Source organism: Pempheris klunzingeri, chromosome 8 (assembly GCF_042242105.1).
Source record: "Pempheris klunzingeri isolate RE-2024b chromosome 8, fPemKlu1.hap1, whole genome shotgun sequence".
NCBI classification, from domain to species: domain Eukaryota; kingdom Metazoa; phylum Chordata; class Actinopteri; order Acropomatiformes; family Pempheridae; genus Pempheris; species Pempheris klunzingeri.
Window position 1 is genome coordinate 5024371 of NC_092019.1, and position 142088 is coordinate 5166458.

At 41.9% G+C, this 142088-nt stretch overlaps 9 protein-coding genes across 15 annotated transcripts; 7 read left to right on the forward strand and 2 right to left on the reverse strand.

The window, feature by feature from the left end:
- Positions 1-801: 801 nt before the first annotated feature.
- Positions 802-33933, forward strand: ubr5 (ubiquitin protein ligase E3 component n-recognin 5). 4 transcript variants are annotated; one of them, XM_070834631.1, is made up of 58 exons: positions 802-1021; positions 4383-4427; positions 4551-4632; positions 5394-5470; positions 7032-7151; positions 7667-7946; positions 8126-8285; positions 8529-8678; positions 9527-9738; positions 9939-10055; positions 10206-10316; positions 10519-10673; positions 11064-11181; positions 11306-11490; positions 11676-11785; positions 12263-12375; positions 12576-12722; positions 12910-13021; positions 13138-13292; positions 13396-13593; positions 13748-13958; positions 14244-14370; positions 14581-14732; positions 15211-15306; positions 15697-15820; positions 15944-16041; positions 16356-16513; positions 16798-16889; positions 17024-17170; positions 17346-17464; positions 17649-17775; positions 17939-18068; positions 18276-18436; positions 18581-18820; positions 19069-19192; positions 19407-19518; positions 20090-20221; positions 21302-21559; positions 21681-21949; positions 22452-22663; positions 22999-23232; positions 23351-23424; positions 23535-23707; positions 24358-24507; positions 24884-25101; positions 25449-25569; positions 26183-26555; positions 26734-26821; positions 26910-27054; positions 27915-28045; positions 29097-29157; positions 29371-29552; positions 30077-30161; positions 30269-30424; positions 31542-31655; positions 32080-32224; positions 32372-32457; positions 33182-33933. In XM_070834631.1, exons 1-58 carry the CDS (start codon positions 960-962, stop codon positions 33392-33394), a joined length of 8547 nt encoding a protein of 2848 aa, XP_070690732.1. In that variant the 5' UTR covers positions 802-959; the 3' UTR covers positions 33395-33933. The 4 variants fall into 4 exon arrangements, with proteins under 4 accessions (XP_070690732.1, XP_070690733.1, XP_070690734.1 ...); XM_070834632.1 differs by having other exon boundaries at positions 26183-26528; XM_070834633.1 differs by having other exon boundaries at positions 24358-24471.
- An 869-nt stretch (positions 33934-34802) lies between these two features.
- mtdhb (metadherin b) lies at positions 34803-43772 on the forward strand. Of its 2 annotated transcripts, none has more exons than XM_070835873.1 (13): positions 34803-35424; positions 35670-35785; positions 36431-36512; positions 36824-36997; positions 37356-37406; positions 37576-37716; positions 38487-38564; positions 39316-39390; positions 39480-39622; positions 40080-40196; positions 40478-40585; positions 41604-41730; positions 42768-43772. In XM_070835873.1, exons 1-13 carry the CDS (start codon positions 35091-35093, stop codon positions 42830-42832), a joined length of 1611 nt encoding a protein of 536 aa, XP_070691974.1. In that variant the 5' UTR covers positions 34803-35090; the 3' UTR covers positions 42833-43772. The 2 variants fall into 2 exon arrangements, with proteins under 2 accessions (XP_070691974.1, XP_070691975.1); XM_070835874.1 differs by having other exon boundaries at positions 39316-39384.
- Positions 43773-44857: 1085 nt separating this feature from the next.
- Positions 44858-55799, forward strand: LOC139205667 (lysosomal-associated transmembrane protein 4B-like). The gene is made up of 8 exons (XM_070835952.1): positions 44858-45025; positions 45783-45894; positions 48015-48088; positions 48789-48911; positions 49110-49208; positions 51601-51700; positions 53384-53403; positions 55719-55799. Exons 1-8 carry the CDS (start codon positions 44921-44923, stop codon positions 55797-55799), a joined length of 714 nt encoding a protein of 237 aa, XP_070692053.1. The 5' UTR covers positions 44858-44920.
- A 1968-nt stretch (positions 55800-57767) lies between these two features.
- On the forward strand, positions 57768-67766 carry LOC139205161 (matrilin-2-like). Of its 3 annotated transcripts, XM_070835296.1 has the most exons (13): positions 57768-57913; positions 60145-60289; positions 60444-61016; positions 61127-61249; positions 61593-61715; positions 62547-62669; positions 62897-63019; positions 63460-63582; positions 63927-64049; positions 64976-65386; positions 65495-65647; positions 66108-66200; positions 67512-67766. In XM_070835296.1, exons 2-13 carry the CDS (start codon positions 60163-60165, stop codon positions 67565-67567), a joined length of 2151 nt encoding a protein of 716 aa, XP_070691397.1. In that variant the 5' UTR covers positions 57768-57913; positions 60145-60162; the 3' UTR covers positions 67568-67766. The 3 variants fall into 3 exon arrangements, with proteins under 3 accessions (XP_070691397.1, XP_070691399.1, XP_070691398.1); XM_070835298.1 differs by lacking the exon at positions 63460-63582; XM_070835297.1 differs by lacking the exon at positions 62897-63019.
- Positions 67767-68117: 351 nt separating this feature from the next.
- On the forward strand, positions 68118-76417 carry LOC139205712 (skin secretory protein xP2-like). Its single transcript, XM_070836002.1, has 4 exons — positions 68118-68457; positions 71570-72721; positions 74598-74663; positions 74955-76417. Exons 1-3 carry the CDS (start codon positions 68370-68372, stop codon positions 74657-74659), a joined length of 1302 nt encoding a protein of 433 aa, XP_070692103.1. The 5' UTR covers positions 68118-68369; the 3' UTR covers positions 74660-74663; positions 74955-76417.
- Positions 76418-77263: 846 nt separating this feature from the next.
- Positions 77264-81826, reverse strand: LOC139205713 (2-iminobutanoate/2-iminopropanoate deaminase-like). The gene is made up of 6 exons (XM_070836004.1): positions 81697-81826; positions 80769-80871; positions 79805-79859; positions 79642-79710; positions 77834-77889; positions 77264-77730 (listed from the first exon to the last, which is right to left on the reverse strand). Exons 1-6 carry the CDS (start codon positions 81759-81761, stop codon positions 77671-77673), a joined length of 408 nt encoding a protein of 135 aa, XP_070692105.1. The 5' UTR covers positions 81762-81826; the 3' UTR covers positions 77264-77670.
- Positions 81827-82122: 296 nt separating this feature from the next.
- On the forward strand, positions 82123-91994 carry pop1 (POP1 homolog, ribonuclease P/MRP subunit). The gene is made up of 16 exons (XM_070835258.1): positions 82123-82192; positions 82421-82550; positions 82983-83102; positions 83434-83609; positions 83692-83952; positions 84080-84167; positions 84421-84599; positions 84774-85048; positions 85163-85256; positions 85358-85466; positions 85597-85716; positions 87810-87931; positions 88102-88293; positions 89066-89220; positions 89788-90024; positions 90704-91994. Exons 2-16 carry the CDS (start codon positions 82424-82426, stop codon positions 91386-91388), a joined length of 2940 nt encoding a protein of 979 aa, XP_070691359.1. The 5' UTR covers positions 82123-82192; positions 82421-82423; the 3' UTR covers positions 91389-91994.
- A 661-nt stretch (positions 91995-92655) lies between these two features.
- Positions 92656-115154, reverse strand: LOC139205777 (NIPA-like protein 2). Its single transcript, XM_070836088.1, has 11 exons — positions 114915-115154; positions 106902-106970; positions 105636-105804; positions 100075-100134; positions 98759-98880; positions 96458-96554; positions 96039-96174; positions 95684-95772; positions 93551-93614; positions 93361-93458; positions 92656-93165 (listed from the first exon to the last, which is right to left on the reverse strand). The coding sequence occupies exons 1-11, from the start codon at positions 115071-115073 to the stop codon at positions 93059-93061; spliced, it is 1170 nt and encodes a 389-aa protein (XP_070692189.1). The 5' UTR covers positions 115074-115154; the 3' UTR covers positions 92656-93058.
- Positions 115155-122457: 7303 nt separating this feature from the next.
- Positions 122458-123897, forward strand: LOC139205686 (delayed-rectifier potassium channel regulatory subunit KCNS2-like). The gene has a single exon (XM_070835976.1). The coding sequence runs from the start codon at positions 122458-122460 to the stop codon at positions 123895-123897; it is 1440 nt and encodes a 479-aa protein (XP_070692077.1).
- Positions 123898-142088: the final 18191 nt, after the last annotated feature.

A 142088-nucleotide genomic window follows, 5' to 3' on the forward strand; every position in this document is an offset into this window, starting at 1 on the left:
GCTCTGAAATCAAATCTGCATAACAAATACTTATACTTCAGCCAATCTAAGTATATTTTGATGCTAATACTTTTGTACTTTAACTTAAGCAAGATTTTGAATTAAGGAGTTTTACTTGTAACAAAGTATTCTTACATTGTGGTATTACAGATTTTTTGCTTGTAGCTGGAAAAGCCAATAAAACGATGATTTGAAATATCATGTAATTCTCATAATAAGCAGAATAATTATAATCATGGACATGAAAACGTAACCCCACTGGCTACTGAAATCATTAGGAAGATATGTCCCTAATGAAATATACAGAATGATACTAGAAGAAATAGATTAAATTGGTGCATTTAATTTCATGTTTTCTGGTCAAATAGGATGTGGATGTGCACTGCAATGGTTTGTAGCTGCACAAAAAAGCACGTTTATCAGTTTTTCTCCAACATTGAGAGCCCTGAATGATCAGCCAGGCGTATATTTTGACATCCTATTGTCTTCGCCTTTGTATTGTGTGTTTTAGCTTTTACAGAATTAAACAAACGACACTTTATTCGGCCACTGTAGGAGGAGTGACGGACCTGGATATTACTGCAGGTGCTTGAAAAATGCAAATAAACACAGATGCATTGGGTGAACTGGGTGAGAACAAAGACTTTGGAGTGTGGAAGTGTAGTATTTTTCATTACAGTAGTCTTGCCTTTCTTCTTGAAGCCAATCCCGTCCAATTTAACACATTTCCTGTTTGTGCTCGGGGTCCAACCAGCGGAGCGGTTGCATGTGCACTAATCAACACACAGAGAAGAAGCTTGGTAGAGTTAAGATGGCGGCATGTGGGTGAGGAGGCTGGGATCTAAACTCGAGGTTTTTCGCCATTAAACGATTCCTATGAATCCACATATATACAGTAATCGAAAGAATAACAATTTCCACATCTTTCACACGTCTCTGTGTGATTTTGGATTGACCCCATGACATCTATACACTTCGTGGTTCACCCGTTGCCCGGGACCGAGGATCAGCTCAATGACAGGTATTTTGTTGCGGCCTGTGGAAAAGAAGAATTTAAATCAACATTAATGTGCGGGGTGTGGTGTTTAGTGTTCGAGGTTGTATTTACGAACGATGTTGACATTGTCATGCGTGTGAATTTGGGTTTAAATTATTTAAATGACCCCCCCCCCCCCAGGGTTGAAACAAGGCCCGGCATCTTGACCAATCCTCGTTAGCCTGATGCTACCTAAACAGTCGGTCCGGTGCTAACGCTAGATGCTAGCCCGTTAACTGGCTAGCATACGGGTAGCTAACGCTAGCAGGCTGTTTCCTTGGTTCTCTGTGGATTGGCTCACAGTCAAAGTTGAGATGGACAATGCGGGTTGGGGGATGGGGAAAAGAGAGGGAAATAAAGCTCGTAAAACACACAGTTGATGTAAATTTGCGAGATTTCGCGTATAAATTACATATACACTCTTTTGACGTGCGTCAGTGTTTGTTTTGTGGGCGTCTTGTTGATTATCATGATCAATGAAGAAGCTAACGTCAGCTAACTGATAGCTAGCTGCTAATGCTAGCAGGCGAATTCGCTACCACGCTCTTGACAAAGCCAAATATTTGTGTTTCAGTGTCTTTTGTGCCGGGGTGTTTTTGAAAGTTTAATGGCGCAAATTGCTTGCCAGCATCGCCGTAAATAACCACCCAGTTTGTCTGTTTTAACATTGCGCACTGAGATAAATATCTAAAATATGCAGTGAAGCACAGCTAGCAACATTGCATTAACATTAATCCTGTTATCTACTTTAGTAAGTTAAAGGGGTAAGCTAAGGCTTATAAAGTGAGCATGATCAATCCTGGATTCCTGTGTTCACATGATCATACAACGTTTTATTTTTTTTTTCCACTGTTAATCAAACACTAAGTGGCCACAGCATACATGTACAGTTGGTTCAATAGCACACAGCATTGTTAGTAGTGACATGCTGCTGGCATGCATCACACTGCATTTAATTTTGTTTTAGAAAATGTCGCAGCTGAAGGAATCAGTCAGTAATGTTAGTACACATAAGTAAGGCCCAGGACATTGTGTGCGACCTGTATTTTAGCAGAACATGTGATTTATGATAAACCTATTTATATCATCCATTGAGATTGAACTGATTAATGAGCTGTTCTACTTACAGACAAAGAGGTTGAGAATTTTTTTTTTAGAATGACCTTGAGATTAAGAAGTAGATACAGGCTCAGAGTGTTTGAATGTTTTTTTTTTTTTCCCAGATGGGTGTACTGTTGAACTCTTGCGGTCCAGCTTTGGTCTGACTGACAGGAAATCTCAGTTTACTCTGCTGGTTAGAAATGTTGTTGAAAAAGCCAGTCAAGCATCTTGGTAGTATGGGCCATCAGTTCCTTAAAGAGGTCATGGCTGTTTCATCCCCAGGCATGCATGCCATTGCATGCTACAGTCACCATGTGCTGCTGGGAGGCCCCCCTCCTCTTTCTTCCCCATGAAGGAACTTGCAGTTGTCAAAGCAGATAAGTGCTTCTATCTGAAATAAAAAAGGATTGGTCCAGCTTGGCTCCTCAGAAGTGCTTGCCTGGCATGAACATCCGGTCAGATTTCCTCAACCAAATGCCAGTGGTTTGTTTGGCCTTAGGTCTGCCCTGACACATTACTTTAGAACAGTGTAATGTTAAATACCATACCCTGGAAGTGAGGTGAATGTTTAATATGTTTTTGCTGTGCTGTAGTAAAACAGTTTTAAATGGCTCATTGGGATGAGTAGACATTGGGTCTGAGCAGTGGTGTTATTTGTTTGACTGGAGGGTCAGTGAATGACTGACCTGGATGCTTTGTGAGTCATTTTCTCTTAACCTTCCTGTAGTGTTTGGACTGATGCATGGGCTTTTAATGTGCTTTAGTAATGTGAGATTTCTACGTTTTTACCGCTCGTGTCTCACTCGTTAACACTTGAATGAGGATGAATCTTCTGCTGTCAGTAAGGAACGTTATTGCCTTCCAACCCAAAATGCCAATTGGCATTTGTTGACATCCTTTCATTGAAGTTTGAGCGAGGTCATTCATCACAACAGATGTCTCAGCACTTCTTGTGTAGTACGACCATGTGTGGAAATAACATTTCGCAGAACTATATATTCAAGATGACAGCAAAGGTCAAAGAGGTGGGAGGAGTTAAGATTATGTTCAGATGTCTATTTCCTGACATGACATTAAATAAACATGACAATACAACACATCTCTTACATGACATTGAAAACCAACAGTTTGTCATTAAGGAGGCTGCCCATCTGTTTTGGATGTGACTGTTGAAGGTTATTTTTAAGGATGTAAATGTGTAATAACCTCCTCCTTTGTTTGCTTCCAATGAACCGCCGAAGCCAGGCAGTTAAATCAGGCCTACAGTGTTTAAGTGGTAAAACAGACCATGTGACAAGTTCACAACAATCCTTGACTGTGTAGTTTTTGGTATTTTATTCATTCCTAATTCAGACACTGTTGTGTTGGAGTGACAGGCTTGACTCCCACAGTCAGGTGGAATACTTCCATGGCATGGATGGGCTGGGTTCATTCATCTGTATGAAAGTAACAGTCCTATGAAAATTAAACAAAAAAACAACAACAATTGGTTAATTGATAGAAAAGCCCAGGAGCATAATTGTGATTGTGAAACATTTAATTGCTGAGCATACAATTCAGTTTGCAAAATGTTTAAAACATGCTACGGTTCTGATTCGTTTCTCTTATCATTCGTCTTCCCCATAGCAATAGCCACTGAGGCTCATGGGTACTGCAGTTTTTTCGAGCCATTTGACACACCAAACTGACAGAGGAAGCACTTTGAGAAAAGTGTTGGCTAAAGCGTTTGTTACTGTATTGAGTTGTGATGTCCTGTGTGTGGTCAGCATTGGCTGACAGCTTAATATGACACTGATGTTTTCATGTTCAGCATCAGCAGCCAGGACACAACCACATGTCACACCTGAAGTCACAAACAGTCCAGTCTTTTATATCAGTGTCACCAATGGCACCATAAAAGCCCAGTGTAAATTTGTTAATGCTAATGTGGGACGGATGCTATGGCCCTAATTTGCCTGATATTTGTTTGACAATTGTGTTCAAGAAATTTGAATAAATGGTGTATAATAAATATCCTGGGATTGATATGCTTTGTCAGATAAATGGAAAAGATGCACATTAGTTGAAGCCATTTGAAATGCACCTTAACTATAAAATCAACATGATTAATGTGTAATCAGTGGTTTGTGTTTCAGTGTTTTATCTCTCAGTATTCAGCATTTTAAAATTGCATACATTAACTTGTATTAATTAGGTTTTAAAATGGGTTCTATGTAAATTAATGCAGTCTTTATCTTCTTGTCAGGCTCCGTGAAGTCTCAGAGAAACTCAACAAATACAGTTATAACAGGTAAGTTTGTGTCAGTGTTGTAAATCTAGGCTGCTTCTCTTAATATGATCAATTATTGTTAACAAGCCTCGTTTATTATCCCGTATGTGGTCTCATTTGTCTTTGTGCTTTTTTCCAATGCAGTCATCCACACCTTAGTCTGCTGGAGCAGGCCACCCTAAAGCAGTGTGTCGTCGGTCCGAACCATGCTGGATTTCTCCTTGAGGTAATGCTATTAGACATTACATCATTAGCACCACTCAGACACTTAGGGATCTAAAGTGTGTTATTATTATTTGCTGCCACCAAAACTGGCTGAATATATAATAGGAAGATTTAAATTTAAGCTGGGTCACTATTATCTGTTGACCCCTAACTTTGCTAAAAACACTAGCGATGCTGCTTCTGTTTTACTTGTTGGTTGAGGAGAAATTGTGGACAGAAGCTGGATTTAATAGATTGGATATGTTGTTCATATACAGGACTCCCCCCAAATTTCGGCTCATCCAGTTTGAACGGGGCTTTAGACACACTGAAGAGAGGCATGTAGTAATTGACCTCAGTTTGTTTATTTGAACTTTGTGAGAAATGTCAGCAAACTGGTGCATACAGGTTGAGGTATGTTCATGATTAGTGTTGAGTCAACTGTTCGACTGCTTCATTCTTTGCACTGCAGTTGTTCATTATCAAACATCACACATGGTAGTGTGTTCATTTTAACGTCTAATCCAATGGCATAGAGTTTGATCTGCTTATAACATGAATGATATTTTCCAGTATACGGACCCTCTGTGATAAATGAACAACATTAACTTGTAAAAGAAAAGTTTGGCTTCATTATTTGGTAACATTTATGTTTGACTTGATACAGCTTTAAATTCTTTGTTGCTAAATTGCACTCAACATTACAATACACTTTTTCTTTCTTGAGGACTTTTTAATCTGTCAAATGTGTGACACTGAAAACCATGAATGCATCTCTTTTAGGATGGACGTGTGTGTAGAATCAGCTTTGCTGTCCAGCCTGATCGCCTGGAGCTCAGCAAACCGGATGGCAGCGATGGGTGAGAGACTTCTTTATGATGGGATCTGTCCTGGAAACTGATGTAGCTTTGGCACTGAGTTGGAAAACAGATTGCTTGTGGAGATGTCTTGTACAAGACACATGGAACATGCTCAGGCTTACTGATGGCAGTTGCTGTGATTTGAATTCGGCATTTCTGCTCTGTCTGGCTGAATATGAAGAATTCGGACATGGTTTTACCACTAGAATAATATCCCGGCTCTTCAGATACTCCATCTATCAGGAGTGAAACAGATATCTGAATCTTTCACAGTTCTATTCTCAAAAAGTCCTCTAACAGGCAACTGTTGGACTGGTGGATTTTTTGATGTTGTGCTTGTTAAGATTATATCCATTCAGTGATTCTCTCGATAGAGACCCTGTTCCCCAAATGTTTTGTGAAATCCAGGGACATTTATTTTTCACAGTACTAAAAATACTATCTTGACACCAAACAACCAACAGCAAGACAGTCTCAAAATTGTTTGTGCAACTTTTGACTGGCAGAAGTCAGTGTGTGCTACTTAATAATAAAAAAAAAAAGCTTCTTTACTAGCTGCTCTGTTTTGTGTTGGCTATGAGCATGTATTTGTGGTGAATGTCTCATTGATCGTTGTCCTGCCAGCGGAGGAACATCCAACAATGACTTCAGAGTTTTCAAGGCCCCTCCAGTTGCTAAGTGTGCCTGTGAACCAGGCTGTAAAAGACCTAGGAGCTCCCTTCTCCAAACTTTTCTGCAGAACACAAGTTTTGTTCCCTGTCGCAGACTTGCAAAAGAAGATGAGATGGTTTCAAATTTTAATAGCTTTTCAGTCAGCACCATTGTGGGCTGCTGGGAAGCCTGCGGAAGAGTTTGGCAGGTTGTCTTTGGCAAGTTTGTCAGCTTACTGAACAAGGCCTAATATCCTGTGTGATCTTGAATTGTAAGAAAGGCTACACTGATTGTGTCGGCTTGTTGACTGCTGGTTTGAATTTGCTGTTTCTCTGTATTGTATATGAATAATTTGATCTGTGTTTCTGTATCCCATTGCCCTCCGTTACAGTACGGTACTAGATGTGATTGTATTATTTTGTTGGAAAGTATTTAAATTCAGTGTCATTGTAGTCTCTGTTATATGAGACATTGGCAAAATTGCTATAATTTAGTTCCTTTGCCATAGAAGAAAACAGTTTCTACTGTCTATGTAGAAGACATTGCTTAAAGTATTGCTGTAAACTACTCTTAAACTTAGAAGGCATTTCATTATAAGAAATATTGAAATAGGAGAAAGCAGTCGCAGCCCCAAAACCCCAAGAACTTTTGAAAAAGGAAAGTCTTGAAGGAGGAACGAGTTGCAGCCAATTCTGATTCCCAAGGGTGTTGCCATGCTAGTCTCCAAAATACCCCCTCCCATTTCACAATATAATATTTAATAAAAAACGAATCCTGAACCCAGGGGTATAATTTAAGAAATACCTGGGGTAAATCTAGTTTCTGTCAACCCAGGTAATAAAAGAAAGTATTTTGGTCCTATGCAGGACTTCTGTAGGTTTGTAACTGATCTCCCATCTTTTGTTTCCAGTTCAAAGTTGAGCAGTGGTTCAGGGACAGGAAGGAGCTCCAGGCCAGGCAGGACTAGTGATCCGCCCTGGTTCCTGTCTGGCTCTGACACACTTGGCAGACTGGCAGGCAACACCCTTGGGTAAGTTCTGGCAGGGTTGACAGAGATGAACGGTCCTGTGAAGGCTCAGTGTTTAAAGCACAGCACTGACGCTACAGCAGATTACGGGCTATTCCCCATCAGGGTGCTTCATTCTGAAGAGAGAATTTTAGGTTGCTGTAAAATGTAATGGAGTAATGTGTCCGTCATGGCCATGTTCTTAGACTAGGGAATCAATTTCCTCTTTAAGATGTAGTTGTTGTGGATCCTGATATTGAAGTTGTGCAAAACTGAATAAACCCCTCAACTTGCACCCATACAGCTGAAAGTTGAACTGAAATATCCAAAATGTGTACATAATATATTAATTATACTATATTAAATCACTTAACTTCTTCTCTCGTGTAAATGCTGCTGATGCGAACTGCCCTGTCTCCTCTGTCACGAAGGCGGAATCCCTTTAAAGCCAGATGTGTGCCTGTATTGAGTCTGCTCTGTTAGTCAGATGGTGTTTTTGGCAGTTGTGTCTGACCATGGCCTTGGACTGTGTGTAACAGGAGTCGCTGGAGCTCTGGCGTAAATGGAGGCAGTGGAGGAGGTGGAAGTGGAGGAGGAGCGGGGGGAGGTGGAGCAGGAGGTGGCAGCAGTGGAGGAGGAGGGAGCGGAGGTGGAGGAGGAGGCGGAGGCACGTCGGGCAGGTCATCAACAGCAGCTCGCGATTCCCGTCGACAGACCAGAGTAATCCGTACAGGAAGGGACCGTGGCTCTGGCCTTCTAGGAAGCCAGCCTCAGCCAGTCATACCAGCTTCTGTCATCCCCGAAGAGCTTATTACTCAGGTATGTCTCATCATGGAAACCTCTTTTCTTTGTGAAATCATTTTTGTAGCGTTCTTTCAACCTTTTCCTCGCTAATTACACAGTAAGAGATGCACATTTACCTGCTAACCTGCAGTCACAACAAATGAGTGTCAATAAAACATGTTTTCTACTTTGTTGTCCTTGTACTGTCTCACCAGGCCCAGGTCGTCCTTCAGGGGAAGTCCAGGAGTGTCATTATTAGAGAACTCCAGAGGACCAACCTGGATGTCAACCTTGCCGTCAACAACTTGCTGAGCCGGGATGATGAAGATGGAGATGATGGAGATGACACAGCCAGCGAGTCCTACCTCCCTGGAGGTTTGTCCAAAAAAGAAAAAAGACAGAAGGGGCAGTGACTTTAATAAAGTGATGTCATTATGTATATATAACTATTTAATTATGATCATTGTAATGGTCTAGATTGCCTTGGCAACTTTATTTATAACTTTATTTAAAACAAAGACATGAAAACACTAAGCATATGCGGTATAGGCAAAAATTATCTTTGCCAATATCCTAAAAAGACTAAATGTGTTTTTTTTGTACCTTTATCCTATGCAGAGGACCTGATGTCCCTCCTGGATGCAGACATTCACTCAGCTCACCCCAGCGTGATTATTGATGCAGATGCCATGTTCTCTGAGGACATCAGCTACTTTGGCTACCCCTCTTTTAGGCGCTCCTCGCTGTCTCGCCTCGGATCCTCTAGAGGTAACTCAACAACTCACCTCTGACTAGTAAAGGGAACGCAGGGTGGTAGGGGTGCTATGGTGGCAACATTGGTGATGGCTCTTATTTGTGGGGATGTTTGATATCTTACTGTCTTTAATATCTTGTTAAAGGTAAGACAACACAGCAGACAGGTTGGAAAACCACAGCAGTGTTTTTTTTTTTCAGTGTTATTCTTGAGATGGAGTGTAAGAAAAGAAAAGCTTAAGATTTGAATAAGGCAGAGGGTTATCTTACAGGCAAAGCAGGTTTTTTGACAAAAATGATTTTAGGGCTAATGTTATTGGAGGAGAAATCGTTTTCCTCTTTGCTTAATGTATAAGGTACAGCCTTTACACAAATTACTGTAAAATAAAATGGTTTTAGTTTGTTCGCTGGGGACATTTTCTCTTCAGTCTGTTTAGCTTGATTTGTAACTTGGGTGTTTGGTGTTCCAGGCTAAAAACATATATGTCTGGTGTTGTATGATGCATGGCTGTAGACAATACTGTGAGCTCTCTGAGAAAGGCCCGCTAGGCCCACCTGTCTTAACAGGGACCCTTTAAGGCAGTCTATTCTAAAAACCTACCTAGCCCACTGGTAGCCCATCTGCATGCTTTCTTTCTTTCTATCCACTCGCACTATCCACTTTAACATATGAGCGCGCAAACTGACTCACCCACCAGTATAATTTAGATTCCCACTCAATCTTCCGTACTACAATTTTGATTTGCATTAAAGTGATTCTAAAGAATCTATCTCTTTCTCTCTATTCTTAAAACTATGTTGACGGGTCTTTCCCAGAGAGTGGCTTACTTCTATCCCACTGGTGTGACCTTATTGCATACCAGTTCTCCTTCTTCCCTTAGAGCGTGACTCAGAGCTGTTGCGTGAGCGTGAGTCTGTGTTGAGGTTACGCGAGCGCCGCTGGCTGGATGGGGCCTCATTCGACACAGAGCGAGGCTCCACCAGCCGCGAGGGCGAGCCCAGCTTGGACAAGAAGAGCATCCCGGTCCAGAGCCCCGTTTCCTTGGGAGAGGAGCTCCAGTGGTGGCCTGACAAGGTAGGAGGAGCACAAACACAGCTGTTGATTTCATACAGGTTTCAAAACACAAAAATACAAGCCTTCACCATGACATTTACCAGTGGAGATTCAATTAATTATGTTTCCAGTCCGCTAGTAACAAATTCAATTCCTTGGACATTTATACTTTTAGTTTTGTTTTGCCTGACATTTTCTGAAATTGCTAATTTTCTTTCCAGGATGGTGTGAAGTTTGTGAGCATTGGAGCCATGTTCTCAGAGCTGGTGGCTGTCAGCTCCAAAGGAGAACTCTATCAGTGGAAGTGGAGTGAACCTGAACCCTACAGGAATGCTCAGGTGCAGAATTCAACCTATGTTGCCCAAAAACTGTTATTTATGTACCTTCACTGAAATACAGTATGCATCTGTGTGTTATTGTAGCATACTAAATGGTTAGAAAGTACTGGTGGGTAATATCACTAATATTTCTGTTATTTGTCCCATCAGAATCCTTCTATTCATCACCCACGTGTGTCCTTCCTGGGCCTGGCCAATGAGAAGATCACTTTATTGTCTGCCAATAGCATCAGAGCCACTGTGGCTACAGAGACCAACAAGGTAGATTATGGTTGCTCCTCTTGACATAAGAACATTTGTGCTCTGCTTTGTTCATGGTAAAAGGATAAGTTGTGTAATCATAAGATAGTGACTGAGTAAATAAATACCTCTATAGTTACTAATCAACCATCATAACATAACACACATTTAATTTAAATGAGTTGTTCATTAACTCATGTTTTTGTGTGTGTGTGTGGTATAGGTGGCAACCTGGGTGGATGACACGCTGAGCACAGTGGCCTCTAAGCTGGAGCACAGTGCTCAGGCTTTCCCGGAGCTGCAGGGGGAACGTATGGTGTCACTGCACTGCTGTGCGCTCTACACGTGTGCACAGCTGGAAAATAGCCTCTACTGGTGGTGAGAATAATAAGTGTTATGAATGAAACGACATTGAATGGAATTTTAATTTTGTTTTTAACAATAACATTGGCTTACGATTGTCGCCATAACGTTGTTATCCTGTTTAGTGTTACAGGAGTGTTCATCACAGGCATATGCAAAACATTAGAGTGTGGGACACTTCTCTCTTACTGTTATTGAAGGGGAATTATTCTGTCACTGTGTTTATTAGGTGATATAATGGAGTCTTGTATTCTTCTGTGAAAATGCACAACAAGGACTTGTAGCAACAATTGGGAATCCTCTGAAAGACCTGACATTTAGCAAGGGTTACAAAACTGTATATGTCAGGGACAGGTATGAATGTCAGTGAAGTTTTGACACTTAACTGCTTGCATTTGTCTGCAGGGGTGTTGTGCCTTTTAGTCAGCGGAAGAAAATGCTTGAAAAGGCCAGAGCCAAGAACAAAAAGCCAAAGTCCAGCGCTGGCATCTCCTCGATACCCAACATCACCGTCGGAACACAGGTAAGAACACAGGGATTATGAGCTGTCGTTGATTTTATTATTTTGCATGGACAAGATGGACTTGTATGAGCTCAATATAAGCCTTGCAGTTAGTGTAAAATAGATTTACCGTTTCCTTCCTTAGGTGTGCTTGAGGAATAACCCCCTCTACCATGCCGGTGCAGTGGCCTTTTCTGTCAGCGCTGGGATTCCCAAAGTGGGCGTCCTGTTGGAGTCTGTCTGGAACATGAATGACAGTTGCAGGTTCCAGCTGCGCTCACCAGAGAGCCTCAAGAATATGGAGAAGACCACTAAGACCCAGGAAATCAAGTCAGTTTCTTTTTATGCAGAAAAAGCTGTTCCTTTTTTAGACTAGTCCTTCTTGGTTTTATATTGGTACAATTTTAACTACAATTAGAAGACACTGACATCGGTCCTGCAGGTGTAGCCATGCTAGGTCGCATAAATCCCCAAATCAAATTAATCTTCCTCTCTCTCTTGGGCTTACCCTATAGGACGGAGAGCAAGCCAGAGCTTGTGAAGACTGAGATGGGTCCTCCTCCCTCCCCAGCGTCTACCTGCAGTGATACCTCTTCCATCGCTAGCAGTGCCTCACTGCCCTACAGTATGTCAGCTTCTCTCTTGCTATCTCTCCCTCTTAACCTCCAGCTGTCTCAACAACACTCAAGTCTTGACTTCCCTCTCTATCTTCCAGGCACAGAACCAATTTCCTCCTCACTCTGTGCTCTCATTAGTCCTTTGACTTTGAAACAGATGGTGCACAGGCTTTTATCAGCAAGTTTTTTCCCTTGCCTGTGATGGAAGCATAATCAGCTCACAGTATATACTGTGGTGTGTTTGGCTGCCTTTTTACCTTGTCTTATCATATGAACCATACGGCTAGCTGTTCCTGTTGTGGTTAGTTTTCCTTAGTCCACACTAAAGTTTTTATTACCTGGTCAGCAGTATAGTTTTACTCTCCTAATCGCACGTATGACGCTAAACGATTTGCAATTCCTTGATGTAAATACTAATGAAGTGTCTAATTTGAATATTCTGTATTCAAAGGCGTAAAAGTTGGTATGCCTTCTTCTACTTGCAGAGCGAAGGCGTTCTACTCCAGCACCCAAAGAGGAAGAGAAGGTGAACGAGGAGCAGTGGCCTCTCAGGGAGGTGGTGTTTGTAGAGGACGTTAAAAATGTCCCTGTGGGAAAGGTGGGTGCACCTGAACTATGGTAATACATGGATCAAAGTTTGCAAATGTTGTAATATCTTACAATAATAAGTAATGTGGCTGTTTGCAGGATGTGAGAGTAGCCAGAGACAGAATCACATATCCCTGGTCTGTCTATTTTATGTTTTGTATGTTATAATATCTCAGTTTTACAACTTTTTACTATCATTTTATCTCCTAGGTGCTTAAAGTGGATGGCGCGTATGTTGCTGTGAAGTTTCCAGGGACATCAAGCAGCATGAGCAACCAGAGCACTGCTGCTCCCAGTGACTCAGACCCCTCATCACTATTGCAGGACTGTAGGCTCCTCAGAATAGATGAGCTGCAGGTATGGACATGCATTTATCCAGTATTGCTTGTCTTTATCTCACTATTTGTAGTTCAGAGTCAATGTTTTTGTGGAAGTGTCTGTATCTGTCCCTCTGACATTCATGTTGATTTTAACTTGTTTTTTTAAGCTAATTTATTAATTATTATTTATCATCTGTTTGTCTCCTTCAATTTGTTCCTGACAGGTGGTCAAAACTGGTGGCACTCCTAAAGTTCCTGATTGTTTTCAGCGCACACCTAAAAAGCTCTGTATCCCAGAAAAGGCGGAGATTCTGGCTGTGAATGTTGACTCCAAAGGTGGGTCCATATGTCAATACAAGCTTAATATACTTCATCAATATATGTTTTTAGTTTCACTTGTTTTCTATAGTTTTTTTTTATTTCCAACCATTAAATATCTCTCCATCCTCCAGGAGTCCATGCAGTGCTGAAAACTGGTAACTGGGTGAGGTACTGTATCTTTGACCTGGCCACAGGCAAAGCTGAACAGGAAAATAACTTCCCCACCAGTAACCTGGCCTTCCTGGGGCAGAGTGAGCGCAATGTGGCCATCTTTACTGCAGGACAGGTGAGATAATCTCCCAAATAGGATGATGTGTTTTTTTTAGGTTTTGCACATGGCAAGCCTGGCTATATACAAACCTTAAATGTTGAAATTTATTCTCCTACAGGAATCTCCCATCATCCTTCGAGATGGAAATGGCACAATCTACCCCATGGCGAAAGACTGCATGGGTGGAATTCGAGATCCTGATTGGTTGGACCTGCCGCCCATTAACAGCCTGGGAATGGGGGTGCACTCTCTCGCCAATCTCCCCTCTAACTCCACAATTAAAAAGAAAGCTGCTATTATTATTATGGCTGTCGAGGTAAGCATGTTTTCTGTATGATTGCACTATGTTTCTACCCATAAATGTCTGAAAGACCAAGAAGGAATCCTGTCTTAAGTCTCAGTGAAGCATCAGTGACATGCAAATAAGTGATCATAAGAATATCTCACGCATTCTTCTTTATGTTCCTCAGAAACAGACGCTGATGCAGCATGTCCTGCGTTGTGACTATGAGGCGTGTCGGCAGTACCTGGTGAACCTTGAGCAGGCGTTCCTGTTGGACCAGGGCAGTCAGGCCCTTGGAGCACTTCTTGATCACCGCTGTGATGGAAACCGCAACATCCTCCATGCAGCTGTCTCTGTCTGCTTCCCTGTCAGTAACAAGGAGACCAAAGAGGAGGAAGGTAAGCTGGTGTTTTAGACAGCCCGATCTCTCTGAGAGCAAGGTGGAACGTTATATTATTTAAATTGGATCAGAGAAACAGTTTGATATCTTAATTTGCTGTTTACGGTTACATATTTCTTCACAGTGTCTGTCAGTTTTGGACTTTGCCATCTTTACTAGAAATTATATTAAAAAAAAACCTCTAGAAGAAAAATCACCTTTTCTCTCTATTCTAATTTTGCGTATGCTCACCTGTGACTAGACTCTCTTCTCCACGCTAAATGCCCATAATGCTTAATTTCAGAAGCTGAAAGGTCGGAGAGAAACACCTTTGCGGAGCGTCTGTCTGCTGTGGAAGCAATTGCGAATGCCATCTCTGTGGTTTCAAGCAACAGCTCTGGGAACAGGACTGGCTCCTCCAGTAGCAGAGGGTAAATAACTAGTTATAATGTTTTTATGCTGCAGGAATATATTAGGAAAAATAGCCTGTACAGAAAACTCTTCATGTCGTTTGGAGTCTCCCTATGAGAAAGGAGTCTTTCTGTATCTAATTTAAACAGGTTCTCCAGCAATATCAAAACACAAACATAGTTGATCGCCATTTCAGTGTCATGTTATATTGTTTTTTGCCTTGTCACCAGGCTCCGTCTGAGGGAGATGATGCGTCGGTCTCTAAGAGCAGCTGGTCTTGGCCGTCATGAGTCTGGCCCGTCATCCAGCGACCACCAGGACCCTGTGTCACCACCTATTGCCCCACCAAGTTGGGTTCCTGACCCCCCACCAATGGACCCCGGTCAGTGCAAAGCCTTGTCAGACTGACAATGTCACTTCAACAAAAAATGTATTTGAATTAGACCATGGTTTTTATGCAGTGGAGGTGTGTTACAAGTTATTCCAGCCAGAAACACCTTTCTCTACTTTTGCCACCGTGTCATCCCACAATGTGTAAACACACATACCGGTTAGTGTGTACCTTGTAGCCCTGTGTTCACATGCCATGTTGTGTGTTGGGTTTTAGTTTGCCTTAAAACCAGAGTCCTCAATTCATATTTCATCTTCTCACTGGTGCCTTGTAACATCCCACCCACACACCAGTGCTTCCTCTTGAGTTGTTTTGCCATAGTAGTTGGTCTGAAAGTGGTCTTACACAACTGCAGGGGTGTAAGTCTGTGTGGATAATAAATATAACTCTTCATCCATTAATGAATTAACTTCGGTAAATTCTACAATCTTGGCACTATTACTCAACTGTGTCTCTATTTTATCAATAGATGGTGACATTGACTTCATTCTAGCACCAGCTGTGGGTTCACTCACCACTGCCTCCACTGGGACCAGCCAGGGACCCAGCACCTCCACCATCCCAGGTACAAAACATTGGTATCACAGACAAGGAATGAGAGGAAGACGATAGCGGTGTCCCACATCCATACTGCATACTAACTCTACACATCAAGTACTACGTACTGTCATTGTGATGGTACACTGTCACTATACACAAAAATCAGCATACTGTGCTTTGCGTATAGCAAGGATTAGCGACGCAGTACATGTTTTTCACTGCTAATCAAGATTTGTAGTGAGAAAGGAAATCATCCTAAATAAGGATAAATATGACATTCTGATACCTTTTTGTATACATAGTCTCTGTGGCACCGGTGAAAAATCAGCTGAATACAGTATGTCTTGTGTATTCAAACTCAGTGGTCAAAGTGTTGCGTCTGCCTTCTAACGGATAGTCCTCTCTGTATGAACAGGACCGTCCACGGAGTCATCTGTGGTTGAATCTAAAGACAGGAAGGCCAACGCCCACCTTATCCTAAAGCTGATGTGCGACAGTGTTGTCCTGAGGCCACATTTAAGGGAGCTCCTCTCTGCCAAGTATGATTTTTTTTTTTTATTGTTTTCTTGTGTATTCGATTGTCTTGATTTATCTGCTGTTGTTTGTGTTTTTTGCCGATGTGTCCCACTTCAGCGCTCATGTATTGTGTTGTTGTTTGACAGGGATGCCCGTGGAATGACCCCATTCATGCTGGCAGTCAGTGGAAGAGCCTATCCGGCAGCCATCACTGTGCTGGAGGCGGCTCAGAAAATGGCCAAGGGTGAGTTAATAAGTCAGCTTTCTGTTGTAAACTGGTTTGTCATTTGAGAGGAGAGTGGCATGACTGCAAATCTGTAGTATTCTTTCTTGTGTGATCAACCAGCTGAATAGATTCAGAGAAAACGGCATACTTTTTGTGAATCTGATGTAATTTGAAGTGGTTAGGTAACAGCTGGAACATTGGAGGTTATCCATGAGTTAAGCGAGTCCTGACCTATTTTGCTGCCCTGCTTGCAACAACGAACTACATTCTGTAACCGGCATTCCTCAAGTTTCCATGTTTTCCTTTATGTTCCTCAAATTTCTCAAACCCAGTGGGTGACCCGGGCATTGCAGAGAAGGAGGATGCAGATTCTGTGTTCATGGAAATGATTTGCCCCTCGGGGACCAACCCAGACGATTCGCCCCTCTATGTTCTGTGCTGCAACGACACCTGCAGTTTCACTTGGACTGGAGCAGAGCACATTAACCAGGTCAGCCCTGGAGGATTTTATCACTCTGAGATTTAGAGGAAAAGCACTCAGCACCAGAAAAAGCGATGTATTGTAGACCACGCTCAAGCAACATTCACTGGTGTCTGTTAAGGATGGTAATTTCTTAAATATGTTGCTGTTTAAAAGACAGTTATGTAACTGATAAGTAGATAACCTAAAAATAAGAGGGCTAAAAAGAAGTGGCTTTTTGGAACTTAATTTAATTACTGCTACTTACTAAAGCTTTTCACTGACATTTTTCATCACAATGACTTTTTGTTCAGGATATCTTTGAGTGTCGAACCTGTGGTCTGCTTGAGTCCCTCTGCTGCTGCACTGAGTGTGCAAGGGTGTGTCACAAAGGACATGACTGCAAGTAAGTCCTAGTTTTGAGTGTGGCCTTATGTAGTCTTTGTAAAGGTTTCAGTCTTTCTTACCATTGCTTTTCATCCCCCATCTTTCACACTATGTGTTATCTATGATTATAAATTCGCTTCTACTCTTTCCCAGGCTGAAGAGGACATCCCCCACAGCATACTGTGACTGTTGGGAGAAATGTAAGTGTAAAACGCTGATCGCCGGCCAGAAGGCTGCTCGTCTGGATCTGCTCTACAGGTTACTCACAACCACTAACCTGGTCACAACACCAAACAGCAGGTAAGACCTCTGCCTCATCTGTACTGACCTTTAACATCTCCACTTTACATAGAATCGTGTTGTCTTTTGTGCTTTATGACTACAACAATGGCATACAACAATACATTGAAGATACTTGCTGACGTTGTGAAAGTCTTAGAAAATGAATCTGACTGATTTTTGGTTCTATCTGCAGGGGAGAGCATATATTACTGTTCCTGGTGCAGACTGTTGCTAGGCAGAGTGTTGAGCACTGTCAGTACAGACCACCACGCATCAGAGAAGACAGGAACCGCAAAGCTGCTAATGCAGAAGGTAGGATCACACACATTTTACCCAACAGTGCCCGTCAGTGCAGACATTTTACAAACATTCACAAGAGTATTTTTCTGCTATCTTCCTTTAGTACCACCTGTGGGCCAGGCTGCAGCTTTTTAAAACATCATTCCATCAAGCCATTTGGTGTATGAAAGCAATATTCTCCTTTCCTCTCTTTCAGACTCTGACATGCCAGATCATGACCTAGAACCGCCCCGCTTTGCTCAGCTTGCTCTGGAGAGGGTCCTGCAGGACTGGAATGCCCTCAAGTCTATGATCATGTTTGGCTCTCAAGAGAATAAAGACCCGTGAGTACTGCAGCAAAACATTCAAACGTGACATGGCTGTAGTTAAAACCTCATGCTACCTTTCGATTAGAAGTATTCTAATCCCTTCCACGCCGTGGGGTGTACAGGTTGGTGTTCTGTAACAGCCAATATTTTGAGTTCTATATTTTTTTCTGTCTCCTAGACTTAGTGCCAGCAGCAGAATTGCCCACCTCCTGCCTGAAGAGCAGGTCTACTTGAATCAGCAGAGTGGCACCATTCGCCTTGACTGTTTCACCCACTGCCTCATTGTGAAGTGTGCTCCTGACATCACTGTAAGTCTATTTAAGTCTGTCTTCTTGCTTTCTAGAACAAGATGATTGTTTTCCTCCTCTGCTTATCTATTTGTTACACACCACTGAGTGAACACATAATGTTAAACAAAATGTCCATTTATGCATAATTATTGCTTTGGAAAACACCAAATGTTACAGCCTAAATATTGCTATTACATTTTTTTACACGTTCTTCTCATGTATTAGTTCATAGACACCTTACTGGGTACACTAGTAAAGGAGCTGCAGAACAAGTACACTCCAGGCCGGAGGGAAGAGGCAGTCAATGTCACCAGGAGGTTCCTACGCTCTGTAGCCCGAGTGTTTGTCATCCTCAGTGTGGAGATGGCCTCATCCAAGAAGAAAAAGTAAGAACACGCAGCGTTAACATTTTAAATGAACCAGCTCAATTCCACAACAAAGTGGGACTACACATTTTGACATTAATTTGAAATGGTCATTTGAATTCATACAAATGCTGATTCTGTCTTTTCTCAATTTCCTTCACAAAGCAACTTCATCCCCCAGCCCATTGGGAAGTGTCGACGAGTTTTCCAAGCTCTGCTGCCCTACGCTGTGGAGGAGCTGTGTAACGTAGCAGAGTCGCTGATTGTTCCCGTGCGAATGGGTATAGCAAGACCAACTGCTCCTTTCACTTTGGCCAGCACCAGTATTGATGCTGTTCAGGGCAGCGAGGAGCTCTTCTCCGTCGAACCGCTGCCTCCAAGACCCTCACCTGACCAGTCCAGCAGGTAAGTTGGTTTTAGCCCCTTTATTTCCTGCTCTATTTTCACTGTGTTGAAACATTTGCTCATATTGTTTCAGCAAGCTGAGTAAGACCCCCGTGTTATTGAGCTAAAGTGGAGATAGCACTCAGATCATTGAGTCATTCATGAGATTTATACTCGAAGAGAGGAAACCAAAAGTAATAGAGGATGGTTGAGTGTCCATATTCACTTGATATAATGACTTCTGGTGTCGTGCCTCGTTTTTTCTCCAGCTCCAGCCAGACAGCTGCGTCTTATATCATCAGGAACCCTCAGCCTCGGCGCAGCAGCCAGTCTCAGCCCGTCAGAGGAAGAGACGAGGAGCAGGATGACATCGTATCAGCAGATGTGGAAGAGGTGGGGAACCTCATTATATAATCATTAAGGCCATTTTGAATTTTGCATGCAAGTCAATCTGTGCATACTGGTAGTTTTAAAGACCACAAAATGCCACCCAGAGCTCACAGTGCAATTGATTTGAATCGATTCATATTTTTATTTTTCATTTTCATTTGGTTTGCCCCTATTACTGTATACTTTTTAGTGAGCATCTGTTGTGTTTGTCTCTTAGGTTGAAGTTGTAGAGGGAGTGGCAGGTGAGGAAGACCATCATGACGACCAAGAGGAACAGGGAGAGGAAAATGCAGAGGCAGAGGGGCAGCATGATGAGCACGACGAGGATGGTGAGACACACCTTACTTTTATTTATTTATTTTTAAGTAAAGCAATGCAGTGAATGACACGGAAGATGTTCACAATAGGCTTTTCGGGACCAGAGCACCTTTTTTAATAAAGAACAGTTGGAGGACCAAGCCCTTTTTTATTGTGTCTGAACTCCTTTTAGCCCCCTGGTTACTCTATCAGATGTACCAGAGGAACTTTGAATGATGTAAATCTACGGTGATTGGTCGAATATGAGCCAATGCAGCACCAGTGACTGCCATTTTTAAAAACCCTTGTATAACTTTGGCTGTATAAATGACAGACAACACAAAACAACGGCTCAAAAACTCATATGCGATCTGGGAGATACAATTTTGATTTTGATACGTTAAAGTGCCACATTGTTAGACCAACCACTGGGCACCTTATGTGACATCAGCTTCCTATTGGTGGTGCGAATGCAAACAAAAAGAAGCCCTTGAAGGTTGGTAGTTCTCTGGGGAGCTCCATGTGAACTGTTTGGTCCAAAAAAACGCCTGTTGTTTGATCCAACAGTGAGTGATGCATCTGTTTCTTTGTTTCTGCATTTAGGAAGTGACATGGAGCTGGATCTGCTGGCTGCAGCTGAAACGGAGAGTGACAGTGAAAGTAACCACAGCAATCAGGATAATGCTAGCGGCCGCAGGAGTGTCGTCACAGCAGCCACCGCTGGCTCTGAAGCAGGTTGGTCAACAGCTGTTTTTAATCTTTGAGTTTAGATTTAATTTTAGATTTTCCTTTAAATTCCCTTATTTCATGAAAAAACCCTGATTTTTTTCTAAGTACTGTTCCCTCTCAGAGTTTTTTTTTTTTTTTTGGAAATGCGGTCACCTGTCTTATTGGCCTCCTCAAACTGAATTCTTTCCGGATTTTTGTAAGGCTCCAACTACTTACTAAGTAGAAATTGCATTTCTGTCTTGCTGCACTGTGGTGTATTTTGTTTCCTTGAATTACAGACTAATTCAGTCCTCACAAAGTCATTAGTGCTTAACAGTCAGCATTTTGGATTGTGGGGATTTATGTTTGGAGAGCTAATGATACAGCAGACAAAATGGTCCCTGGCTGAATACCCAATGTATTTCATTTGCAGGCAGTAGGGTGTCCTTGGCATTTCCTATTTTTGGTATGAGCTCCTCTTTACTTCAATGCATATACAGATGTCAGGGCAAGAGTGAATTTGCAAAGTGCATACACTGTTTCCTGCTGAGAGTTCCTTCAGTTCGTCCTTCTCTCACATTTCACTGTTATTGTGTCTGTCATTTTTAACTAATACTGTCCCTCATCGCAAGTGTAGTCTTGTTGGTCTTTCACCCAAATAACAAACTAATCAACTTGTAGCTTTTCCAAATGGTGTGGTGTTTTTTCTCGTTGGTCATCTAAAATGTCTATTTCTTACTAATGATGTTGTTTCATTTCCATCCAGAGTATTTAGTACAGTTGAGACATTGCTGTTCTTTCTCTTAATCTCTTAATCTAATTTCCAATAATAAGAAATGTGTAACAGAAAATTTTATTGTGGAATTTACTATAGCACAAGTTGGTCAACAGGGAGTGCAGCTATTGTTTTGACTTGACGTCTCAGTGTTTTCACTGTCATATTAGTGTTGTTTGGCCTTGTAGTGGTGTGATTCACTAACCTGCACTCCTGCCTGGATAAATCTGATGTGAAAGACAAGAAAGGGAAGTGAGATGGATGCACAAACCATTAAACATGTCTCCTTTATCTTTTTTCTTCGTCCCTTGTCATCCTCCTCCTCTCTGAAGGTGCCAGCAGTGTTCCTGCCTTCTTTTCAGAGGACGACTCCCAGTCCAATGACTCCAGTGACTCCGACAGCAGCAGCAGTCAGAGCGACGATGTCGACCAGGAGACGTTCCTGTTGGATGAGCCGCTGGAAAGGACAACTAGCGCTTCCCATGCCAACAGTGCAGCCCAGGCTCCTCGCTCCATGCAGTGGGCTGTTAGAAACACCCCCAGCCAGAGGGCCACTGGAAGTGCTCCCTCCAGCTCCTCAACACCAGCTGGTTAGTGGAGCTTTGTGGGACTCTGTAGTAAAGCGTTTGTGGATCCAAGTCACTGTCACAAAAATGGTGCTATAATGGTATATATTGATTCTACCTCTTGTGCTCTTTGTCTTTGTCACAGCAAGCTCCACAGGCCTGATATATATTGACCCCACCAACCTGCGCCGCTCCAGTGCCATCAGCTCCAGCGCTGCTGCTGCAGCGGCGGCTCTGGAGGCCAGCAACTCCAGCAGCTATCTGACATCTGCCAGCAGCCTGGCCCGTGCCTACAGCATTGTCATCAGGCAGATCTCTGACCTCATGAGTCTCATTCCCAAGTACAACCACCTAGTCTACTCCCAGTACCCTGCTGCTGTGAAGCTCACCTACCAGGATGCAGTCAACCTGCAGGTAAGATACACTGCCATCATGTGGTCAAAACTAAACTTTACCCCACTATTCCAGCATGGCACACATACTACTTACATACTATTATCTGGATGATAATAATCACCAATCAAATGTGGTGTCACATAATGCAACCTCTCCAGCCATCCTGTTTTCTCCCATTTTCCTATTTCAGCATCTGAATTCAAATATTTTCCCCTCCCAGATATATCTGAATCTTTAACATGTGCTAGTAGTACTACCCAGCCTGTTTCCCCTATAATCTGGACATTATCCAACTGTTCTGAAAAGACCAATAACAATGTCACAAATCCTATTTGATAGCAGCACAACATTGTAATACTGAAAGTCTCACCTTCAGAAGCATTCCTGCCCATTCCCAACCCTTAAATATGTAATTGATTGCACTGTATCCACCCTATTTGGTGTTGTCTGATCAATATCAATCTTTTAACAAACATCTGATCTGTCTAATGAGTGAAATGTTTATTTTGTGTTGAACCAGAACTATGTTGAAGAAAAGCTGATTCCCACATGGAACTGGATGGTGTCCATCATGGATTCCACTGAGGCTCAGTTGCGATATGGCTCAGCGCTGTCGTCTGCTGGAGACCCGGGTCACCCCAGTCATCCACTCCACGCCTCTCAGCACTCAGCGCGCAGGGAACGCATGACAGCTCGGGAGGAGGCTAGCCTCCGCACCCTGGAAGGACGCAGGTAAAAAGAAAAAAATCAATTATTTAGTCCTAATAAACCCTCTTTGTTGTTTTTCCTTTCCACATTATTAGTCTGATTGGTTGATAATTGCCATGTGATAATAAATCTTGTGAGAACGCCTTTAGAGTCTTGATACACACGAAATCAACAAACTAGAAAGCTCTCTTGATAGCCATTAAACTCTTAACAGTCCCAGTCAATGTCCAGTCCAACTGTCGAGCACAAAATAGTTTGGTCCACACTGTATTGAATTGATGACTCCATATCTCTGCAGTTCTGCATTAGTAAGGTTTGCGATGTTCTCACTTGTTGTCTGTGTGTTGTATTTGTTTCAGGAGAGCAGCTACACTGCTAACAGCTCGCCAGGGCATGATGTCGGCTCGGGGAGACTTCCTGAACTACGCCTTATCACTGATGCGCTCCCACAATGATGAGCACTCTGATGTGCTTCCTGTGCTGGACGTGTGCTCACTGAAACATGTGGCCTACGTTTTCCAGGCTCTTATATACTGGATTAAGGCCATGAACCAGCAGACCACTTTGGACACCCCACAGATGGACAGAAAGAGGTAAATGAAGGAAACATAAGAAAATGCCGTCTTTCTATTAAGAAACGGAGCTGCCTTTTAGCGGCTTTGACTATATGTAACTATTTTAATAGAATTTGTTATCTACTTTTATTTGTAGGAATCGAGAGATTTTGGAACTGGGTTTGGACAATGAGGATTCCGATCACGAGAATGATGAGGACACCAATCAAAGTAAGCCAGCTTAATAGCTAATATTTATTAATAGTCAATGTGTAAGAGATGTCATTGTTGGTCATTTTTGTGTGTGTGTGTGCTGACAATCTGTTTCTGCATCACCTCAGGTTCAACTCTGCAGGACAAAGATGAGGACCCAGTTCCAGCTGAAACGGGTCAGAACCACCCCTTCTTCCGTCGCTCTGACTCCATGACCTTCCTGGGCTGCATCCCACCCAACCCCTTCGACGTTCCCCTGGCTGAGGCCATTCCACTGGCAGACCAGCCCCACCTTCTGCAGGTCAGCATCGCTGCTCACTCCTCTAGTGTGATTCTCAGGATTCTCCTGAGACGGCGAAGATGGAAAGGTTAAAGATGCATCATCCACAACCTGCTTGGATTTAACAGCATGCTAATTACACAAGACCAAGCCTTCCAATGACAGCTGTGGCAGCTATGCTATGTCATGCATCTGCTCAAGAGGCTAAACAGCCACACCACAACCTCTGAAATGTCAGAAATCCAACTGAGCCGGATCATTTCTCGGGCATCGTGACCTCCTTCAAACTGCACATTAGACAATAACTGATCAGGCAGAAAATCAGCCAAATCATTAGGGAATCTGATCCCAGATCAAAATTGAGCTTAATCGGTACAAAAGAGAGTGCAGAGTATGCTACTAGAAAGATACCTATTAATCGAACTGTTCAATATTCCTAGCAATCCTTCTTTTAGCTTTTCATCAGCCAGTTTCTCTTCGTAGCCACCAGGGACTGGTATGAGCAGTAGTGCGTGCCAACAGTGATGGATCACAGAGCCAGCAGAACAGTACACCAGCACATTAGATAGCATACAGTCGTTGGCTAGATATATAACTGCTATTACCATGCTATTATCTAATAGCCAAACAGCGTCTTCAGCTTCAACTTAATTTTGCTTCTTCTCTAACAGCCTAATGCCAGGAAGGAGGATCTGTTCGGCCGTCCCTCTCAGGGCTTGTACTCTTCCTCCTACATGGCAACCAAAGGCCTGGCTGAGGCAAGCATGGACAGGAACTGCCTGGAGGTAAACATGGGCTCCTCTCTACCCTCCCCCTCTCAGGTATACCACCCCTCTTCACTGGACAAATACGCTGGCAGCTGTGTTCTAATATCCACACACAAACACTGTTGAAATGTTGCAGAAACTACACTTTTAAATAGAAATCTTTAAAAAAAATTATCCAGGATTCATTATATCTTCCTCATTATTTCATCAATGGTATTTGAGAACATTGGAAATAATGGACAGCAAGAAATAATGGATATTTTGGATAGCCTTTTTGCTTACGTTGAAATTCAAGTGTGGATATTGCAACATAGTCTGTATTCTGTGTCTCGTTTCCATATCTCCATTCTTTCATCATCACACTGTAATCAATTCAAGACATACATCTGTTCACATTACTAATCAACTACTCTGAACGTCATTAAAACAGATCCTGCCCACTAAGATGTCTTACTCAGCCAACCTGAAGAATGTGATGAGTATGGAAACTGGCCAGCGGAGCAGTGGGAACCAGTCACTGGCAGAGCAGGAGCTGGAGGCTTCGAAACCGGGCCCTTCACCACATGACCTAGCTGCCCAGCTGAAGAGCAGCCTACTTGCAGAGATTGGTCTCACTGAGAGTGACGGACCCCCTCTCCCATCATTTAGGTATCAAACACCAATTCGTGCTCCTCTATGTTGGCAGTAAAATTCAGTGCGGTACAGTTCAGCTGCCTGTTTTCTAGAAAAAATGTCAATTTATACATATATTCACATAAATTCTGATACTGACATTAAAAATCCTAATATTAGGCAGAAAAGACAACAGATAACAGTTAGAATGAAGGATTATATGATGTAGATCAGACTATTCCAGGGTGTACCCGACGATGGATGGATGAATGAAATGAAATGAAAACTTAATTGTTCTAACATACTATAACTTGGTTTTAATATTCTAATGAAATGCATTTACAGCATCAATCATTGTGCCTCTGTCTCCTGTGTCTGTCTAGACCTCACTGTAGTTTCATGGGGATGATGATCTCACATGACATGCTGCTAGGCCGCTGGCGTCTGTCACTGGAGCTCTTTGGCCGTGTCTTCATGGAGGATGTCGGAGCTGAGCCTGGATCGGTACATTTTTATCTGAATATTCATTTAAAAGCAACAGCATCGATTATCTATGAATTACCTTCCTTTTATACTCACGTAAAGGCTTTTAATTTGTAAGTAAATGGTCTGTTTCTGCTCATTTTGACTACTCAAAGCGCTTTTACATTACATGCTGATTCACACATCATTCATACAGGAGGAATCTAAGTTGAAGGAGATGATTCTTTCACACACATTCGTATGCTTCAGGAGCCAGTTGGGGTTGGTTCTTGCCTAAGGGCACTTCAAATGCGAACCTGGAGGAGTGAATTCGCCCCAGTAGATTCATAGTCATATATTACTTATTGAAGCTCATCATGATATCTGTCAGTGCCTTCCATAACACTCCCAGATTCATTTGAACAACATGATAATCCCAGTAGAGTCCTCTTTCTCACGACTCCATTATTTGCTGGTGTGTTCACCTTGGGTTCTTCTGCTAACAATGAGCTGAAAGATGTGTAGAGCTGCAGACTAACTCTAATTATTCTAATATCAAAAACATCGCATCATGGAGCTTTTTTGGGGCAATCGTGGCCGAGATGTTAGAGAGCAGGCAAGCATAATGATTTTGTCTTTTTGCTATTTATCCCAGATCCTCACTGAGCTGGGTGGCTTTGAGGTGAAGGAGTCCAAGTTCCGGAGGGAGATGGAGAAGCTGCGGAACCTGCAGTCCCGTGACCTGGCCCTGGAGGTGGACCGGGATCGAGACCAGCTAATACAGCAGACCATGCGTCAGCTTAATACGCACTTTGGCAGGCGCTGCACAACCACTCCCATGGCTGTGCATCGTGTGAAGGTCACCTTCAAAGATGAGCCGGGGGAGGGCAGCGGCGTGGCCCGCAGCTTCTACACGGCCATCGCTCTGGCCCTACTCTCCAACGATAAGCTGCCCAATCTGGACTGTGTTCAGAGTGTCAGCAAGGGCATGCAGGCCAGCAGTACGTGTCATCACGATTACAATTCAAGTATGACAATACATAGAAACTACACTGTATTATGGAACAAGATTTCATTGTTACATTCAGTGGCACTTTTGTGATGCTTAACGCAGTTATCTCATGAGTTAAGATATTATCTTTACAGAATGATTTACACTCAAAGGTGGAGTCGTTTTTCTTCACCGTGTCTGTATTGTGTTGGTAGATCTGATGCAGCGTTTGAGAAACAGAGATCGGGAAAGAGAGAGGAGAAGTGGAGGGCTTCGAGCAGGTTCTCGGAGAGACCGAGACAGGTAGACTCCAACCTAATAAGTATATTTTCCTTTTACAATAAACAAAAAGGTTTGTGCTGAGACAAACCTGCATGTTTGTGTTCTACAGAGACTCAAGGAGGCAGCTGTCCATAGACACCAGGCCTTTCAGGCCTTCGTCAGAGGGAAACCCCAGTGATGAGCCCGACCCCCTGCCTGCACACAGACAAGCCCTGGGAGAAAGGCTCTACCCACGTGTTCATGCAATGCAACCGGTAATAAATCATCCTCATCCACCAAAGCTCCACAGCAGATACAATATCTGGTCATATACCGTGCTTAACAAATTTATCAGACCACCTTATCAGAAATCTGTCAAAAACTTGTTTCAAATTAAACATTGTATTATTATTTATTAGGCAAATAACAAACTGGAACAACTAAATAGTCCTTATTCACATATTTTAACCAAAAATCTTAATATTTAGTTTGACCTCCTTTGGCCCTGATTGTTTTCATGTACTTTTCGACCGTCTCTATTATTGAGTTCCAAATAGTTCCCAGCTGTTCCCAGAGACTTGCTTTGGATTAAATGTGTGTGTGATCTATTTTTTAATTCAATAAATCCCAGATCTGTTCGATAGGATTCAAGTCTGGGCTTTGACTTGGCCGGTCCATCAGTTCCACTACTCCAGATTCCTTTTACATCATTTCAAATACATCACTTTGATTAAAGAGCTTGCACATACTGGAGGGTTAACCATTACAGAAATTAAAAACATATTTTGGTAATCTGCAATACTGTTAATTTAGGGCAGGGGAGGCAAACACCTTACACTGGGTGGTGGTCTAATACATTTGTTAAGCACTGTACATAATTTTCAGTTTAGAGGTCAGCATATCTTAACTTATACCAGACTTGCATTAAATTGTAACAGTAAGATGAGGAAAGCCATTGATTTTTGGAGAGCAAGTGACCTTTGCTTTGCCATCATCAAACCACATCAGTTTTCATGAGTGGAAACAAACTTTGACTGCTAGACAATATAACTATGTGTGTGACTGCCAGTCTGTCTCAGTGGAACAAATAATTTCCGTCACCAAACTTAGAACGGCCGTGTGTTTGTCTCCTCAGGCGTTTGCCAGTAAGATCACAGGCATGTTGCTGGAGCTGTCCCCTGCTCAGCTGCTGCTGCTGCTGGCGAGTGAGGATTCTCTCCGAGCCAGGGTGGAGGAGGCCATGGAGCTCCTTATTGCACACGGAAGGTAACATAACCAGATGTGTCAAAGAGACATATAGATGCTGAACACGGGAAATGTTATCAGCTCTGTTCACCATAACACACACACATACACACACACTCTGCCCTGCTCTCAATCCCTGTGACACTTAAGTGCCTCAGTTTTTTAAACTAAGTACAGATCTGGATAAGTATGTTAAAAAGGAAAGAGCATGGAAAAGATTTTTGTGTCCAGACTAATTCAGTTTACTGCTAAAATATAAATGTGTGGGACAGACTGAGCTTGATGTCGTCTAAAGAAAGGCTTCAAGTATGCTGTGCGACTGAACACACACTCCCATGCAGAGCTGCCTCTGCGCCTGCACAGACAGCTCTGCCCCAAGAGCCTTATATTTTCCATTCATGACCAAATTAGTTTGTATTGCATATATTCATAGCATTGCAAATAACCAAAAGTAAAGCTTGTCTTGACATTTGAGTTATGCAGTAATGTAGTAATCATAAAAGTAAACGGACTATCTGACTCTGTAAGGAAACCTTCATCGTTTCACTGGGCACCGTGAATAAACAACGCTGCACAGATGAGTTAGAGATCAGTTCGTTTCCATAGTGAATTTGCTCTTTTCAGCTAAGTTTTTATTATTCATAAAAGTTTTAGCTGGTTTTTATTAGTTTCAGTATCCGTCTTACTTATAGGACATATTTGCTAGGGGCCGGATTTACATGAACACCCTTTTGTTACTGTAGGGCACACAGTTATTTATATCACATGACAAAAACTAAATAACATTACTCTGTCTCAGCATGTAGTTTGAATAAAATGTACATTGAACGTGTTTGGTGTTAATTGATTTACATGAGCTATAATACCTAGCTACAAACCTTGCCTTTATTTGACAACATAATACGTTGTAATGTTGGATTTTGAACCCATTTATTACTTAATAAATATCTAGCTATTTGTACTCAGATGTCCAATATGTCTACCAAGTCTGGAAAAGTATGGAATTTAGAAATGTGTAGGAAAATGTGTAGGAACACTCTAACTGTAAACCCTCTGTCTCCGTCTCCTCCAGGGAAAATGGTGCTGACAGCATATTGGACCTGGGCCTCCTGGAGGCTCCAGAAAAAGCACAAGTAAACACAACATCTCTGTTTTCACTCTATAATGTCCCAACATGTTGATGTATTTATTTAATTTCTATTAATAATCATGAACACCAGGGCTGGCTTGACACGATAACTAATATTTCTCTCCTTTTTAGACTTAGAATAACATAAATGCTACTGCACACTTTCTAAACAGCCATAATTAACAGTCCTCTTTTCCTCCCTCTTGTGTTCTTGTAGCAACAGGAGAACCGTAAGCGTCATGGTTCAACCCGCAGCGTGGTTGACATGGAGCTGGACGACCCAGATGACGGGGACGACAACGCTCCTCTCTTCTACCAGCCTGGAAAACGAGGCTTCTACTCGCCTCGGCCCGGCAAGAATACAGAGGCCCGGCTGAACTGCTTCCGTAACATTGGCAGGTAATGGATGCTCTTCTTCTTTGGTCAAACACGAAGAGGATTGTATTCAGTTATAAATAGAAAGCTGATTTTACCAAAGGCTCCAGAAGAGGACAAAGTTATGGAAAATGTTCTTAAAAGTAGTAAACAAGTTTAACTTAACTCTCCTACTTGTTTCCTACTGTGGTGTGGCCATAAAGGAATTCTGTCAACTTTATTTTTTGCGGTTGCATTTATAGTAACAATATATAGATGTGGTGTTAAAGCCTTATAGGTCCTGTTTTAGGCCCCTTTAGATTGCTTAAAAAGAGCTTTAATTATACTGGTAAAAAGCTATATGAACCCTGATTAAATTATCATGAAACAGCTGATTAAGTAAACATTGATTGGTGTGGCTATAAATGAATTCTGTGAACTTTATTTTTGGCAAATGCATTTCTTGTAACAAATAGTTGTGGTGATAAAGGCTTTGAGAGTCTGGACATTTTTGGTTGGTTAGGTACCCTGAAGGTGCTGAAGTATTGAATGTTGTGTTTTCTGTGCAGAATACTGGGGTTATGTCTGCTTCAGAATGAACTCTGTCCAATCACGTTGAACAGACATGTCATCAAAGTGCTGCTTGGGAGGAAGGTGAGAGAAAATATGTCTTTTATTATACATTTTTGCTACCATAAGACCCTGTTGCATGATGTTGGTGCTTTTCGGACCACAGTTGCTAAATCTACTTATCTTTGCAGGTGAACTGGCACGACTTTGCGTTCTTTGACCCGGTCATGTATGAGAGTCTGCGGCAGCTGATCCGTCACTCTCAGGCTGGGGAAGCAGATGCAGTGTTTGCTGCCATGGATCTGGCCTTCGCCATTGACCTCTGCAAAGAGGAAGGGGCTGGACAGGTAAAGGACTACAGTCATTGTTTCACCAAAGTTAGATTGTAACACTAAATGCTAACAAATTAAACCGTAGCGCATGTTCAGACAAAAAAATGTGCTATAAAAACAAAAGCGTGACATCCTAGAAGAACTGTTGAAAAACTAGGAGCAGATCTAGGAGTGATCTAGCACAAGGCTACATGGTATAGGTGCTACATGGTATTTTACTGGAAATTTGCAAGTTGAATTATGGGAATTAATTTTTAGATGCTGCTGCCAGAACACGGTAACAGTTTCTGCAGAAGAGAAAAGATGCACCCCAAGGACTCAGAATGTATTTTTTAGTTACACACATCAAGGTCCATCTATCGTTCAGTGTATCTTAATACAAAATGTAATTGTAAGTGATGTAAGAAGAGGATCCGTCACTGTGATTGGCCAGCTCATTTGTTTCAGTTTTATACATTATTTGCATCACAGCTTGAGGTTTAGCTTTTTAAAGCAGAATCTAAATACTCTCAAACACATTTACAGTCAAACAATCACAGCGTGTTAAAATGTGATGGAAACTTTTTATTCTGTTCAGCTCAGACTGTGAGGAAAAGCTTGCTGGAGACCTTGATGTCTTACACAGCGACATTTATTGATTTTCGGGGAGAGCAGAGACAACAGCACTCAGTATGAACACTGCCTGGTGCCATCTCAACTTTTAACCTCTGCAAGAGGGCTAAAATTACTCCATGTCCAAATGTGGTCATTCTGCAAATATGCTTGACTAGTCCATTTGCTCTTTGACATCTAAACTAAACGTCACTGTCAGCATGTTCCTCCAAGTCTATCTTGCAATGTCTGGGGCACAGCTATCTCCTGTGACCTTGGTCACTCTGACACTGGAGCCTCAGGCCTTATCTGAAAGGTGCCAGCCAACCCAAACAATCAGAGAGCTAAACTGTCCTCCAAAGACAAAGAGAAGGCTCCCCCAATTTTAAGTTTCACCGTTTGCCTGAATGAGACCTTTTAAGCCAAACGTGACCTGGGGAGACTTCTGTGCGCAGAGGCTAAAGAAGGAAATATCTCTCACAATAAATATGTGCTCCGTTGGACTCAAAGTGTTTGACACCTTTTTTCCCTCCTGGCTCAGGTGGAGCTTCTGTCTGGTGGGGTCAACATGCCAGTAACTCCCCTCAATGTGTATGAGTACGTGAGGAAGTATGCCGAGCACAGAATGCTGGTGGTGGCTGAGCAGCCTCTCCATGTAAGTAAAACACTTGAAAAATGTTCCTTCGTCTGTGATTACTCAGATTTTCAAGGTTGTAACAAACCGCATCTAAAAGTGTGTTGATTTTATAGAACCATAGACTGTATAAAAGAAGTGGAAGCAGCTTCCTGGTCTAAAAAAGTCAAGCTAATGCTGAAATGCCTTAAACCTGCCTTCTTTCTAATGGCCAGCAGGGGGTGACTCTGCTGGTTGCAAAAAGAAGTCTGATTGTATGAAAGTTTTTCAGATTGGCGACGTCTAAATTGCTAAACTAACAGCAGTCCACAAACCAATGGGTGATGTCTTGTTGGCCACGTCCACTTCTCATACACAGTCTATGTATGGAGCGTAGAAAAATGTTTCACCGGTCACCAAAATGTGTATTAAAATCTGTTGTGACACGTGTCCATGTCCTTGGTAGGCAATGAGGAAGGGTTTGCTGGATGTGCTTCCTAAGAACGCCCTGGAGGACCTGACGGCCGAGGACTTCAGGCTGCTGGTCAACGGCTGTGGAGAAGTCAACGTCCAGATGCTCATTAGCTTCACCTCCTTCAATGATGAGTCTGGTAAGCTCCTCTGTCTTGATCTTCTCTGCGTTTCTGTCCATTTTCCTGTCTCATCTCCGTTTCCGGCATTAACTCTGAAATAAAAGTTTGACTGTTGTACGTTTTCGCTGCAACATAGTGAGAAAAGACTTTTACTTTATCCAACAGGGGAAAATGCAGACAAGCTGCTGCAGTTTAAACGCTGGTTTTGGTCCATAGTGGAGAAAATGAGCATGACTGAGAGGCAAGATCTGGTAAGTCTGTTCTCATCACCATTATTATCATTAACCTTCGAATGAAAGAGACTGACGTTAGTTCAGTTCTTAACATTGTCAGTAATTGTTGGTACATTAAATGACGCTCAGAGCGTCTTCTCTTATGGCCCTAATGCTGAGGAACAATCCGAGCAAGACGTTTCAGTCCTTTAGTCCAAAACACACTTCCAAACTCTTCTTATGGAAAATGTAAATGTTTTTTTACTTAATTGCGTGTCTTTTACTTCTAATTCTCCTTGTGGAAGCTCAAAGCTTATCACAGGGATTTGTTTGTCACAGGTTGTGCTTAGTCAGTCAGTCACTTCAGACCACTTTAGTCTGGTTTGGTGGCTTTTATGGTGTTACATGGGGCTACGTTAATGCTGGCAGTATGTTATTGCACCACTGCCTTACATAAGACCTCCCACTACAGTCTGAAATGGGTGCTCTTGTTGTAACTGTGCATTCAAGATGGTCAAATTAATAAATGAGAAGCAGTTAAGTGTTGGTCTGTGAAGTTTCATCAGTTTCATTTCTCTCTGATCGGCACCAGAGAACACGAACGTGTTCAATAATATCATTTATTCAAAGCCTCTCTCTGTCGAAGTCCACTTTTTAACTCCTCACCCAACAACACAAAACTTGTGCATGACAAAACAAACCAAAAATGTTGTGGTCATTAAATTAAAATGGCAAGTGCGACTAATGATTTCCTCGTCCTCAGGTGTACTTCTGGACCTCCAGTCCCTCTCTACCAGCCAGCGAGGAAGGCTTCCAGCCGATGCCCTCCATCACCATCCGGCCTCCAGACGACCAGCACCTCCCCACAGCCAATACCTGCATCTCACGTCTCTACGTGCCACTCTACTCTTCAAAACAGATACTCAAACAGAAACTCCTGCTAGCCATTAAGACCAAGAATTTTGGTTTTGTGTAGAGGTTCGACAGAAAAGAGTTTAAAAAAAGGAAAAAAAGAAAAACATGTTTACTGTTGTGTAATATTTACCTAGCTCCATTTTGTAGATTTATTTTTTGTCTATACAATTTTATGAAATTCGACATACTGTCGCTATCTCCCCAGGCGGTAATATTTGTTTGTGTTGTGAACACAAACAGCTTGTTATTTTTATTTCAATTTTTATTGTTTTTTTTTCTTTTGTGTTGACGAAGAAGAGGTATACAGTCCAGAACATTCCTGCATTGGCACTGTAAAATGTAAAGCCCACAGCCCTGCTCTATTGGCTTAAACCTTTGCTTCCCAGGAATGTGGTTTGACAGAAGGCTGTCTGCCGAAACCCAGCCAAAGATGACAGCAGTAGAAGTATTTAAAAGAAAAGAAGACACACTGTGATTATAAGTTTTTTCCTTCCCTAGAAAAGTACTATCACTGACAGTTCACTGCTGCCTTTGTGGAAAGTCCTCTTTTTCTTGTACAGGGGGAGTAGGGAATTTCAAAATAAACTTGGATGCAAATAAGTTGTCTCTATTGTTTTTTTCCAGTTTGGACCTGCCACACACCTAATGGGGTTATTGAATCTTGACTCTAACCCAGCCCTTCATATTGCTGCTGGATAATGGTTATTATTATCAATAGTATTTTAAAAACTATGTAAACATGCTGTTTTGCCCAAGATTAGTTTAGCAAGGAAGGTTTTGTGTATTTTTGATACATTGAGGAAATGTAAAAGAAAAATAATATTTGAACGGCTGGAAAAGTGGACTTACAGACTCAATGCTATACCGTTTGGGAATGGATTTGGGACTGGAACAAATACAGTAAATATATTTATATAATTAGTGGTTTTAAAATAGGACTTTTAGGGACTGGGACTCTTTTCGAACTGAGGTTTTTGGCCAATCAGCGTGGAGGAGATCTTAGCCCCGCCCACTTGGTTGGAGCTGTCACTGCCCGGTTGTGATGCCTTCAAATGAGTTTGTGAAAAAATGAATTTGTTGCGTCCTGTTAATTAGGCTGAGAGACTAAGCAAAATCTGGATATATGCGCTATTAATAATATATAAGGGCGATTACCTGCTATTAAGGTACCTACTCAACAAGTGATAGCAGACATGCCGCAACAAATTTTAGCAAATAATATAAATCAAAGATGTGTCATTAGCATAATCTTCCTTATCAGCCTGCTACTTAAAACTCATAGTAAACATGTCTTCAAAATAATATTAGCTACGAAATTAATTGTTTAAATTGACTTTTTGGACGTTAATCACAGACTGCGTCAGTACGCGATTGCGATACCCTTAGTGGAAGCTGCAGTTTACAAGTGGCCCTGAAGGCAGCGCTGCTCCTCCAGTCTGAACGGAGCCATATGAGGTGAACCTGCCTGACTGGCGGTCACACTGGACGCGTTGCGGCGATCAGCTAATGGTGATATCAGCTAGCTTGATGGCTAGTTAGCTAACCCAGTCTGTCATCGCAGCCTTTGCAGATTTTAGCTAGCTGGCTCTCTGTCAGGCCAGGCCGATGTTACTGTCGGAGGAGGGGGTGGATTTATTGTCTTCCATCATGTCGAAGTCGTTCCGTTATTTTTAGCTAGCACTGCAAGCTAGCGCGGCTAGGTTGATAGCGGCAAGCAAAGCGTGATTAATCGGTCTGTCGGTTGAGAAACAATACAAATGGAGCAGTGGCAGGACGCGGCCTCTCAGCAGGCCAAGCTGCTGACAAATCGTCTGAATGAACTATTGTCCAAAGGCCTGGGGCTGCTGCGCTCCGAGCTCGGCGTGGATTTGGGGCTGAAGCCTGAGCTTATTCCGCCATGGGTGATCCTCTTAGCGGCGTGCGCCGCGCTGCTGCTGATGTTCGCCCTGTGGGCCTCAGCCTGCTGGGCTGTCCTGAAGAAACGACCCGCTGTGAGCCATGCGGACGACGGCATTGAAGTAAAGACAGGTGTCGGTAAACCTGTCAAATCCGAGGAACCGAAGAAAAAGAAGAAGAAGGCGGAAAAGGCACGTAAATGAAGCCGGTCTAGAGCCTTTTCTAGCTAGCTAGCCGGACCGTTAGCAAGGCTAGCTGTCAAGCTAACGGTGACAGTTGAATCTCATGTCATGCCTAAAACCCCAGCTAGCTCCAGGCTAGTGTCTGCCCTGGCTCTGCTAGCCTTGGGCGGTGTTACATATTGCCTGCTTGAAGGGATTAAAGCTGAAATTTCTCATGGTCCTCAACATTTTTTCCTCACATGTGCTCTCTTTAGAAAGCCCAGCCAAATGGGAGAGCTGTTGCTGAACCACAGGAAGAAGCCATAGTGTCGGAAGAGATAGTGCCACATCACCAGCCGCCCCCACCAGAAGTCAAGGCTGAAAAGGTTGCAGAGGTAATTATCTGTACCAAAGTCATGTCAGTAGACACCCCACAACAGGGTGGTGGGACCTGAGCTTCTTAACTCGTCCACTGTGATTGATGTGCCCAGATTATGTTTGTGTAAATGTCTGCACCTGTAAGTCACATCATTATTTCTTGGGTCCTCTTCAATGAAACCACTTTAGAGAACACCACGTTTTCTCGCTGTCACCCTGCAATGAGGTAACCCCACCAGCTGCCAGTGTTGGGTTACAGTTTTTAACTTGCAGATGCAGCAAAATCGTGGAAGATGGCTCCTGGCTTAGGACAGGACAAGGTGCAGTCTTTCATTTAATGCCACCCTCTGGATACTGCAAAATAACACAAACCGTGGTCCTAAAGGTGCTGGAGTCAGAGGATGTAGTTGTGCATACAGTGAGAGATGGAAATAGTGCTTACAAAGAGGACATGCAGCAGATTTAGGGAGAGCTTGACAGTGGATGTAGTTTCACTTATAAATAGACATGGCTTGAGCATGCTGATTTGAGTGACTGACGGTTCAGTCGGCGGGGGGGTCGCTTTCCTGGTTGCTGTTCTTGGAGGGGAAATCATATGCCCTGCATGATCAGATACACTGGCTTGTTATTCCGCTTTATGTCCATCATTTATCTTCTTCTAGGTAAAGAAGTCCAAGAAGAAAGCCAAACAGGCTGTAAAGGACACTAAGACCGTGACAGCAGATGGCAAAGAGCCAGAAGAAGGTAAAACATGATGAATGATGCCATAATCAAGGTTCTTTGGTCAAAGTGATGTATGGTTAGTTTGGAGGAGGCTGTCTTTTGTTATTTTTATTCATTAAGCCACCATTTTTCATAGCACCACACAGGAAAATACCAACTTCTGTGCTGCCAACATACCTAAAACAAAACTGGAACTTTTTTTTCAGCAAAATACATTTACCGTGCAGTTGAACAGTTTCTACATCTATTCCTTTATCCTGCTTAATCCATACCAGTAATCCATTGCAGTATTTTGCAACTAATTCCACACTGCACTCAATGCTACTTTTCAGGCACATGGGAGACCAAGGTCAGCAACAAGGAGAAGCGTGAGCAACGCAAGAAGGACAAGAGTTCCAGTGATGGCTCAGCCAGTCCTTCAGGAGGGGACACGCCCGTGAGCACTCCCTCAGAGCAGCCCAAGGCCCCTGCAGCGCCTACACCTGCCACGCAGAAGAAGAAAAAAGGTAACTCTTAAAATATGTATCTCCTAAAACCATGTATATTTTAATTTAGGCTGTGATTTTCTTGTTTTGAGAAGATGGACGGACTGTAACAGTGTGACCTTGGATAAACAGCCTAATATGTCACCTAGAGAGAGATTTCTGTCTGTTGTTTTGAGTAGGGTGTTGTTGTGGTTGGTTGGTCTCTTGTTGGCAGGACAGACTATAAATAGAGGCTTTAAGGGAATTTAGGGGAGCCTCAAGTGAGTTTTCCCTGAAGTGTTGTCACTGGTGTGTGTGTGTGCGTGCGCTGCCTTCACTAATAGGCTCTCATGGATAATGCACTTGACGTATGTTGACCTCTGTAATTCTTTCTTTTCAGGAGAATCCACAAAAGTGAAGGCAGAGAAGGTTGAGGCTGTTGTACCTCAAGGTAATTTTCATCAGGAAATGCTTCACCCAAGAACTGATGTCTCGCCTGTGCCTAATCTTTAATCAACCAGAAGTTTCCATGCTTCACTGGGAACTCTTACGTTAGCTGTGTTGACAACCTCCTTGTGTTTATTGTGGCTGATTTTGAAGTGTTTCTCTCTTGGTCTTAGTGGACAGCCACGAGGTGGCACCGGTTGCTGCTGTTGTGACTGACGTGGCTGTAAAGGTTCCTGCTCACACCGTCGCTCCAAAGGCGGACCCCTGGACGACCAGCAGAGAACCAGCGTCACTGTGGACATCGGAGATTGATGGTAAAACCTGTTTCATCTCTACTACTTAACTGCTCGGTTGTTGAACCCCACATGTGTTAATCATGCTGTGCTCACATGATGAGTGACAAAGCTGCGGGGTCAGGTGCTTAAACGCTCACTGACGCTATGTTGTTATGCTCTTGTGAACCATATTACACTACTACAGCAAGCCATTGTTCTAAAATGTATGTTTCATACCTGGTACTCCAACAATAGCTGCCACCTTCTGCCAAGCTACTTCTTTTTATTTTTAGTGAGTCAAGCGTTAAATGAAAAGGTGGCACAGGGAACTGGCTAACTGCAAGATCAGGTTTCCTTCCTTTTTTTTTTTTTTTTTGGAGACTGGAACAGGAATTGTTTTGTCAGGGTCAAAAAACAGGTGATTGTTGCTTCATCATTATGTCTTTGGAGCACTGATGGAAAAAGTTGAGGCCACCTCAACTTGAATGTGAAGCACTGTGGAGCTTCGTGTAACTGGCGTCCGTTGAAAATGACTTGTGTGACCTTGTCACTCATGTGAACACAGTATAATTCTTCAAAGCTTTATGGCATTTCATGAACCACTTAAACTCGATCAGCTGCAGCGTCGGAGCTGCTGGATGGATGTTGATGCTGATGTCAAAGATGTAATTGTCCTCTTAAATATGGAGCCACAGAAATGCTTTATCAAAAACAGTTATAGAACAGTTATCCATCAACTCGCTTGTCCACTGATTGGTAGGTTCATTGAACAGTGACATAATAGCATGTGTGAAATATTTGTGTTTCAGAGTCGTGGACTGTGATTGAGAGGGGAATTCCCACAACGGAGCAGAATCTGGTGTCTTTACCTGGACTGAGTGCTGCTGGTAAGTGTACAATAAAGTGATGATGTGACAAGTGGAGGTTTAACCTGGCTCCCACCCCCTAAGCCTCTTTCACACACAGTTCCTGGTAAATTACTGGGATAATTTGATGATTTTGACTGTTCAGACCTACAGCTAAATTAAATAATAACTAAATTAATAAAAAGTTCTGTCTTGTGCCTTTCCACATGTGCCATGATGGTGCTAAGCAGCCCTTTCAGTCGGGAAACGGCACACAAGAACACCTCCTCAGTCCTGAAATGCTGCAGTCTTTATAGATTGACAGCTCTAACTTTCTCCGTACATTTACTGCTAATTTCTCTGCTGCACTGTTTCCTACAGCACCGATCCATTCACCATCACTGTGTCATCACTTACTCTCCCTCACTCAAGCACACACTTGCTATGTACAGCCGCTCAGCCCTGCCCGTATTCTTGTAAAAGGGCTGTGCTGGTTTTAATTAATTGTCAGTTATCACCCGTGAAAGCGAAGCCAAAAAATAAAATACGTCATCAGTGGAGTTTTGTAATTGGTTCACTTGCTCCATGCGAATCTTTCATCAGAGGTAACCCTTAATATGCTTGTCCCTTCAGTGTTACTGCCTTCATTCACAACAGCCGCACTGGCAGGAAGTGTGCCTGAACATTTCAGGGATAGAAGGCATGTGAGAAAAAGGGGCTCTAGATGGCATAATTTTCCAAAGTATCCTTTATGAAGGGAGCAGGTTGCGTCATTGATCTTGTTTCTTTGTAGAGCCCCAGCCTGTGAAGGACCTGCGGTGGCGCAGTCAGCCCAGAGTGGACGATGAGTGGTCTGGACTCAGTAAGGGTGATATATATTATTTAACTTTGTAACACTATAGATGATACTGCTTCACGTTTGGAGCGTTTTTTCCTGACGGTCTTTGTGTTTCTCAGATGGTGGGTCAGACCCCAGCTCTGACTGGAACGCTCCCGCAGAAGTCTGGGGCAACTATGAGGAGCCCACTCCCGTGCCCCCTCCCGCTCAGGAGCAGCCCCTCCCCGAACCGGCCAAGGTTAACCTGCTGATTGCAGCGGCTGTGAGTACGCCCAGGCTTTGGACAGAACTAAGCATTATGGGAGTTACCTGGAAGTTTTAAAAATAACAACCCAGTAACCGGTGGCTCCTCTGGGTGTAGGGCCCAGGGCAGCTGTCCCGGTTCCTCCCCCCGACTGTGGCCATGCTGTTCACAGTAGTGAACCAGCACAGTAGACTAGTACACACACAGCCTCTTGCTGCCTTTTTGTTCTGCACAGAAGAGTATTCCCACCCACAGTAAGCTGATGGTGGTGGATTAGACCACTTCTCAAGGCTGTGTGGATGTGTGCAGATTATGTTAAGACCCTTTTCATGGCAGACATTTGACCTACTGTAGCATTAAAATGTACAATTATTAAGGAAAGACTTTGATATCACCACCACATGGCTGCACAATGTTACTTTATCAGTAAATGCTCTGCACAGCTGAACTGAGCTGACTCGTGTGTGTTCATTAGGACGATGATGAGGATGAGAAGGACAAGGGAGAGAGTGCTGCTGATGGAGCAGCTAAAACTAAAAAGAAGAAAAAGAAGAAGAAGAAGGCTGCTGAGGACGGAGGAGCAGCTGGCCAGGTAGAAACAGATGTGACTTCAGCAACTGTTTTGCAAGTTTTGAAACCTAAAAGTCAAGAAAGCCTGACTGTAGTGTGACAAATCACACACTTGATGAGGTTTTGTGGCAGCGCACTTTGATACACATATAGGAGGATGCATCTAAACTTAAGGAATCAATAATGATATCTTGCCCCATGTGATCAGCTAGGCCATATTTCCATTTTTGACATTTCCAAAGTTTACTTTGGATTCAGTGCTGTTAGGAGTAAACTGTGCCTGCGTCCTTGTGTCCTGTGAAGGGTGAGGAGCCAGAGAAGGAGGCGGCACCTGCTGCCTCCGTGAAGAAGCAGCCACCTGTTCAGGAGAACACTGCCGCCGTCCAGCCTGTCAAAGCAGCTGCTGTCGAGGTGAGCGGTGCCGACGCAAGAGCAGATCAACTAAAAGGCGTTTTTATGTTTCCACGGTGATGACGGCGTTGACCGGAGGCTTTATGTCTCGGTTGTCCTTTTGTTTGTCTGTATGCACGTCCCATTCTCTCATGAACACCTGGAGAGAATTTCTTCAAATTTGGCACATCTTCACCTCATGACCTCACTCTACATGCTTTTGGCCATAACTCAAGAATTCATGTTAATTATGACAATAATATCCAATAATATGAAATTACCTTTTAATATTCAAAAGGTCAAAGGTCAGCTTCAGTTTGACATCAATACCTGATGTCTCTTAATTGAAGAGTTTGGTCTTGACCTGCTCTTTATGGAAAGTATCTTGAGATAACACTTGTTATGAATTGGAGCTATATAGATAAAGATTGATTTTTATCATAAAGTTCTGCAAAAACACTTTCTGGCCGTTATTCAACACAGGTACAGAAGGGGACATTGTCACCGTATTTATTCTGTACTGCTGAGTTGAAGAGGTGTGTGTGTGTGTGTGTGTGAAGCATCAGTGTTTTTGTAGCCTCTTTGCAGCAACATCCATATTTGAAGCTTTGTCTACTGTTATGGCTACAACTTTGTTCTTTCAGAATTAGTATTGTCGGCTAAGCATGTGAACAAATACAAGGAATTTAATTTAACTCTTGTTTTTGTTTGTCTCAGTGAATTTCCACACTAAAAGACAAACAGCAGAACAAGAACAAGACTAGCAAAGTCAAATCAGCTTCATTTGTATATCACTACATCACAGATCTAATATTTGCCTCAAGGGGCTTCACAGTCTGTATAGTAAACATCGTACCCATATTTATTTATTAATTATGAGCCTGGTTAAAGAAGGCTCCCTGTCCTGAGGTGGTATTTTTAGTTCTGCAGAAGAAGATTAATCATGTGAAGATAAATATATCATGTGCTGTGTTTGATGACTGGATTTTTAAGTGCTTCCAGGTGATCTGTTCTAACCATGGGGCCCATTTTCTTACAGGTGAGAGTGGAACAACCAGTGAAGGACAACATATCCCAGAAACCCCCTGTCACACAAGTGCCACAGAAGCCAACCGATGGAGAGTCCACTGCCAAGCAGAACAACCTTTCTGCTCCAACACAACAAAGTAAGCTCATCAGCCACTCTGGGTGTAATACCTGCAGTCTCCTGGGGGGGGCAGGAGTCACTCTGACTTGTTGGTGATCGGAGCACGACCACAGTGCTCTTCTTCTCTTCTCCTCATTCCTGTCGGCCAGACGGACAGAGAGAAATCTACTACTTAACAGCTTAACTCACATTTAGGTAGAGGTCCCAATGATGGCACCTTCCTTCTCTAGATTTAAACTCCTGTCCAAGTTGAAAGTGTTTAACTTTTAATAATAATGATAACAGATGTTAGGAGCCAGCCGTTATTTATAATTACTGCATCTGAGTCAGTGGTCCACTTTGGCTTTGTAGTCGCTTTCTTTCTTTCTCTTTCTACAATATTAGATAAATAATAGTTTCCCAGTAAAACAGGATATAATATACAAAGCTCAAATAAAAAGCCAAGATGAGATGTGTTTAGTAATCAGGTAAATTATTGGATTGACTGGGGACAGCTGCGTTTATATGGGTTTGATTTTAGTTATAGTATCCTAAAAAATATCAGACTCTCCTCATTACTGTTTTTATTGTTTTGGAAAACGTGGATCTCTCCTTTTTCAGTCAGACAAATGTTCTTCAACTGAACCAGTTATTGTAATTTTGCTGTACATATAAGTCTGAGAGAGTCTTAAATTCAACTTGCAGATAGATGTAGACAAACTGATCATTTAAAAATAAATGGTGTTCATTTACTTTGCTGTAACTCGCTGCTTCTCTTGCCTAAAAAAATGAGATCTGAACCTGAAGAATTGAAGTCAGTGAAGTGTTTCTTATTGAAACCGAGCCACGGGCAGATTTTAAACTTTCAGCACGGCCGGATTCTGAGCGTCGCTCTGTGAGCCGTTATGTTTGATCGACGGTTGGAGCAGAAGTCGATAAATCTGTTCTCAGCAGTGATCCAGAGCCTCCCGACTCAAAACAGCCTGATCAACATTTATGGGAAAAAGAAAATCATGCGAGTCACGTTTGGAGTTGTGTCACTAATCTCCCTCCCTTTTGTTTTTTGTGTCTCCACAGAAAAACCTGAGGAGAGCCAAGCGCCCAAGCCGACAAAGAAGAAGAAGGCGAGGAGAGAGACATGAGACTGAGTCCACTCTGTAGACCTCTGTATGCAAAAGACTTCATATCCTGTTTATGCAACACCTTTTGTGACAAGAACTTTGAACTAAGGTCTTCATGATGGACTTAAACCGTAACACCTGTCTGGAAATTGAAACGACTTTTATACTCGGCGAGTGTCGGCCGGTGGATCACTGAAAACTGAACCTAGATGCAGTGCAATCTAATGTAATGCGGTGTTAATGATTTTTAAGGATGATTTGATACTCTTGATTCTGTCTTCTAATTCCACTGAATCAAATAACCGATTGATTGAAAGAGCTGTATTGTAGTAATTTAGACATGTAGAAAAATACTGATCATGTTTAGAAATTTGATGTTGTGGTGGCTGACGGCTGGAGTTTACTGTGTGGGGAATGAAAACGGTCGACGTTCATCGGGACACGCAACACTGACTGGGCCACTGTGTCCAACTGGCCTTCTTGCTTTTGCAGTCTTTAATTTTGCTCTTACGTCTGTGAGCCACGACGGCACAGTGGGCTCAAGAGCAGAGAGATCAAATGTTTGTTTCACGTCAACGGTTTTGACTCAGTCGGGTGGAAACGTTTGTGACTTAACACGAGCATCGGTGGGTGCAGAAAAGGGAATCGTGTCGGCTCCGTATCTTTTCATTCTTATCTGTGACTGTGACATTTCAGCTGACTCAGTCCATCTGGTTCGTCCCTCGTCTGATGTTGTACTGCGCTGTGTCGAGACGACTGCTTCCTTGCTGTTTTTACTATCTGTGACTGCTTTGTTGGCCGGATCCGTGTGGGATCGTAGATGTACCGTTGCAGAAACATCGTCATGATTTTCCTGTGGTTGATTCGAAAGTCTTCAGAAACTTTTTGTAAAACCTGTTTGTAATAAAAGAAAAGCTAAAGCCATATGTAAAAAGACTAAATAAAGGCCAGTTTTTCTATATTTTGGCTACTTTTATAATCATGTTTTAGATCCTATGTAAGTATTAAAGAAACAGGATGAGTATGAGCAGGGTGGTGACACCTTTAGGAAGTACTAATATTAGATACACAGCCTACAACACAACAGAATAATGTGAAAATGATCTGTGGGTGGCCAACTTTGAGTCTATAAGGGGAAAAAGCAATGCAGCGAGGAATTCAAAGTAAGAAGAAACTATTTGATGGCATCTTTCATACAAGAAATGCAGCACAAGGTGCAGATGACATGCAGAGTGCTTCCTCTGAGAATGCAACCAAAAAACAAGATAGAAAAGTGAAATGAGACTAAAATGGAAGATAAAACCCACTAAATGATAATATAAACTGTTAATCAATTCAAGTAGAATACAACATTTGAAAGCTCAGCATTTAAAGAAGTAGTTCACTGTTTTTTTTTTTAGAGGGAGCTCGGTGCTGTGACGCTGTTCAAAGACACCACCTGTAATTTCTAGATTAAAAGTATTAAACTGTGGTGGAACTTTCTGGAAATGGTTACATCATCTGATTTGATCCCATCAGAGTCACACGCTCTGGTGTTGATCGTCAACAGGACTAGTTAATGCCCTTATCCAGCTGCCTCAAGTTAACAGTTGACTAGAATAAGACCGGAAGCAGGGAGGATTTAGTCTTCAAAATAAGAGCGTAGTGTCGCGCTCCTGCCAGAGCAGAGGATTCAAACGATGAGCCAATATAATAAAATAAGATATCGGTACTCAATCAAAGCAGATATGAGTTGTAACCGTACTGGCACAAAGCACAGGTGTAGATACTGTGTGTATTCTACAATAGTGGACACACATTTATGTTGAAAATACATAATACTTCACACCAACACGAATCTATTATCGGGGTTTTATTTTGAAACCGGAAGTCATGTGTTCCTTGACGCTGGCTTGACGCACGCCGCTCCGCTCCGGTAAGCCGCTCACGCTGATAAGCACCGGACAGGTCAGAGGCGGTGTGTCGGACGCAGCTCCTCATTCCCCAGCGAGGACCGACGCCCTGCGGACGTGAGAGAGGACTGCTCGGGGGTCTGTCTTTCTTTCCACAAACAGCGACATCGCGTCTAAATGCGCGCGCAGTTGCGGTGAAGCGGACGAAGTGGTGGCGATGATGATGATGATGATGTCCCCGTGGGACCGCTGGTACTCCACGAGCTGCTGCCTGTGCTGCCATGTCCGCACAGGAACCATCATCCTGGGGGTCTGGTACATGGTGAGCACCGCTGCACTCACTGCACCCACGGAGAAACACGGCATCAGGCTGCCTGCAGGCTCTGATGATGATGATGATGATGATGATCACAGCCTTTATTATTAGGAAAGGATTTAATTCCTCTCTTATGTAGAAACACATCTCAGCAAACTTAAGAAAATATAATTTTGTTGTTATAAGTGATGAGTGTAGGCATTTAAAGAGGGTCTGTGTGTAAAATCATTTATTTTATATTCAAGAATTCAGATGAAGATAACTAAAGGAAGCATTCCACAACATAGAAACACACACACTTTGATATATGTTACCCTGAATGCATCACTCTGTTAGTTGAAGTCAGTGTGCAGGAGGAGGTTAACCAAACCAAACACCACACGTGGAAAAATCCTCTCTCCGCTCCCCATGAATAAATTAGCACTTGTCCTCTTCAGGTAGCAGGTTTTTGTGTCTGGCTGCCTATTGACTGCGGAGAATTTTCCATTACATTCACCTGATCAATGGGGATGTATGAGTCATCTGCATAATGAGGTGCGCCGGGCAGACCAAAACAAAGGCCTGTGTATGTGCCTGGACTTACAGCCTTCACTGTGGGCATGTATTTCCAGGTTTGATATGTAAAGAGTACGTCTGGGCTTCCTCTTGTTACCATACAGCTCATGAGCACTGATAAATCTTCACTGTCTTCTGCACATGCTGGCCTCCACTTGTCTGTCCATATTGTTTTCCTTATCTGCCCATATGTCCTCTTCCCCCTAAGCTCATCAATGCCGTGGTGTTACTCATCCTGCTCACAGCGCTCAGTGATCCTGAGCAGTACCACCTGACCAGCGCTGAGTTGGCCAACGACCTGGATGTCATGGATGACGCCAGTAAGTAGCCCAGAGGGCCGGCACTTTACAGTACATGTCCCCCGAGCGGCATCATGATATCAGCAATAGAAAAGAGTTCTTGCTTTTGTTGCTCATGATTATATTTATTCAGGTGTACAGCAGCTTGTGTCCATTGGTCCGTTGGTGAAAAGGGTAAAAATGTTACATGTCACCATGTAACTTCCTCAGTTACATCAAAACAACATATTTTTGCATTGCAAGTTTTCTAAAATTTCATATTTAAATTATGCAAGATTGCAATATGGCGTTTATTATGCACTAATTTGCATGCATTTCCAGACGGGATATCTGAACACTGGATTAAACCGAGGTTCAAAGTTTATATTTAATGTTGTTGACATATTAGAGCAGAGGGTTTTTGCACTGAATTGACTGAAACTCCATAAATCAGAAGATACTGCCAACATAAAAAGAAAATGTCGCCATGTTTTGAGGAATAAAAAGTTGTATAAATCAGGCTATGAATGATAAATGAACAAACCCCTCTGTGAAAACCTTCATCGTAAAGATAAGAATAAAAGTAGGAGGTTTTGTGTGTGTGAGTGTTACTGAGGTGGAGATTTTTGTCTTGGCGTCTTTAAAGAAAAATCTATGGATGCAAGTAGACAAAGTAATAAAATAACATCTAAATGTATATTTTTGATGTTTTATTTCCACTAGACTGAAAGAGGGAAACAAAACAGCCCAAAATCTCAAACCTGACCAGTGCATGAACACGACGCTCTTACCTGTAGTGACTGTGACGGATGACTTAATGTCTGCTTGTGGGTTAATGGGCTCAGTAGGGTTGCCAGCTGACTAATAGAATGATTTATTGTGTTACCAGAGGGACCGCACACGTTTGTCTAGACAACGGTCAGCACTTCTCTTTAAATCAAACACCCAAAGCCACAGACACGCCGGCCTGATGTCTAATGTCCATCTGTGCGGAGCATTTGAAAAGCCTTCTTAACAGAGCAGGTGTCTGCTGGAACAGTCTGACTAAAGGTGTGGGCCGCAGCACACCATGCTGGTAGCCTCTGATTGGGACGGACTGTATTGTCCCAGTTCCACAGGATTAGGGTGTCCCATGATCCACCACTGCAGGCCGCACCAGCTGCTGCCACCCCTGCATCAAGATAGATAGAGAGATAGAGTCAATATATAAACAATACAATGTCCATGTCGCTTATAATTTATATTTAAATGTATAATTTATTTATAATTGTAATCATCTAAAGACATTATAGATGTGTTTTCAGCCAAATAAGCCAGACAGACAGACAGACAGACAATGGCAGCAACTATCTGGACAATATAGTGGAGCTTTTAGCAGCTAAAGAGTAAAATGTTTCTGCAAGAAGTCAGTGGAAAGTGAATATTGGACTTTTATTCACTCAAGTGGTCCAACACATGACTCCAAATGAAAGCTAATGTAGCTCTGCTGCATGTATAATATATATATGTAGTAATATTAGGCAACTTTTTGCTAATAAATTGACCACATTGAACCAAAAAACTCATTGCAGGTTTGAAACTATCAGCTTTTATGTGACTTTTAAGGCCTGGTTCCTCTATGGGTGGTGTTTTTGCTCGTTCCGTTTCATTTGGCATTTGATTCTCCAAAAATCTGTTTCTGCCCTTTTTTGACATTCAGCTAAATTCGACTCTGAGGAAGCAGCATGTTGCCTCTCACAAGTCCTTTTATGTCACTCATCCTGTGACTCAGAGCTGCAAAATGTTCATTTATCAGTTTATTATAGCTTCACACAGCATTTCAGTGGGTCACAGTGCAGAGAAATATTCTTCCATTGAATTGACTATTTTTCCCGGTGTTATTGTGGCTTTGCCTGACGTGGTCCTTATGCAACAGAGTGATTAGTCCTGTTATGGTGAGTTGATATGAGGTCAGGCTGGCATGCGGCAGATGACAAAGTGGAGGTTAATTCCTCCTTTGGTTGACAGATGCAGCTCATCATTTATCTTCCGTACAGAATTAGTTTTCAGCCGACATGATGTTGTAAATATTGTATTTGGAATTGATTGTGTCTCGACCGTAAAGTGACTGTACACTGATGTTTAACTACACCTCTCTCTCTCTCTCTCTCTCTCTGCTTCAGACATGTGCATCGCCTCAGCGATCTCTCTGCTGATGATACTTATATGTGGGATGGCAACATATGGGGCGTACAAGGTAAACTAATGATTCCTCAGATTTGGTCTTTTGCTGTTAGCAGGTTTCATACAAAGTCCTGAAAGTTTGGAAAATGCTTCATTCAACAGTTGTGTTTTTCAAGGTGAGGAATCTGAATCTGAATCTACTGCTAGATGTTTCAACATAATCTGGTGTTTCATCTACACCCATGTAAACCATTTGTCGTATTTGTTTGTCTCCTGTCGTGATAATAATCACGATCAAAACAATCAAAGTAAATATGAACAGCTGGTAAAATAAGCAAAGCGACAATATACATTGATTGATATAAAGGCATTTGCTTTATAGTAACAATTAAGATGTGACAGTAAAGGCTTTGAGAGTCTGAACAGTATTGGCTTAGGTGCCTTGAAACACTTATTGTGTCGGTCAGATCTCGTTTATTTCTGTAGCATAAATGCTTTTCAAACTGTTTTAATAAAAAGCCTTAATGTTGCCGGTCTACTGCCGTACTCTCTCACACCAGATCTATTTTTGTTGTCTCTGAAAATATGACAAATCCAAATAACCAGCCCTCCTGTTTTATTATCTTGAACACTCTGTAATCTCCCTGCGACCCAGTTCCAGCTCACATTTCTGTCCACAGTGTTGGTTCAAGAGCTCAGCTTGATTCTCTGCTCTCAGATAAATATATCAGCCCACCCCTAAAATAAAACTAAAATGTATATCTCTGTTTCAGCTGCGTGCCGCCTGGATCATCCCGTTTTTCTGCTACCAAATATTTGACTTTGCTCTCAACACTCTGGTCGCTGTCAGCATTGTGGTTTACCCCAACACGATACAGGATTACCTGCAGCAACTGGTAAGAAAGTCTGAATGTTTTCCTCTTAAATGTGAATTCACTGACATCTAACAGCAGGATATCTTTTATTCTTCATTCTCAAAGGCTTTTTGAAGCATTTGACTTGTCATTGATCATTTCACATGTCAGTATTGATCGACTGGTGCCCCTTTATCTTCAGCTGAACTCTCTGTTTATGTTTTTCTGGCTCCCGTGCAGCCTGATAACTTCCCCTACAAAGAGGAGATCGCTGCTCTCAGTAATGTGTGCTTGGTCCTCATTGTGCTGCTGTTCATCGGCTGTATTCTCGGCTTCAAGGTAACGCACCTTCATTTACATACTTTCTCCGTACGTTTAGCAGGACTTATAATTCTCCTATAATTCTTTAGCAGCCGGCTTTTATTTGCAGCACAACACGTTTTACAGAAACAGAAAAGATGTATTATGCAATCTGCAATTCTGTCCAGATGTGGCTTTATGATGACTTAAGTGGGGTGGAAATAGATTAGATAGTAGTGTACACCCCAAGTATGAAAAAAATGAGGGCCTCGTGGGATGTCCTGTTAAATTATCACAGGAGGTTTTTCACAGAGTCACAGCAGATGGTCTCCAATAGGCCTTTTGCATGACAGACAAGTTACAAGCAATGGTGGGTAGAGTAAAGAAAAAATATTCAAGTACTCAAATAACGTTTTATTGGCTCAAATAGAAGTAAGAGTAAGAGTGAAAAGGTGTCTTGTAAGAAAGTTACTTGTGAGTAACTCCATTAGATGCAATTTATTACATCAGTGTTGGCCAATAACATCAACAGGTGCTCTACAGGTGGGCGACAAATGTGACAAATGTGGAGTGCACGTTAATTGTCATTAAAGTGCTGTACAGTCAGACATATGACAAAGTACATGCTGTTAACACTTTTTAATCTCTCAAAACAAAAAAAGAAAAAGTATTTACACACACCTTATGCCTTAAATGTATCAGTATAAGAAGCCAAATGTCACTGAGTAGAATGTCACATGTATTTTATTGTAAATACACTTGAGTGTCAAAAGTACATGTAATAGAGTACATTTAACAAGTGACTACCCACCACAGGTAAAGTTAAGAAGTAAAGTTAGAATACTAGGACCCTGAGACCGAAAGCTAAAGCTAAATCGAATTCAGACGTGATTCGATTTCTTATTTGCACCTGTGCTTTTCCCTCTGTAACAGGTCAAAATGTCTGGCTGATGAAATAATGTTGTTGGCGTTAATGTTGTTCCCACATGGATGTAGAGACTTAAAATCATAGAGACAAATTACTTGTCAATCACTTGTATTTTTTTTAGCCATGTGGCACAACTCTAGGGATGATAATCCACCTGGACTGCCCTGGCATTTGGTGCAGACATTCATGGTGCCCAGAAGATGAATCCTAATGACTTTGTTTGTGTAACAAGTTAAAGTTTTTACTTAACGAGTGAAATATCTTCACGTCTGCTAAATGGACATTCTTGATACCCAGAAGATAAATTTCATCATCAGGTCAAAATTTAAATTTGTCCAATAATGACCAAACACTTACGAACCTGAAGGGGAATGTCATTAGTTTGTCAGTCAGACTCAGCTCTACTATTATGTTAAGCGTTAATTAGCAAATGTTGATGCTGTTAGCATTTAGCTCAAAGCACCACTGTGTTTAAGTGCTGTTTTTCTGTAATAACCAAATATTATTTATGAAATTATAAGACAAGCTGATAGGTTTAGTAGCAGTGGGTAATGCCGTGGCTCGGTCTGTCAGAGATGAGGTATCCCCATGTAGCACCCTCAGAATCTGTAATTGGATCAGCAGTTGTGTGAAGTTATTTCTGACTGATGGAATAATTTGTTTTGCACAATCCACATCATTATCACACTGCCAGCATCATTTGCAGTGGACTGGCAGAATAAATTGAGTGATCTCCGTTGCTGCAAATGGATCTCTGCAGATCCCCTCCTGTGAGCGCTGTTAAAATAACCCTCAGTAGTTGTCAGAGCATTACACTGGCTTCTTAATTGGGTTATTATAGAGGTTAGAGAGCTCAGGCTGGCTTTGGTTTGTGCTAGCGGATGGCTGCAGCAGATGGTGTTGTGTTTGGCCGGGGAGTGCCAGTAGCCTGCTGAGAGCCAGATGATTCCTGGATGACAGAGAACAACAGAAACTAGTTTTCGCTGCTTTAAAGTGATGTACAACCATCAGATAGAGTCTGCAAACAGAGTCTGAATTCAACAAGTGACTGAATGGTCAGTTGTGTGTATTATTTAACACTTGATGTAATGATTTTATCCATTTATCAGACAAGACATAAGCATAAGTCATCACTGCAGGGTGCAGACATTTACAGGCAGGTCAGGAATACTGGAAAGAAACAAAAATCCTTGATCACCTGTAGCGGTATGAGTTCCTAGTTCCAGGTAAACTCACACAGTGTATTAATGGGATCCAGGTTTTAGGTTTGTGAAATCTCTTAATGGATATGTTATCACTATGCGATCTTTGTGCAGGAAATACGTGACAGACACGTTGTACTTACAGCTTCTGTGGGGATGAGATGATCTATGTATATTTAGGTTTTCTTGAAACTATTATCCTGCAAACTTGAAATCAAGCCCAAGTCGTGTTTCTGCTTTTGCTTAATAATAGATGATCTTGGCTAATCTGTGTTTTTGTTCTCTCTCTCCCTGATATCAGGCCTACCTGATAGCATGTGTGTGGAACTGCTACAGATATGTGAGCGGCCGGGGTGCTTCTGAAATCCTGCTGTATGTCACGACCAATGACACCACGGTAAGTCACCTCCGATGATCTGTATTCTACCATAACACCCATAAACATCAGGTTTAAAAGGTAAGGCTCCGTGTGGGATCCTGTATTTTTGTCATTCCTGTTAAGAGGAGAGGAGAGTAACATGAAGTTAGACGAGGAATACGACAACATCTGGCCAAAATAACAAACAAACCTCCCTTAAGTGAAAAAAGAAGTCATAAAACTAACTCAACTGCAAAAGGTTACAAGTCTGAGCCTAACTTCCTGTCAACACAGTAGAAAACAAGATGAAGGGAATGCAAATGGAACAAAAGGTTTTGGTGAGAGACATTCAAAAACAATGAACAATAACTTAAAGTAATTTGTAGATTAAGTGACATCCAAAAATGTAAGATATTCCTTTAAGATAAGATATCCCTTTATTAGTCCCATGACGGGGACATTTACAGGCAATGCAAGCGGCCAACAGGTCTAATAAATAACTTACAATGACATCATATCAATACGGCTTCATTGGTTCCCAGGGGGAAAACAATGAAACGCTTTTGCAAGATGTTTTCTCGTTGTGATCAGTTGTGCTCTGAATGCTTCAAAAGGCTTCATTTGCAGGGGAGAATGCTCCTGGACTCCCTTATCTGATTTTTGTTTCATATCTTGTCACTGTTTTCACTATTCTAGAGTCTGCAGATCTGGGATTCACCTATGGGGGGGTGTAGCACCGTGAAAAAGTGTGTTAGTTTGTCTCTGAATGCTAAAGATGATACTACAGAACATACAAAAACATACAGATTCAAATCTATAGATTATATATAGATTCAAAAGGCTCAGTGTTTTTCACAGCGGTGAGTAACGACTGTGCTCATCTGGGACTATTTTCAACGTTCTGACACATTTAATGTGGGTACGGCAGCAGAACAGTGTATGTGGGACAGAGAGCGCAGCAGTGTGGCTCCCTGGAGATTTAAAGTTTCAGACAGTGGAGCTCTAGGCAACTGAACAATAAGGTGTATCAGGCCTCGATCACACAGGCATCACTTGTTAGTAGTATCAAATGTTGTCGTGTTGCTCTTTTCATGGGATTTGTTAAATAATAGACTAACAGACTGTTTAACAGAGGATAGAGCAGAACATCGACGCTGGACTGAGTTTATACTCTGTTCAGCTGTTCAGTTTTCTGGAAAGTTGCACTACAAAACCAGTAGGAACACGTTTTTTCTTCCTGTCGGACCACCTGTGTTATTGTTAATCACATTTTCCAAGCTGTTTCAAAGCTCCACAAGCGCCTGAGCGCTCTCACCTCAACACTCACACCACAGACATTCCTCAGGCCTGCTTTTCTCAGCGTTAATTGTTAGAGAAACGGGGGGGGAAAAGGGAAAACACATTAAACCGTATGACTATAAATCCAAAATTGATTTACATGTCAGCAGATATTAATGAAACGTAGAAGTGAAGTGGAGTCCATGAGCGAGAAAAAGATCATCACTGTGCATGTGTGCAATATGTTACCTAATTTATGTTCCATCAAACGATCCTTTATGTCTGTATTGTCATCCAAAGATGCAACATAAATAATTTCTGATCTTGCTTTGCTGCTTTCTTCTACATCCAAAGGCAACAAAACATCTCCTGTGGAAAAATGATTTGCCTCATTCAATCCAGACCACAAGTCACATTTTCATCGTCGGTGTAGGTTTCCTCTGCTCAGGCCCGTCTGGCAACTGTAAAGCCGTCATGTTAAAGGGAGGAAGGAAGTATAAATTTGGGCTGTCGCAGTAGGTAGTTTCACACACGCTAGCAGAGATGAAGGAACAGACTTGGACGGAGAGATGAGGCTCCATGCTGGCAAAGCCATCATGACAGCAGCTGAGGCACAGTAGTAGTACAGTAAGTGCGCTCTGCCGGTGTGTTTCAGGGTCTCCTGTCGGTGTCTTGTTGCCCTGGTCCTGGACCACTGCAACAATGCTACCCACACACTTATTAAACCTGCTGATACTTTAACAGAACGGAGGAGAAAAAAGGGGCCTGTAGAAACACTAGTGTTCTGTTTTGGCCATCACAAAAAGCAAAACAGTTGAGCCGTGAGAAAATGTATGTGTTCAGTATGAACCCATAAAGAGCTGTCAATAGCTGACTCCATCTCTGACCTTGCAGTATGTTTGGTTTCACACGTATTTTGAGAAACTTGTGCTCCTCAGTCTGCAGATTAAAACTCCTCTGAGTGTAACATTCCTCACGATTTAAAACAGTCTGCTACATTCGGCAGTTTTACACACCGTTTGGCTTTATGCGATGGTGGGTTTTAAAGAAAGGAAACATCCACAGGACCCTGATGGGTAAAACACCTGAGCTGTAAAGAGAGAAGCAGGAGGCGCCTGTCCAGCTCGGTGACATCATTAGTGAAAAGTGCCAGAAAAACAGCAGCCTGCCCCTTTACTTCCTAACATCAGCCTCACCTCTGCAGCAATGCTTTTTCGATCAGAGCCAGAGATATTCAATTAGAGCCCCCCCACAGACCACAGGCAGGTTTGTGGCCTTTGGTTAGCAGCTTGCATGGCTCCACATCAGTTATACAGTGGAAACGTCAAAGGTCGGCTAACGTGTTCCATATGGGCTGAACTCCCGGACACACAGAAGAGTCCCTCACACCCACACAGCCAGGTGCTTTATTTGGTAATAAATGAGCAACATTAAGTAACCTTTCAAATGCCTCATCGAACAAAATGAGCCTGATTTCCCTTAATGGGGTTGATATGGGTGATGGCTTTCTGTCTTCAGATTAAACAGTCATGTGAATGTTTCTGTTCTGGCCAAGCACACAGGAGCAGTTTATGGTGACAAACGGTCGTCTGTGAATGAAATGACACTGTGACACAGACAATGTCACCAGCAGATTTAAGAGCTAAAAGAGCTTGTGCTGAAATACTGAGGCTAAAGCTACATGTCGTCACCAGTTAATGATCTAAAGATGGCATTGATGTAAAGGTGCAGCATTGTTTAGGAATGCAAGTTAGAGCTAGTTAGCCTTACTACAGGGGATTATAGATAAAAATGTAATTGAAATGCAACGTAACCCTTAGACAGTTAGGATGTTTAGAACACTAAATTATACTTGGACAAGCAAAACTTTAATGTTTTTCAAACAGCATAAACATTAGTTTTAATCTTACAAGTAAAATTTGAGGGTGAGAGATGATTGATAATACCTATAGTACAGTTAGCCAGCTAACGATATGCCCATTGCCTGTGGAAATGATGCTAGGTTGCTACTATAGGTTTTAAAAAAGGCGATAACACCTCCTTCAAAACTCTTTACATACAGAATATCTCTCTTATTACTCAAACTGTGGTGAAATCCAGTCATGACAGGCCTGCCCTGCTTTCCCAGCATCAGCTTTAGAAGTGAAGGAAGAACAATGATGTGTTGTTATTACAATATTTCAAACGGCTGTATATCACAGCAAGGCTGAGAAAAGTGGTGAGATGTACAAACTGCTGAATGACTGAATTTTCCACAGACTCATTTCTGCTTTGGGGGGCGTAAACCTGGAGGGAAACATCAGAGAGAGTTCAAAAACATGCAGATGGACAGCTAGCAGCCAAAAGGAGCAGCAGTCACCACTTAGCCTACTTTTACTTTCAGAGTGAAGGATGAGTGATAGAAGATAAATGAACAAATCTGCCCTCTCTAGTTAGACCATCTGTGATTTAAAACTAAATCTGGATGCCGACACCTCCTTTTGTTTGTCCACATGGCAGAGTGTCCTAAATCTTTCATTGCCCTCATTACTCATACACTATGTACTACATTTCCTTTTTGTTTTGAATCCAGTTGTTCACTGCTTGGCTACAGCCTCTGCAGACTGTTTTTACAGTTTAATTTCCTCTGTTTGGACTTATAAATGTCTAATATTATGCAACGTTCACTGAAACAGGCTCAGACATTAACAGACTTATCATCATTTTGCACTTTCTTGCACTAGCTCAACACTAGTGATTTTGAATCTTACCTGTTTTTCCTCCTCTTCCCTCGTCATCTCCAGGTGCTGCTGCCTCCGTATGACGACAGCGTCAGCGTCCCTCCCAAGCAGGCCCCGCCACCTTACACCACCGCTACAGCATGAAATATTCCCAGAATCCTGCTGACTAGACCCTGCTGTTAATAAAACCCCAGCAAACATTTATGCACCACACTGCCTCTCCAGTTTACAGTATATTCATGCATATATTGTTGCTACACAGACATTGCAGCACAGCCATGCATGCACTGACATGTACGAAAGCATTTCACACACACGTACTCATGCACACACCTCTACCAACACCACGACCTCTCGTTCCTTCCTCTTATTTATTCAGGAACTCATATTGATACCGTAACTCTTCCATGTGTCCATTCTGTCTCTGTTAGTATAAGAGATGATGAGCATTTTTATGCATTTGAACCTGGGTGTAATAAGGAGGGTTTGATACAGGATAGATTCTATATATTTTTATTCATTCTATTTGTGCTCTGTATGTACCTGTAATAGTATTTTGTGTGTCCCACTTTTGACAGACATATTTAACTTATGCACAAATGCAAAGCTGATGATCTTATCGCCCACAGTAATGTCGTCCCACAGTCGTTGCGTGTTTCCTGTTTGTATTGTCTCTGCTCGTGATCAGGGTTGGATTGCCTTTATTCATAACTTTCTCGCTGAAGGGGTGCCCTTTATAGATCCAAGTGTGAAGTGTCACCTTGACTGGAGTTTTTCCCAAAGAAATGCATCTGCCTGTATTCCGACATGATCAAAGAGCAACCTAGTGTATATCGAACATATCGTCTTCTTTCACTGTTTTATTCCGATGCAGACAGAGTTGTCCCGTGTTATGAAAATCTGGAGTGTTGAGCTGTTTTGGTTTTACATTCATAACTTTTAAGTGTAATTGTGTGTTTCTACTGATTGATGAGAAATGTCTTTGGCTGCTATTTATCTATTGTGACAGCACCGAAGTAGCACTGATCTGGAATCAGTTTGCTCTTTGAAGTTACTGTGAATGAGGTGCTCGAGGGAACCTGGTGCAGTGACTCTAGATCGGGCCTGTCTACATTCAGGAGCTCAATAAATATGGACCCCACTTGTGTTTTTTCAATTAAGCCAATGGGAGCTTCTGGTCTGTGTAAACACACAAGTCTGTTCCACCAGATGCAGTTATTGGCAAGCTGCTCCCTGGACACAAAATGTTCTGCAAGGACACAAAAATCAAACCGGAGGGCTGCTGCTGTATGAAAAATAAAGATGTGACATTTATTTGTCTATTAAAATCTAATTTCACTGACAGGTGTTTGTGTTTTATTTTCAATGTGAAGTACGAACCTGTGCATGAACTTAAAAGTTATTGACAAAGGATTTAAAAAGAAATTTGTTTCTGATTTTATTGACACAGACGCTATATTTAGCCTGAAGGGCAGATGTGCCCCTGGAAAATATAACTAAGAGGTGACTTTGTATAAAAGTGCTCATTGTGTAGCATTCAGGTACCCCCAGAGTGGTTGGAATTATGATGAGTCTACTTACCAGGTCTTTCCATAAACAGCTGCTCAAATGAGGATATGGAGAGTTCATCCAAGCATCACTTGTAAAATTACAATACACCTCTTTCACAGTGGCTATGACCTGTTAGACTGCAGGATAATATAAATGAACTGTATTTTCTCAGGAGGAAAGACTTAAAACATCTCAAACCTCTGACGGTGCAGCTTTATAAGAGCTTACTCTGTTTTTTTTAATCACTCATTGCTTTCAACATGTAGAAATAAGAACAGATTATGTTTAAATCATATTTAAGTCTCTGCGCTATGTAAAAAAAAAGAAATTGTATTCCGTTTTTTTTGGTGCAAAGTCGAATGGGGAACAAAGAAAACAAAAGCTACATGTACTAGAGCAGTAAAGTCCTGGATATGTTAGCAAAAGTATCCTCAGAGTTACTGTTGTATTAACACACTGAGCTGAACAGGAGGCGTCTCCATGTGGAGTCAGAGGGGGAGTAAACAGAGAAACAGAGAGTGGATGGAGTAAGGGGCCGAGCAGCTCAAGAGTCTGGACAGATAGAAAACGACAGAGAGCTGGGATATATGCATGTTTAATAGTCTGGAGCGACTAGATTGACTGTTTCTTCCCACTGGAACTTCTGACTCATCATTGGGATTTATTGAGAAACTCTGATTGTAGGAGTTGTTGGTTTTGATTACAAGGTAAGTTTTCTGATAGCATGAGTATGTTTAGTTGTTGGAGATCTCCAGGCGCTACTACCATACCTGGATTTCTTTTTTTTTTTTTTTAGAAAAACCAATAATTTTGTAAAAAACATGTTAAAAAGTAGAATCACCAGTTGCCACCTGTATTCTGTGTTTTTACTTCAGATCAAGGTTGGATAGCATCTTAGTTTCCATCACCGGCATCATGAAAAGCCATCAAAGATAGGGAATGTGCAAAACAGACATCAGGGCCCATGAAATACTGTTGGGTTCGTGCTGTTTTTGTGTTTCATAGTAAACATGCAGCCTTGGCTTTCATTCATGAGGAAATGTGAGAGGGATTGCTCTGTGACGCAACCCATCCACAGTTTACCACAGCACCCTAATAATTCATGTGTAAATAATTATATTTCCATGCTTTGTTTGCCACTGATGTGTCTGCATGTATGTATGTATGTATGTATGTATGTATGTATGTATGTATGTATGTATGTATGTATGTATGTATGTATGTATGTATGTATGTATGTATGCTGCATCTGCTGACACATAACATTGAAGGACAGAGAGAGAGAGAGAAGACATTTAAACCTGGTACTGAATCACAGTATGGAGGTTTAAGACTTAAATAGATTTCACATTGTTATGCTGAATGCATGATGAAGAAAACTCTGTCAGACATGTTGCAGAGAGACATCAGATGCGAGGTCAGAGGTCGACAGCTCCGTGTGGGATGCAACATGGATATGTGACCCCTGCAGGCCTCAGGTCGCTTGCTACCATATACATGCCTGCGTGGGGCTGCTCATCGGCCTGAGCTGCAAACAGGCTGAGCTCTGAGTCAGTGTCATCACCCTGAACAGAGCTGAGAAGGCTGCTCATAACTCCATTAAGAAATCCTGAAACTCCAGCAGCTTACATGCTCCTTAGAACCAGGATTTGTCCTATGTGACCGATGCCATATCAATGTGTTTCTGAATGTGGATATATTACTATTTCTACATCGATCACGGACGTGTTTCAGACAGCGGTGGTGCCTGCAGTCTGAATATGACAGGTAATGAATAGCTCTCCTGGGGACTGGATAGAGAAACAGTCTGTGGTACTTTTCAGCCTCTCTTAAATCACTTTAAACCACCTATGCAGAAAAACACCCAAAAACTCCTTCATATGGAGTTTTGTCGACTTCATATGATGGCAGATGGGAAAACTTGACGCTCATGTGTAGCCCACACTCGTTTAGGAACAGAACCCAAAATAAAATGCTGCCATGAACTGATAAAGTAAATATATTTAATGTCTATGTCATTTGAAATATGCTTTTTTTCCTGTGGCTCTACAAAACCTGTGCAATCCAGTGTGGATTACATCTATACATGCTAAAATGTGAAATCTGAAGCTGAGGAGGTCAAATATGCAGGAGGTGAAAGTTCTCCCTATTTATATCCCTCCTCATCATTAACTAAAATGCCATATACAGACTATATTTGTTTCTTACACTTAAGGAGGTCATGCTTTCAGTCCTGTACGGTTGGTTGTTTGCCTCCTAGTTAGCAGCAAATCTCAAAAAACAATGAACATATTTCAGTGAAATCTGATGTAACGTAAAAGCCATAGGAAGATCTGTTTGGTTTTGCTGTTAATAGCGCCAGGATGAGGATATGTAACATCCTGTACCTTGAACCACGAGGCACAGAAGTAAAAGTACAAAGTAAAATACATAAAAAGCACATTTTCCATGTAAAAGGCCCTGAAAACTTGGAACAAAATTTGGAACAAAAAATATTTTGATTAGCCCAGAAAAAGGCTTTTCATTACATTTTTGATGTGCTTTTATGGATGCAGCCTTTGACTGCCTGAACCTTAACTAGCCTAGTTAAGCAGTCCTGCAAAATCTGATGCAATTTCACAATTATGTGGTGATTTTTATGCCATAAATCATTGGTTATTAGTCTGACTGACATTAAATTGTGCACAATTAATCCCTGCACAAAACCCTAAGATTCCCATACAGGCTTGCAGTGTTCTCCAAAAACCAGCCCGTTAAGAGGATTCTTTGCACTGTGCATATTTATATGCAGATTTGTATCCAGATGCAGATTGAATTTTATTTTGGACATTTTTCTTCTTGTCTTCTTGCCTCTCTCTTGAATTTACTCTTTCATGCAGGCCACGAACTCTGCTCTGAACTCTTATCTTGTGCTGTTCTCTCTCTCCAAATGCTGCAGTTGTCATCTCTTATCAGAATGAGGTCCTTGGCTTTCGGCCTTTTCTGCCTGTTGTGCTGTAACGCAGTTCGACTGGACAAAAGGCGTCCCAGACCCGTGGCAGCCAGAGGGCGAAATGAGACTACTGTCCAAACCAAACCAGTGGGTAAGTGATCAGCTGGTGACCAAAATGTGCTTTTTATATCTTGACTTTTGTCTCTTTCTATCTAAGATACTAAGTAAAAATAAAAAAAAAACTGCTGTGACTTTGCAGTACTTGGTTCCCTGATCACAAATGTCCTCCATGTCTGTGATTGCAGAGAACCCTTGCAAAGCCATCCCTCTGGATTTCGTCTTTGTCATCGACAGCTCTCGGAGCATCCGACCCAATGACTACGAGAAGGTCAAGACCTTCATCATCAACCTGCTTCAGTTCCTCGAGATCGGCCCCAGCGCTACTCGGGTCGGTCTGCTTCAATATGGCAGCGTGGTCCAGCCCGAGTTCTCCCTCAACACCTACACCACCAAGGCTGAGGTGGAGCAGGCGGTAAGGAGCATGGAGCACCTTGCCACAGGAACAATGACTGGTCTGGCCATCCAGTACACCATGGAGAGATCCCTCACGGAGGAAGAGGGAGCTCGACCAGCAGACATGCACATCCCAAGAATCGCTATGATTGTGACTGACGGCCGGCCTCAGGACACAGTGGAGGAGGTTGCGGCTCAGGCTAGGCAGACCGGTATCCAGATATTTGCTATTGGAGTGGGCAGGGTGGATATGAACACTCTGAAGGCCATCGGGAGTGAGCCACACTCTGAGCACGTGCACCTAGTGGCCAACTTTAGCCAGATAGAAACCCTCATCTCGGTGTTCCAGTCCAAACTGTGTGGAGGTAATGAATCCCAGCTATTTTTTTCACTCTAATGTCTCTTCTCTGTTTTGTATGTGTTTGCCTTTCGTTGGAGTGTAAGTGTTGGTGTGTGTGCATGCATGTGCTCTCAGTTTCAGAGATGTGTGAAGTGGTGGACCATCAGTGCCAGCACATTTGTGTGAGCAGCCCTGCCTCATACAGGTGCAAGTGTAGGAAAGGCTTCACTCTCAACCCAGATGGCAAAACATGTAAAGGTGAAGGGACTGCTTCTCTCTGATCTATTTTTTCTGCTTTGGTTCGTTCAGATTGCTCTCATCAGTGTCATTTAGCTGTTTTCAGATAAAACAAAAACACTAAAAATCCACCTCCTTTCCAGCACCAAACTGCCGACAGAAAAATAACTAGCAACTAGGTGTTAATTAGGTGGACATAGTGGAGCATTTAACAGCTCAAGAGCCAAATATTTCCTTCCTCAGTTGGTGGAGACCAAAATAGAGGTAAAAAAAAGAGTGAATATTGGATTGTCATTGTCATTATAGGTCTGCAAGCTTGACTGTAGATAACAGTTGGATTTCTCTTCATGTTGTCACTCTGTAGCTGAGGATATGTGTGCAGTGGTGGACCATGGCTGTGAACACATCTGTGCTAACCTACCTGATGGCTATGAGTGCCGCTGCCGCCCAGGATATCAACTCAACATAGACCTGAAGACATGCAACAGTAATAATAATACGTTTCTCACTTTAGCAGGGACTCTTGGTTTCCTTCTTCATCACTTGTGTCCTTAACCTTCTCACTTCATCTTTTTTTTAAACTACATTTTGATAGATTTTGTTTCTACAGCAATGACCTTCACTAAACTTAAGAAAAATGTTGCCCAGTTGAATACACACATGTTCCAGCTCCTTTTTTCAGCTCCTTTATTTAATACCTTGAACCAGTCCAAATGAGAATTTTAAATTTTTGAGAACACACACATCACGAACAACATAAAAACATAAACGTAATGAAAGAATCAAAGTCCTCAAACACAGTCCATCAGTCAGTCATGTGGCTTAAATCACCAGAAGTACAAAGTATACAGAACCAAAAACAAGGTGCACTGTAACTTTGGTGGACCTCCTGTCTGAATGAGAGCCAGCATTCTTTCTATTCACGTTGTCCCTCCACCCACTGTTGGAAAATGTCCCTTTCGGTCCTTTGGTGGATGTTAACAGAAAGTTAGTGGGAGAGATTTCCTGGAGGAAGTGTGCTTTTGCAATCACCAGAGCAGCTGCTGAAATGTGAAGGTGTATCCAGGGTGTCATAGTATCATCAAAACAAGAATGACTTTTTGATCTTTCCTGTCTTGGGTTCACAGATCTACACCTTTCCCAGAGTCTCTTTGGGAGTGGTTTTGGAGGAATGAATTATAGTTTTGTCTTGTGTCAAAATGTGTTCATATAATTGAGTGTGCTTTGCTCTTGTGTGCTACCTACATACGGTATATTCTAGTAGCACTGTAGTATGAAGAGAAGTACTGCTGCATTAATAAGAGATTCATCTCCTCAGAAATAGACTACTGTGACCTGGGGAACCACGGCTGTGAGCACAACTGTGTCAGCATTCCTGAGTCCTACATCTGCAGGTGTAAGAAGGGCTACGTCCTCAATCTGGATGGCAAGACCTGCAGCAGTAAGTGATTCTATCTACTGCTGTTAGTTAGTTTGGATTTTAGTTAGCAGTAAAATCTAAGTACAGTCACTTTATAGCAACATGCTAAGATCAAATACTAAAATCATTTCAGGCTACATTTGGCTTTCTTTAAGTTGCCGCACATGCTGATAAGTATCTTAGTATCTTATTAGTAATTTTTGAGTAGTGTTACCAATGCTTCAGTCCCAGTTTTGACTGTTTGACAGGGATCGATCGCTGTGCTGATGGCGCTCACGGGTGTGAGCAGGAGTTTATGAACACAGAAGACTCCTGTGTGTGTAAATGCAGGAAAGGCTTCACACTCAGGCCTGATGGAAAAACATGCAAGAGTAAGTGTCCGTTTCTTAGTTCAATTTCCTCTGCTTTTGCTCACCGCTGCAGTGGAACAATGTGAAAAATACATGAAAGGAACAAGTCCTCAGTAAATGTGACATAATGTGTCCATGAGCTTTTGATATTTCTAATGCACAAATGAAAATCTTTGTTGTGGTCCCAAGATGTTAGAAGACAAAGAAGACATGCATTTAAACATAGAACTGTACTGGCAGCAGTCCTGCCCCTCTGAATTCATCACTACCAGCATGAGTTCAAGGGAATGCATTTAATAAATACTGAATAATATTAATTGGTATCACCTGCAGTTTGTTTCTAAGTTTAGCTGTCAAACCACTGAAAGAAGCAGAACATGTTTAACGCTGTGTCAGAGATGACACAGGAGGTAATCAGCCCATAATCCTGCCTGTTCTGATAATCTGACTATTTCCTGCAGAGATCGATCACTGTGCTGATGGAAAACATGGCTGTGAGCAGGAGTTTATGAACACAGAGGACTCCTGTGTGTGTAAATGCAGGAAAGGCTACACACTCAGACCTGACGGGAAAACATGCAAGAGTAAGTGTCCGTTTCTTCTTATTGTTCTTATTTTAATAAAGAAGCAAAGAAGACATTTTAAGTTATTGTTTTAACTGATGTGTTTATGCTGTAAACATTAATAACTATCGTAGATGTCCTCCAACCTGTTTTTCATTAGTGCTACAGGATTGTCTGAACAATTTGCCTTTGAGGTTGAGCCCAACAGTCCAACATGACCTCTGCTGCTCAAGAGGAAATGATACGTTTACTGTAACCACCGCTGGTGATAAATACCATCAGTGGGTCAGGCTTAAGAACAGCACTTAAGAGTTATTTCATTTTCCCAGTAACCACTCCCTTATCCTGTCTGTACTGATGAACAGAGAAAGACCACTGTGCCGATGGAAAGCACGGCTGTGAACAGGAGTTTATGAATACAGAAGATTCATGTGTGTGTAAATGCAGAGACGGATTCGCTCTCCGACCTGATGGGAAAACATGTCAAAGTGAGTCCAAACTCATTAATTGTTTGAGGGATTTAGTGAACTGCGGCCAAACTGTCATGATGTGGATGTTCACACAGTGATTTGATTAATTACCACAGAATAGAAGCACCTCAGGAAAAGTTTTCTAGCTGTGAGTCCTTTTTCTGTTGTGAGCGATTCAGTGTGGAAGCTTGGGATTCATATTTTTCACATTTTAATTTCATGACTTTAATGTAGTTTCCATCACACGTTTTTCAAAATAAAAAAGACACACATTGATTTTTTTTGTGAGGCAAAGTGAGCAGAATTCATTCTATAATCTTCCACCACCATGTTTTGCTGCCACTGTTTCTGTCCCCTCCTGCAGTATTTACATGTTACATCATTTTGGATGAATTTTGAACCAGTTGTGAGGTCAGCGTTAATCCCAGCACTCACCAAAAATTCAATTTTCCCGTCCCCCCCAGATTAAGGGGATATTCTCTGTTTATGTTTAGCATCATGCAGCATGTCTTCAGATAATTATTAGTTGGTGTTAATGATGCTGATGATGGACACAGCAGGATTACAGTTACAATAACAATTAAGAATATAAATGTCCATTACAACCAACTGTAATTTTAATGACTTTAGCAAGTTAGTGGCTTTCACAATATATCATATAAGTAAAAGATAGTTTGGACGCTTAAATCTGCCACATCAACATGATAACAATCCTTGTTTCTGTGTAATTGAACCCGCAGGTCTGGATCTGTGTCAGACAGTAGACCACGGCTGTGAACATCAGTGTGTCAGCACCACCGACTCCTACATCTGCAGATGTTTTGAGGGATTTATGTTGGCTGAAGATGGGAAGAGATGCAAAAGTATGACCTCGCATTTCTTTGTTATAGACACTCTAAGTAGAAAAACATGAAACATGAATGTGATGTGCTTGTTTCTGCCAGAGTCAGAGTGTGGCGATGGAGTCATGGATCTGGTTTTTGTAATCGATGGCTCTAAGAGTCTGGGCCCTGCCAACTTCCAGCTCGTCAAGCAGTTTGTGAACAGCATTGTGGACTCGTTGGACATTTCCAGACGGGGCACACATGTTGCCCTTCTTCAGTACTCCACCAAAGTGCGCACAGAGTTCACCCTGGGCCAGTACACCACAGCTCAGGGCATCAAACAGGCTGTGACCCGGATGCAGTACATGGGGAGAGGCTCCATGACGGGCTCGGCCTTACGTCACATGTTTGAGTTCAGCTTCTCAGCTAAAGAAGGAGCCAGGTCCAACATCCCACATGTCTGCATTGTGTTCACTGATGGAAGGTCACAGGATGATGTGTCCGAATGGGCCGATAAAGCAAAAAACTCTGGTAACTTACTGTCTTGTCTCGCCATTTAGATGCACTACAGTGTTTAATCAAACTACGTTCTTCCTGACAGGAGTTTCATGTGAATATTCTGTTTTCTGTCGCTTTCAGGGGTCACGATATATGCTTTGGGTGTTGGCAAAGCCATTGAACAGGAGCTGAGAGAAATCGCGTCAGAGCCTGATGAGAAGCACCTTTATTACGCTGAAGATTTTGAGAGCATGGGAGAAATCACAAAGAAGCTCAAGTCCAGGATATGTAAAGGTACTTCACACTGCGAGAAATAGTCAAAAGAAGCTACACTCACAAAACAAAACTGTGTTTCGGGGCTTGTAGTTAAGATCTCAGTCAGAATACTAATACAACCGTTCTGTGTTATTTCATCTAAATCCCAATCCTGCAGGCCATTTTCTTCCTCCATTAAAACAATGCATCACTGCCCCCTGCTGCTGCTATGAGGATCACTGATTGGAGCAACTCCATACATTTATTTAGACAGCAGCAATGCTGTTTAGTTCTCACCCGATGTTTTTGCTCTGTAATCGTGCACTCCTCTCTGAATCCCACCCACCTCTACTACATTCTCTACAGGCAGAGACAGGAAGGGAAACCTGCAGGGGAAGATTAGATGAGACAGGGTTGAGGAGAGGGGTAGCATAACGGAAAAAATAAACAGATCCATGGGCAGAGAGATGTTCTCATCTTATTTGATCTTTCCCCACAGACAAACCATCTGATGAAAACATGTGCCAGTGTGAGAACGTGCTAATGTTTCAAAACCAGGTCACTGAGAAGCTGAAGAGCCTGGTGCAGAATAATATCCTTTTTTCTAAATAACTGTCCACTCCACAGCTACACTAACACAAAGTATGTTTTTCTGTAACCTTGGGCAGAGGCTCCCTTGTCAAAGAATCCTACAAACACTGTGTTTAACTGTTCAGGATCAGTTGAAGAATATATTATGTACAGACTTTGTGTGATTACAGTTTTCAGTCTGGGCATTTGCCTCCAGGGATGCATTCCCATCCCACACTGTACAACATTTGTTAGTGACCAAGTGAGTGGATGAGGGCAAATATACTAAATGTGTCAGTTGTGCACTGTGTTGAGGTGTTTTAAACCTTGAACACTGGAATATCAAATATGTAACTATGGATTATTAGGTCCTATAACATGTTGGCAAAGGGAAACCTTTCAGTGGAGCTACTATAGATTGAAGAGGGGTCAAACACTGTTAAATAGCATCATGTGTTTTTGATTTCTGATTTTAGAAGCAAATGTGCCAAAAAGAAGGTCTTAAATCCTGATACATGTTGTGAGGGACCAAGCAAGCTAGGCACAAAAGATGATTTAATGATTTTATTGTTTTATTATTTATTACTTTAACTCAAACATGAATTCTTTATTGCTTCTTGGCTCAAAACGTGCATTGAGCTAAAGACATTATCCGTGAATATACTGAGATAACTCAGATAACTCAAAGAGGAAAGCTTAAGGAGGGCAGAGAGGAACATGTGTATTATATTAAAGTGAAGGGATAATATTATTCATACATGAACTATAGCGTGAGTATGTTGTATTCATATTATTTATTTATTACTTTGCTATGTATAATTTAAATAGCATGCTCCGTATGAGGTTATAGCTTAAGGTTTGAGCTCCCCTATGCATTCTGATGAGTTTGCTCTCCCTGACGATGAAGCGCTCTGTTTTGCTGGAGAAATGCCACATCAGCTAAGGGGTATCAAATAGGACAGGAGTCAGTGTGATGTATGGTTTAAACAGCTCGCACACTGCAGGGCTCCACTGTCCCCATATTTATTACACCAAATAAATAAGGTGTGATAAATAAGGGGGCACTGGAGCCCAGCCGTGTGCGAGCTGTTTATTTATTTGATGAAATATGGTTTAAATCACCAATGATAAATGGTTAGGTTAAACTCAGTGGTTTGGGAACACCTCAACCTATGCAGCAACAGAGGTGTGAGTGAGCCTTTGAACATATATACACATTTTTACACACTTTTTTAAAAACATGAGGTTATTAAAATGTAAATTCTCTTCAAGATTTCCAAACTTGGTAGGTTGTGGTGTTATTTGCGTCTACTTCTCTCCTTAACATGCCTACTCGAAGCCATGACAAAGAAGCTGGAGACACTCGAGAATCAACTTGTGCACAAATGAAAGGCCGAGACTGGACCATCCCTCCTCTAACCTGCAGCGTAGCATTCATGATCCTGCTCTACAAGCTCCGCTGAAACATTAGCAAATGCATTGGTTTCTACTGAAGCTATTTATACACTTTTTTGTATTTACAATGTATTTTGTCTGTAATGTTCTTTGTTATGTAATGCCAAATCAAATTAATAACTTTGTACAGTAAACTGAGATATAAACATTTTACACTTCAAAATTTGGGGGTTGTTTGCATTGGGCTTCATGATCATTGTAGAAAATATTTAAACAATCATCTGTGGTTTTTACTACAACAAAATGAATGAAGGCTGTTCAATGACTCAGAAACAACACAAAAATAGATCCACTCTGTAGGAAATGCATACATTGTACATGTGCTACCCTAAACATTACCACCAGGTGGTGGATCTCCTCCAGATGGGACACTCCTAGAAAGGGGAGGATACTCACTTCAAGCACATGTTTGCCTCCTCCTCCTGTATGAATACTGTGACTGTGAGCAGGAGGCGGTCAGGAAACATTCAGCAGTAGTGCCTGCACTGCTTAGCTGCATTCTCCCACAACAGATCTGGGGCAAGAGGGCAGCAGGCCATGCATAAACACACAAAGAGACTAGGGGAGATAATGGTGCCCAGCCACTCTTAGGAACTGAAGAGCTTTAGCTGTCCATGTTTTCACTGCCAGACAGCCTCTGTCTTTGCTAACAGAGAGCAGCAGGACTTGTCTTTGCTTCTGTAATAGGCTCCAAGTTTTTTTTTTACTCAGCTCAGTTCAGCTCATTTTTCCAAACATGGGTTGCTCCTCATCCAGTGCTCAGACTGTTGATCAAGAGAAAAAACCAGGTACAAAGCCAGAGGAGAGCAATGGAGATACAGTGGGTAAGTAGTGTTCACCTATGTAGAATTCTAGTTTAAAAGTCTCAATTGTGTGTTTTTGTAATTGGTGAGCATGAAATGTGACTTTTTTTTTAAAGATATGTACAGTATTTGCTCTAAGTTCCTTTCATTGGAGCAAGTCTTCCTGAGGGGTGTGTGACTGCTGGTCTGGTACACCGTGTGCTTTCTCACTCTACCCTGCTGCAGAGTATACTACAGCACTTCCATGGAGAGAATTATTCATGTTAACCCATTTTCTCAGAAGTGGTTTGCTTTTATTTTTAGTCCGTCATCTCTAGCTTGATGTCCACTGAAAGAGTTATGACAAAAACTGTAAACTGCAGTGAATGATTTATTTATGAAATGAGAGCTAAGAAGGAGAGGACTTATCATGTTTGATTCTCCACCTCATTCCATAAGGCTATTCAGGCATTTAGATACAGATGAACAGAGATAGGTAGAACTTTGCTTGGACTTGCATACAATTCCTTCAGTAGCAGTGTGTGAAATCCAGCTGGGAGTGTTTAGCAGTCATTCTGAAGCCTGAGGCAAGAGTTGAAACCCAACCTGTTTTCTGCCACTGTGCAGTTACAATAAGTACAATAGTCTGAGCTGTGACTTCAGATATTTTTCACGCACACAAAAGAGTTATCTCTCTGCAAAGTCCAACCAATGTGATCCAAATGCTAGTGTGCATCCTCTTCTTGCTTCCAAAGTCAAACAGTTTGTCACTCCTTGTACTCGTGATAAGGAGTGTTTGAAATTCGCTCCAGGAATGCAGGACTGCAGAAGACAAAGAGGAGGGGCTTGGAAATTGATACCCTTTTGTGAGAACCCACATGTCTTCTCTACCCTGAAATTCCTCTGCATGGGACAGAGACGCCCAGCTCTTAAACAGCGTTGTATCTAAGCATGTAGCCATGATCTGCGGGTGATTGTTTTGCTGGGTTTTGCATATGGACTCACGATGGTCAAGCCTGTGCAGACGCCCACCAAGAGGCCTGACACAGACCATGATTGTCAATTCATCGGTCCAGCCCACTGGAACATGGTTATATGTCATGCCAGGCACGGCTGCATGTACAGTATGTTCCCACATACACACAACATGACAGTTACTGCCCTTGTTGGTATGTGTTCCTTTGTGGGTAATGATTGCTCAAGTGATTTGAATAAGGACAAGAGTGGCTTATATTTTCTGAGGAAAGAAAGTGAGAAAGCTCCAACAAGTGTTATGTACTTCTTACAGTTGGCATAGATCCTCTGTGTTCATGTACAGCATTTCCCTCTTCCACTATGTCACTGTGTGATGTTTGTGTCAGGGCATTGTCCCTCCAGCCAACCAGCTATGGTCACCTGGAGAAGCTTGGTTCCCTTTCCAGGCTCTTACATCACCCCAACAAGAAAACCACTTATTGTGCTCTTTGCCCAGGCAGGCTTCTCTAAATGTGGCTGAATGGGTGGAGGGTTAAATCATACAGTGTACAGCCTGTCTAACAAACCAGCTGTATGCCATCCAAGCCACCAGTGGTCCCATCCCCTGTCCGGGCCTCCCTGTCTGTCCCCCTCCCTCCCCTCCGTGCTCTTGGCCAGCCATGGCACTGTTTTGACTGGGATCTCTGTCATCTCTGGCTGCTAAATCATGTTGACACACGAGTCATCCACGCCTGGAGAGGCTAGCTCTGTCTCGACCCAAACAGACATTCACACTTTTCACCACTCATTTGTAGACAACAGTTTTGTTCCCTCTGTGATAGTTTGTGTGTGAGGTGGATCTCGACTTAAAGAACTTTAGACTGATGGAGAACATGTTTCTATCGAAGGAAAGCATGTTAAGTCAAAAATGATTATAGGGATTTAAAAGTCATAAAAACTTGTCTAAAAGTCTCTGTGTTTACAATCTACACTCTGAGCTCAAATGTGATATCATTAGGAATATTTCACTTCACATAAACTCCTTTGCAGCTTAGGTCCTCTTCCACTGGCTCATTTTCACTGGAGCTGCCAGGCCGTCACATTCCCTTCCACCCATCACTCTCAGCTCTTTTTACCACTTCTGACAGACAAATAAAATCAGGAAGCTGCAGCGGCTAAACTATCCACCCATTCAGCTATCTGAACCCATCTGGTTTGTCCAGTCAGTTAGCTGGGAAATACTATTGAGACAAACTGATAAAAGACACCTCAAAAGCTTCTGTTAGGCTGTTGTGATTCATGTAACTGAGATGCGTGTTGCACTTTCTGACATTTGAGTTTTAGTACCTCAGCCGGCTATTGTTCTTCATCTGCTGTATTTTCACCTGTGGGCCAATGGCTTGTTCACACCCACAGTTTTTAGGGCTGAGCTTAGGGAGCGAGATGGGTGTCTCTCCAAAGGCAAGCAAAGCCATCGCCACGTGGGTTTTATTTCCTCTGAGAGTAACTTATGTGTCCTCAGGACTTTAGCAAACAGACTTCAATGAATCATGTTTTCAACTACGGAAATGAAAGGATGTTCTCTCCAGCACGCATTCTGAGAGCCTTATTACCTTATTTCCTATTTCCTGCCTTCTGTTGATGAGTTAAGCTCCTGTTTTTTCCCTGTATTTATGGTTTCAATTTAATGTGTTTGGTGAAAGACGAGTTAAAGTAATTTACATCTGTAAATTATTGCCTCCGTGCACATAAAAATATATTGCTCATTATAAGGTTTATGTAATAATTCACTCTGCTGATCTCTAAATGAAACAGGTGTTTTGCAGATGTTCATGTTGAAGACAGTTTAGAAATGAATGCATTTATTTACTAAAAGTAAATAAATATAAAAGAACATACAGGAACAAACATAGCACCCTGATTCTTGAATGGCTGAATGTGTCGGGATGCATTTTAGGAAACATTATTAAGAATGTTGTCATGATGAATGTGGTTATTTATTAACAAAACCATTCACTTCGTAGTTTAGCTCAAGCACCCCAACCAAGCTCAACCGAATGAGGAATGTTCTTGACAGCTTTTTTGTTGTAATGTTGTCATGTAGTCAGTGTTACAGATTAACAGGGCATCACTAGCTGCCACATGCCTGCCAGTTGTAAATCCTAATCAAGCTTCTCTTCTGTCATCCCTTTATCAACAGCAGTTAGAAATGGTATCATCGCAGAAGATGCGCAGACCATTGAGGACCAGATGCAGTTGCCTGTGCAGACTGCCTTACCAGACGATGTTCAACCGGGAGCCGATGAAGAGGCGGAGGCCGTGTTAGTTGCCCTGGAGGCCCAAGAAGATCTTGGCTCTGGAGAGGACCTCCTGGCTGCTCCTGAGCCTCAACCAGAACCTGTTGCTCCTGCAAAGCCACCCCCAGAGGCCGCTGCTCCAGCTGAAGCTGCTACTGAACCTGAGGCTGCTGCTGTAGCGGTGGAGGTGCTACCACCGGTGGAGGAAGCTGCTCCTGTAGAAACTGTTGCGGCTGAGGCTGCTCCTGAGGTAAAAGCTCTTGTTGAGGCTACAGAGGAGGCCCCTGCTGTTGAATCTGTTGCATCTGTAGAGGCAGAGCCCCCTGCTGTTGTTGAGGAGGTGACGGCTGCACCAGCTGAGGCCGCTCCTGAAGTTGCCCCCCCTGCTGTTGAACCTGTAGTATCTGAGCAGGCAGAGGCCCCAGTGGTTGTGGAAGAGGCCGCAGCTGTAGTGGCCGAGGCTCCTGCTGAAGTGGCCGCTCCTGTGGAGGCAGAGGCTCCAACTGACAATGCTGCACCAGTTACTGCTTCAGCAGAACCAGGTGAAGCTTCAGAACCAGCATCAAGTGAGGCTGTAGCCCCAGATGAAGCTGCAGCCCCAGGTGAAGGTGTAGTACCAAGTGAGGCTTCAGCACCAGCTGAAGTCTTGGCACCAGCTGAATCCTCAGCTCCCACAGAGGCTCTTAAGGCTGTAATAGATACAGAGCTTGCTGCAGCAACTATTCCAGAGATGCCTCCACTCGCAGTTGAGGCCCAAGCTGAGCCTCAGCCTGCTGTTGAGGCAGCAACAGTACCTCCCGTGGCCCCTGCTGAAACAGAAGCCACCCCTGCTCCAGCTCCAGAGGCTGACTCTGCTGTCGCTGAGCCGGTCCAGGAGGCAAAGCTTCCAGCATCTACACCAGCAGTTTCAGAAGCAGTCCCAGAAGCTCCAGCAGCAACTGTGACCCCAGAGTCTGTGGCGGACAGTGCAGCCCCTGCGGAGGTTCCTGTGGTTGAGTCCACCCCAGCAGACACTGAAGCACCCTCAGCACCAGCCCCCGAGCCTTCACCTGAAGGTATGAAACTCTGAATAACACCTCTAAATTGCTCTCTGTCTTAGCTTGCCAGCAATTTTTCATTGTTTTCTGTGTATAGTCAAATACATATATCACCCTCTTACCCCTTTTTAGTAATCTTTCGACAAAAATAGAAATATGCATAGATTCCCACAACAGCATCTAGTATCTATTTAAAGCAGATTTTTATTAGTATTGTATTGTGGTTTACTTGATTAAACACAACAGTTTCCTGACAAACCTGTCATGCTAACTTTGACTTTAAGGCATCAGAACATGTTTGTAACCTGCTTGATGGAGCAAAATCGGCAAATTCTGACAGGCTGGAAGGCCGGTGGGTTTTCAGTGCAGCGTTGCCACCGGCTGAAATAGCTGAGAAATCTATGCAAAAGTGCATCAGGCACTAAGCGTGTGTCAGCATGCTGTGCTGTGCACATAGATAAGATTTTGTTTACATCCAGGTAAACAATGAAAGGTCGTTCATCACTTAAACCTGCCAATCCATCCTCTTGTTGCACATATGGCCAAAGTTTGTTCTCTTCAAAGACAATCAAACCCTCAAAGGTGCTGCCATTAGAGACTAAGCAGGTATCCAACACACACAAGGTTAGCAACACCAAACTATAAGTAAACCATTCAGCCGTTCCGTAATAAACAATCATTCACATAGGATCCTGTCTGTTCTCCTGTGATTAAATAGAGCTGACAGGATGAACAGGATATTGTTGGGCCATGGGGCTGAACAGATAACACAGTGTGAGAAATAGAAAGCAGCCACACTCTCCCCGACTGAGAAGTGAAGGCTTGTCTTGAGTGTGTCGATTATTGCAGGAGCATGCTGTCAGCACAACAGCTCCAGTCACGCAGCTCTCACTCATTGTACCCTATTGTGAACTGACTACAGAATAATCATGCTCCGCTGCTTCGAATTACATAAGACAATGTAAATGCTGTACAAGCCTGACTGCATTCCAGTTATCATGCAAACTTGTGAAGTAAAAGCTCTTTCTGGACTCATTTAAAGAGAATTTCATCATCATGTGTTTCTGATTTGTCTGTATGATTCTACTGAGATCATTCACTTTCACGCCACTGCAAACGTTTAGTTTGGGGACTGTTGTAAGGATGTATTTGTTCCCTGAGTACTTAAGCTTGACAGATACAGACACTGTATGTGTTTGTATGTGCCTGGCCATCATATGTGGAATTTTACACCTTCTCACCACAAAGTAGAGTGATTCTGTGGTTAAAAACTACGAGGTACCTAAAGTGTACACTGTGTACAAACAATGACGTTATTGGAAGAGAAATAACTGCTGAAACACTTTAAAATCAGTGTGCCAATTACAAAATGTGTACTATGCACATCAACTCAATAAATGCATAGTACCCCCAGTGGTCAGTCACCTCATGTAAGGGGCAGAGCTCGTGGCTTTTAATACAGCCCACGTCCCACTCTTAACTCTCAGAGTACATGATGTACTTTTAGGGCAGAGGCCTCCAGGCAGCACGTGTGGAAGACTGGTCTGGTGTGGAAGACATATTGCATAACTTTTATGAGACTTTCTCTCTGGAGGCTATGCTGTTTGCACGCCAGACCAATTATTATACATTATTGTGTGTGTGTGAGTGAGAGAGTGTGCAAAGGCCAGGTAAATCACTAATAAACCAGTTCAGCAGAGCCAGATGTGGTCAAGGAGGAATGTTTGTGCCTCACTTCTCCTCTGTAGCGCATAGTGACAGCAGTTCTGTGTTCAGTTTGGTGATGGTAAAGTCATTTGTGAAACAAGCTCAGAGTACCTTCACCATGTATACAATGAAAATGTCACATATTGATTTCCTCTCAATGTGTGTGTGTGTGTGTGTGTGTGCACAGTGGTGTCTGCAGCTGAGGCCTCTCAGGATACAGACAGTGAGAAAGCCAAAAAGGAGGACTGAGTTGGTAAGATCATGACCACAAACCACATTTTAACACAATGCAAATCAACTCAGCATCCAGGGTAACTTTACATAGAGCATGTGCTCCACTGAATGGACACAGGCCAGAAACATTTTGGTAAAAACAGGGTGTGTGGAGTACAGGAGGGAGTAAAAAATAGCAAATTGTTGAATACTATTTATATGGTGCTTTTAAGTCTTATAAACACACTGTAATTAAAACACTGAATATACGAATGGTGGAAGTCTGATGGTTTTTTTTAATTGCTTCATTCTGTTCTTCATCTTCTTTCAGGGAGAAGAGAATCACCAAAATAACAACCCCCCCAAAGCTACCATTATAAGGCAACTGGAAGATAAACAACAAACGCTCCTTTTTCAGTATTGTTTCATCAGTGCTCACCAAACTGTACACCACATACATTAATATGCATGGTGCCTTAATAACATGTTATTTAGGAAAAATCTGGATTTTTCCTACATTTGTAAATATAAACCTTTCACGGTTTTTCTACTGAGACCTAAAGTGCCTGGAGCCACATACTCTACAAGCATGCCTATGCAAAGAAAACGGTACAAAAACACTTGGGGCGGGTTAGATGACACAAGAGGGTGCAATATTCTGTGAAATCTGTGAACTCTTACTGCAGTGTGATGAACTAGGCAAGGTTGCTTTCTAAGAAAATCCTTGTCTATTTAAAAAAGCTGCTTCTAAAGGAATACAAGCCAAACACAACTGTGAATACAATTATGCAAAGAGCTTCAGGTGACCGAAACACCAAACTGGGTGGATGTACAAAAACTGGCCAGGTTTACACCTCCAGCTTAATTTCTATTACCCTTAAGAAACTGATTTTAAAGGATCACATTTTTACTGATTTTAATTTTTAGGTTTTATGAAGTGTAAATCCTGTCATAAATCCCCATTTTGTTTGGTGTTTACACATATTTTAAATTGCAGCCTTTCTAATAAGGAATGACAGTACTAAATGTTGAGTAACAGAGTGTCCAGTGTAACACTGATAAGCACTACTGTGATTCAAATCCACGTTTCCTTTAAAAAAAAAACAACAACTCTTCATACCACCTAATTGGTTTCCATGGAAGAATTAGAATAAAATATTACTTAGTTTAGTTTAGTACTTTATTTGACGGGGACAGTGCATATTAACATTTCTGAAGACATGACAGAGTTTACCAAAAAGGCTAATTTTCATCTGTACTCTTCCTGTCAGGCAATAATAGTGATGGTGTTTTTGTTTTGTGTAAGTTAGAAAAACATGCATGCAGATGATCCAGATGCATATTCTAAAGATTAGTAATGACTTAATGAATCATTGCCAGGCTGAGGGTGCAGATGATCCATGTACTTCTGTCATCTTGTCGTTCCTTGAAGCCATTTTGCGCAGCTGTTCCTGAAAATAAAGGTTTTTCCAACTCTAATTCTGAATGCATCATAACAGCGCTGAATCATATGCTCGTTGGTTTTGGTTTAAGAGCATTACATACATGTGTAGCACAGTCAGAGATCAACTAGTGGGCATGATTTTTAAGTTATCCTTAGTTCTACATACTGTTTAAAAAAAGTGTAAAGTTCTTAGATTATTTTAATTGTGTAAGATGTGATGAACATTGTGGGGACAAATTTGTTTTAACATCTGATTATCTTTTTTTCATCTGTTTCTTTCTCTGTAATATATTCTTTTTCTGAGCTTTGTCTATGATTCTGCTAACCTAGTGTACAGAATAAAGGTTTACTCACTAATGTGCTTCTTTTTTTTTTTTTTTAATGAAATAGGGCTGTGCTTTAGTGTACGGCAAACACCAGGTCTGTAAAACCCCAGTACTTGTCTGAACATGCATAGATAAAAAATGCAAACATGGACAGCTGAACTTCATCTCAGAGCCACTTATTGTCCAAAGGTTCAGGACTGATCTTTACAAGCGCTGTGGTCTCACAACTTTTTAAAATAAGTGATTCAAGTGGGTTCATTTTGGACCATTTTAAGAGAAAACTAACTACATATCAATCCACTACACTTCAGAGATTTTGTCCTGTTCACAGTTTGATCACAAACACGTCCTGGCTCGACCACACGTCATTTAAAATAAGTTCCTACTTTACATAAGAGCTGCCTCAACTTCTCATTTTCCATGTTTGAGGTGATGCAACTCACCTATTAGCGGTCTCTACCGTACACATAATACAGCAATCATCTTCCATCAGCAAGGAAACTGAACAATGAAGACTTCAGATCAATTGCATTAAACTAGTCCGGATGTGCTAATCATTTAAATCAGCTGATGTGTTGCTTGGATGGAATGAAATCATGAGGATGCCCGGTCTTTTATTACACGTTAGTTTAATCCAGTTTTACAAAAAGAGGGTTTATGTGTTTTTCTCCTAGGACTATTTTCTGTGGAGTTTAATTTTAAATGACTGGAATTGAATACTTTTATTGAACTTGAGCCAAAAATGATTAGAACATTGCTTAGAGCAGAACTACAGTAATCTATTTTCAACCCTGGCAGAAACATCCAATATGTAGGAACAAGAAACACATCTACATGTAGTTGTGCTGATATCAAAGAAACACATCACCATTTAAGCTAATTAAAAACATTTATTATTGACCTCCATCAGGCCTGATGAGGGAGGACACACTGCCGTGGGTAAGTCTGGGGACAACATGGCTGCTGGTGTAATTCAATACGAGCAAACAAGCTTAGATACTTTTCAGCTATTGTAAGTGAAATGTGAGCGGGGGGGTTAAAATGCAGTGTTCTCCAAAACATGTTAATGAGAGGGGAGAAAGTGCACTTGGCCTAAAATAGGTGAACTATGACATGACTGCACTAAAATCACTTAATGCCCCACAAACTATGATACAACTCTAATAGAAAGGATTAGTGCTTTTCATTTCTAGACTGGTCCACAAAATAACTATGAACTGTATGTTTCTCAGTGATTGTGGGAAATTCCAGTTTCTATTGTTTGGCAGATGCACTTGTTAGGAAGCATTGGTCCAAGGGCCCAGTACAGCGATTGCTTCAATCTCAACCAGGCCACCCTAGAAAGACAGACAGACAGAGAGAAAACATACAAGAAGGTTTTCAGTTTAAATCCAATACAGAGTCAGAAGAAAAGAGCCCAAATCTTCATCAAACACTCACTCTGGGAAGAGCAGCAACCTGGTAAGCAGCTCTGGCTGGGTAGTTGGTGCTGAAGACTAGAGAGAGCAGCACATTTAACGGCACAAACACACATTTAAACATGTTGATATCACATGAAACAGACACAGACTGAGCTGCTACTTTCTGTCCCAGACTTATATAATATAAAAGCCTTTTTCGTTGCACATACTTTGAATGTCACAGCAAGAAAAGCACAGGCAGAGCTAATAACAGTAATTAGGCTCTCTGTTCGATTGTCAGTCGGTCTGCACAAGCAATCGTTAGTGTCATTAGCTTCACCTGAGCTTCTCCTGCTGAGACACAGTGAAGAGCACTAAACCTACATCCAGTTTATCAAAGCTTCTGTGTCTGTTGTTGTTAACCTTCAGTGTAATTAAGGAAAATCCTCTCGTGCATGGGGAATTGTGTGTTTTGAGGCAACATTAACAGCGTGGGTGAGCAGACGTGCAAAATCACAATATTGATTCTTTGGGAAAACATTTTGCTTTGTCTTCATGAATTTTAAGTGGCGAAGGCACAGAGAGTGTTTTATCTGCTCACAGCCAAACAGGAAAGTACATTGATTTCCCTGCAAACACTGTTGCCCTTATTATATAACACAGGCTTTATGAGATTATTAGTTGAAACAAGGACACAGCAGAAAGAAAAAGTACTTCCTGCAGAACCTTCCAGCACAAACACATGATTCGACAGGAGATGCTCTGAGAAGTGTAGTGTAGTTGCACTTATTTCACTTAATTAGTGCGCTCCACAAGGCTGTGAGGGCGTGTACGGACCAGGCTCAACTAAAAGCTTCTCTGATCTTCCTGTTAGTTTTGTGAAACCTGTTAGGGAGGAAGAACGTGAACATTTGTCATTTTTATTGGTTCTTCAAATTTGGTGACGTTACATCAGTCTGGTGTAGCTCAACCCCCTTTCATCCACTTGAGTGTCTAGGATGAGATCTGTTAAGAAACATCGTACACATAGATGAAGGGATATTTTGTCCTACATATAATTTCTCCTTTTTCCCCTTCAAGAGCATCAGGGAGTGTAGCGGTGCTCCTGTTACCATTCTTTCTTCATACAAACCTCAGTGACACACAAATGAACACGGTGCATATGGATCAAAGTCACACTCTGCATATTGAAAATTTCTGTGCTGCTTTGCAATTAGAGTTAAAGGATGTCTCGGCTGTCTGTGGAGCATCAGATGTGACGTGTTGTCTGATATTTAGTTTAAGGCTTAATCCACTTGCAGCAGCAGCAGCTCAGGTTTCACTCTGCTTCGTGACTCAGCAAACGTCGGCAGTCCCTGTAGCAGCACGGTGACAGTCAGCTGTTTCTCAACATTGGCTTCATACCTCTGAGTGTGCTTGTTCCAGATCTCTATCTGCATATTTTCAATATGAGGAGGCCAGTTCGAGGATGACAATTATACCAAGGATGTGTCCAGAAAATTAGACATTAGTGGAAAGATTGTGCGATTTTGCTTAAAGGTATTTACAGTGAAAGAATAGATAGTACATAACCATAGATGAGCACTTGTATGAGACCAGTATGCACAAAGGCAAATTATTCAAGTAGCTTCAAGCCAACCAGATGAAACAGCACCTGTTTTGTAACTACTGCTAAAACCTGCTTACTGCAGGTTCCCTGGACTGTGCTGACACCTGGTGGCTAAAACTGTATTGCAAGATGTTTTGCCAGGGCAGCCACAAGAAGGCTCATTTTCTATTTTTTTTACAAAGATCTGAAATCATTTCACGTAACAAAATCCCATTGATAAGTGAATGAATGATACTCACACTGCTGGTAGACGTCGTTGACTTTGGTAAAGTCACTCATGTCAGCTAAGAGCACTGTGGTTTTCACAACTGCAGGAAACAAAGACAGTGTGTGCTGAGCGTTTAGGTCTGCAGTAAAACGATTCAGAGTGCAGAACTATTCAGACAGTGAAGTCTTTCTCACCATTCTCATAACCACACCCAGCAGCTTTGAGGATTTCACCCATATTCACAAGAGCCTGTGGAAAAACAAGGTTCAAATGTAAAACTGCAGTCATTTTGATTTGCTAATTTGCAATTGGTGGGATGCAACTAAATATACTTAAGAGTTAATTTTGTGGCAATTGCAATTATTTTCCTTTCATGTGACTTTCTACTTATATAATAAATATTGTACTTTTTACTCGACCACATTCATTCGACAATGCTAGTTAATAATTTCACATTTTTACATAAAAAAAAAAAACATACATGATATAATAAGAATTTAAATTTACTTTTAATAACTTTGAATTTTGCACTATGGGTTGGACAAAACTAGCAGTGTGAAGATGTCGCTTTGGGCTTCATGATGACATTTCTGCTTATTTTCAGAACAAGCACACAACCAAACTATCAGTCCATTAATCATAATGAAATAATTATATCACAATTAGTTCCACCACAACCAACCACAATAGTAAAATTCTACTTTTACAATAATACACGAATAATAATCATCATCCAATAATATAATATATAATAGTATAACGGTCACAGGGAACGTTTTTCTTTTATTAAGTACATTAAAATATACTTTTACTTAAGTAACATGCAATGCAGGACTTTTACTTGTAGTGGAGTACTTTCACAGTGTAGTATTAATACTTTTACTTGATTAAATGATCTAAAAACTTCTTGCATCACTGGTAATTTGTAAAACAAGTGGAAAGAAAAGACTGAAATGAGAAGAGGGGAAGAGGGGATCAAAATAATTTACTTTAAATAATCAATTAAGTTGATATACTGCACTTAAAGTGGAGCCTCAAACAAACATGTCATAACTCATCATTACAGTGAACAACTACAATAATGTCTTGGATACTTTCCCGCTGTACTGTTGATTTATGAATGAATTAACGTTGGGAGAGTGTTTCATGGTGGGTCACCTGTCGGGTCTGAGCCTGGACTCCTTCCACCAGCTGTCCGCTGGCAGGATCCATCCCCAGCTGTCCTGAGACGTACATGGTCCGATCTACCACCACTGCTTGGCTGACAGACACACAGACGGGAACAAACAATCATCAACAAGGGATTAAAGGCCGGGAGACCAAAGTAACGAATAATGCAGATATTTCAGTATAACGAATAAAATCTGATCTGTTTCATTATATTTCAAAAATACTTAGCTTTTTAATGAAACAAGGCTTCAAAATAGCTATAAAAAATACAAAAGAGCTTTATAAACACAACAAAACCAATGATTTTCATTTTATTCTTTTTTTTGTTGAGAAGATATAAAATTATAATATTCTTGTGATCACGAGTCTACATGACTATACCTGACTACATGACTATGCTTTTTACCACTTACTGCTTCCACCTCTGGGTGTTTATAGGAGGGGTATAAATATCATAATGGATTATCTAACAATCAGATATATGTTGCATAGAGAGACAAAATATAGATTTATAATACTAATCTGTTTTCCCTCTTTAAGGGCCATTAGCATGCTTTTATCTAACCACAATAATATGCATACAGTCATACAGAAGCTGTGCAATTTGACCAAACATTTTAATGTCATGCTAAAACTTGATAAGAGGAGGGCTGCATGGAGAAACAGTTTACAGTTTACCCAGTGAGTAATTTAAAGTCTAAAGTGCAATCCAGTAACAGCTGCTCCACCTCCAACCACAACTACTGGACAGTGCAACTAAACACAACTGTAATATTACACAAATACAAATATCAATAATCAAACTCTCCTGTCATCTTACCAAAACTATTTCAATGTGACCTGCAAATGTGTCTTGACTGCTACTGACTCTGTATCTGCGGACCAGCTGTAACTTCAGCCTGATACTTTATCTCACCTGTACGGGCCGATAGCAGCAGGAGCTTTTGTGGTACTGATAATCCTCCTGATCAATGCGGCCATTTTCCTGAGAATATATAGTATGAAATTCAACCAAGTGAGTGAAACTGGTGCAACAACTTCACAGAGAGCTGCAAGGAGAGGAAGCAAAATCTGCAAGCGCACAGGGTGACGTAAGGAGAGCTGCTTTACCGTAAATGACAGTTTAGGCGCGTATATTCGTTTTTTTATCTTCCTTTTTTTTTGCACTAGTACGGTTGTACATAGGTATTATTTGCTCAAATACGCATCAGCTTTGAGAAAAGAGAACATAATATGAAGATAAATTAGACTGGTTAACATTATAATTTTTCGTTGCGCCTATAGACCACAAATCCCATGAACACCACGTGTCCGGAAGCAAACATGACGTAAATCAACGTTAGAAAAACTCACATGGTGAGAGACAGTTTGAGCAAAGTTTCTGACATACAAGCATACTGGGGAATTTAGAGGTAAGCATGTACTAACTAATCTCTCTGTACTTAATTCTTTACATGTGTCGTATTTGTGTTTTTATTTATTAAACCAACACACCCAACTTTACGTGGAGTAACGTAGCTAGCTAGCAAGCTAACGTTAGCAATAGCAAGTCATGCCACTGTTGTGACTGTTAGCTCACCGTTTACTAACTAGCAAGACTGACAGCTGGTGTCTGAAACGTGCCTTCTTGTCTTCTGCAGAAAATGTCTGCAGCTAAGGTGAAGATGCGGGGGAAGAAGATGAGAAATCAGCCCGTCAGTGTGCAGTATCCATCCTCCCCCCTGAATGTGGAGAACAGCTCACAAAACGGAGGAAAAACCTCGGTCACCGGTAGTTTTCTTCCCCTGTTTATCTGATATGGTCCAATATGTCTCTGCCTTTGTTCTTGTGATACTATTTGCGCCATCTTCTTTCTCTCATCTCCTCTTGCCGCTGCATGGTCAGCGTTTCAGAGGGTCAGCAGATTTCGGTGTGCATCCTGTCTGACACCATTATTTGTCCCTGTCTCTGTGATTTAATGAACCTAAACAACATATTGCTCAATATATACAGGACACATTCCCTGTCCTAATGTCTTCCGTGGATCTAGACCTCCTCTTGGAGGCAGAACATGTAGATCTAAAGGGAGTAGTGATGCTGTTCAAACTAGATTCCTAAAGACTACCAGCCCTGAGGGTCTGTGGCTCAAGGGCAGTTACCTTCTTTGCCTGTTTGGTACCCAAGCCTTGATATGACAAAGCATTGATCTTCCCAACGGTGAAGGTGGAGATGATGGTCCATCTACAGAAAGGTCCAAGAACCCTCAGCAGAGGGGCAGATGGGTCCGTGGACACCAAAGAGATGGTGGGGGCTACGCCAAGGAGATGCCCAAGTGCATCACTGGTAAGGACATTGTTCCACTCGTACAGTTTCATACTGTACTGCAAACTGTAAATGAGGAGTTTCTTGTGTTGAAACATTGCATAATAGCTTTAGAGATTGTCCAGGGAGAAATCCTGTTGAGATTATTTATTATACTGCAAGCCATTCAAAATGATGAGCAGGATAATCAGATTTTGCAGATGTGCTGTTTTTTGCTGTAGACCTTCAAGTAAACATTCAATTTATTCCAACTCGGGATGTAAAAAGTCTCAAAATGTTAGAAAAAAAGTCATAATTTCCTTCAGATTAATTACAGTTAAAATTCACTGCCTCCACTCCCATCCCTGCTCAGCTGGAGCTTTTGCCAAGGCCAGAGCGGCAGAGGTGAGTGCCATGCTTAAAGCCGTCACCAAGACAACGGGCAGCTGCCATGTGTTTGGAGCCCTTCCCAAACACATGAGGAGACGGGCCATGAGCCACAACACGAAGCGGCTCCCTCGCAGGCTGAGAGACGTGGCCAACAGAATGGTAAAGCTTCTTAATGTCCCACTTAACACTTTCACACTCTTACAAGCTGCACTGTGACATCAGTGTTTCCGTCATCCTCCAGCGGGAGAAGAGTCTCCAGGCAGGCTCGAAGAAGAAGAAGGAACAGGCAAAGAGCAAGAGCCGCAAGGCCCGCCGCCGACATGGAAATCTGCTGCTGGAGTTCAACCGCCGGCAGAGGAAGAACATGTGGCTGGAGACGCACATTTGGCACGCCAAGCGCTTCCACATGGTCAAAAAGTGGGGCTACTGCCTCGGGGTCAAACCCACATACAAATGCTACCGGCCTTGCTACAGAGCTATGAGCAGCCACTGCCTGCTGCAGGTAACCATCACAGAAATGTAAAAAAAGTGTGTGTTGTATTTCATGTTTGTCACAAAAGTAGGATTGTAATTAAGCTGATTTCAGCGTCGGTACAATAAGTGTGACCTTCTTGACTATGTTGACACAGGACCTTTCTTACTACTGCTGCATAGAGCTACAAGGAGAGGAAGACAAGCTTCTGGCTTCTCTGTCACAGCTGACCAGCAAGGAGGCCGGTGAGAATACCCCAACCACTAATGCATACATTATTCAAGAGCTCAGACATACTGGGCATGCTGGCCTACTGTATTTTGCCTGTACACCCGTCCTCTGTGAGTTTTGAGAGGTTGTCTGTGTACTGTTAATAGAATCGTAGTCTGATCAAAGATAAGTCCATCAGCACTTCAGTCCCAAAAGTTTCAATGGTAAAAGTTAGTCCCAAGTCCCCCAGAGTTTTTTGATTAATATCCGTGTGCTGTGTGTGTTCAGGACCCACATTTGCTGCAGCACTCAGTCTATCAGGGCGAAGACAGGGCAGTGTGGTGGTGTACAGAGCAGGACAGTACCCCTCGCAGCCCCTGGGCCCCGTCAGCTTCCTCTGGAGGCCCCGTGTGCAGGGCTCAACCCACAGGCAGCTGTGGATTTGGAGTCATCCTACTATTAAACGGGTACGCTGGGTAGTGCCATGTGTTATTATTGACTGATGTTACAACCTGTGCATTATGAAAATTTAAGATATTAACATTTATTATTCTGACAAAAAATGTAAACACATTTTGTGGTAAAAGGTTGAATTTTAGCAGACATGATGTTTAATAGAGAGACAAATGTGCTCCTTGCAGGACCTCCTTCCTGAGTTACAAACTGTGTGCCAGTGTCATGAGGCTGTAGTTCCTCCAGTTGTTCCAGTGGTGACACCTGCTGACGTTGTTCCCACCCAAGAAAAAGAGCCAAAGCCTGAAAAGACCCCGGAGGCCAAGCAGACAGCTGGATCCAAGAGAAAGCGAACCAGTAAGGATAACAGTGGACCTCCTGCCAAGAAGATCCTGGGAGATGGAACCAGGTCTCCCACCACCCCAGTGACCTGGACGTCAAGCTCAACTGGAATAGTTATCAAGTCAGTGGAGTTTTTCATTTTATTGAGATGCAAACTGAGTAAAATATGTCTTGGATTAATGAATTTTACTTCAAGTTGTTTTCTTTGAACTGTTTTTATTTCTTTCTGTTGCAGTGATCTCACAATGGAGATTGTACGCTATCGCCTGATTGGACCACAGTCCCACTCTGTTCTGGCGGAAACCTTGGAAGCAGCTACAGACTGTGATGTAAGAACTGTGGCGTTGGCTACATGAAAAGCCTCTGAAACACATTTGCATTTCACTCTAAAGAACTGTGTGTTTACTGGAAGCTTTTCTTTTGCTTTAAGGTAACAAATAAATCCCAGCCCTCTTCCCTCTGGTGGCCCGAGCACTGCAAAGACGGGAGCAAGATGAGTTTGCACCAACAACAAGCTGATGTCTATCACATACTAAAAGGTCTTATGTTATTTTTTTCCTCTCAGTGTGAATTGCAATATTGACCGTCCGGCTACTTAGCACTTGCTTTTTGCCATCGGATTAGGTGTGTATGAATGTTTCTCTAACCATGACTGTGTAATTCATCCAGGCATCTACTCGACTGGAGAGCTCCCCGCAGGCACAGTGCTGGGTCTGACGGTAGATGACCCCAGGCTGACTTTACCAACAAAGAAGGTTAAAGCTTTGCCCTGTGTAAAGCAGGCACAAGGTAAAATCTGACCTACCAGACAGACAGTGGAGGAATGTGGGCAGTTAGCTTACAGATACACACGGTTTAAAGGGCATGAAAATCATGGGATATTTTCCCAGACTTGAGTCATTCTATAATCTTTATAATATCCTCCTTCCAGTGTTTATTGGTACGCCATACAGCACGCAGATAAACCTAATGTTTCTTTGCACATATGCCTGCAGAAACCCAACCCTTTAAATAAGATACATCTATAGTTGAGCCCATAATCAGCCTGTTTGTGGTCCTGAGGTTGTTTCAGAGAGTACACATCTGGTTCTGTGCTCCGGGGGGGCCTCTGCCTGGCCATGCAGATGTTCCAGGTTCGAATCCTGGCAGGACCCTGTACTCCAAACACGCCCTCAGTGACAGACAACGGCTGATTCACTGGCTATGAGGACATACTGAAAAGATTCGGGGTTGGCTCAACTCTGAAGGCCAATCTCAGCTTTTCTGTGTTTTCTTAGTCTGCACATTTCTAGTTTACAATAAGATTACGCTAAAGAAAACCAGCCCAATATATCAGTGTTCACACGTCCTTTTTTACTAGTTCATTGCTCACATGATGTTATGGGTATGAAGAAAAGAATTTATTGCTTCAGCTTGAATGGTATCTTGTATTTTACACACTGCACCCTAATCTAAACCAATAATAGACTTGTGCCAAAGCTCTGTCCCCTCACAGTTTGCTCAGGATTAAAAGGAGAGCAGCAGTGACTGGTTTCATGGGAGATATTCGCTATTAACAGAGCTGCTTATTCACTGACATGCTGTGAATGGCTTTGCGGTCACATAAGTCAGAGCTATATGTAAGTTACATTAGTAGTAGTAGTTGTGCTTATGTTAATTCTCCACATGGGCGGAGTCCCAGCTTTTCTTAAAGGATAAAGTTTACTGAGTTACCTGGCTAATGTTTCCTAGTAAACTCTGGAACAGATTGTTTTTACAGTAAACCTCTAACCTAACCTATAACCTAAAGTTTTCTTGTAGGGTAAACATGTGCAAAATGTTGAAAAAGCCACTTTTTAGGGCTGACATCATAATTAATAAGATCCTTTTCCCCCTATTGTCATATATGAAAATGGAGTCTTTCTTTTCTCTCATTTTTCTTATCACTTTAAAATATTGTCAGGATAGATCAGGGTATATCAATTGTACTTTCGCCTCAAATATTGTGATATTGTTGAAGAAAAATTACTTGTCTGTAGACTTTCAAACACTTAAGGGTGTCAAAACCTTCACCAAATTGCTCTGTTAAATCCTGATCACTACCAGACTCAATTAGAACAAAACGATAATTTGCACATTCATCTCAAGAAACAGCAATGTATTGCTGAGTGACGAACGGTACACATGTGCTTTAGAGTCCAGGCTCTGAAGTGTACTCAGTTTAAGAGTGAAAAGTATATTTCTTAAATTTCTTTCTTAGATTTCTCTTCAAAAAGGCCACAGGTGGAGAAGGTCTTGCTGCTTTGAATCTGCTTTGTCTGAATGTTGGCCCGTTCACTTCCATCCATGCTGCTCCTAGTTCTTCCTGCATAGACATCACATCACTACTATTCACTAGATGTGTTTGAGTCTCCCTCTCTTGCCTGCTTTGTTTTATGTCTGTCACGTGTGGTATGCACAGATAGATACATCAAGGGATCATCTTCTCTGTGTTTTTGTCCTGTCCAGTCAGATTGAAATCTGTCTTGATGTTGGGAACGTGCCCAATAATGCAAAATATAATCAATAATTCCCCTCAAATGGATTAAAACTAAAGTAACAAGTCTGTTTTGAAAACGTAAGGAGAAGAAAGTACAGATATTTGTATTAAAAAAAGTAAAAATAAAAGTGCAGATAAAAAGCAGCATTTTTCGGTCTATTTAAAATATACCAAGTGATTCCATTATGAAAGCCAGTAGACGTGACTTATGTTTATCTGTGTTCCATTCTTTATTATATTCAGGGTGTGAAACTACCACCACACCTGCATTAATTAAGGTGCACTACTTATAAATGTGTAACTGAGGACACCAGTGATGCTGATCATACAGCAGCGTGCCGTGTGTGTGCTGTGTTCGTTTCAGAGGTGGACGAGGAGAAGAGGAAGGAGCTGATTTTGCGAGGAGTATCAGAACAGTGTTGTCAAAGTTCCCTGTGGGAGAAGTCTGTCCGCGACAACGTCACTGATAACAAGATATCAGAGCAGGTAGCTTATCATGTTCTTCCTACCAGAAACAATCATCTTTAGTTGTTGTTATTGTACTTGTGGTATACATGTGCGTTAAATCTTAAAGCTTTCTTTTTCATCTTAGTCTAAAATTAGATGAGCTTAGATGTTGCTCTTGCCTTCTAGTATTTTCTGTGTATCACCTATAGGAGTTAAACCGCATGAGAAGTGAGGTGCTGGTGCCGGGCTCCAGGCTGAGCCCCACTCCCCTGCAGGGCCGGGTCCCCATCCTGCTGGTTCACCAGCCAGGCAAGCAGGTGGGCCATGAGATGAGCTCCTGGGGGGCTGGATGGGACCTGCTGCTCCCTAAAGGATGGGGCATGGCCTTCTGGGTCCCACTGGTAGGTAGCATCAACAGTGCCTTTATTTGACTGAATTTCACTGTATTAGTTTTGTATTTCTGCAAGGAAAGTAGCAACTTTTGAAAGAAAGTTGTTTTCCACACATAGTCAACACTGATGGGTTGCTGCCTCTCTTACTGCTTTGTCTAGTGTTGAAACCAGAACCATTTCACATATTGTAATACTGGTTGTTTTTGACAGTAATACATATGAGTTATAAGATATCAGGTACAGTGCTAAGGCCTACTTGACAATATGGATTTTATTCAAACTAAAAATGTGTAGGTTTCCTGGTATTTCAATGTGCTCTCAGGCTGTATTTCTAAAGTGAAATCCAAGTCAAGTCAAATTGTATTTATATAGCCCAAAATCCAAATCCCTATTTGCCTCAGAGGGCTTTACAATCTGTGCAGTGTATGACGCCCTCTGTCCTTAGACTCTTGATTCAAATGAGAAAATACTTCCTCCCCAAAAACCATTTTAAGAGGAAGAAATAGAAGAAACCTTGGGGAAAACAACAGAGGAGGGATCCCTCTGCCAGGAGGGATACAGTGGATGTCAGTATGGAAAGCCCTGTGAAAGATGTTCTCATTATTTTGTTACCTTGTCCATGTTTTCGGGCAGTTCCATTTTGTTCGTACAAGCACTCTGAAAATGTTAAATGTACCTTGAAATTTAAAAGCAGGTTTTGAGCCCTCAGGTTTGCTTTTATATTTCAAGTTCCCTGAAATCCAGTGTTTACTCTTTTCGGCCTTGTTTGTCCCTCTGCCAGGTGTACAGAGGAGTTCGTATTGGAGGGCTGGACATGAGTCTGAAACACTTTCAGAATAAGGGCGCCCCCCACTTTCCCCATGATTACCCAGACTGCCCTGCAGGCGTTCGCTTCCAGGAGGAGCAGGAGGCCGAGCTCCTGGACAAGTTCAAAAGGTCAGCTGAACACTGCGCAGGACAGAAGGCGAAGATAGTAATGTCGTGTATGACTATTATTATTATTATTATTATTATTATTATTATAAAAGTTTTTAGTGGGGATGTTTTGTTGTTCTTTAGTGTATCTTGTATCATTTTGGCAGATAACTATTGTCATTCTGTTGACACAAAACAGTATCTGAACTTGCCCAGAATACATAAGTTAAGTTTTAATGATGGATGTGTTTCAGCAATATATTATGTTGTAAACATAAAATACGTAGGAACTAAAGATGCTTTGATCTGTACAATCGGATAAAAAAAAAACATTTACAGCCTTCAGCTTAAGTAAGTGAGGCGAGTGTCAGTGGATTAGAGGTTTTGATAGAGGGAAGCACTCCAAAGCTTTGACCCCAGTTAATTTCCATTATGCAGATCTGCCCCACCATGCAGATGAGATGGTAATAAGGCTGCATGCTGTTCTTCCCGCTCTGTGTGTTGCTCAGCAGTCATGATTTGTTACATAAATTGGCAGGGTTGCCCCAACAGTTTGACAAGGGTTTGACCTTCTCACCTCTTCCGTAGGCGTCCGCCCGCCAAAAGAACCAATTACATTAAACATGGCTGTCTGGCTCCGTTCTGTTGCCCGTGGCAACAGTTGGCAGAGGAGTGGGAGCTTATCTCGGGGGAAGGAGGAGAGGAGAGAAAAGGAGACAGGCAGACCCGAACCACAACAGAGGCTGACACAGTGATGGAGGAGGAGATGACATCACGTGCAGATATCACAGTCGCAAAGCCTCAGAGCTGCGTCACTGTACTGAGGTAAATGTTTGTCTTCACACCTTTTATACTCCTGTTTACAATTTATACTGAAGATTTATCCTTTTTTCTTCCCTTTCTCTTCTCTTATTGTGAACTCAGTATTGACTCAAAACACACACCCACTGCAGGTTTATGCCAAGCTCCCTTCAGACATTCAACATCCTGCACATCTAAATCACACTTCTAACAATATTAATGCAGTTGACTTTTAAAAGGTCCCTTGAGCAGAATGTGCTCTGTTTTTTTGGTGCTTTTGGCTTCAGTCATCACTTACTTCTTCCTATTTTTTATTAAGAGACCTCCGCTCAGTTCTTGACAGGCATGATGCATGGCGCTTCTCCAGTTTACCTCCCTTTCATCATCATGTCCCTGATGAGAATACCCAAAGTACATCCAGCCTTAAATTGCTGCAATACATCATGGAGATTAGTGGAAGGAAAGAGTTGCATCCATCCTCATAAAACAATCACACAAGCTCTGAGTAATGACTGACTTTATGAGAAAAAAATTGGATTGATTTTCACTGTCTATTGGCTGCCTTTTTGTTTTCAGCATTAGGAATTAAAAAATGTTCTTCGACCAAATATCTCACGTGCATAAATGGGGCCAGTGAAAATGCAGCCTTTCTTTTGGTTATTAATCAACTGTTTGAATCTTGGTTGTTTTTTATGCTTCCTAGGAACAGAAAGTCGCTGCGGCTGCTCTCTGGTTGGTGCAAACCCACGACATCTAAAGGTCAGAGGTCGTGTCGTGTTGGGGAGGTGCCCCCTCTCGACCGTTCAGCCGCAGCATCGCTCCTCACGGCACACGGGATGAGTCTAGTGTGGGTGCGTGTGTCACTCCTGTCCAAGGGCAAACCGGAGCTCCACGCCATGGTGTGTGCGCCGACCACAGAGGACCTGCAGCTGCTGAACAAAGACCGTGGCAGCAGCGGCCCCCAGGAGCCCCCGCACAGAGACCACTTTAAAAGCAGAGTGAAACGCAGAAAGAAGGGTCCAAAGAAAGCTGCTGCATCCTCTCTGTCTTCTGATAAGACTGAGGGCAAACAGTCAGACCTTCCCTCAGCCTCTGAGCCAAACCCCACCACATCCGAAGACCCCAAATCATCCTCGGACTTCATCTTCGGGTTGTGGCCGGATCCCCTGCCGAGTGTCACCTCCCACTGCTCCCGGGTGACTCTAGGCTGGGTCACTCAGGGCGATTTCTCTCTGTCTGCAGGCTGTGGCGAGGCTCTTGGGTTTGTCAGTGTTGCCGGTCTCCTTAACACCCTCTCCAACCAGCCGATGGAGCACAGAGGAATGTTGTTGCTGCGCAACCCCACCTCCCTGCACTACCGCTTTGCTAAAATCAATATAGAGGTCTGATTGAAACATCTGAGCCTATGCAGATCCTAATTTCCAAAAAAGCACTGAATTCTTGTTTATATCAATACTTATGGCATCCTGCAGAGTATTGAAATTACATCATTAACTCCCATGATGCTTCAAGTGATCCCTGTGCCTTGGTTGCTTCCTTGGATTGTGCCATCATCTGCAAATGGTTAAAGACTTAATGGCCTGGATGGGGCATGACTACAAGCCACACTGTGGTATTTTTAGTTGTGTATATTTTACTCTGGGAAGAGACATTCTCATTGTTTCAGTTGAAGTAGGTTGTTTTCACATTTGTTTCCATATCAAGGACTTTTGTCAGATGGCTTCACCACAAAAGAATCAGTTAATTATTGTGAGCCTTAGTTTTACTTAGATTAGTTCAGCCTTTTATCAACCAGGTTTCCAAATGAATGATGGTGATAATGAATTAATTTGACTTATTTTACACCCCTCTTTATCCATGCTAATGATACTGAGAGTATCGGTTGGTGGCCTTCGATTTTTAAAAAGTCAACTTCATGGATTTGAAATTTAAAAGTTTCTGTTTAAAGATGCCATTGCATTGGAAAGGCTTTGTTTGAACATAAGCTAATAAAATAACCATACTGCACTTAACAGTATGTGGGGAATTATTGCTGCCTTCTCTTGTGTAACGGCTCATAAAAGCTTAATCTGCAAAACTGAAATATTCTATAAAGGCCTGGACCTTATAAGTAAATGCATTGAACAACTGAACAACTTTAACATGCATTCTTTTTATAGTTACACTGGCATGAACTCTGGTTTCCCACACATCCCATAATGTGTAGGTGGCAGATAAGAGTTTTGTTGCTTGGCAACACTAAAGTTTGGTAGCAGAGTATGAAGTCTGCGGTTTATTTGAGGTAAAGATGGGCGGGCAGGCTGTGCTTTAGTGTGAAGTGGTTTTTAGACTAGTTCTATTAGGACTCCTTGGTTTCAGGAGTACATGCTCGAGTAATTCTCACACACACACACACACATGAAAACCTGCTATTTAAAATATAAAATTAGAACCTCTTTAACTGATCAGCCACGGGGGGAAGGTTGATTTAACTATTACTGCACTACCACTGTCATTTCAAATGAAGTGGCTTCACCTCAGCACGGAAGTGGCCTGGTCGTCTTTGAGCTGCTCCCACCATTAGAGGGCAGTAGTGCCCTTATTTTGCTGTATGACATGAAATTTTCAGACTGAAACATTAAATTTTGATCCTTGTTTATTCACAACTGATCACGTATAGAATAATGTACTCAACTGATTAACAAAATACATGTTATATTGGATGGCTTTTGTCATTCTTTTCTTAAAACTAAACTTAGTTGCTGTTCGGCTATTTGATGTTGCACTGTGATCCTGAGGTGTTTCATCTCATTAAGAGACTAATTTTCACCAGCAGTTTTTCCTGGAAATACTGAAGAGAAACACTTGAATTCTTCTAAGATATTGAAAGAGATAGTTGCCTTTTTTTTTTTTTACATCAAATCTAAGACCAAAATGGCCACCAATACTGCTGCTCAGCTGGCACTGGTTTAAATTGATGCCGACCATTTATTTCTATAAATAGACATTATTAAAGTACCCAGAAAGAAGCATGCACACACAAACCACGAAATTACAGTCCCAACAGATGGAGCAGGTCCTATGAATCGTCTGTTTGGCCAGCTCTGTTACACATGAGTTTGGCTGCCAGAGATCCGTATGTCGGAGTCTTTGCCTCAGGCTGCACTTTGTCTGTGTGCCTTCTCCCTGTGAACAAGGACAGCAGAGCTCATTAGATGGACCCTGCTGTCGGGGCTGCAGACATTACCAGTCAGATAAATCCAGGGTCACTGCCGGCAGATTTATACCGTCACTGCTGGCTAATCAATACGCCATACTCAATCCAAACAGGTCAGCACGTAACATACTCTGTAGTGTGACAAGTGTTGATCAAAAACTTACCAGGAATCCTGTCCATTGCGATAAAATTGCGATCTTGTTGCTTTATTTTTGGCCTGTTTCGGGCAATCAGGAAAACTCCAAGGAAAGACAGAAGACAACTGGAAAAGAGTTTCAGGAAGGACTGATACCATCTCACAGTAAAAAACAAACATTTAAAACTGCAATAACTGATGTGTTATTGAAAACTTACCCAAATAGAAACATGAAAATGTTTAGTAAAGCCAAGCCTTCAAATTCCTGGTAAAATACAATCCCTGCAAAATGAGAAAAACACATATTTTTTTATACACAATTTTTGTGTGTCTAAGGTAGCCCTACGAATCCTGTGCACATTACACTGGGATGATGAGAGAAAAGAGTTAGCTGTAGTTCTTAAAAGGTGAGTAGCAACACAGAAAATGTTCAGAATCATATAGAAAGCAATTTACCGGAGCGCTTTGGTAGATGAATGGTTACAGTAAATGTTACACGTCGCCCTGGTTACCTCCCTTCTAGGCTGTCTGCCTCTTTATTGTACCGTCCAATAAATGAAAAAATTGCGAAAAATAATCTCTAGCAGAAAACAATTTCCTGTCAGTGACCATTTTAATAGCAGAAAGTTGACAAAGAACAGTCGATCCTCACTTGTCCTGTGCTCACTTCACTGTCCACCAGTCAGGTTAGGACCAAAACAATAATTTTCTTCAATGTGGAGCAAAACTAATCTCAAAGGAGAAGTCCACCCCCGGTTGTTCTTGCACTGCCAGATATAATACATCAGCAATTTGTTGTTTAATGCATTCATTAAACAACACTTGTGGGTTATACGTGTAGGTGGAGAGAGCAGTAGTAATACCAACAGCAATATCAGACGAGGAGATTCTCAGAAAAGGTGGCTTGAAAACACACGGCTTGTGGCTGTCTCTCCTATGATGGATTGTCTCTCCGTACGATTGTGGGACATCAGTGCAAAATGGTGGAAAGAAGCTGACGTTCTTTTGTTCTAAGAGACTGGCACCCAAAGCTGATGCACACTGTTGAGGTTTTGGACTGCTGGAAAATGTTCTGCTCTTACACTCCGCTGAAGCATCACTTGAAATAGCTTGAAATGACAACATGTCACCAGCGGTTGGGCAATACATCCACAAGAATAACAAACAAGAAAATGGATTTAGTGATGAAAGGTCCATTATCAAAAATGGGTTTAAATCATAATGTTCTAGGGTGTGTTTTGCACTCAAGACAAAAATGCTTTTGAGAAGCAATTGAAGCTTTGAACAAAGCACACTATTACAGACAGGATAATAAAGACCTGACCTGGCAGAATATGCGTGCTATAAATACTGAAAAGGACTCCTAAGTGGTTCACATATATGGGAGTGAATCACCATCTTGACTGTGTATTATGGTCCACTGTGTTGTGTCATGAATCGATTTCAACTACTGCAGTGAGTTTTATAAAAAAGATGTGTTTCTTACTCAAAAAACTGAGTTTGAGTTGGGATCAAAAGCTATCCTCCATACAAATCTTAAAAGGTTATGGCTGTTTTTTTTCCTGTACTGACAACAAATCACGTCAAGACCAGACCCAACAATGCGCTAATCTTTCTCAATACTATCTGGCTTCCCTGGCCCGTTTGTGGCTCTCAAACCACTGGTTCACACTGCAGACATGAATCTTTATCTTCTGGGTCAATTTAATAAAAAATGTCTGATAACTTCATTGAATTTTCCAGGGAAGAACAATGTAACATGGTACAAACAATAGGATGTCATATATTTGAAAGAAGAGAACCTTAAACTCAACTAAACTACTTGAATAATTAATTAATTATTCATTTGTTAGTAGAGACATTATTCTACATACATGTTGTATGCTTGTATATAGATACATTTTTGCATGTTTAGGTGAATGGATTAAAAAACACTATGTAATGCTAGCAATTAATCAGAATGAATTAGTTAAAGATGTACTAATTTAACACAGTTTTCCCTGTAATTACTGCCAAATTACATAATTCTTTGTAATTCATAATTCTATAAAGCCTACTGTTAATTATCATGACATTATTCTGAATTTACCAACTCATAAAATATAACTACTTTAATTTTCAGTGAGCTCTGGGAGTGGAAATGTCCGCCTGAGGTCCCGACTAAACATCCCAACAATACCATGATCATTTGTCCAATACTTATGATACTTTGTCCAATACTTTGTGTGTTTTTTTCATGAAATTTGTTTGACAAAAAGAAAAATACAGATCACTTGTCTTTTCAATTAGACAGAGAAACAGAGGGCAGTGAGTAAAACCCATAGAGAGCGACACCTTCATGGTTGACATACCTGCAACAATGGCACTTGCGGTGAAAAACACAAAGTTGATAGGAACCACCTCTGTGGCATCAAACATTTTCATTGCCTGATTGAGAAATCTGTGTTGAGAAGAGAAGAAGATTGGAGAGGTGCTATGAATATAATAACCTTGGTTATAGAGACAACATGTAGCGGTCCATTCATCCATCATAATGCTTTAGGTGTGCTGCAGGTACCATGTCCAATATATTATTTTCCTCAGTTTGTTCAGGAAAAAAATTGCATCTAGCCTGTGGCAAACATGAGGGACTTGAGCAATAATAAAGAGGCTGAAAGAGGAAAAAACGAAGGTGCACAGATGTAGAGAGAGAAAACCTTGACTAACTTGATCTGGAAGGCGCAGGAGGCGACCATGATGACAAACATGACGTAGAAGATGGGGTAGATGAGCTGCAGCTGGCCTTTTATTGACTCTGTGATCATCCCTGACACAGCTTTGACAGAGATGACTGTCAGGGAGGCTGCAGCAACACAGAAGCAACTCATCACTTCAGCATTTAGTCGTATAATTTAAAGCAATAAAACAGTTGCTGACTGGTTGATGCTGATTTGTGAGGGTGGTTAATTGCCTCCTAGTGATTTTTAGAGAATATTTTGTTCCATCATGCTCTATTCAGCGCTTAACTGGAATGATAACAGACTATTGGTCCATTTTTGGAGGCCAGGCAACAAAGCATGTTCTGACTACTTACATTTGTTAAATCCAGAACCTCTGCTTTCAATTAAGCTTTCATTTGTACATACCGAGCAGAGCCACCAGTAGCATCACGATGACAATGTGCTTCACATTCTTCCTCTTGTACAGATAGAGCAGGATGCAAAAGATGATGACCTCTATAAACTGTTGAGAGAGTGAGTGACAGAAAGGGGAAGGTCACACAAATCATCAATTCAGCTTCCATGTCCTCAAACTTTGCACTCAAATTGTACTTTTATAACAAAGTGCTGCATGCAGACAGTGCATTTTAATTGGAACAAATGCCAGTGGCACTGAAATTAAATGAATTGCTGGTCTTGAATGAGAAGGGCCACAGGCTGTCCTTGTGAGTCCAATAGCATTCAGCTGTTCAAGGACCTCTGATATAACATCGTGCAGCCCTTATGGATGAAGAATAAGAAAGGAGTACACCAGTGGAACTGAAAAAGGAAAAGCTGACCTTTAAATGTCTCTCAAAATCATTCCTGTTTCTCTATGAATGTGTTAAATAGAGGGCACAATTCATTAGTCTTTTTGGAAATGGAGTTAGAAAGACGAAAGACCTGGGTCATTTGCAGTAGATTTACAATTTAATGCCACACACCCCGTGAATGACACCAAAAGTGTTTAATGGTCAGAGTCGGATGAAATCATTTGATAATAGTATGCCCTCTGGAAATAATGAGAAGATAGTGATAGATATTTCATTTTCCTCTGATTAATCACCACGTACAGTTAATACTGTTGGAGGTTGTTGCTCTGCAGGCTGGCGAGAATTCATAATGCTTTGCCAGAAATGGAAAACAGCACACCCTTTCATACACCATCACTCGCTATGGCTAGAGGCAGCAAGACTATCTCAATTTAAAAAACATCTGTCCTTCTATCCAGCCATCTGTATTTTATTGGAACATTTCTCTTTTGTTTTTCATCCAATAGCTGCTCTTTTGCCTCTGAGCGTGTTTGTATTGGTTCGGCAAAATCGACTAGATTCAAGGGCGGACTGTGGAGTATGGTTGAGAGATGCTGTGTCCTGAATAATGATGGCACTGCTACCCAGGGCACATGTTCACTGTTTACATCACTGGCTAGCACCCCTGATGAGCTGCTCGCTGTTACCCTTCTGGGCTCATCTGTGCCAACTTTGATGGATAATGTGCACGTAATCGGTTGTTTAACAAATAGCAAAGTGAATACTGGAGTTTGGAGAGAGATTTGGTCTGATAATATTGAATCAATGCCTCTCTGACAGTCTCAACTAAGTAATTCTACGTGATATAGAAGGATTTACTTTTTAAGATTGATTTTTGCATGCATGATGGTTTATAGAAGTAAATACAGGATAAAATAAACATATTCAGAAATGCAAAAGCCTACAGATAATCAGTGTTGTTCAAGATTTCTACAAGTAGTTTCCTGAAGAACAGATCAAATGTGTCACAAAATGGAGCTTCTCTGTTCTCCTCACTCCTGAATTACACAAATCACTGTACCTCCATAAGAGAAGTTTAACCTAAAAGGTGGAAAATGCAGAGCTTCATATCTCTCTCTATACTGCTGCCATGGGAGTGCTGGCATAAATGGAAAAGCAGCAGGATATGACCTGCCGCTGCACAAATCCTCCTTTAAAAACATTGACGGTGTTTTCAACCGAGACTGGTGTTAACGTTTGGAGCTAACATTTACATTTTTGTGATGAGTAGGTTTTGAGAAAAACGCTTTGTATCAGCTCTGTACCAGATCCATCTCTATGGTAACAGCTATGTTTATGCCATCCCCGCCTGAAGCGAAATTAAAGTAGGAGAGCACATGGGTGAGTGCTAATGCACTTGCAGACCATGAGGTGGGAGCAGCAGTTTTTAAAACTGAGAGCAAAAACATGAACAATCTTGGCTTTAACGGACTCGTTCCCCACTTCACATTCATTTCTATGAAACACAGCAGCCGTACAGAGAACTGAGCTCATCCATATGAGCCAGCAGGACTACAACAGGAGATCTTTCATGGGTGTGAGGTTTAATTACATCATTCTCTGAGGTCAGCTTATTCATCAACTGCACTTCAACTCTGTGACAGAGGATTAATAAAAATATAATACTTTATTTAGCCTCGAAGAGTAGTCCTCCTCTTGCTTCTCTCCACAGGGAGGTTAAAGGTTGGGGAAGCCAAATAACAGCAGAACAGGAGCTGCTATGTATACAGTGACATGTTTGAGGACACTGCAGTGTGCTGCTTAAAGGTACACAGCAATATACTGGACATATAAACAGTAGCTCCAAGGGAGCAAGAGCATGCTCACACATACGCATTACTGAATTAAGGGGAGATAGTTTTAAAGGGTTACATACAAGGTAAAGCAGGAAGTGCCAGCTGATGGCATAGTACTGGACCAGATGGGCTGTGATGTGTGTGGATGTGTGGGGGGCAAAGGTCACCAGGACGTATGTTCCTGTTATTGCCAAGGTGCCACCTATGAAAGAAAGAGAGCAGAGAGCGGTGAGATCGTGGTTAAAAATTATATAGGCTTAACAGATCCATTGGGTTTACATGAATCCTCTCGCTCACCTCCCACTGCAACTACTGCTGCTGTTATTAGTGGCCGCATCAGTCTCATTCTGTTCATCTCTCATCATCTCTCTCTTACTACAAAACTTCACTCTTTCCTGCCTTGCAACAAATTTAACCCCTAATACATACACATCTAAGGCTGCCTCTCATCAAACAGGTTTAAACTGCAGGTCATAGTATTTAAACCTGGGTGATCATAAAGCTCTACATCACTGATGCTATATTACAAACACAAATACAGACAATTCAGCACGATTCTTATACTGATAATTCATCGGTCTTAAAACAAATATATACTTGGCAGCTTTTTTGAACAGACATGAAAAACCTTGTTTCTTAAAAAGCCATTATAAAAAATGCATTGTGCTTTACATGTGCTTTGTTTGTTTAGAAATTCTGATTTAAGCATTAAGACAAACCTTGAAAACAACAGCTTGTAGTTACTTTTGAAAGACATGACCGTCTTGGACTACCACACGCTGAATGTGACTGTAATTTTTTCCTTTCATCTTTGTTTCTTGTCATTTTTTGCATCTTTTTTTTGTCATTTGTTGGTTTGTATAATTTGCAAATGGGGCACTGCTGTAAGACAGGTTGCTCTCACTGATTTTCCCATTTAAGAATTAAACATTCATGCAGTTAAATGATAACTGATGTCGCTCAGCAATTACAAGACAATAATAAAACTGGCAAAAATTGCCGATGAGTTATCAAAGACACCAACAATATTGCAGGGCTGTGTGGCGCTGATATTAATTTCCAATCTAGCGGCTGTAATGATCGTCATTGTGACGACCATCGCAATCATGCCATTTAGCGGCAGACTCTACAAACTGTTAAGACAAACAATAGCTTTCCAAAAAGCAATATAATAGGATAGGTTGAATAGATTGTGCTTTTTCTTAGGATAGTAGGGATAGCAATTAGACTTTTGGATGAAATGTGTTTTCTCTGCCACAGCTTCTTTCCACACTGAGATAATGTGTGAAATAACTTTGATATATCTGAACTGTAAGTTGTTATTTCTCAAGTCAAAGCAGGAATCTGAGTGTACGTCACACGTATGTCCTCGAGTGCTATGATCCTTTGTGCTTACCAACAATGTCAGAGGCGCGCACCGTCTCCTTGAGGAAAACCACCGATATGACAGCGCTGGCTAGAAAGTGAAAATATATGAAAACATATTCCTGTTAAAACATGTTAAAACACACATTTTTAAAAAGCAATCATATACACAGTCCAGACACCAAATAATTTGAATTGATTGAAGGCTGTTCAGCCATTTATTTTTTTTTTTTTTACCATATTCTGGGCTGAATGATTATTTTGATGCAAAAAGTCAGTTTAATAGCAAGCAAGGTCTGATACTTATTTCAATATTGACTTCATGAAAATACCAATTAGGTCAATAATAGTACAAACAGTATACACTGCTGGCTGGAAGCATGCATACTGTCACTGCATGATGAGTAATCAGATTTTACTATGCAGCAGGCACTGTGAAAACATCACTGTAATTTCTCATGTGCATTACTGTATGTGCGCACAAATCAAATGATCTACACGTACACACAAGCACTTGGTCCTGCACATGTGCACACAGTGTGACGATACCGTGATAATGCAGGCGCACATAAACAGATACATGTACAGATGATGAACGCCGAATGTTTGACATGTTTATATTGATCAGACTGATAAGATCTGTCAACTTGCTCAGATAAATGGAACTCATTAGGACTTCATAACACCAGCTTCAATTTACAGCAAGATGCTATTCCATGCCACATTTTTCATGGACCCATTCATCAATATCATTGTCAAAACGTGAAAAGCAATCAGTTTCACATGAGCTAAGCCCCAGATTAGTCTTCTTAATGGTTCCCCGGGATATGCACCGAACCGAGGGAGACGAATAAACATGCAGTATTTGGCTATCACAGAGACAGATATCGAGACAGGCAGATATGCATGCAGACACACTGAGGATAAACAAGCACATACACAGATGGATGGCCACACAGGCGGACTAACTGCCTGAGACAGAAAAACAAACTAGAGGACAAACAGACAGTGGACGGACTGACAAGGAGGCAAGTAGATGTGAAAGTGACAGCAGCCTGTCACAGTGACGAGGTCAGTTTACATAACACGCTGTGGCTGCTGTGTTGGAGGTCTTCGACACTTCACAACACCACTGAGTGCCTAATTTTACATCCTTTTCTGTCATTATTCTATTTTGTATTCCACTGATATTTCAGCAGAGCCAGCTGTGGCAGCTGGAAGATTTTGGACACAACTACAGTGAGCCAGTGCCAGTCAGCCAGACGGTTTTGCAGGTGATGGCACGCAGACAGAGACACGCTTATTATATGGAAAAATTGCTGGAAAATACGGTAAAACAGACAGACAGACAGGCAGTTTGAGTTGGCTCTGCCACCATCCTAAGGAGATTAACTACAGAGCACAAACAGCTCAATATGTCAGAGACACACAGCGTGTCACACATGGGATTACTGTGGCGTCATGGCTTGACAGGTTCTCAACATGGATGGTAAACATTGATTATAAAGCGCAATTGCAATTCTTTTAGTAAAGGTTTCCTAATACACCCAAGCCACTAAGGTATATTTTGTTTATGCTGTTTTCACCTACTATTGTTTCCTGTAAGGCACATTGTAACCTTGTTGGGGAAAGTTCTGCATAAATAAAGTTTGTTTTTAATATTACTATAAACAAAACAACAGCAAATTAAAGCTAAACTTCCACTCAAATACGCTCAGTGGCTGCGAGTATAAATAAAATCACGCTGATGGAGCATCTTTCAGAGGAAAGGTTGGAACAAGGGATGGATGTGCATGATGCCGGGGGGGACATTACTGTCAAAATGGAAGTTTATAAAGACTCTCGTTGGCATTCTGATGAAACAGTCAGTTGTTAATATTTCATACTGCGAGCATGTTCGCATACACATTTAGGACTCCTTCTTTGCCTCTGGGACCAGCTGGATCTAACAAGTAACCATAGCAACTCCATACAAAGTGAGATTCACGCGGCTTGATAAAATGAGAAATGTGGCAACAGGAACCTCTGGGGTACGCAGTTCTGTCACAGCTCCGGTGTGCTTATGGAGGTGTGTGTGTGTGTGCGCGCATGGGATCAGAACTGCCCCTCTATGTGCTCTCTCTCAGATGTGTAGTAATAGGAGCCTCCCTGCAGGAAAACACACCGTGTCAAACATTCTTTCACCACACAGATCTAACATGAACGGATGAAAGCAGCAAAAGTTGAGCTGTCATCTCCCAGAGAAGCTCAAATAAAAGAAATGTTGCTACATTGCACATATTGTACGATCACAACGTCGCAAATGACGAAAAAATTGAGACTTTTGAAAGCTCTCTTGTACTGTGAAAACATGAAGGCTGGCTTTCAGATACAATAGACTAATGTTGTAATAAAGATACTGTACAGGAATTTTATAATGTAATATTGCAGTCAAAAGTTTTGAGCCTGAATGACAACCCAAACTTTGGAAAAATATGAAAAGATTTAAGACATTTCGTCAGTTTTTCTCAATTAAAGCCAAAGATCTGTTGGAAATGATAAAAATCTGACTGCTTCACACAGTGCTAAACAACACATCTTAGTCATTGTTACAGTGCTACAGGTCTGACATCTGTGAGCAATGTTGATACAGTGTGTGAAATGTGAATCAGATTCCTGTTTATTTGCACCATGCAAGCCTCTTTGCATGTGGTGACATGGTACTTGAGGGAGACAGCCGATGCTCTGCTTCATACAACAGCATTTGGGATGATGCTGTCATTCCTAATAGAGACCGGTGGGCTCTGTGGATGAGGACATTAGTAATTGCTCTCCATGGAGCGTCAGAGTGCCAGTGTGACATGCACGGACAGGCGGATGACAGCAGCATCATCAGCTCTCCCAGTCCTGTCCCATTCCTCCGCTGCTTCTGCTTTCTACTTGGTATACATCTCTGCATGCTGTCCGATTTCATTCATAGCTTATTCTCTCCTCTTCCCTGTCCTTCCTCTCACTTCATCATCTTCTCCTCTCAGCACCCAACCTCCTGTGTCCTCTCTTCTACCCACCCAACCACTTGCAACCCTTTTGTTTACTCATCCAAGGGCTCCCACTGTCTGTCCCCCCCTCTGAGCCTTCACACAGCTCTTGGAAAACAGGCACAACAGCGCCGCAGGAGGGGAGTGTGTGTGTTAGTCTCTGGTCGAAAAAAATCTGCTAGACTCTGGTGTTATTACGCACCACTACAGTTATGCACACATTTACGTGTGCTTATATGTGTGTGTGTTTGCCGAGTTGCGTACAGCAGTGAGTCAGCGGTGAGGTGAGAGGTAGAGTCACGACAGCAAAGAGCGACCTGCACATTCTCCCCTGAGCTCCACTTGTTAGCTCAGAGGAGGACAGACTGTGTCACGGCTTCAGACATCTTCCTCTCCTTTCACCTCTTTTCATCTCTGGCTTCATTAATTCTCAAGACGCTCCTTCAAGACACACTTCAGCTGCATATTATTCATGAAAGACTAGTGTGTTTTTATAGTGATAATGATGATAGTAAAATGGAAATGAGCAGAGTAATTGTTGGTACCTGTGGATCATGAGAGAGTCATCATGACAGCTCTCAGTAGAAGGTAGTATATAGTATATAGAAGTAATCTTGTTATGTAAATGCATCTTATGGCGTAACTGCTCACTGAAGAAGGTACAACACCATACAAGACTACAATGAGGAGGTGTAGCCTTCTTAACAAGATTCATGGTTTCGTTCAGTGCTTTATTCCAACAAATACATCCATTTGCAAGACGTGACTGTAGGAAAATCGTTTGAAGCGTCGGGGAAATAACTGTCATTAATATCCATGACTCACCACCACCTCCAGCGCGGTGAGTGATGAGTGGCGGGAGGTAAGAAGCGAACCTATTCAATATTTAACCTGTGTTTAGAGTGTTTGCACTGAGCTGGCTGCCAGCTGTAGCAACCGGACAGGCTTTGTTTTGATTGGCTAATGAATCCAGCTTGCTTGGCTCATGACAGCTTTAGTTCACACTGTGGGCTGTAAAAATGATCATTTCTGGAGTGGACTGTTGGATTTATAATGTCAGAAGTAATTGGACTTTGTGAAATCACCCATAAAATTTGAAAGGTGGAAATATACATATTCATTATGTGTGTCCAGAGCAGGATATAAACTATGAACTTGAAGAACAGTCAAAAACGCTACACACTGACCCTGTGAGCACAAGGTCGTGGTTTTAATTTATTCTCAAAGCAACAGCATGAAGCAGCCGTTAAAAGTTTCTTTTTAAAGCATGTGTTTGTGAGAGTGAGAGACTCCACTGGATGAGGTGAAGACCTACCAGGCTTGCCAGTGCAGGTAGCTGCAACTACTGACTACTACTGTAGATACAGACTTTAGATACAGCAGTTCGTTTTCATGTCCTGTCGTTTGAGCAAAGTGCTATTAAGATTTGTTTTGTCCATATCTACAAACCAGGAGATGGGAAATAAGAACAGAGGTACACCAAAAGAGGAGAGCTGCACTGTTGCAGTTGCTCTCAACATTATGCAAACATGTTTTTTTATATTGTCCATAGATCAGTGGTTACCAGCCTGAGGGGCGGGACTCTGAGATGATCAAACCCAAAACCTATCAATTATTTTGAAGTTAAAATTTGTAAAAAAGAAAAAAACATTTATTTCTTTAGATCTTTGTTGCAGCTGTATGCAGTGTGTCCATTTTTCCTGTCCTTTCTCTCGCTCAGCCGAGGTCTTCTTGATCATTCCTCAATAAGGTGCACCTGACTCAGAGAAGGAAGTGGATAAATGCTCAGGAGAGGAGGCTTATCATTTGCATCCGGCTGGTTTTGCTGCCTCTCAGCCTGGCTTCTACATCATGTTCTTGCTTGACTGTGTTTGCAGTGCTGATTTAGTGTCCTGGTTGTTTTTAATGTTTTCATGTTAATAAATCTCATGGCTTGGATATTATAAAAAGGTGTTGGTAACAGTAATGGTTCCTGTAATCCTTTTCTAACTTGTGAAATACAGAAAACCTTCACATTTTTAGCCCTCTCAAATTATTCAGCTAAAAGAAAGAAATAAAAAAACCTCCTTACGTCAGTCTGGTAGACACACTCAACTGATGATAACAGGTCACAAGTAAACATTGCTTGTTTGAAAGGTCAAAAGTCAAAAAGGTTAGGAATTAACGCCATAAATAGATGTATTTTTCTGAGACGACTGCTGTCTTAAAATATGGATGCATCTACCATGGGAGAACAAATCCTGAAGCGCCTATTTGTTCCTGATGATTGTCAAGTAAAACTGAAGCCTTCAAACTGCAATACTGCCTCTGCTTGTTTTTGAAGTATCTATAAAAACACTATGTTCTGTATTTATGATGCATTTCAAAGATTTTTTCACACACAAAAGCAAAACCTGTCAGCCTTTCAGCGAGACACGTAAGCACTTGGCATGAAGAGGCTTGTGTATGACAAGATCAGAAGAAAAAGAACAGACTTCCCATGACAACAAGGGATGAGGTTTTCTCAGAGGAAGCACCCTTTCCTCCTGCCTTCATGCATGTATAATGTATGAGGGGGAAAAAAGGCTGCACTTACCTATGACAGACACAGAGCCTAGCGGGGCTATGAGGGATGCTGGGGCAAAGCCGTAGGCAGCAAAGTTCCCCAGCTCCCCGACACCCATGAGAACCACTCCACACCACCACATCACTGAGGTGTAGTATGGCTTAGAGCCACGCTGAGCCTGACGGACGTGGGCATATTTCTGTCAGGGAGAGAGGGAACATGAGCCTGAGGCATCACTCAGATTAACTAGATCCAATAAATGGATAGCTGCACAAGGCAAAGTCAAACATACACCACATAGATAACTGTACAGCCCCACACTGCCAAATACATAACACTTGAAAAATAAGGTGCCTCTCAGAAGGGGCATGACACTAATTAAGCTAATCAGTGAGGTGGGAAGCTTTACAAGGCAAACGCAGATGCACTCTTCATAATCATTGACGATTCTATCAAACACTGCCTAATTTAAAAATGTTTTTTTCCGCCTTTTCCAGAACTTTTTCACACTTAGATGAAGATGTCACGCCCTCTAAATCTGACACAGCCTGCGTGCCGCTGCCACAAACACCCCCGTTCCTGCACCAGCATTAAAAGAATTCTCAGCATTCGCTAAAACAGAGTGTAATTGAGCAATTGAGACACTACTTTGGTATTATCTGAATCACACAGTGGAAAAAACAATGATCATTTTAGAATATTTTGATATCTGAGCTTCTAAAGCTTCTCAGTCTGGTTGAGGCTACAGAGGGTGTTTGCTTGAAGTTAATGAATTACATTTACTCTCTAAATGACTTGGATTAATTATTTAACAGTATGCAGCACAAAAACAATCGCTAACACTTGAAACCCTTGAAATAGTGCTGGTAAGACATCAGGCATACATTATAAGCTCATTATTAGAGCATGATTAGTATTATAGTCAGGTCCTGATTACTTAACTGGACAATTGTATTGCTAATCACAATATTAAAATGAAACTTCTGATGTTTACACAGAGGGCAGAACATTCGCTTCTATCAGTTCATTTCTTCATATCCTTTATTGGTATGAAACACATTTCTATTTCTTCTGTTTCATTCCTATTATCTGCTGCACACTCCCTGCTGTGAAAATGTCAGCGGATCACAGTCAGAGCCTACTTGTACTTTCAATAAATTGCTGGTGAACACATAGAGTTTGCTAAAGAGAGAGCGAAAACTATCAGGAGAAACGCAGTCTTGCAGTACCTTGAGAGTGGAAAATGAATCTTTACAGACATTACTAGCCCGCTGTGTACTGAGTGTCTGCTCCTACCTGTATGTTGAGTGAAATGCTGATTAGGACATTCCCACATATGGAGATTATGATTCCCAGGAGATAAGTCTGTGGGAACAAACAGTGAACAGGTACAAGATTAGGTGACGCTCTACTTGTCACACAACAACTCCAAACACACCATAATACTTCCCGCAAGTCTTCCCTCCAGCTGTCACAGCTGTCATTTCCATGACAACCACAGAGAGCGTTGTCCCATTGGTGCTCTATTTAAAAGGCACTAGTGTGTGTGTGTGTGTGTCTGTGGCTTCTAGGGTTTCGTAGTATCGAGCTTTCAATTCTCACACAGGCATTTAATACACATAAGCGAAAACACAAGCACTCCCTCACCCTCTTGTCTATCCCACGATATACAAAACCTCACAAAGGTCTGGATGCAGGATAGTAAACACCTGGTTATGAAACAAATGCAAGGTTTTGAGATAGAACTAGGGTAATTTACATGTATTGTTGGTAGAAGTTGGTAAAGACTGGAGTGTCACAGCAGAAAATTATAATAATACTAATAGTCTACAGCCATGCTAGTGGCTTTATGAGGCTGTGGACCTACTAAGGCGCAGCTACATGCTAATGCCAGCATGCAAACATGCTCACAATGACTGTGGTAAATGTCTATGTTTGGCTGGTTATTGACTCTAATGTTGTTCACTAACTTAGTTTAGTGTGAAAGAATGCCGACATGCTCACAGTGACAATATTAATGCCACCATCATATCGAATTTATTGTAATTATGACTTTCCAGCTTGTAAATACCGTTCATGTCGATATCCAAGTCATAACTATGATTTGAAATCTTCCGAGAGCACTGTTGTGTCTAACATTCACACAATTACAAAGGTAAACTACTGATGTTGAGAAGGTAAAATGTTCACCATCTTAGTATAACATATTGTCATGCTAACATTTCCTTCATGCTGTCCTTTCTAATACCAGGAAGAGCCAATATGGACATCTTTTGCAGGAACTCTCAGCAGGAAACGCATAATTGGTGTTTAAGTCATGGAAGGAAAAACAGGACCCATTCGTTTTAAGTGCTTCAGGAATACACCAGGCTACTTTCTCCCATATGCTCGGAGAATTATTGCCAAGAAGAAATTTAATTTTAGGTCATAAACATACTGGCGGCTGTGGGCGGACAAAGTTTACAAAGAAATGAAAGCGCTCAGAGGGGGTGGAATGTGAATGATGAAAACCTGGAGAAAGAAACCCAATCGCTATAAAAGAAGTAAGAGCATCCAAACACACACAAGTATTTAGCCATTGAAAGAGCATTATGAGAGAGATGGAGGGTAGAGAGAAAAAAAAGAGAGGAGATACGCAACGATGAGGAGGTAAAACAAAGAAGCAGGAGGCAAACCAAGAGAGAGGGGTGAGCTGGAAAATGAGAGGGAGGGAGAACGGTGTAGTAAGAGGATGGAAAAGAGGACAGCAACACCAGATTTTAAAAAATCAAAGCAGTGAGAGTGTGTCAATGTTTAGGTTCGGCTGTGAGATAAGACAGGCATTGGGTTATTGTCGATAATATCCATCTGATATAGTTGACGATGAGATAACATATGAATGAATTGTAAATTAATTCCTCTGGTCCCCAAACATAACAGCCGATCACTATCACACAACCCAGAGGTCGTCTATCGCTCTGTCAGAGCACATCATTAGACACCCTCAGTGAAAATATGAAACACTTCTGTGCAGCACTGAGGGGAGGGGGCTGTCCTTACAGCTTACGCTTAAGAGGCATTAAGCCAGACCAAAACCCGTTCTCTGGAGAGTTTAGTCGTTTATACTTTTATTTAGAACAGTATAATAGTCTCAGGTGTTCTTCATTGCAGGGGCAAAATAAGAGTTTCCAGCTGAGTGTGTGAAGTGCAGGTCTGAGACTGAACATCAACGATCTCACATCCCAGCTGCAGCACTGTTATGTTTAACATTTGCACTTCCTCAAGACTTCCAAGGTCTCAGGGCTGCTGCTTTTAACTGCCTATGTGTGACGTCCATGCAATGATCATCTCCATAAATGAATTTCCTTTTAGACAAGACCAGAGTCTACAGCCACGCTAGCAGCCCTGTGAGACTGATGTCAGCATGCCACCATGCTCACAATGACTACGTTAATGTGCTGGTGTTTAGCATGTGTAATAATTACCATGTTCACACATGCTCTCACAGTTTAACGTGGTAGCATGCTAACATTTGCTAATTAGCACTAATCACACAGTACAGCTGAGGATAATGGGAATGTTACTAGTTTGGTTATAAACCAAATTACAATTCTGACCTAATGGTGGCATTAGATAACCGGACACGCCACATGGTTTGTTACACAGAATCATCAGGGAAGTCATCCGAAGGAACTGTTACTTTGCAGGTGATTGGACCATCTGCCTAAAACTGGATAACTTCAACCAATCAGATCAATGAACCATATCATGCAGTAAAAACTCTTGCCTGCAGTTCTTTGCTCTTCTTTGAATGAAGAAATACTCTCCTGTTTAGATAGAACTGATTCTTTAGTAGCATCTGTGCTAACATCTTTAGGAACTTTCGAACAGACAGTTGCTTCTCGCTGTCGTCACACCTAAACAGCCACGAGTCGGGGCAAGATGGATGTTTGCAGGATGGTGATCTTGCAAATCAAATTGCTCTGCAATGTAAGAAAAAGCCAGATGATCATCAAAATCCTGAGGCGTACATGAACGTGTGTCCCAAATCTTACAGGAAGCCATTCATAAATATTCATGATACAGGAGTGATACAGGAAATCGGGGATCGCCAAAATCAGCAGATTTGTTCTCTGTGGATCCCGAGTGTCAAATCAAAACAACTGCTGTTAAACACACATGAGACCGAAAGTACATTGATCCACACGCAAAGATAATAAATCCACATTGATGGCATGATCAGTCAAAACTGACAAAATCCCTCAACTGTTGAATTGATGGTCTACATTTCTCAACATGACGGGGAAACACTGCCACAGTAGGCTTTGGATAAATGTTTGGTGGTGCAGTGATTGATGTCACACTGCAATGGGATCAGTCTGTGCACCGAAAGAATAAAAAGCCCCTTCCTCACTTCTAAGCACACAGTAGAAGTTAACAAATTATAACAGACTTAACTGCTGCTTTCCCTAAAACCTACAACCCACTGTCAATTACTTTTGACTTATCTGATCAACACACAACATATTTCCATCCAAAAGCCCACTTTGAAATAAAACCACTTGTATTATACCCTCTTTATTGCATAACACAACTCATCATGTCCTCACCAGCCTGATAAAGAATTTAAGCCGAGTGGATTTCTTGGTAATTTTAAATTCAAAACCACCGCATAGACTCCACAGTGTTACTCCTCTATTCCACAGGCTGCCTCTATCTTCTCTTCACCCTCTAAGCCACATTCACCTTGACACCAAGTCTGATGAGTCCACTGACCTGTAACACATCTACAGCAAGGGTGACACCACATCAGAGGTAAACAGGATTTAGTGTGTGTGCTTGCTTGTTTGTCTATATATGTGTGTGATGATTGCACTGCATCAGAGGTAAACAGGATTTGGGCGGAGGAGGTGGGGAGCAGATGGGTGGCTCGATGATGAGTTTCCTCCGGGACTGATGTCATATCGAGGTAAAAAAGTGTGTTGGTGTGTGTGGGTGTGCAATGATAGACTGAATGTTGAAGCAGACTGACAGAGAGAGAGTGGTGCGTTGACTGTATAAGAGATGACTACGGCCGTGTGGTAATTCATGATGAGACAGACGGTGTCATCCATCAGGCCAGCTGTGCTGTTCACCAAACCAAGATCAATAACCTCATCAAGCTTTACAGGACAGAGTTAAAGTGGACCACTGCTTTGCTGTTACTGAGCCCACGACGAGGCTGCTACTTGATACTGAGAGAGGCCAGGAGGCAGAACGAGGTGTTTGACTGTGTGTGTGTGTGTGTGTGTGAGGGTGAAACAGCGTGCTAAGAGTACAAGGTGGTGGATGTACAGCCTGAGGATAGTTGATTCCAAAGGCTTCACACAGGAGATGCAGCAATTTGAAGTGTGAGGAGGAATTCATCTCACCTTTTCTTGGCTTCATCCATGTTATATTAACTCTGCCAGCAAGTGCGTTCAGTCCAATTACAGTGAATTATTCTTTTGTTTGTTTGCTTGTTTGTTTGTTTGTTGTGTCGGTGTTGGTGGAAGAGAGAGAGAGTGTGCATTTTCAATGTCGCAGCGGGAATCAAGCACCTCACCCAGAAAGCAGAAGCCTATCGCTCTCCTCACCGTGGGAGACAAATACACAGGAGAGAGTGTGTGAGAGAGGAAGCAAGGGAGAGAGAGAGAGACAGAGAGAGAGAGGGGGGAGAGAGGGAGGGAGAGGGGGAGTGAGAGTTTTCCTGCCTCAGGAAGAGCAAACAAAGCAGTCGAGGAAGGCAAGGCTGGTACACTGGGAGTGCCTTTGGCTTGTCGGCTTACTTAGCAAACATGACAGACTTTACCCAAGCAAAGCAAGAGACTTCATATCTCAAAGCTCCCTCAGCTGCATTGTACTTGTGTATTTATTAGTCTGAATTCACCTTTGATGTTTTAAATATCTGAACATTTTGCTGCTATTAAACTTCACTGTGCTATAGAGTCAAGGGAAATGTTTAAAAATAAGGTCGCTTTGTCTTTATAATTTTAGAAAGTTACTACATACATTTACTCAGGTGCTGTGCTTAAGAACAAATTTGAGGGTTTTATATTTTACATATGCATTTTATGCTGTTTTGTCCTCGTTATTTTGCAGATATTTAAGTATAATGTAAGAAACATTTGTAAGTAACAAACCACATACTGGCATTCAAAGCTCTTCTGCATTATATGCACTCTTATGTTTGATACTTAAAGTATATTTGAATCATTTTTTACTTAGTATATTTCTTTATTTTCTACTTTAGTAAAATTTACATCGCTACTTGTAACAGAGTTATTTTAAATTGTGGTATTGCTACTTTTATCTAAGCAAATGATCTGAGTACTTCTTCCACCACTGCATGTGCTGTCTGTCTGGACAATTATCCAGTTATTTTAGTGGACTTTTCCTTTACTACTCTAATTTATGTATGTGATGAAATCTGTTGTAATTGTGGGGTTGTTCCACACCAGCTACATGAGAAAACTGATTATACTCCAACTTCCTTTTAGCTTTGTCAAAATGTAATTAATTTGTTACAAAAGGTGGGATTCAGATGCAAAACGAAAAAATAAATGCCACCAGAGAACAATTGACACTAACTGACAGCTTAACTGGAAAACAACAGGGGACACTGATACAGACTCTGGCAGAAGCATATAAAACTAACCATGCTGTTCAGAGTCTTAACAAAAATCAGCAAAATGTCACAGTGAGAATCAGAGAAGGTGGTGACTGGAAACTGATGCTGATTGTGAGGAAACTTGCTGACAGGTCAAAAACAGATCCCTGTGTTCTTTCACTCAGCATTTAAAAGTCATGATGACACAAAATCAAACAGGAGTCCAACTGCAGTGGTCGAGCGAGTTTGAACATCCGTATCAACAAACACGAAAGTCAGCAAAAACTCCACAAGCACATTCATCATCATGGCACCATCAAGGACACGTGTCAAGCTTTGTTCACCACAGTTTGTCTGTTCCCTCCCTCATGGTGGAATTACTGTATTTCTGTATATTTTATGTTAAATTGCATTTAAGGCACTGTGTAAATTCTATTACACAGATGTCAGAGATAAAGTATAGTGGTCATTTTGAGTTTCTTGTAATTTCTCAATGCAAGTTTTTCATCTTCCAAGTACAAACTGTACAAAAGGCATGCTGGTGGTGTATATAAGACAGGACTGCACACCAGGCTCTGATTACAAATGAACACAAACACACACACACCCTTTGTCTACTTGTGGGCTTCATGTTTTCTACCTTAAATCTAATTCATAATCTTACCGTAACCTTAACCCTGCACCCTACATGTAACCTTGTAAAGCTATTCATCATCCTCACAAAGACACATGTGATGTTATACACTAGAAACTCTTGTGGCAAACAAATTTTCATAAAGCAAACTTGAACACCAGAACTTGAACCAATCTACACAGCATGTTTAGCTGCTAACCGCAAGTCTGGATCTCCTGCGTGACTCTAAACAAAAGCTGAATGAGCCTTAAAAGCTGACAGAGGGACTGACAGCACTGATCCTCCTCCTCCTCCTCCCCACCAGGACACTGACACACAGACAGACAGACAGATTGACAGCACGGCCCTTTGTGTCCACTGACAATGGGGGTCTGTCCCTCCCTGGGATGGGCTGATCTCTGGATGAAGCACTTCACTTTCTGCTCAGAGGTGGTGGGTACAGAAGTAGCATGGGTGAGAGGAGTCTCAGCTCAGAGGCAAATAGACTATTTCTTTCGGCTTCCTTAATTTATTAGGTCCATTTCTATGTTAGATAATATAAAAATATGCCAATTAGTGAAGAAAATTCTGCACAAATTTAACCCATCTGCAGCAAAAAGTCTTAACCACACTGAATTTATAAAACATTGAGCTTTAGTTTCAACCATTAGCGAGAGCCCATTATCTCCTGGGAACATGTGGCTGACTTCTGTTCTCATCTCAAAACGGGTGAGTCAACCAATCTCCCAATCTCTCGGTGTGCTCCTGTAACATCAGCACTTTCAGCCGCACCAGCGCAAACAGTTAAAGTGTGAGACAGGCAGATATTGTCCCCTGGATGTCGGGATGTTCTCTGAGATGGTGGGTAGACATTGGACAGAGGGAGAGCCGGGACCATTAGCCAGCTGTTCAGGACTCTTACAGTAGAGCTATTCACTCACAGCCCACCCATGGGCCATTACTCATTACTCACGCCTCTCACTCCTCCTATACATCTCTCTCTCTCTCGCTCTCTCTCTCCCCAATTGGTAATGTCACACTGAGGAAACATGGCAGAAAGAGGGAAACACACTGACAGGGGAAGATGAGCATGAAGAGAATGTGTGTCTGCCTGAGAGTAGGAGGGTTGAGGACTGACGCACACATAACAGGACATTAGCAAACAAACACAAACAGTGGAAGAGAGAGACTATATTACCATACACAAAAGAGACACACACACACACACACACACACTCAACCTAATGCACCGAGTCAGGGGAGTCTACTTACGAAGTTAAAAGTTCAAGAGAAAGAAAGACAAGGCCTTTCAACACAACAATTTAGTCATGATCACTTTAGAAAATAGCTCTGACAGGTGCCAACACCGATAGATCTCTGGCCGTCTGGGCTCCTCATCCACACTGAGTGCTCATTACCCAGAGAGCTTTGGAGGCTGAGGTTATATTTTGACTTCCAAGATTTGTTTTTTTTTAAGACTAACTTAATCTCCTCTTGGGCATTAGTGTGTAACTTCCTGCTCCAAAGAGAGTTCAGGGAGGGAAGTTTGTGAAAGTTGAAAACAGGAGAGAGATTGAATCTCATCTCTGCAGAGATGCAGTGAAGCTGAACAGCTGAAACTGGTTCAGCATGATGTCTATCTCATATACTGTAAGCATAGGAAATAATTTATGCTCTATAGGAGAAACGGGCATAAATACTGGCCCTGTCCAGTGATATATTGTATAATAAATAAGGGTGAAACTATGCACTCTCTTTTTTATTTCAATATTCTTAAGAAGCATTGTGTCCTTTATCGTTTTTTAAAACCAATAAACCTCTTATTGTATAACTTTACATCCAACATAACTTACCCTGAGGTGGAAGAAGTCTCTTCTGATAACAGTCTCGCCCAATAGTTTGACTTATTGTATCTCACAACACATTCATGGTTTTATAATTATTATGTATGGATCTATTCCACAACCTCTGCAACAACCAGCAATAAATCTGCAAAGACAGCTGTCTCACATCACATCATTCAGGCTCCACAGAGTGTTTATTCTCCCTCTTTACCTGACACATCAGTTTGAACCTTAAACAAACTTACCCGCAGTGGATTTTCCAGGATCTCGGCGCGGTGAGCCTCAGCAGAGGTCATTTGTGGTAAACTTGAATTCGTCATGTTTTCCTTATCGTGTAATAAGGCAATAAAATCTCCCAGATCACAGCTTCCACTCTGCTCACATCTTTGTCCGCTGTTTTTCATCTCATCCCATCCCGTGCATCCCACGTCCTCCTCTCTCCAGAGGAAACTCAGACGGAAAAATCCCAAAAGTTTGTCACTCGAGGCAGATCAGGAGTTTGTGCTCACTTCACGTACAATCGGGAAAATGGTGTTTTCAATAAGCAAGCTGCACATCTGGGACAGTTTACAGGATTTATACTGTGTAGGCTATGTTCATTTATTTAATTTATGGGGCTAGGTTACAATTAAGAACAAACATCATTGGTCTGCCGCATGAAAATAAAACTCTTCAAACATCTGCCTCAACAAATACGGTCAGATGTACGGAATTACGAGGTGCGCTTGAATGCAGCAAACGCGAACAGGTGTGGTTCCTAGTGCGCATGTGAAGAGCGCAGGTAACTGCGTTGTGCAGCAGCTGCACTGAGCCAAACATTTACGTGCCAGATGAAACTTTTAAGAAAGAAAGAAGCCAACCCCAGAGGCTTCCCGGACATGGCTGCGGGCGCCAGAGCTCCAGCTGGTGTTAAACATGTTGCCACCTGCTGGGCACATTCAGGATGACGAGGATCTCCCAGATGGCTGGACAACACATCTGATTTAAAAGAGCCACATGATGACCCACTTGTTGTTATTGGGCTGACGGTGCTCTCACCTACAGACAACAGGTGTTTGATTGTGTATGAATCCGCCAGTGTGTTACCGTCCAGTCCTCATCAGCAGCTGAAAGGGAGATATCATCATAACAAGGCAGGGGGACAGTATCTGATCCATTCAGTGATTCAGTATGGGTCCAGCTGTGTCCATCAAAGGGATGGACTGAGATACATTGTTGTGTTGTCTTTTATGGGATCTCAGTGATCTGGCTTCCTTTCTGTGAATAGACCAGTGATGAATGCTTGTTTGTTCTGGAGTGCTCAACATAAACAAAATTATCATGTGCAGATGGGCCTGCTGCTTTCTCTCTCTCTCTCACACACACACACACACACACACACATTTAGAGACTTTTGAATGGAGGGGGCCAGACAAGGGCACATTTGAGAAATTAGTAAAATATATTGAGATCCAAATTTAAAGCTCCTGGTACTCTGCAATAATAAGCCCGGTTACAGTGTTTATTCAGTGTAATAATGAATGCCATGTAAACAACACTAATTACTTCAATATGAAATGATTTCAATTAGTAGCTGCTATTCGTAACTCCAAAAAGCCTGCAGCCATGGACAGATGAGACAATCGGCACACACACACAGACATGGTTTGTCTCTTTATGGTAATTTCACATTTCTCTTTATTGGCTTTGGTCATTTTATATGTCTTTGCAGCTGTTTCATGTCTCTTTGTGGACATTTGGCATCTCTTCATAGTAATTTTGCTTCATTTTATGGTCGTTTTGTGTCTCTTTCTAGTCACTTTGCATCTCTTTTTGCCTATTTGATTTTCCAACAAGACGTATTAACAGTCACCTCACACAGTGGCCAATCAGATTTGGGGGCAAGCTGTGCCATCCTCTGCCCACATGTACAATTGCAGTTCATTGAAAGTGTGCAGCGTTTGGATAACCTTGAGGTACAACACTGAGGGAAGCATATTAAAAAGAAGAAGGTGAAAAGAGAGGTCAATAATGACTCAGTGCTAGAAGTCCTTTCATGCTCATGCAGTAAAGGCAAAGCAAGTTCTTAATGTTATTGTTCCAATTACTGTTATGGGGTGGCCTTTGTATTCAGGTCACCCCCGCTGCTGCTGTTACACACTACTGCTTGACATCTGAGCCAATTAGTGCTCATCATGTGAAGCACATAGACTGCAGTCAGACGGACACGGATGTAATCATTTGTTAATACGTCACATGTACAATTTCTGCACTGACTCCTGGCGCTCTTTAGCTGTGGGAGCTGGAAGCCAGAGAGTCAGCGTCTCCAGTTTTCATCTGAATTCATTCCACTCCTACTGTGACTGCGCTCTGTCCCGAGTCCGCCAGCTTTCCCTGCCATAATAATCAAGGCCCATTTGATGTGATTACTGTGGCGTGAAGGGGAGGAGGGGAGACGAATGAAAGCACATTTTATTTCACATGTCAGAGTAACATAACTAAACAGATTCTCTTTTCTTACTGTTTCTATGAACCTCTCTGGAGACTGCTGGTTCATCCATCACCGCTGGCAGGGATTCAGAGTGAGCTTTGACTGACAGCTTTTGTCATGGTCAGAGGGCTGTGGCATTTTCCCCAGCGGTTATGGAGTCCCCTGGCACTGCTTCAGATGACACCCCGATGTTTTCAGTCAAGGATGAGGTCAACATATTGTTGAACCTTGACCTCAACTGTTGGAGAAGAGGAAATATGAGAGATAGGAATAAAAGAGATAGGAGAGGGGGAAAAGGAGTGGATATCAAATGTTGAGAGAGACACATAAAGACGGCGAGGGAGTGGGAAAGACAGCGAAGGAAGGAGAGAAAGATAAAGGCAGCCGAGCAAAAGATAGGGAGCAGCAGATTTAGTCGACACAAAAAACTCCTACACACTCTCACTTGAGCCTGCACCTCAGGCTTTGAAGGAGAGAGGAGATAGAGAGATAACCACATCCTCTTCTTACTTTCTCTCTTCCTCTCTGTCTCTGTCTCTGTCTCGTTCGGTCCTCTCCATCCAACCTTTATCTACCCCTTCATCCATCTCTTTCATACACATTCACTGAAAGTCTGATGAAAATGTCATCTTGACTCTCTGAAGGGGCTAAATGGGCTGATTGATTGTCTCTCCTTGACCTTGAAAATGGAGGCTTGAAACTGTTAAAATGATTTTAGAACTCTGTAATTGAGAAACCTCGACCTCATATCCCAGTCTCTAAACACCCACTATCTAAGAAAGTTCCTCTTCTCTTTTGACCCAGCTAATGCATCATTCAATTCAAAATCCACCTTGTTTTATTCAAAATTAATTGCATGCCGAGGGCAAACACAATAGTTTGTTTCTTATGATTTAAGGTCAGAGCTCAAAATTCGAGCCATGGATCATTTTAATACTGAGGACATTTTATTTCCTTTATCTACTGTTCAGCTGTCAGGGCTGATACATAACAATAAAGCTGTCTATTATTTTATGATTAAATTTATACTTGGATTCTGCAAAAGCCTCCATCAAAAGATATGAGATGTGAATGAAAGCCTGCCAAGAGAGTGCAGAATTGAAATGATGGTGATTTAAAATGCAGGAGCTATTTCATGTCACCATAAAGGTTCTGAATACGCATTTTTGTTCATCATTTATGCAGCCAGGAGTGCATTAGCTTGAGCCATCATTAAAGTTAGTAGTTCATTGAATTGCAGATCAGCAAAAGTTCAGATAATTGAAACTCATTATTGTTTGCAACATTAAGCAACTTAGTACCTTTATTCAATACTTGAACTTGAATATATGCATTTAAGCTATTCCACTACATTTCAGAAGAAAATATTACATTTTTACATCTTTATTACACAAATTATTTTTAAAAACAAGATTTGATACAAAAACGACATTAGCTTATGAAATACATTGCATTGTTTAAGATTAAACTTGTACCTCCCAACATTTTCTCCTCTTGAGGCCAGAGGCCCAAAGAGATCAATGTGTTTTATACTTCACAAAAAATGGAAACAATTACAGAAGAGTCACAAAAATCTAATGGTGTAGAACATTGTTTTATCTTTTTTCCATCATCTCACTGCCCCTGAGATTTATCTTGCAAGCTTGTGAGGATGCCTGACCCCTGCGTTGGTAAACACTGGACTAAACTAGCTGAATGTATGTGAAGTAGTAAGATGATACTTAGAGCACAGTGATGCATCAGTACTAACAAGCTACTTATCTCATATATAATAATGTATCAGCAGAATGAACACTTTTATTTAGAAAACTTAGAATACGTCTGTATTTTTACACAAGTATTCGTTTGAATGCATGGCTTTTACTTGTAATAGAGTATTTTTACATTATTGTGTTAGTACTTGTGCTTAAATAAAAGATCTGAGTATTTGTTCTACCACTGGTTGTTTGTAATGGCTGTGAGAAGATTTCTTTGAAAGCAAGACCTTCTATCTGGAAGACAGCAGATCTAAGGGGGCTTGTCGAGGAATTAGCTGTGAGGAATAGTTCCTCCTTCACAAGGCAACACATTAAACTCAACCATGTGGGAGAAGAATGAATCAAAAGCAGCTCAACGAAAAGCAGAAAGTGAATAATCTGCAAATGATAGTCTGGTTAGCACAAATAATGTAGAAGTTATCACCTCAGTAATCCTGAGCAAAGTCCTGATGACATTCGCTATTACAAACATCAAGCTTCCTCACCCTCTCTAATGAAATCTGAGGAGGTGTGTGTGCTGTCTGAGATACCATTCATGACTGATGGAGTTTGCAGAGCGAGAGGGCCTCCATAATTTTCACCTAGATCAGATATTGTGCACAGAAAATGAACATTTCCCAGCTGGTAAAGGATAAGCACTGACTGTCACCTACTATAATCCTAAGAGCTGTGACATCTAAACGCCATCCAAATGTGCCACGGTAAAGGCACATTGTTGCCTACAGGGGATTATAAAGCATTCCCACACAATGAAAGCAAATATGATGAGAAATAATCTGAATAATACAGATCACAAACATGAGGGGATTTCGGTAAACAGAGGAAGATACCCAAGCACTAAATAAGACGTTGCTGGACGAGGATAATGATAGCCTAAATAGGATTATAATCATTGCACAACATTCCCACACAACCACAGATGGATCCCACAAGTGAGGGGTATTAATAAGAAAAAGTCTGTAATTTCACAGTATTGTGATCAGCAGAGAGTGGATGTTTGTGCTATCAAGGCTCTCGTTAAGCTTCCCAAATCCTACAAATCTGCTGTGTGAGGGTGTAGAGAATCTGTAGAGGCCTATAACATGATACATAATACATATTGGGAGCACCTGAAGAGCATAGGTTTTAGTTTTAAACCCCTAAAAGCATCGAGAGAGAGGTGACTGTGTGTGTGAATACAACACCAAAGAACCAATCTGTACAGGCAATCTGATGGGCTTACAAGCTCATATTAAGTTCCAATTGTTGTGAGAGAAAAAAAAAAAAATGTGATGAAATATTAATGTGCTTGCTGTCTGGGAGTAAAAGAGCTGGGAGTGGAAGATCCTATTTAGGAGTAAATAGTTCCAGTGCTGCCTGCAGCCTACGGTTATATTTCCAAGCAAGTTCAGCAACACAATACAGCAAGTAGGAAATTGCTTCCAATGATCCTAAATGTGTTTTCAAGTGCAGCTAAAGCCTGGTGTCTTAAACAGGGTGGCCAGTAAATTATATTGGAGAGAGGAGATGATCGCAGCGGCACAGCCTGGGGGAGCAACAGCTGCTATGAAAGCCTTCACTTCAGCTCTCCTCATTCAACAGAATGAGGTGTTAGTGCAGCCACCTTTATCGTGGCCACTTAAAAGTGCATACTGCGACTGAAAATAGGCCATGTGTAATTTCCAAATGCTTTAACAGGACGAACCAGGACTTGAATCAAAAAATGTACCAGCATCATACTTTCCCTATGCGCAAAATGCCATCTGAGAGAGAGAGAGAGAGCTGAGTGATGGTATATTAGCAAGAGAATCCGTGTAATGCAGCTTGCGTCTGCAGCCACTATCACCTTCATTACACACATTGGGACGTGTAAAAAAAAAAAAAAAAAACTTCAGCACTTAATCAATGAAAGCAAGGCTGTTGTGCAAGGCCACAGCTTTAACACTGGCTGCCAGACAGGGCTGTTAATGATGGTGCCACTGACTGGACAAAAGCAGATTTGGGTAATGGTGGTGGTGAGTGTTGAAAGCACATATATTCTTGGATCATACTGCATCATGGCTCTCATGCACTCAGCGATGAGGATTATAAAGCAGCATTTTGACCGAGGAGCCATCGGCATGGGTGGAATGTCACAATTCTATTGATCCACACAGCGTGACAGTAAATGAGTGTGATCAATGACCACAGACTCGGCAATCAATTGTAACCTTTACATGAAAGCGTCGCTCCTCGCGCATAACATTTAAAGAAAAAACAACAGCAGTGTTTGTCACAAGAGCATCAAGAAAGGCCACTATAAAATTCACTTATACTGTTTCTATGGTAGCCAGTGGGGTTTGCTTCACTTTAAAGGACACTTCAGTGGTTTTAGACATAAAGTTCAGAGGATTGCTTCTCAGAACGTGAAAACTGCTGCATATTGTATAATACTGTATAATGCTGTAGCTCTGGGGGAGCTTTATGAAGTCTGATCCTGATGGTGTCATCAGAGGTTATTTTATTCAGGGGATACCTCTACCTCTGCTGCAAGGATTTTAATTGCCTCTTTAACAAAGGGGCAGTTCACATGTCTTATGGTCTGTGGAACAATAATTAGATTGTAGTGTGGTGGGGCCTATAGTGGGCTATATACAGTAATGTAAAGGTTATGGAACTGAAGTTTCCTTGCATTTGTGCCACTGTGTCATCACGGTTTATGCTCACTTGATGTTGTGTCACTGCTTTCCGTGTGTTAGTTATAGTTGGTGACTCCTTCTCCTCCAGGAGCTGCGCCTCGCCCCTCAGCAGGCGGCGCAGAGGGAGAGCTACGTGTTGCTGCGCAGCAACAGATAGAAAGAGGAGAGAGAGAGAGAGAGAGAGAGAGAGAGGAATTCCCTCGCACAAGCAAAGGCGGCTGCCAGGGCGTGATCAGTTCCTGTGGCTCCCAGAATGCACCGTTATAAATGTAGAAGGAAGGGGGTGTAAAGCCTTGCGGACGCAGGATGTAAGGACCTGAGCTACAACACGCCTTCGGGTACACTTAAGGAAGAAGCGTCAGTTTATTTCAGTGTGGAGGCAACACCAAATCTGACACCGCGCCGACTCCGTTTGGAAGAGGCTTCCTCCTCTTCTGCGCAAGCAGAGAAAATCCACCTGACAGAGACGCGCCTGTCTGGGCTCCAGGGGACAGAGGTCTCTGTCTTCATTACTGAGCCACAACTTGGCAACAAACTGCAACATGTCATCACCGGAGTGGAAATGCAGAGTCTTCTTGTAGGGGGATCTAGTGAAGTGGCCGCGATTTAAAGTAAGTTCATGGTTCTTATGCGTTTGATTGAAAGAAGCCAGAGGCTGAAAACCATCGCTTATATAGTATTTGTCTATAATTTGGGGAGGAAACACGTGGTTGTAACAAATTGGCATGTACTTTAAAAAAGTGAGAGTGGCATTAATTCAAAGGGTAAATACACAGTTCAACATATCTCCCTGTCTTCTTTTCTGTCCCTCTGAATGTGCGTGTCTCTCTTTGTGCCGACTGTCTCTTTCCATCTCTTTCTCTCTGTGTCACTGTGCGTCCCCGTGCGCCCCCTCTCTCCAGACATGACAGGTCAGGTCCTGGGGAATCCGGCCGGCGGAGCTCACATGGATGACAACGCCGCCATCCGCATCAACGTGGGCGGCTTCAAGAAGCGTCTCCAGTCCGACACTCTCTCCCGGTTCCCTGAGACGAGGCTTGCGCGTTTACTCCACTGTCAGTCCAAAGAGTCCATACTGGAGCTGTGCGACGACTACGACGACACAGAAAATGAGTTTTACTTCGACAGGAACCCAGCACTCTTCCCCTATGTGTTGAATTTCTACAACACGGGTCGGCTGCACGTCATGGCCGAGCTGTGCATCTTCTCCTTCAGCCAGGAGATCGAGTACTGGGGCATCAACGAGTTCTTCATTGACTCCTGCTGCAGCAGCGCCTACCACTGTAGGAAAATGGACCAGGACCGGGAGGACTGGGATGACAGGAGCGATGAAGGGAGCACCACTTCATCTTTTGACGAGCTGTTGGAGTTTTACAGCGACGCCACCAAGTTTGACAAGCAGCTGCTCGGGAGCGCACGGAGGCGCGTCTGGTTAATGCTGGATAACCCCGGCTACTCCGTGGCCAGCCGCATCATCAGCATCCTCTCTATCCTGGTGGTGCTTGGCTCCATCGCCACTATGTGCATGAACAGTATGAGCGAGTTCAGCCTGTTGGACAGTGAGGGGCAACCCACAGAGGACCCCCGTTTCGAGACTGTGGAGCACTTTGGCATCGGCTGGTTCACTCTGGAGCTGGTCGCCAGGTTCGTGGTGGCGCCGGATCTTCTACATTTCTTCGAGCATCCTTTAAATTTGATAGACCTGGTGTCCATACTCCCATTTTACCTGACACTCCTTATAAATCTGGTGGTGGAGAGCAGCCCGGCGCTGGCCAACCTGGGACGCGTTGCGCAAGTGCTGAGGCTGATGAGGATTTTCCGCATCCTGAAGCTGGCCCGCCACTCCACGGGGCTGCGCTCCCTGGGGGCCACCCTCAGGAACAGCTACAAGGAAGTGGGCCTGCTGCTTCTCTACCTGGCGGTCGGGGTGTCATTTTTCTCCGTCATGGCCTACACGGTGGAGAAAGAGGACAGCGAGGATCTCTCCACCATCCCGGCGTGCTGGTGGTGGGCCACCGTCAGCATGACCACCGTCGGGTACGGAGATGTGGTGCCTCTGTCCATAGCGGGCAAGCTGACCGCCTCGGCCTGCATCCTGGCCGGGATCTTAGTAGTTGTGCTTCCGATTACGCTCATTTTCAATAAATTCTCCCTCTTCTACAAGAGACAAAAACAGCTGGAGATCGCAATGAGAAGCTGTGATTTCGACGAGGGGATAAAAGAGGTGCCCTCGGTTAACCTGAGGAACTATTACGCACACAAAGTCAAATCCCTCATGGCGAGCTTGTCAAACATGAGCCGGAGTTCACCCAGTGAACACAGTCTGAATGAATCAATACACTGAAACTATGTAAGCAAGGACACGCGGTCAGGCTGAGCGACACCGTTCATCCAGTGTGGCCGCATGAGGAGCTGTCCAGAGTGCTGAATCCTCTGGGTCAAAAGCCCACTCTCTTCCACTGATGTCTGACGTTTGCCTCTCTGTAGCTCAGTGCAATAACGTGTTAATCTATATGTCAGTCACAGTAAGAGAGTAAGCAAATGTACAGGACGGCCTGAATTTGATTTCACTGTGCATTACTAGTTCGACCCTTCACCAAATAGGCCGAAATGTGGCCACGTAAGATTAAAAAGACAGAGAATGCTGTAGTTGTTTACAGTCCTAGGTGGTGTCACACTGTAGTCCACCCTCCAGCTATACTCGTTGTGATCAAATATGTCTGAAAGTAACTCCAGCTGTATCTCTCTTGAAGAATGTTGATGTGTAATTGTCATGTTGCAACAAGAGTACTTCAGATGTGTGGTTAAAGCAAACTGTATTAAACAAAAGATACATAACGGAGTCCCTCATGTTTTTCATGTGCAGAGCGAGGGTCTTTTAGCGTCTCCCTGATTGAGATAACACACGTAAGCCTGAAGGGGGAAAGAGGGGTTCATGGTAGTGACTGACAGACTATCTAAAACAGTCAGACAGGCATGGCAACAGCCATTCAGAGCTGACATGTTGAACACATTTATTCTGAGGATCTGATTTCTTCTGATTTTTGGGCTATTTTAGTTGGCAGAAACAGTTGTTTGTTGTTTTATCAGTATGTTTTATGAATAAGCTGCCGGTTGCTTCACAGTAAATTGACAGCCGCAAACATGGTATCATACTAACAGCCAAAACAGACTTACTTATGTGAAACATCACCACAATAGACACTTTTTCATGCTTCCTGCTTTCTGCCGCTCTGAACTCTGAGGAGAATTGAGTAGAAAATACTTTAAATACAGCTATAAGGTGTGGCTACTACTGCCTACTGAGAGAGCAGCTGACAGATATATATCTTTTCTCTTGTCGTTGTTGCATTTCATACACAGTTTCCATTCCGCAAGTCATTTGTCTCCTTGTCTACAGCCTGTGAACATAGAAGACGAATGGGGGAGACAACCTCCGTGTATCTTCTCTCTTTCTATCAAGGTGTCTGGATAAAACAGGTTTTCTTATTCCACTGGGACAAGGTGACGTTTTCTTTTTCGCTTTTCCCTCCCTCTGGTCAGCATCACAACAAACGGCTCTCTCACTCGGTGCATTTGCAGGAAGGCACTCACTTAGTGGCATTGATTTCAGTTTAAAAGATAAAGAGCCATTTGATACACGTAGACACCAACTCAAAAAACTCAATTCTTTTGTCATCTCATATTTCTGTGCAGTTAGAGGCATTGATTTCAGATTTTAATTTTAAGAGCATTTTATTTTGAAGAGCCAGTTCTTAAAATGATTTCTATATATCAGATGATTGTTATTATTTCTCTTCTCACCAAGACAGCTGTGGTTGGAGCAGCACTGTAGCACCTTTTTTCACAATTAACTGTTTTGTTTTTCTCAGGTTTACAGATAATTCACGCATTTATGCACATTTCAACAACATGAGCAGTCAAGCTAATCTCCAGTCGGATAATTTAGAATTCATTGTCTCCAGGTTAATATGTGTAGACAGGCAGAAGGTATTGTACGTATTAGTGCTCACAGTTAATTAGTGCGAGCATACGAAGCTGCAGATTGAGGCAGGTCCAGGAACTCCTAGAGACAAAAATAATATTAGTTTAATGTCACCTTTTTAGTTCACAGAAAGTACCAGAAAAATGTATTATTATGTGATTATATAGGTTTAACAATTCCAAAAAATCTCTATGAAAACAAAAAGCCTGTGTGTATATATATAATAATAACAGTATCAGATCACTGAGGTTTGATTAATTCAAGGGATGATTGCAGAATAATGATAATAGTGGTATAGAGATAATTTCAATTCACTTCAGCGACGAGGGCGTGCTCACTGGGAAAATCCTAATGAGAAATCTGCGAATTGCCAGTTGTTTTCCAAGTATTTCCAGGGAGCTCATTTGAAATAATATTTACCCTCAGAGGCCAATTATATGAGTCGCCTTTTGTTTGCTCCTAAACCTTTAAAGCCTTTCCCCCGGGAGAACATGAAAAAATACCACACAGCGCCAAACTAGCACGGAGAAATCAGGCGAATGAGTTCACAGCGACAGTGGGTGACCATTTAACATATCAGAAGAGAAGCATACCAAAAAAGAACAGTAGTTTACCTTTTCCATCTTAGGGAGAGGAAGGTAATCATAGAATTTAGAGGGAGATTGCAATGTACTTAGGGACTGTGGGCATACAAGAGAAGCAGTAACAAGATTAGTAGATTTGTCCAACGTCGTCCAAGTCCAAAAGTCGGGGCTTTGTATGTGTGTGTGTGTGTGTGTGTGTGTGAGTGTAGGTCACTGTGACTCCTGAGGAGGAAGATGGAGCTGTCTGGCCCCTCCGCTGCCTCCCTTTGGCTCGCCTGTATCATTACCCTCTGACTGTGGTGATAGATGTAAGGAGGGCCCAGATCCTGCCTGGCACACAGCTGACTACAGATGGCAGCTCAGGTCATTAGAGGAAGGCCAAAGCAAAAAAAATAAATAAATAAAAAAAAGTGCTTTCCTCCTTCACACCAGTTACCAGCTAAGCTTCAGTCCAGTCTGAACATTTCTTTTGATCATCAAGACTCTAATTTGTGACTCATAATGCAGGAAGAAAAAAAGGGCACATTGGGGAGTTTTTGAATAAAAAAATTGCCTAACATGTAATCATCACAGCCTTTGGAGGCACATTCTATAGCTAAGGTTGGTTAATTATTTCATTTGAATGATTGATAACTAAACAAAAAAGGACTCCTTTTGATCAAATGTTTTCTGACGTAAAAGGGGCTTCCGGTAAAGTTAAATAAGGACGGGCGTCTTTGGCTCTTTTTTGCATTTGCTGTGAACAAAGACAAAAGAGGAAGATTATGAAAAGATGATAAAAATGTAGGAAGAATACTGAGCTTTTTAAGGCAGAGCTGACAGGCAATAATAACTATGTGGTGTGTGTGTGTGTGTGTGTGTGTGTGTGTGTGTGGATGTACTGTACACATACCAGACAGCGTGTCAAATGGGGAACTTATTGAAGCTGGCAGCACAAGCGTCATCTCCAGTCTGCTCTGTATTGGTGAAATAAAACTCTGTTACTAAGCAGGCGTTCCGTGTTGTTGCACATTACCATCTGCTACTATCCTTTTGCTTTAAATAGTGTGGGAAGATTGGATGTTTTCAGTGTGCTTGTTTCCCTCCCCCCTCCCCTTTCTGCCTCTTCCCACCATTTCTGATCTGTGAGTATCTCCAAAAATAATCTCTCATTACATGGATCACGGCATAGCTAATTGTCACCTACAGATCTGATGCAAGTGCAGAAAGCAGGTAACGCCGAACAAGGATGGCTGATCATGCTGCTTAATACCACCTCTAGAAAACCTTAATCAAAGCCGTGCAGAATTTTTATGCTTTGTGGAAGATAAATGTACAAGGCTGATATTGATATTTGAGTTCATACTTCAGTTCTAAAGAGCATCTCTCTTCTTTATTGAGATAGAGTAGATGTCTGAGCTGACTTGCCACAAGTAAAATTGCAAGATATATTATGATGAAAGAACAAAAGCTGTCTTGGATTTAAATTTCCTAGAATGATAGTACACAGGCATGCTAACGGCTGCCAATGTCGGCACGCTAACAAGCTCACAATGACTACCATCTTAGTTCAGTGTGCTTGCATGCTAATGCAGCACTGGTTTCTCTTGGCGTTAGCTGTAAACACATAAGATACTGAATTAAAAGTACATTCTGGTTGTGGGTAAAGCAAGTGCAAAAGGTTCATGTCCACTTCAACAGTAGGACAACTGAACACTTCACTGTTTTGCATCACTCCATCAATACAGACAAAGTACATCACAGGATGTAGTTCCCTGTCTAAATTAAAGAAAACAATATTTGTTACTGTTACGGGTACAAGAGTTGGTACCACAGCAACAATAAAGAAATCTATAAAATACAGATAAAATGCAGCAGTAATGAAGACACAGAGTGCTCTCTTGTCAAATTCACAATAACTGTGGCATGAGGGCATTAAAGCATCTCTTAATTAAGTGGTTCCATAATATCTCAGAGTGTATTCACCATTTTAGCCATTTCACATCTGGTGCGCTTCTTATACAGTTTTTACTTCAAGCAACACTCTAGTTCACATTATCACCTGTATATCAATGAGGTAGGGCTACTATACTGATATAGTGCAAGTTAGAGTAATACTCAACTGTACTTGAAGCAAACAATGTCTAGTATGCAATGCTTCTAGACTTAGACAAATTTACCTTATAGTATTTAAGTATGTATGTTGGAGCCCAAATAAAATTCAAAGTGCAAAGTAAATAAATATTAGACTTAGCACTCTGCCTGCAAGACTATACTCAGGTCAAATAAATCAATCGCCTTAAACAGTGGCGTTTTTAAAGTTCGACAAAAATCCACAAAATGATATTGTAACATCTCTCGCCCAAATAAAGCAAGAATTTAGACGGACCGACACTGGTCATTTTCACCATGTACCAACTAGTAATATACAGATAAAATGCAGCAGCGCTGAGGACACGCAGTGCTCCATCTGAGGTGAGAAAACCAGGGCCGCAACTGCTAAGCCCCACCTGGGTGCACATGCTTACATTTACCATTTCTCTCCATCATACATATGAAAAATAAAGCAACATGACTGTTACTCACAGTCTTAGAAATAATGCTAGGCTCTAAGAATAAAAGAAAATAACTGTCCAGCAAATTGAATTAGACACAAAAATGGTTGCACAATTTTTGGGTGTGCCACATTACCATTAATCACATTATGCAAATTATCTCAATAAACCTGAGAACATAATCTCCAAAATAAATCTCCACGAAAATAAATCTCATTTTACACTCATCAACATTTGCTAATTAGCACTGAACACAAAGTACATCTGAAGCTGATGGGAATTTCATAAACCAAAGTATTGGACAAATTGAAAATTTGACTTGATGGTGGCGCCAGATAAAAAGTTTACAGATCAGAACAATTTACCCTGAGGGGGGGTATAAATATCGGAACCAAATTTTATGTCAATCCATCCAAAAGTTGTTAAGGTGTTTCATTTAAAACCATCTCATCACCTGTTAGCCTCATGGTGGCGCTCAAGGAAAGTAGCCAGTAGAATACATAGTCTGAGAACCGTGAATGTCCAAGCAAGATTTATCCCAAGTCATCAGGTAGAGGTTGAGGTATTTCACAAGTTACAGTAACGTTGTCGAGTCCAGACTCACCAAAGTCATTGGGCTTCGTCCTCTTGGTGCCACAAATACATGAACACAGTTCACAATGCGTGATTAAACCTGCAATGTGAAAAAACGGATGGATGAGGACTGTCTCAGAGCCTTTCAGTGCATGGGAGCATATTCACGCACAACACAGTGAACATGATATCTGGGTGGTAGTGTGAGGCTCAAACAGGCCCAGCAGGTTCAAGACCAATGCCAAACTGCAGATCAATTAAAAAGACTTAAAAGTCATTAAAAATCAGCATTCATCTTCGATATTCTGCAAGGTAACTTTTAAATTACCAAGAATTATAATTTATAGAGTTTGGCGTGTTTGTCGATGCAACAGCACTTCCGGATTACACGGTTGAAGCTCAAGTCAGGCACTGAATGATTTGGCAAATTAATCTTTTGAAGAAATCGTTATAATGAACTGATTCTAATCGTTTTAGACACTAAAAAGAAGTGCTTTGCACAGAAGCCTGTCTAAATTACATGTACCAGAATCACCGCCTATCAAATCATTAAATAAAACCTGTCACAAAAAACCTCCAGCAGGTAAAGCGGTAAAGGTAAAGTGTGGCCCTTTCACCAGAAAACCTCCACATTGACTTTATCATCAAAGAACTTCTGAAGGACAACAATTGTAGAGAAAGTGGACCATTAACATTCCTTCTCTTTAATGGAAACTCTCTGTCTGCTGCCATTAAGTGACTCATCCAGATAGACAGATGTTTTTGGATTTAAATCACAAAAGTGTTCCCACAGATTTTTAATGGTTAGCCCAAAATGGCCCATTTTAACACTTAACGAGAGAGTTCCTACCTGAATTTTATGAAAATCAACTCCCAGATTTATATTCAAACACCACATCCAGACCTGTTTAAACAGCCTAAAATGCTGGAAATGCATTTTTGTTCTCAACAGCCAGGAAGGGTAATAGTGTACTTTGGCAGTTTTGTTTGGATGGCACAGAGGCTGCAGGAAGAGTAGAACGCTTTAATTATACGAGCCTGAATATTTCAGGACTTTCCAAGTCCACGCAGAGGAGCTGAGCTGAAGTTATGTGCAAGTCGGACGCCTCAATGCTTTGACTAAACTTTACAACAAGGAAAACTTTGTTAACCCTTCCTCTCACTGTGGGAGCCGGACCAGGAAAAACATTGTCTTGCAGCATTTACAGTTCTCAAGTGTAGTTTGACAATTCTGGCGAAAGAGGGAGAAAATATTTTTGTTAATTTCCTCTACCAGTGTATTTTTAGCTGCTTAGACAATATACATGTCAATCCAGCCCCAACTATGCTTTCCTGGCAGTCAGGAATTCTTAAAAAAGTACTGTAATTATTACCCATCAGCTTCCATTCACTACATATAGTCGAATAAAGTCAAGTCAGTTTTATTCAGATAGCTCACAATCACAACAGAAGCTATCTTGTGACCCGTTTACATATACAGCAGGTCAAGACCAAACTCTTTACGGAGCCCTAATATTGTCCTCATGAGCAGGTACCTGGCGACAATGACATGGAAATACTCCCCTGTTGCACAGCAACATCAATAATGACTACAATAACTAATAAAAATGGAAATATGACTAATAAATAACAATAGTAGCAGTTGGAGTCAAGCAGCATGCATGATGGGAAATTATAAAAGGGAACAAAACCTACAGTTTGTTGAGGACATTTTTCCCTACAGATTATCTGCATGATTTTCCCAAAACCCTTCCAGAGTCATAGTACAGTATCAGGCTGCACACCTGCACCATCAGCTCTCTTATTATGTCATACATGAAATCATCCAGGTCTGAAAAATGGCACGGGAAACAGGGATACACAAACACACACACACACACACACAGAGCGAGAGAAATAGCCTCTTTACTTCACTGAGATGTTTCTCCTCATAATTCACATGTGTCATCATACTCTTCTGTATCTGAAGTGTGACTCACTGACTTTCAGTAGCAGTGCAGCTAAATCAGCGTTCCTGGTGGAAATATAATAATATAACGAGGCGGTGGTTACCTCATGAGGGCTGAGAATGAGACAGCACGTCTAAATGTAGCAACCCTGACTGGTTGTACAGAGAGGGAGGATACTGGATATTCTCAAGCACAAGGTCAGGAGGCCCCATGGGAATTAAGAAAGAGTCTCTTAAATTTCAGGATGGTTGCTGTGAAGGAACATGCGCGCCAACACACACCAGCACACGTGCACAATTCAGAGTAAATTGAACTACAGGTATTTCTCAGGCGCTGCTGCTCCCACAGGTGATACAGACAGTCAGATAGGATCCATTATTACGCTTGAACGGGTGGTGGGGGGGTTGAATTGAGAGGACACACACACACACACACACACACACAATCAGACTACATACTTCAAAGTGAGAGGAGGAATGATTGGTAGATACATACAGATCACATATTGTCCGTATGTGTGTGTAATCTGTTTGTGGGGTTATTCATTTGCATGTATATGCAGTGTGTGTGTGTGTGTGTGTGTGTGTGAGTGTGTCATTACTTCCCTCCGGAATCAATTTCCTGTAGGATGTGCCCAGGACAGCAGTGCAGACAGTTTGATTTGTAAAGTGCGTTTGAGTCTCAGAGGTAGTACACCTGATCCCCATGGAGTGACGTCAATAATAATAATAATAATAATAATAAAAACCCTGGTATCTCAAGATGTGTGCTTTTAGAAAAAAAAAAAACAATTATGGAGAAGGTTCTGGAGTGAAAATACAAGAAACATGAGCAAAGGTGGAGGTGGAGTGCTCACGACGCTGCCTGTGTGGTGAAAAATTCCTATAAGACACACAGAGGCAATAATACTATTCATGTACTTTAGGTGAGGGCAAACGGTGAAACGATTTCCATCAGTCAGGGCCACGAGCACCGAGAAATACATGTTTTGATTCTATTCAAGTGGAGACCAAGCGAGGGAAGGACAAGAATACAGATCCTGGATCAACAGAAAAATACAGCTGTCGGTGGAACGTGAGAAACTGTGGGTGAAAGCTGCTTTCCTTAAAGTAGCAGGGGCTGTGATAACATATTGTGAGGCATGATGTGACTATAATAGCATAATGAGTCTATTTCCGTTTCTTAGAACTGCAGCCCCATTCCCGCTTTTCTCCCTCTCACTCCCCCCCTTTTACTCGATCGATCTTCCTGGATCATCAACTCACTAAATACTAAGGGCTACATTCATCCCCCCACAGTATTGGGGAATGGGGAATAATTGCCTAATTTGTTATAATTGCCGTGCTGTACCTTGTCTGCTGTGGTTAATTGCCTTTGAAATCCACCTGGTGTTAGAATTATAATGTGCAAAGTGCTGCAGCCGCTCCTGGGGGAGCACGCTGTCTAAATGAAACTGATTACGGAAACAAACCGAGCTTCAGTGTGGCCCTGCAGAGTGGCCCTATGTTTTTCATTTTAGCTAATCCCAGGTTAGCTTGTAGTGGAGGCGGTTTGTGTGACAAGGTAAAAGTGGAGGTGCCTGCTATTTCCTCTGACAGATGTGTCTCTGTGTTTTTCTGCTGCTGTGAATGACTGACAGGCCTCTTGTTAGTCAGCGCTAGCCTGCTGCACTTTTTGCAATTTAAGGCAAAATACTACAGAATTGCTTACTAATACTGACAAAAGCTCATGACTTGACTATTTCATTTAATTATATGGCACTTTCCCTGAAGTAAAGAATGTGTATATGAACATTAACAGGCGGCTGTAGTCCTTTGGTGTCCCTGAATCACATGCCAGAGATTACTGAGTAATTTAGATGTAATGATACATCATAGTACTGCAATATCTGGTAGTTTCAGGATATTATCTTCTAATTAGATAAAAAATAATATAAGATAAAATAGTATAACAGCTTTCACCAGTAACTGGTGGTTGTTTACTGGTATATCTCCTATTCATCAGTAATTAGATTGCAAAAGCAACCAACCCAGAGGAGGGGTCAACTAGCATTGGTTAAAAGCTAAAGATCTCAGGATCTAAATGACGCCTTAAAAAAAAAACAAGATGTAACTATGTCTGCCTTGCTTCTTGATACTGGACAGGTAGCGTTCTGTGGGTCTTCAGAACTAGTGAGTGCACCAAAACAATCAGCTGAGAGAAGCTAAAATGCTCCGTAGACTTTAGGCACACTGCAGTCCGCTGATGATTCTCTGTAGATTCATCTCTACAAGTGACACCGTTCACATCACGCAAAGTCAGTTGTTAACACGAAAATATTGATTAGTGTATAGTTTTCTTTTGTGGCCAACCTCTGTGTTCACTGCTATTTGCTGCTGCACCACCCAGCACATGCCACAGGTGCCATCCACACAGAGAGATGCAGCTTTAATCTCAGAGGAGGAAAAGATAAGGAAAGAGCAACGCATTCCTTAAGAAAGAGAAGTAAAGCCAGGGATATAGATAGAATAAGACAGTAATTATGTTGATAGAGATTAAAGGTGAAAAACCATTCTCAGTTCACTTGATGGGATTCACTCACTGGGAGTGGATCTGGGTTATTCAGCAATCCAAGATAAAAGAGGGAGCAGCTGAGACACTACGTCTTGTTTATCTCTATCCCACTGGAGGCAACAGGGGTGTGAAACTGAGAAAACAACCGAAGATACAGATGGATGGCTTCCCATTACAGATCATTATAAGCTTCCTGTGGTCCATGTATCTGCTAATGTGAGCGTAGAAGAGTGCTGTGCATTTTTATTGTGCTTATTATATTTTTTATTAGGGTCGTAACAGTAACAGATAAAAGTTGTTAAAGTGGCTTTGTGTGGTTGTTAATAAAAATGATGTCCGGTGAATATTAAAATATGTGCCACAAATCACAAGTGATCGGTGTGTAACTGTGAATGTGCAGTTGAATCAGAGGAGCAACAATCCTATTATGTAGCTCTAAAACAGTGTCCTCTGCAGTGAAGACGCTGTCACATCGAAGTTTAAAATGCCAAACCTCTGTCACATCAAATAGAATCACTGGTGAGAAAAGAAAAAGGAGCAATGGAGGGAAAGAGGCAGAGAAATCTGCTCACCCCACACTTCTAATCTATTAGTCTGGGCTGCATGTCAACTCCGATTGAGCAAACACACCTAAGTCAGACTCCTTTGTGCCAGCGCTGCTCGGCTGATGTGTCCATGTGCAAACCTCTGAATATGCGTGTTCTGCTTTTTGATGAGGTGTCTCCCCTAACAACCCATCTGGAATCCAGTCACATCTGTGTGTGCAGCGATGCGCCCAACAGGCGCCTGTACCCCAGGCTGTGCCAAGGCTTATGGGGAGTGCACTGGAGTGGAGCCACAACAACAGGACCTTTGCGGTCCTTTAAGCAACCCACCTTCAGGGGGACTTCCATGATGCGCTTGCCTGCGCTCTTGGGACCACAGAAGAAAGCAATGCTGCCTCTGTGAGGCAGACGGTGGTGACTGCTCTGGTGAAATGTCACACCAATATTCCTTGCGTGAAAGACTGGATTCCCCTGGATCTCTTGGAGCCACTGGGGACAGATGCATCATTTGGAGGAGCTCATTACACATTCATGGACGTTCGTCTGCACACACACACACACACCTTTTCCTAGTGCAAGAGAGGACTCACGCACATTTACTCATAAGGTCACCATTATTTAAGCTTCTCACAGTTGTGGACGTGGTGATCGATGGTTGATATTTCCTTAGAAAGCACACTGTTGTGGATGCCGGGAAGAGGCTTTACTCCATCAGTCAGCCAGGAATCAGTTTTGTTTTTTATCCAGAGGCATGAATCTATTTGCTTGTGTGTGGTGGTGCCTCAAGGCTCTAAACACAACAAAGAGGATGGCATCTGAGTGGGTGTGAGTTAATGACATTCTGTCACTGCTGATATGGTATAGACCAGGTGTCACCAATACGGTGACCGCAGGCACCAGGTCTCCCCCAAGGACCACATGAGTCGCCCGCAGGCCTGTTCTAAAAATAGCACAACTCACCAGTGAGCTGCGTCTAAAATTTTATTTTCTTTTTTAATCACACTTGCATTTATATAGATTTGAAAATGACAATATCTTAAAAATAAAAGAACTAGTTTAGATCAGGGGTCTCAAACTCAAATTGGCTTGGGGCCACTGACAGCATTGTTATCTTACAGGAGGGCCACTACAAAATTCAAGTTCAATTTATAATTTGTCATTTCAAACAAAACAAAATGTAAACTGCAGTTTAGAAACATTTTCCAAACAGTTGTTTTCAACTTCTAGTACAGGTCTTTTGTTCTTGCTGTTTTAAAAAAAAAAATAGTCTAACAAAGCTTCACACTGGACACTAAATATTGGTAACCTGCAGCATGCAGTCCTTCAGAAACTGTCCTTCGGTGGAGGGTTTCCCTGCTTTGGCAACTCATTCACTCACCGTGTCACTGAACTTCCAAGGCAGCATGTGTAGAGACAGGAGTCCTCTCTGCAGCTGTGTGCTCTCCTCTGCCTGCTACTTCTCATGCTGAGCTCCGTGTTTGGTCCAGTGATGCAGCTTGAGCTTATATTCCTCTAAAACTGAGACTTTTTCCTTCACATCAGGCTGCGTGTCGGCTGAACTCCACAGATAAACACTGAAAACCACTTGGAAAGTGACACTTTCTCGGCTCACAGCCAAAAAAATGACGCATCGGCGCCACCTGCTTCCGTCATGACGCACCTGTGAGGTCACGAGCGCCACCTTTGCCCTTTGACCTTTGCTACCTCGTCAAAACACGTTATTGTAGAATGATTTATTTTTTAAATGTGATATGAACGGGTAGTGTACAATGGTTTAAGCATTATTAAAAAAATTATTAAATTAAAAAATATTTCGCGGTCCGATCGCATTGTGTTTTTGACATCTGGGGCGGGCCGGAGGGTGGGGCGGAGTTTGGCTTGTGGAGAGTAAGCTAGCGGGCGCAGCGAAGATGGGGAGCTGAATGCGGTTTCTAACCCAAAAAACATGTCAGAAAAAAGAAAGAAAACTCCTAATTTTCACAGTGAATGGAAGGAAGAGTTCTTTTTTACTACTGCGAAAGAAAACTGTGTGTGTCTCATTTGCGGGGCGACTGTGGCGACGACAAAGCGGCACAATGTGGAGAGACACTTCGCTACGTGTCACCATGCTAGCTACCTTGCTAGCTACCATGCTAGCTACCATGCTAACTACCATGCTAGCTAATTTATTATGTTGAAGCACCAAACCTATGTATTATATTTTGAGATAAGTTGATGTTCCCTTGGCAATCTCTTTATATTGTTACAATGTCGGTTAAATCAAGTTGCCATACTTGTTTATTTGTGTATTTTTTTTCAATAAAGCATTGAAAAAAAAACCATGCTATCTAACATGCTAGCTACCATGCTATCTAACATGCTAGCTACCATGCTAGCTAACATGCTATCTACCATGCTATCTACCCACCAGGAAGCGGCAGGAAAGGCCCGTGAGCTGAAGGCAGCTTTGGGTAAGTAGCGAAAAAATCCCAAAAAGCAACCGAAGCCTCGTTTAGAGCTAAACATTTTCTGATAAAGAAGAAGAACATGGTGCAACATAGTTCATGGTTTGTTAAAAGGCTTTGTCAGTGGGTAGTGAAAACTGGACATATTTTCTATGAAATGTTGTGGAAGTGATCATCTGAAAATTTAAACAATTGCTGAGATTAATAGAAGTTAAATGTGTAATATTGATATTTGTTTCCCACCTTGTTAAGTCATTGTCATCAGTGTCTTCACATAGATGAGTATCATTAATAATAATATATAACTAAAGGCAAATTTGTTATTTCAGAGGAGCGTGACAAACTGGTAGCCCTTCGTATGACTCAGCACCCATGAAGTAGCTCTCAGTTTCAAAAAGGTTGGTGACCTCTGGTTTAGACTCTTTAAAGGACTCATCCTCACCTTCAGACCTGAAAAGGAAAGAGCAAAGACAGGAGGAATATAAGGTATATTTCTCTATCATATAATTCTGTTTCTTCATTTCAAACACTGTCCCATGGTTTTCCTTTTCTCCTCTCTTCCTTTTTCTTTTTCACTCAAGTTATAGTTCCTTTTTTATCCCTCAAAATCATCATTGTCTGTTTTACTGCAAGTGTCCTTCGCCCAACAAGTGACCAAAATGTCTCATAAAATCTATTAAAAACAGCTCACATCATGTCAAACAGCACTATACTGCACTGTTTTTCAGACACAATGGTAACACTCAACTAATTACACATTTTATGAAGTCTAATGTCATTTTTTTCTGTCATGTTCTTGTTGTGGCAGTGAAGAGGCAAAACAACTCCAGGCAGAGTGGGAGTCCCTAAGGAGGCATGCAATGATCTCTGCACATTCATTTCTGGCAGAACAGAACTGTATAACAAAAATGATTGCAGCCTTGTCGAAAAATGTTATGAAAAATACAATAGAATAAACATATTCAAAACAACTAGGATGTAAAAGGATTGCATTAATGTTTGTACCAAAGGCCCATCCAATAGTTTCACTAAAAAACACAAATGTCAACCTCATGGTGGTTAAAATAAAAACGTCACAGGATCACCGGAGTCTGTACTGTACCAAAGTTCATGGCAGTACATCCAATATTTCAGTCAAGTGCTGGACCAGCCGACAGACTGATTTCATTTCATTTCATTTCTGGAGCCATGCTGCCACTAATCTACACTAAACTTCACATACGATACGATGCCTGCTCTGTGCAGGAGCGGTATATACCCTCACACAGTCATTTGTGAGGATGCATTCTTCATGGAGTCTCTTTTGTAATGGATCATAACTCATTTCTCTCACACATGAAGACATGGTTTGCATTTTATAATAACATTTTAAGGCTGCCTGTGATTGCAACTTTAAATGTAATCATGCCATTATTCATTAGACGGCTGTTAAATTGCTTGATGTCTGGGTTTAAGATGTAATGTATTATACTGTGCTAGTGATTACTAATGTGTTCATCAATTTGATGATGTATTCTAATAACTGGTTAAAAACAAAAACATGTTCTGCACACTGCAGCTGTGAGCAAAATAAAAAGTCTGCCAGGTTAATAACATCCCCTCTCAATGGTGACAGAAGTTTGGATGACAAAAAAGGATCTGTACAGGCAAACCTAATTTAGCTCTGTATAATTAGAACGATACAAACAGTTTCTTGCTCTGGAAACTTTAAAAGGTTACAAGCAGCATTCTTAACCATCACTTTATCACTGCCAAACTACCTCTGACACCTTTGCAGTAGAAAAAACAAAGGAGATGATGGCTGAAAAGACGCACAGGCTCTCACTGCTACATCGGTGGTGTTGTTAGTGCTTCTCTAAATTACATTGAGGTCATGTTTTCCTTAAATCCTCAGGTGTCCTGTCACAAAGAATGTTGTTGTTGACGTTGTTTTGGTGCCTTAGAGAAAAGGCTAATTGTGCTGGAGGTGATTACTCCGACAGATTCTCTCTCCTTCCACCACCTAAGCTTTTAACGCTAAAAAAAGCTTTGCCTCTGATTGTATTGATAAAGAAGTGCAAAGTTTATAATATGAAACTACTAGCTTAATGTCTCATGGTGTGGTAAAAATGCTCCACATTGTTTCCTGCATATTTTGAAGTGCCCTTAAATGTCACTACAGAAATGACACCTTGAAAAATAGTAGGAATCAAAATACTAACACAGTGGCAGGGAGTCTGTTGCAACCATATTTGGAAAGTAATGGTTTACGTTGTGGGACTACTTGTCAACGGTCAATGATTAAACAGGAAACAGGTGTGTTGTTGATTCATGATAATTAGACACAGAGCCAAAGGTGCTCCAGAGTCTTGACACAGATTTGGAAAAATGTTCTGCTTTCTAGGGATATTGGTATTTTTGGTAACTGACTGAGTGCAAGACGGAGATTTGTTGAAGAAAAAAGCATTTGTCTGTCAAGTCGATCTCTTTTGTATAACTAGAGGAATAACTGAAGAGGATGAACAGTCCCTCTAGACAATGGAGTCATTAACAGGGGCCGCAGTGAGTCACACTGTCAATGCTAATTTTCAGCTGAAGGGCATTGGGAATAATTGGATTTCTGTCATGCAAGACAAACACAATATCAGCACGCTATGATCAATACAGACAATTACAAACTACTCTACATGCTCTTTAGATGGAAGTAAGGAAAGAGCTAAGAATAGACTCAGGTCAGCCAGGAACAAGGGCAGCAAACCACACAGCATGGTATGGCATGGATGATAATAATGCCAACTATAGTTGTGCAGTGAGACTGAAAGTACAAGACGCTGTTAATGGGCTTCCCAGACTTCTGAAATTGCAGACTGAGGTCACTTTGAGGTTTGTAAGACTCATACTGGCAACGCTAATGTCAGCAGGCTGTGGTAAAATCTGCTGTTTGGGCTCAGCATTCACATAACTAAAATTATGCTTCATGAAAATTCACATTTAATGATCAAGGTGATTTTTTTAGGTTGGCATTGCTGTGGCTTTTTGCTCTGCACTTTTAGGAAATTACTTGATATCCACTGTAGCTCATTGTCGGGTATAATTTTGCCTTTGTCTTTGGGTCTTTATGTGCTGAGACTCTACTCTACGCTCCATTTCTTCCATAGATATTTCAAGTAAATGAGCTGTTGGTCTTGCAAGACCCTTCTGATATTAAATGTAAATGTAAGACCTATTTGATGATTCATGAACTAAAAGTAGGATCAGTACTGAGCAGCAGAAGGCAGCAAATGTGACAATTATTTATATGGAAATGTCAGAGTTCACTGCTTTACATGCAGACGATCATTGATTGTCACTGCCCAGAAATCAATATGTGCTGCGCAGTTTCTTAACTTGGGGTCGAGACCCCGCTTTAGGGTTATCTGATATGCAGACAGGGTCACTGCAGATTTCTAAAACGGATATGATGACATTTGAGTTGCATAGTTTTAAGATATTATCTCCCTCATGCCTTAAAAATAGAATACAAAAGTATGCCATGACAACTTGGCAGCGCATTAATTGCTGGGCCCATGAGGATATTTTGTCTTGGTAATGGGGTCATGGGCAAGAAAAGTTTATTAACTGGTCACAGAAGGCTGCACAAAGTAGAAGAAGATTTAAATAAATATATATATATACTGCATAAATTCATATAAGGGCTGTAAAAAAGAAGACAAGACACATGTGGGATCACACAGACCTTCCACACAAACAGAGTCGAACATCACAGACGCTCACACACAAACAGAGAATCTGAAGACCCCCCCACCACCCCGCCTTACGCACACACACGGAGGCTCATTAAGGGAGAAATGTGGAGCAGTTGATCACGGGGAGTCCATACAGATCTGAAGCATTATCGACCTAAAAATGGCACAGTCTGTCACTGTTTTGCCACGGCTATCGACACGCTGTCTGCTGCTGGATGGATGTCTGCTCCCTGACTTTAATGGGCCGCTCTGATATCCACAGAAAAGGCTTTCAGAGATTGATTGGTGGTTTCAGCTGTCTGCCCAGTCAGCCATTCAGAGCTTACAGATGAATCACGAAGGAAGTCATAGGATCAGCCACTTGTTATCCAACACCTTTGCCACAAGCTCTGATCACAATAAGCCGACTGGGGAAAACTCCTCCACTGAGATTTTTCCACCATGCTCAGAGTGGGATTAAGTCCCAACTGTTGTACTGTTATTTTTAAATTGAGCTCACATGCTTATTTGTAGAACTCACAATGACTTTAGGTTCAATTAAAAACACCAAAACAACATTTTTTTCAGTTATTATGGGCTTGATAAGTATTTGATGTAGTCATTTCAGGCACGTCATACATAACATGCAATGATCTTCTATCTTGGAGGTGGTGCTGTAAGAGTTCCTCCACTTCTCTAACATCACCACTAATACTATCACTGTTGTGTTATTGTATTGACACCTACCACTACACAAAGGACTGCACACCATCCATCTATTGTTTAAGTTTATCTTGACTGGTGACAACACTGTAGTGGTGAAAAGTACAACTTTACTTTAGGACAGGGGTGTCCAAACTTTTTTCACTGAGGACCGCACACAGAAAAACATACAAAGGGCTGGGCCACTCACTAGAAGTGAGCTATATTGCTAACTTTAATCCACTAGAGGTGATGTATATCGCCTCACCTCTAGTGGATTAAAGTTGGCAAAATCAATCAAATGTTGGTAAATTCTGCTTGATAACTGAATATGATTCAAGAAAAAAAAAACAGCCTTTCCATTAGTGGGCTTTCATTTAAGTGTGAAATAGTCTGTGCTAGAGCCCTGGTGCTCGAATTAACAGCCTTACCTCCACTTTCTTGCCCCTCAGCGGACACCGTAGATTCCTTGGCGCTCACCTGTCCCAGCTGGAGCTCCATCCGTCGTACCTCCACACAGCTCTTCCCATTAAAGTCCCATCAAGCCAACTGAATCTGGCACAGCTTCAAAAACATCCTCACCCGTCGTGGTGCTCTTTAGCCTGCTAACATCAAGCAGCTCCTCCGTAATGCAAAAGTGATCGTCATTAGTTATTAGCTGTGCTCTCATCGCACACCGCGTCTGAAACTTTCTACACTAACTTGCTCTCTTACGTTTCCGTAATTCTGCCATTTTGGGTCACCTGTAGCACATTTCTTCTTCGGTTACTCATTTTATAGAGAAGCTGCCTTGTTCAAGACAGTTACTCCACCTAGTGGTTAGACTAAGAAGTACAATACAGTCCAGTGCAGGTTCCATGTGTGTGGGCCGTGTTCCTGCGGGCCAATGAAAATTGGACCACGGGCCGTAGTTTGGACACCCCTGCTTTAGGAGGCACAAAAAGAGAAAAATGGTCAGATAA

Bases quoted from the DNA above. Each gene is read 5' to 3' on its own strand.
- LOC139205713 (XM_070836004.1), bottom strand. From the start codon at position 81,761: ATGGCCGCATTGATCAGGAGGATTATCAGTACCACAAAAGCTCCTGCT. The intron at 79,860-80,768 runs GTGACCCACCAT...GTTTTTCCACAG, and splicing joins TCCAGGCTCAGACCCGACAG to GCTCTTGTGAATATGGGTGA. The intron at 79,711-79,804 runs GTGAGAAAGACT...TGTTTCCTGCAG, and splicing joins TGGGTGTGGTTATGAGAATG to TTGTGAAAACCACAGTGCTC.
- ubr5 (XM_070834631.1), top strand. From the start codon at position 960: ATGACATCTATACACTTCGTGGTTCACCCGTTGCCCGGGACCGAGGAT. The intron at 5,471-7,031 runs GTGAGAGACTTC...TTTTGTTTCCAG, and splicing joins AAACCGGATGGCAGCGATGG to TTCAAAGTTGAGCAGTGGTT. The intron at 11,182-11,305 runs GTAAGAACACAG...TTCCTTCCTTAG, and splicing joins ACATCACCGTCGGAACACAG to GTGTGCTTGAGGAATAACCC.
- LOC139205667 (XM_070835952.1), top strand. From the start codon at position 44,921: ATGATGATGATGATGATGTCCCCGTGGGACCGCTGGTACTCCACGAGC. The intron at 45,895-48,014 runs GTAAGTAGCCCA...TCTCTGCTTCAG, and splicing joins GGATGTCATGGATGACGCCA to ACATGTGCATCGCCTCAGCG. The intron at 51,701-53,383 runs GTCACCTCCGAT...TCCTCTGCTCAG, and splicing joins GACCAATGACACCACGGTAA to GCCCGTCTGGCAACTGTAAA.
- LOC139205777 (XM_070836088.1), bottom strand. From the start codon at position 115,073: ATGAAAAACAGCGGACAAAGATGTGAGCAGAGTGGAAGCTGTGATCTG. The intron at 96,555-98,758 runs GTATGTAACCCT...CTCTCTCAACAG, and splicing joins GGCACTTCCTGCTTTACCTT to TTTATAGAGGTCATCATCTT. The intron at 93,166-93,360 runs GTAAGTTTTTGA...CCTTGTTCACAG, and splicing joins CGCAATGGACAGGATTCCTG to GGAGAAGGCACACAGACAAA.
- mtdhb (XM_070835873.1), top strand. From the start codon at position 35,091: ATGGAGCAGTGGCAGGACGCGGCCTCTCAGCAGGCCAAGCTGCTGACA. The intron at 38,565-39,315 runs GTAAGTGTACAA...GTTTCTTTGTAG, and splicing joins ACCTGGACTGAGTGCTGCTG to AGCCCCAGCCTGTGAAGGAC. The intron at 41,731-42,767 runs GTAAGCTCATCA...GTGTCTCCACAG, and splicing joins TTCTGCTCCAACACAACAAA to AAAAACCTGAGGAGAGCCAA.
- LOC139205161 (XM_070835296.1), top strand. From the start codon at position 60,163: ATGAGGTCCTTGGCTTTCGGCCTTTTCTGCCTGTTGTGCTGTAACGCA. The intron at 62,670-62,896 runs GTAAGTGATTCT...ACTGTTTGACAG, and splicing joins GGATGGCAAGACCTGCAGCA to GGATCGATCGCTGTGCTGAT. The intron at 65,387-65,494 runs GTAACTTACTGT...TGTCGCTTTCAG, and splicing joins CGATAAAGCAAAAAACTCTG to GGGTCACGATATATGCTTTG.
- LOC139205686 (XM_070835976.1), top strand. From the start codon at position 122,458: ATGACAGGTCAGGTCCTGGGGAATCCGGCCGGCGGAGCTCACATGGAT.
- pop1 (XM_070835258.1), top strand. From the start codon at position 82,424: ATGTCTGCAGCTAAGGTGAAGATGCGGGGGAAGAAGATGAGAAATCAG. The intron at 85,717-87,809 runs GTAAAATCTGAC...TGTTCGTTTCAG, and splicing joins CTGTGTAAAGCAGGCACAAG to AGGTGGACGAGGAGAAGAGG. The intron at 87,932-88,101 runs GTAGCTTATCAT...TATCACCTATAG, and splicing joins ATAACAAGATATCAGAGCAG to GAGTTAAACCGCATGAGAAG.
- LOC139205712 (XM_070836002.1), top strand. From the start codon at position 68,370: ATGGGTTGCTCCTCATCCAGTGCTCAGACTGTTGATCAAGAGAAAAAA. The intron at 68,458-71,569 runs GTAAGTAGTGTT...CTTTATCAACAG, and splicing joins GAGCAATGGAGATACAGTGG to CAGTTAGAAATGGTATCATC. The intron at 72,722-74,597 runs GTATGAAACTCT...GTGTGTGCACAG, and splicing joins CCCCGAGCCTTCACCTGAAG to TGGTGTCTGCAGCTGAGGCC.